This window comes from Gracilinanus agilis, chromosome 1, assembly GCF_016433145.1.
Source record: "Gracilinanus agilis isolate LMUSP501 chromosome 1, AgileGrace, whole genome shotgun sequence".
In the NCBI taxonomy this organism is placed as follows: Eukaryota; Metazoa; Chordata; class Mammalia; order Didelphimorphia; family Didelphidae; genus Gracilinanus; species Gracilinanus agilis.
In genome coordinates, this window is record NC_058130.1 from 26,576,273 (window position 1) to 26,720,451 (window position 144,179).

Consider the following 144,179-nt stretch of genomic DNA (forward strand, 5'->3'; position numbering starts at 1 on the left):
AGATTTTGTGGAACAGAAAGGATTTCTAGGGGAAGACTCTAGTCTGTGGAGCAGATAGGATTTCAAGCCACATTAAAGCTGGGTAGCACTATAGACCAGTGGCATTTGTCACTTAGATAATTAAAGTACAAAGTTTCTTTGTTTCAGAAGTAATGGAAGACTTTGTGAATCTATGCCTCAAAGTTCCAGGAAATCTAAAAACATCCAACTGGGGATAGTTAGCCTTCTCAGACCACTGTGATCTTTTTGCCAATTGTAGTAGGTACCACTTAAATTATGTGTCCCCCATATGGAAGGAGAAGGGAGGAAACAGCAAACCCAGGGATAACAGTCCTCAATAGATCAGAATTAGATCAGAACCAACATTTCTTAGCACATTTCCTTACTCTGTGATGGGTACCTGTACCTCATTAGCTAAATAAACCTTTTTATATCCCAGTCTAGTGGCAGGTCAGCCAATTATCTTTCTGTTAGGATCTAGAATATCTGCCAGCAGTCCTCTTAAGGTACCCAAAGCCATATTTTAAATTACTCAAGGGCCAAGGTCTTTTGTCCCTTGGTATGTCCCTTTACTATATCTTTCTGCTGCCAAACTTGTCATTTTTCTTTATTATTACATAAATTTTTCAGCAAAATAAAATGAATAAAATGTAGCATAATTATAGTCATTAAGGCAGAATATGCAAATTTGCTTTCAATTAAACCCATTCTTTTGGTCATTACTGATAGCCCAAAATTAACTAACCTTAGAAGAAGACTATATCTTGAGATTTCGCCCACTACCTTGGTGTATGAAAAATAAAATTAATGAATTTATTCCAGTGGGTCTATGATCTCATTTATATAGGTATTTACTCTAGTGATATAGATCCCACAGAACCTCTTTACAGCTGCCAATATTATGCAGCTTTAATTGAATGAACACTTACACTATGATTGTGACAGAATGTGCACCCAATATGGTGGAGGTCTTTCTTAAGCTCTCCAGATACCGTAAGTATACCAAATAGAGCTGAAAGCTGTTTATCAGTTATATCATATATTCTTGCCATATATGCAGCCAATCTTTGGCACTCACATTTTTCTCTGAGGCATGCTTTAGTCTGATTTTTCTGTATAATTTCTTGCTTTCGTTGCATTGCAGTCTTCTTACATCCACCGTATGTCTCTCTACTGCCCTTTGGGCAATCTTCAACATTAATTCTTTCAAGATTATAGTGTTCCATGACTTGAAACCATATAATATCATTAGAAGAATAATGGAAAACAAAATTGAACAGTAAACTTCATAATAAATATTAAATTTACATTCTGGAAATGTACAATCCATATGTATATACATGTTTCTTTGGGATGCAATTACCCTTAATAGAAATGGGATTTTATTGTCCCATGTTATTTAAAAGCAGCATGAAGGCTTCTAGGCACCTATAAAGGTAAAATAGAGTTGAATTATTCTCTATTGATGGTAGACTGTGAAGACTCTTCAGAAAATTGTAAATCAAAGGGGAAAAAATTCTCAACCATTTTTTCTTCCTCTGGCAGTGAAAAGAGTTCTGGAATGTGAAATACAAGCAATAGGTTCAAAAATACCTTCCCTTCACCACCTGTGTGATTTCAGTCAAGTTGGAAGATCTCTTAGGTCTCAGTTTCCTTCTCTATAAAATGAGACAACCAAAGAGTCAATCAGTGAAGTACGGAAGGAATTAACCAAATAATTGGGTTCCTATTTTGGAATGTTTTTTTTTAAATCTCTTTTGAGGCATTGACAACAATATGTTAACTGTCATTTAAAACCTGTTGATCAGATTGCTTATCCTATGTGGAGAAAAGGTGAGAAAAAACCCTACCCCAGCAAAATTGGGACTTCCTAGCAATTGAATTGTCTTGGAAAGGGATACAGGAGAAGCAAGCAGTTAGCCATAGCAATTAGCTCCCAAGGTTAATGGAGAAAGTTAACCCTCAAAATGCCAAAAGACTAAGGATCTTGATTCAGACAAGCAAGAAGGGTGTTACAATAGAGATTTCTTAGTATATGGACTGAATTAAATGTGAGTTAAGGTCCCTTCCAAAAGGCAAGTTTTGTGATTCTGTGATGGAAATTTAGCACTGATCTTCAGCGTATGTGGTATATTTTTCTGTTTCTTTATTTCCCAAGTAACACAGTGCATACAACTAAGTGCAACTAAAATTAAAGTGGAAGCACATAACAAGGGGAAATGCAGCAAGATTTCTGCTAAATGTTTCATTTTCAGGTTCTATAATTCATTGATTCAAATTTATAAAAATAGAAGCCATTTCCCAATTGATAAATTTTCAATGCTTCTGAACAGGCTGTTTTCAAAGGAAGATTTCCAAACTATCATAGGGAAAAAATGCTTCAGATCACTACTAATTAGAGAAATGCAAATGTCAGTGACATTCAATTTTGGAATCTACATGGAAACTTTACATTCATCTTGTGCATGTAACTGAGGAAAAAGATGAAAAGACTGGAGAAAATTAATTTCTACTCTCTGAGTTATGAAGAAAAATGTATAGCTCAATGAAAAAATAAAGTTCTCTATAAAAAGAAAAAAAGGGAAGATGAAGTCAGAATATTAGGGGGAAGTAGGGATTGAAATGTGACACAGAGAATGGGAACAGAGAAACCACTAAGCATATGCAGTAATCTAATAGACATGAGACACTTAACTAGAGGACAGAGCTGATTCTTATGCTCCAAGGAATGCTAATGTACCTTCTCAGATCCCTTGCTGAGTAGTTACACAATTATAGCCAGAGGAAGAAGAGATAGGTAGTTGTGCCTGGTGAATTCCTGCTGAGAAATACCTATGCAACTATTTATCAATCTGTCTTCTGTCTTCTTGAATAAGAAGTTTCTTGCCTTTATTTTTAAATATTATTATCATAATATACAAATATAAAAATTGCATCAATATATGATCTGGAAAAAATAAAAATTAAAAAAGGCAATAGTAATCTTTTGTTTCAAAAGTAAAGATTCAAATTTTTGAAATAAGAACTCACTATTCAGTAAAATTGTTGGGAAAACTGGAAAGGAGTATGACAGAAACTAGATTTAGACCAACATCATATATCACTTACCAAGGTGAAATCAAAATGGATACATGACCCAGGCATAAAGGAAGATATCATATGCAAATTAGGAGAGCAGGGAACATTTTACCTATCAGATTTATGGATAAAAAATAATTTATGAATAAGCAAGAGATAGAAAGCATTGTGAGATACAAAGTGGATAATGTTTAATATATTAATTGAAAAAGTTTTGTACAAAAAAAAGCTAATGTAGCCAAGATTGAAAGGAAAACAGTAAGTTGGAAAAAAAATTACTGGAAGTTTTTTGGATGGAGGTATCATCTCTAAAACACATAGAGAACTTTGTCAAATATATGAATATGAGCCATTCCCCAAAAAATAAATGTTCAAAAGATATAAAAGAGATGATTTTTGAATAAAGAAATCAGTTATATATTAACATATGAATATTGTTCTTAATCACTATTGATTAGAAAAATGCAAAACAAACAACTCTGAGATATCATCTCACACCTATCAGATTAACTAAAATGATAAAATGACAAAATCACAAATGTTGAATAGGAGGCAGAAAAATGGAGACACTAGTATACTATTGGTGGAACTGAGTATTGATCCAACCATTTTGGAGAACAGTTCAAATTGTAGAAAACTGTGTATACTTTTAAAACCAGCAATACTACTATTAGGTTCATTTCAAGGATAATGGAGAAGAACCTATATGTTCTAAAATATATACAGCAGCTTTCTTTGTGGTGGCAAAGAACTGGAAACTGAGTGGATGCCCATCAGTTGGGAGATGGCTAACTGAGTTGTAGCATATGATTGTGATGATATATTACTACTGCATAATAAATGATGAACAGGTCGATTTTGTGGGGGGAAAGCATGAAATTACAAATAGTGGAATGAGAAGAGCCAAGAGCACATTATAAATAGTAAAAAATACTATTTGAAGAATGACTTATGTATGTCTACCTCCAGAGAAAGGACTGATAAACAGAAATATATGAATATATGCACATATATTCATGTATATATATTTGTCAAATGATGCCTTATTTAAGGGGAGGAGGAAGGAAGGAAGGGAGTTAACTGGGTATTGAAATATTACAAGAAAACAAATTTAAAAGAAAAAATAAATTAAATCCCACATGTAACTTTAAAAGGTATTCTGATTATCTGTGTCCCTTTTCAGCCTTCTGTTTTGTACTATTCATTTAAAGTGTTTCACTAACTTTCTTCTCTTTCTTTTCTGTTTCTTTCTTTTTTTAGCCATTTCTTCCCCTTAATGCTGTTTTCCAGATGCCCCATAACAATTACTAGTTTTTCATATTTGATGGATGTGAAGTGGAGGTTCAGAATTGCCTTAATTTGAATTTATCCAAATCTTAGTGATTTGAAGAATTTTTTAATGATAATTTGGTTTCCTTTCATCTGAAAATAGCTTATTTCTAACTTTTACAACTTATTAATTGGGGAATGACTTTTATTCTTGTTAATTTAAGTCAGTTCCTTATATACTTTGAAAATTAAATCATTTGTAGGGAAACTTGTTGCATTTCCCATTATCTTCTTCTATTTTAGTTTTAGTTGCATTGATCTAATGTGTGCAATTTTTTTCAATCTTATGTAATTAAAATTGTCCATTTTATCTTTTATAATCCTTTTTTGGTCTTTGTTTCCCCTTAAACTCTTTTCCCAGAACATTCCCTTACAGATATGTCAGTAAATCAGTCAACAAATATTTATAAAGAATTTGCCATATATTGTCTTTGCTAAATATTGACTATAATTCCAAATTTGATTGAGATGAATCCTAAATCTTCATTTTAATTTTTTGACTATTGTTGTTTTATCTAATTCTTCATGACCTCATTTGGCATTTTCCTGGCAAAGATACTGAAGTAATATGCCATTTCATTCTCTAGTTCATTTTACAGATGAGAATCTAAGGCAGTGGTTCCCAAAGGTTTTGGACCTACCACCCCCTTTCCAGAAAAAATATTACTTAGCCCCCTGGAAATTGATTTTTTTCTAAATTTTAATAGCAATTAATAGGAAAGATAAATGCACCTGTGGCCATCACCACTATCCTGGATCACTGCAGCACCCATCAGGGGGTGGTAGCACCCACTTTGGGAATCACTGATCTAAGGCAAACATGATAAGTAACTGACCCAGGGTCATACAGCTAGTAGGTATCTGAAGCTAAATTTTGAACTCATGAAGATGAGTCTTCCTGATTCCCAGTCAAGGGCTCTATCCACTGTATCACTTAGATGCCTACATTACTTTTTTTAGTTTACACCTAGATGAGTATATGTATATATATATGAATATATATACACACACATGCATATGTGTGTGTATGTGTGTGTGTCTATAGATAAAGATATTGCTTTAAAAGATATAATCAAATCCTGGAAAATACAGTAATAAGATGTTTTTACTAATAATATAATTGCCTTTTAGATGGTGAATATTTTCAAAGAACCACTATTGCAAACAACAAGGGAAGAAATGAAATCACTTGCAATAAGACAAGGATACTCCTTTAATAGGGAATCATTTTTTCATAAAAGGCAACAAAGCTGTCCTTAAGCCCCCTTTGATGAAGATTTTTGGTTAAAGGAAAGCATAAAAAGTGCCACAAGTGGTCTCGGAGATTCCTCTGAGTGGGAAGATTTCTTAGAACCATAATAATCACCATGCCTTGCTTACTGAACAGATGAGTTTCTACATAGGGATGAGAGAGGCTACGCCCAGAAAAAGCAAGTATCACTGTATCCTTGTTGCATACCTTTGCTGTGTTAGGGCAAAGTCAACCTCATTTTCTTAACTGTTCAATAACCTGTGAATGCCTCATTTCATTCAAACCTTGAACCTGAACTAGGAAAACAATGGTATTAAGTTCATTTCTGACCACACTATGGGCACTGCCAATTTGGTAAGAATATCCTTACATTTCTTTCACAAGGACTTTCTAGCATGGTAAATGCTTGGTCCTAGATTCTCTAAGGCCATGATAGTGAGGTTCTAATTCTGGGACCTTACTGGAAAGGTTCTCATTATTGGGCTCAAAGAATGATAATATCTGACATACAAATGACAAGACATACAAACACATATTACACATATGAAAACACATGTGTGCATAAGATCCTAATCATATTCATATCTGGACTGAGAATTTAATGCCTTTCCTGATGGTTCTTTTTTTCTGTTCAAAGACTAGTCAGATACAGAAATGGACCACTCCAATTATCCTATTTGTCAAGAAGTTTTGTAAGGGGATAGAATGCTGGAAGACTTAGGTTCACAACCTTTTTCAGAGACATAGTAATTATCATTTAAGTTATCAGCTGCTTAACTTTCTCATTTATAAAATAAGTATGTTGGACATGATGACCTGTAAGGACCTTTCCAACTCCAAGTCTATAATCCTAGACTCTATTGAGATTAGCACCACAATCCCATACCACTACCTCTTTTGCCAGCTCCATAGTTAAGAGTTGCCTTCTCAACAACTACAAAACACTTTCCAAACAAATAAAATTGGATCTAAACAATTGGAAAGCCATTGATTGCTCATGGGTAGGACGAGCTAACATAATAAAAATGACAATTCTACCCAAATTAATTTACCTATTTAGCACCATACCTATCAAACTACCAAAAAACTTCTTTACTGAATTAGAAAAAACTATAACAAATTTCATTTGGAATAACAAAAGATCAAGAATATCAAGGGAAATAATGAAAAAAATGTGAAGGAAGGGTGCCTAGCAATACCAGATATTAAACTATACTATAAAGCAGCAGTCATCAAAACAATATGGTACTGGCTAAGAGACAGAGAGGAGGATCAGTGGAATAGACTTGGGGTAAATGACATCAGCAAGACAGTGTATGATAAACCCAAAGAGCCCAACTTTTGGGACATGAATCCACTATTTGACAAAAACTGCTGGGAAATTTGGAAAACAATATGGGAGAGATTAGGTTTAGATCAACATCTCACAACCTACACCAAGATAAATTCAGAATGGGTGAACGACTTGAATATAAAGAGGGAAACTATAAATAAGTTAAGTGAACACAGAATAGTATACTTGTCAGATCTCTGGGAAAGGAAAGACTTTAAAACCAAGCAAGAGTTAGAGAAAATTACAAAATGTAAATTAAATGGTTTTGATTATATTAAACTAAAAAGCTTTTGTACAAACAAAAACAATGTAGTCAAAATCAGAAGGGAAACAACAAATTGGGAAAAAATCTTTATAACGAAAAACTCTGACAGGGGTCTAATTACTCAAATATACAAGGAGTTAAATCAATTGTATAAAAAATCAAGCCACTCCCCAATTGATAAATGGGCAAGAGACATGAATAGGCAATTTTCAGGTAAAGAAATCAAAAGTATCAATAAGCACATGAGAAAGTGTTCTAAATCTCTAATACTCTAATAATTAGAGAAATGCAAATCAAAACAACTCTGAGGTATCACCTCACACCTAGCAGATTGGCTAAAATGAAAGAAGGGGAGAGTAATGAATGTTGGAGGGGATGTGGCAAAATTGGGACATTAATGCATTGCTGGTGGAATTGTGAACTGATCCAGCCATTCTGGCTGGCAATTCGGAATCATGCTCAAAGGGCTATAAAAGAATGCCTGCCCTTTGGTCCAGCCATACCATTGTTGGGTTTGTACCCCAAAGAGATCATAGATAAACAGACTTGTATGAAAATATTTATAGCTATGCTTTTTGTGGTGGCAAAAAACTGGAAAAGGAGGGTATGTCCTTCAATTGGGGAATGGCTGAACAAACTGTGGTATATGCTGGTGATGGAATACTATTGTGCTAAAAGGAATAATAAACTGGAGGAGTTCCAGGTGAAGTGGAGAGACCTCCAGGAACTGATGCAGAGCAAAAGGAGCAGAGCCAGAAGAACATTGTACACAGAGACTGATATACTATGGTAAAATCGAATGCAATGGACTTCTGTACCAGCAGCAATACAATGACCCAGGACAATTTTGAGGGATTTATGGTAAAGAACGCTACCCACATTCAGAGGAAGGACTGCAGGAGAGGAAACATATAAGAAAAACAACTGCTTGAACTCATGGGTCGGGGTGGACATGATTGAGGATGTGGACTCGAAACTACCACACCAATGCAACTACCAACAATGTGGAAATAGGTCTTGATCAAGGACACATGACAAAACCAGTGGAAATGTGCATAGGCCATGGGTGGGGGGAGTGTGGGGGGTGAAGGGGAAAGTAGGAGCATGAATCATATAACCATTTTAAAATCAATATTAATAAATGTTTAAATTTAAAAAAAAGAGTTGCCTTCTCTTCATTGGTCTTTACTTGGCTTTCTTCCATGGTCCCAAAACATAATTAGCTTTCAAAAAGACATTCAGGATACTTCCCTTGTTACACTCTATTCTGTTTTCAATACATGTTCCACATACACTCAATAAATGTCCTGCACCATATCACAACACTCATTAAATAACCATTTTAAATCCATCAGAAACACACAAAGGCTTCCTGTATCACCACCATGACATGCTTTTTGGGCATTGCATTACATTATAGTCAATCTAACTTTGGCAAACATGAAAAATCATATCCAAGAGACTGATTTTTCGGATGAGGAATTTAAAACCAAATGAGATGGCATGACTTCAGTAGTCACTTAAGTAGTTTATGTCATCCATTAAATGGCAGAAATGGAATTTGAACCTAGGACTTCTTACTCCATATCTATCACTCTTTTTATTTTAAAGAAAAATATATAAAAATTGAAGCTATTCAAAAGTAGAAGACTGACTCAGTAGGTTCTCTATCACTAAGAATACAGGCTAAATGACTGCTTCTGTGGGACATGGCTAGGGATACTTATATTTTATTTATTTAATTTTTTGGATTGAAGGCTTTTCCATGGTAACATGATTCATGTTCTTTCCCTCTCTTCCTCTCCCCCTCCCAGCCAATGAGCAATTCCACTGGGGTTTACATATGTCATTGATCAAGACCTATTTCCATATTATTAATATTTGCATTAGGGTGACCACTTAGAGTCTATATTCCCCATCATGTCTCCACTGACCTATGTGATCAAGCAGTTGTTTTTCTTGTGTTACAACTTCCACAGTTCTTTTTCTGGATGTGGATAGTGTTCTTTCTCATAAGTTAGGGATACTTATATAATAATAGATTGAACTAGTTGTCCTTGGAGTGGAAGTTCTTGGTACATCTTCCCAAATTGAAAAAGCTTTGAGTATTCACTATCTTAGAGACCTTTTCCAATTCTGTGATTCTGGAAACATGAGAATGTGAATTCTTCTGTGTTAAACCCAACAAAAGATGGCTTCAAAAGGAAAACAAATCCAAATTTCTTTCATTTTTCAGAAGTATATACTAAAGAATATTTGCATGTACAAAAATCTGAATGCATTTCACTGTACACTTAAATGTTTAGAGATCTGTATGGGAATGTAGAGATCACCTGGTCCAACCCCTGTCATTTTGTAGATGATAAAACTGCAGCTTAGAGAAAAATAACCTGACCAAGATCCCACAGAATCTTGTAGCACAGTTAGGCTGAGAAAACAGGTTCTCTGACTCCAAATACAAAGTACCACATGGCATTAGTTGGAGTGTCTAATGATGCAGGAATATGTCTTTGAATGGAGTACTTCATACTATGAGAGAGTGAAAAAAGACAATCTGAGGCTCCTTTGAGTTAGAGCAGCTAATCTATCATTTCACTCAATTTGCCACTCAGAAAACAGAACTATTAGTTAAAAAAAAAATCTGTCCCTTTAGTTATCCCTTTGCAGAGATGTTGCAGAAGTCATTCCTAAACCATATGGTCTTATCTTTCCACATATTTTAATTTTGTATAACAAGGCATAGATTTATATGACTCAGCCATTGGACAAGGAACACTGGGGAATTCAATGATGAAAACATTCCATTTTTAGTGATTGGCCACCATAAATTTAGTTGTTTTAGAAAGTGAGAGGAAAGGGAAAGGTAGCCATGGGGTTAGTTGTTAGTATCATTTTTTGATTCCTATGCAAGTCCATACCCTCTGCTGACTTCATGAACAATGTAAATAATTATCTTGTCATTACTTAATAATGATTTAGGGATGTGGGTTCGCATAACTGGTTTGTGTATGATATGGAGGCCAACTGAATCTGTGGCCATAGACTGGCATTTTATTTAAAATTGGATATTATAATTGGATACATGAAAATGGTTACAAAAACATAATATAAATTATGTAATATTGAACTTCATTTCCATAGTCTGAAGGGCACACCAATTATTTTTTGCAGGGGTATTATAGAACACAGGTATTATAAGCAACAACAACAACAACAACTATATATATGACTGTTCTTTTAGTATCTAAAGATTACTTGGATTTTCCCTTACCATTAATTAAGAAAAATATTTTGAGGGGAGTCGGAGGTTTATATTATGACTTTCCTTAATGACACTTTCAAAAGAAAATTGACACAACTTTAATTTTGCTTCTCCTTATTCCTGAAGTTAAAGAAGTTTGGCATAGTGAACAAAGACTCAGACTTGGAGTCACATAGGTCTCAGCTCATACCATCGTTTTGAATTATACTGTCTAAGAGACCCCTGGGCAAATCTTGGAACCCCTAGGTATTCCAGTCAACCCTCTAAGACTCTTTAAGTTACTGAACAAGTATCACTTTGTATTGGCAAAGAGTGTTCCCTCTCCATCATTTTCTTATACCAAAGAAAATTTCCAGTTCCAATAGATATTCATGCATGCAAACAAATATACATATGCATTTGCACATGTATAACAATATAATTTAAATAGGTATTTATGTCTTGTCTAAATATAAGTGATGAGACTCATAGGTGGTATATATATAAGTTAAGGTCTGTCCCATCTTTTCAGGAAATAGGATGAAGGCCATACTTCTCCCAACAGAAATCCAGTTGACTTGCAGGGAGAGAGTCAGGTAGGATCCAGGACCACTGGAGTGTGGACACTTTCTCCTACCTTCAAGTAAGATGTTATTTTGCAATTACATCAACTCCGTAACTCTCAAGTGGATTGGAGTTGAATATTTAGCAATTCACAACAAAAAGTCACTTCCCTTAAGAGGCAAAAGTCCTTGGTTGATACTCACCATTTTAGTAACTTTCCATTAAATGCTAGTTCAAAAAAAAGGACACAAATAACAATAGCAAATAAATCTATTGGCCCAAGCTGAATAGTAAACAAAAAATTAGAGAAATTCTGAACATTACAATATACTAAAGAATACACATAAGTAAATGAGCTCTTCAGAACAAGATAATACTGTAGCTTAAACCAGAAAAGAAAACAATCTCACCCAGGAGAGCTTCACTCTCAGATAGCTCTGGGATTGCAGTCCCTGGACATAAAGGAAGTTGTGCTGTTTTCTTTTCTTTTTCTTTTTTCATCTGTAAAAAATACACTTTTTTATGGGATGTCTTGGAAGGATAAAGGAAGGAATATGGGGGGAAATTATGGCAATATTAAAAAACAAAAAAGTATTATTTTTGAAAATAATGGACCCTGGACAGGGTCTTGGGAACAATGGTATGTTGGTAAATATTTAACAACCAGCTCTCCTTGTGGAAAAAAATAAACCAGGTACATGACACATGTTTAGGTTTAATTTACAATGTTAATATTTTCTCTATCACTATTTTATGTTCAGAAATAGACAAAATAATAACTCAAGCCCCAATTTGTAGTTGATTTCTAAGGTGTAAATGCTCACATTAAACATTGAACAATTGACTCTCTTTTGAACCAGTTTGGATTAGCTTAAGCACACCAGTGCTTGAGAGACACTGACAGGGAGTGGATATGATGTTGATGAGTGAATAGTAAAAGAAACTGAGAAGGAGCACCTGGAATGATAGGAGAAGAACCAGGAAATCTAGAGTGGAGCCAATATTCAGGAGCAGATGACCAAAAGTGTCAAATGCTACAAAGGGGCTAAGAATATGAAAGGTGGTCAAAGACCATTAGATTGGGTAATTAAGATATTATTGGTAACTAGGTAGAGGTCAGTTCCATTGGTTTGATGGGATGGAAAACCAAATAACAGAAGTTTTCAAATAGTAAAAGGAGAGACACTGAAGACTTGCAGAATGATTATAGAAGGGTTTCTCTAGTTTAGGTCCCAAAAGGAGGAGAGATATGTGAATATGCTTAGCAGGGATGGTCAGATCAAGTGAAGTTCTTTATTTTATTGTTTTCTAAAAATGAGGGAGGGAGACATGGACTTGTATGGAGGCAGAAGATCATCAACTTGGTTTTTGAAATCTTTGAGGATGGGTTGGACAGAAAGATAAAGACCTTTATGAAGGTCTGAGAGTGTCCTGAAAAGCAACTGCAAAAAAAAAAAAATTAGGCAGAGGTGGGTGGTATAAATAATCAACCAGATGGTATGTACTTCAGAAGAAGAAAACCAGATTTGGGGTCTGACTCAAAAAAGATACAAACTCTCTGCTGGAGCAGCCTGTATAGTAGTCCACAAAAGAAAAGAAAATCCAGAAGATCTGGGCATGAACCTGTTCTGAAACTGAACATGGACAAAATGGTGAAACTAACCTTTAGGAGCTAGGAAGATGAATTCAGAATCCGGAAGACAATGTGATAATAGCAATAGCAATGATGATGAATATGATGATTAATAATAATAATAATAACTCACACTTATTTATCACCTACTATGTGCCAAGCACTGTGCTAAAGAACTTTACAATGAGTTTATTTGATCCTCACAACAATTTCGGAAGATAGGTGCTATTATTTTTTGTTGTTGTTTTAGTTGAGGAAACATAGGGTAAGTGATTTAGCCAAGGTCACATAATTAATGAGTATCTAAAGTTGGATATGAACTCCTGTCTTCTGGATTCCAGCCCAGTGCTCCAATCACTGAGCAACCTAGCTATTCAGTCTGAATCCTGCTCAGACGCTTATTAGCTCTCCTTTTACAGCTTCATTCTCCCTATTTGAAAATATCACCTACCTCAGTGTTTGTGTTATGAATGAAATTCAATATGTTCTAGGTAACATATATGAAGTATTTTTCTGGATTTGAAGTTCTGTATTATTACTACTTTTAACTGTTTTTTTGTTTCTAGGCACATCAACTAACCTCTTAACTTCAGTTTCCTTTTCTTGTAGAAAGGGGATAATAATTATGTTATTGTTAGGATTTAAAGTTGCAAGTGTGAAATGTTAGCGATTTGGCAGAAGGGGAGTAGAGGATAAAACTGAGAGGGCATGCAGCTCACAATGGCAAGCCAGACTCAGGAACCCCAGAAGAGAAAGATCAAGAAGAAACTTTTAACACTCTACAACTTTTACACAGAAAAAATCCAGACAACAGAGAAAACAGCAGAGGAGAAAAAAACAAGTAACCATATCCAAACCTTCCCCAGAAAATGAAAATAGGTCACAAGGTCTGAAAGAGTTCAAATCTGAGATTATGAGAAAGATGGAAGAGATCTGGCAAGAAAACAACAGTTTAAAAGCCAAAATTTCACAAGTGGAAAGTGAGTTAAGTAAATTGAAGCCCAGGAATGACCAGATTGAAAAGGAAAACCAAAAGACTATAGCCAAAAACTGGTCTCTAAAGGCTAGAATTTGGCAATTTGAAAAAGATGCCCCCAAATCAAAAGAATTGAAAAGCAAATTGGAGACCAAAATCAAACAGTCGGAAAACAGGACAGACCGAATTGAAAAGGAAAATCAAAAGATTATAGCAGAAAACCAGTCTCTAAAGATAATAACTGGGCAAGTAGAAGCCAATGATCTCTCAAGAGAGCAAGAACAAATAAAAAAAGTCAAAAGACTGATAATATAGAAGGAAACATGAAATATCTCAATAAGAAATTAACAGATCAATAAAACAGGTCTAGAAGAGACAATTTGAGAATCATTGGTCTTCCTGATAAAAGCAGAAATTAATAGAAATTTGGACTCCATACTAAAAGAAATTATTCAACAAAACTGCCCTGAAGTTCTACAACAAGAGGGCAATATAGACATTGAAAGGATCCATAGATCACCCTCTACACTAGACCCTGAAAAGACAACCTCCAGGAATATAATAGCCAAATTCAAGAGCTTCCAAGTAAAAGAAAAACATCTTACAAGAAGCCAGAAAGAGACAATTCAGATATCAAGGAGTACCAATCAGGATCACACAGGATCTGGCAGCCTCCATGCTAAAAGACCGCAAGGCTTTGAATATGATATACAGAAAAGCAAGAGAACAGGATCTACAACCAAGGATTACCTACCCATCAAAACTGACTATATACTTCCAGGTGAAAGTTTGGGCATTGAACAAGAAAGATTTCCAAGTATTTGCACAGAAAAGACCAGGACTAAATGGAAAGTTTGATATCCAACCACAAAAACCAAGAGAAACATGAAAAGGTAAATAAGAAACAGAAGGGAAAGTAAGAAAACTCATATTTTTAAAATTTGTCTCTTTAAGGGCCTCAATAAGATCTAATCATTTGTATTTCTATGAGGAGAAATGCTATGTATAATTTTCTGCAGTGAACTCTATTCACTATTATAGTATTCACTATAATAGTAATTAGAAGAATTATTCATAGGGAGAGGGTGGAATACTAAATGGTCTAAGATGATATGGGGGATGGGAAAAAGGGGGGTGAATAGTAGAGGACACCAAGAGAAGCTTGAAAGAATAAGAAAATAGGATATTCTATTAGACACAAAGAGGGCATGGGAAGGGGAATGGATGAATAATATTATAAGAAGGAGAGAACGAGAGCATTAAGAGGTAATATTTAAACCTTACTCTCAGTGTAATTAACCCTGAGAGGGAAGAGTAGCTATATCCATTGGGATATAAAACTCTATATAACCCTACTGAGAAAGTCAGAAGGGCTAAACCAAGGGGAGCAGGGGAATGGGGAGGTCAAAAAAGGGAGGGAAGAAGAAGGGGGAGGGAGTTCATCAGGCCTTAATAATAAAAAGAGGGGGTAGAAAGGGAAGTAAATCAAGGGGGGGGGGAGAAGGGTTACTGGCTTAAAGCAATCCACTGGTTTAAAAGGAAATAGTTTAAGAAGAAGAGGTAGAACTAGGAGAGGATACCAAAATGTTGGGGAATACATAACTGATAATTATAACTCTGAATGTGAATGGGATAAACTCGCCCATAAAATGGAAGCAAATAGCAGAGTGGATTAGAAACCAAAATCCTACCATATGTTGTCTACAAAAAACACCTATGAGGCAGGTGGACATACACAGGTTTAAGGTAAAGAGCTTGAGCAAAATCTTTTGGGCTTCAAATGAGAAAAAGAAGGCAGGAGTGGTGATCATGATTTCTGAAGAAGCCAAAGTAAAAATAGATATGATTGAAAATGACAGGGAAGCTAATTACATCCTGATTAAAGGCAGCATAGACAATGAGGAAATAACAGTGCTCAATATGTATGCACCAAATGGCATAACATCCAAATTTGTCAAGGAGAAACTGGCAGAGCTCAGGAAGGAAATAGTAAAACCATAATAGTGGGAGATATAAACATTCCTCTTTCAGATCTAGATAAATCAAACCAAAAAATAAATAAGAAAGAGGTAAGAGAGGTAAATGAAGTCCTAGAATAATTAGATTTAATAGATATGTGGAGAAAAATAAATAGGGACAAAAAGGAATACACCTACTTTTCAGCTGCACATGGTACATTCACAAAGATTGACCATGTAATAGGGCATAGAAACATTGCAAACAAATGCAAAAGAGCAGAAATAATAAATGTAACCTTCTCAGATCATAATGCAATAAAAATAATAATTAGTAAGGGCCCCTGGACAAGAAAATCAAAAACTAATTGAAAATTAAATAATATGATTCTCCAAAACCAGCTAGTCAAAGAAGAAATCATAGAAACAATCAACAATTTCATTGAAGAAAATGACAATGATGAGACATCCTACCAAACTCTGTGGGATGCAGCCAAGGCTGTACTCAGGGGGAAATTTATATCCTTGAGTGCATATATTAACAAATTTGGGAGAGCAGAGATTAATGCATTGGGCATGCAACTTAAAAAATTAGAAAGTGAGCAAATTAAAGATCCCCACATGAAAACTAAATTAGAAATACTAAAAATCAAGGGAGAAATTAGTAAAATCGAAAGTAAAAGAACTATTGAATTAATAAATAGGACTAGCAACTGGATTTTAAAAAAACAGATAAAATAGACAAAGTTCTGGTCAATCTAATAAAAAAAAAAGGAAAGAAGAAAACCAAATTGACAGTATCAAAGATGAAAAGGGAGACCTCACCTCTAGTGAAGGGGAAATTAAGGCAATCATTAAAAACTATTTTGCCCAATTATAAGGCAATAAATATAGCAATCTAGGAGATATGGATGAATATTTTCAAAAATATAAATTGCCTAGATTAACAGCAGAAAAAATAGATTACCTAAATAATCCCATATCAGAAAAAGAAATTGAACAAGCCATCAAAGAACTCCCTAAGAAAAAATCGCCAGGGCCTGATGGATTCACAAATGAATTCTATCAGACATTCAAAGAGCAACTAATCGCAATACTATATAAATTATTTGATATAATAAGCAAAGAAGAAGCCCTACCAAATTCCTTTTATGGCACAAATATGGTACTGATTCCAAAGCCAGGTAGATCAAAAACAGAGAAAGAAAACTACAGACTAATCTCCCTAATGAACATTGTGGAAAAGATAATGGAGACACTAGGGATGTTTCAATAAATCTAAATGATTGTGGGTACACACACTGGGTTGTAGGAGAGACTGGACCAGGATAGTGAGACCAGATTTCACTGGAATAACATAGGAATGGCAATTGGTCTTAACTGTCACTCAGCTCTCCCTAGGCCAGAGGCTTTGAATCCAAAAGGCAAGGTAAAAGGTTTTAACGGGGTTTAGTTATATTTAACAAAAATAGAGGTGGGAAAGGTATTTCTATTCTTAAAACCTAAAGGGTAATCTTAGTGACCTAAGCAGACAGGTACCAAAGGAACAGTGGAGTCACTAGGAGGCTGAATCAAACCTGGTACCAGCTAGGCTTGAATCAGCACAGCTATGGATCTAAGGGTGGCTTTGAGGGTTCTCACAGTTTTCCAAAGATGCTCACTGGATACCAAAATCCTAGGTGGTCCAAGATATCCAAGAAAGACTGTGCTTGAGAAACTGTCCACCAGATCCCAAACTTCTCCTCTTTTTGGTGCTGTTCTGTTGTTGCTGGAAATCCACCTCCATTCAGGATCCCAAGGAAATCAGGAAGCAGGGTCTGAGATCTCCCAGGGCTGGCAACAGTTTTTGCCCACCACTAATGGAGTCTCTCTCTCAGGGCACACACATTTCCTGCCCCTTCATTCCATCCTGGGATGCTCCAGCCTTCCTGCCAGGTTCACCCTAATACTTAATTACTAACTAATCTTCCTCACAACAACAGAGATGCAAAAATCTTAAATAGAGTACTAGCAAATAGACTCCAGCAAGTGATCAAGAGGATCATCCACGATGATCAGGTGGGATTTACACCAGGAATGCAAGGATGGTTCAACATTAGGAAAACCATCCACATAATTGACCATATCAACAATCTAACAAACAAAAATCACATGATTATCTCAATAGATGCTGAAAAAGCCTTTGACAAAATACAGCATCCATTCCTATTAAAACACTGAAAAGTACAGGAATAGAAGGACCTTTCCTAAAAATAATAAACAGTATATACCTAAAACCATCAACAAGCATCATATACAATGGGGATAAATTAGAAGCCTTCCCAATAAGATCAGGAGTGAAACAAGGATTCCCATTATCACCTCTATTATTTAACGTAGTACTAGAAACACTAGCAGTAGCAATTAGAGAAGAAAAAGAAATTGAAGGTATCAAAATAGGCAATGAAGAGACTAAGCTATCACTCTTTTCAGATGATATGATGGTCTACTTAAAAAAATCCTAGAGAATCAACTAAGAAGCTTGTAGAAATAATCAACAACTTTAGCAGAGTTGCAGGATATAAAATAAATGCACATAAATCATCAGCATTTCTATATATTTCCAACACATCACAACAGCAAGAGGTAGAAAGAAAAACACCATTTAAAATCACCCTAGACAACATAAAATACTTGGGAATCTATCCACCAAAACAAACACAGGAATGATACAAAAACAACTACAAAACACATTCCAAACAATTAAAACTAGATCTAAACAATTGAAAAACCTTGACTGCTCATGGGTAGGATGAGCTAACATAATAAAAATGACCATTCTACCCAAATTAATTCATCTATTTAGCACCATACCTATCAAACTACCAAAAAACTTTTTTACTGAATTAGAAAAAACTATAACAAAGTTCATTTGGAATAACAAAAGATCAAGAATATCAAGAGAAACAATGAAAAAAATGTGAAGGAAGGTGGCCTAGAAGTACCAGATATTAAGCTATACTATAAATCAGAGGTCATCAAAACGGTATGCTACTGACTAAGAGACAGAAGGGAGGATCAGTGGAATAGACTTGGGGTAAGTGACCTTAGCAAGACAGTCCATGATACACCCAAAGAGCCCAACTTTTGGGACAAAAACCCACTATTTGACAAAAACTTCTGTGAAATTTGGAAAACAATATGGAAGAGATTGGGTTTAGATCAATATCTCACACCCTACACCAAGATAAATTCAGAATGGGTGAATGACTTGAATATAAAGAGGGAAACTATAAATAAGTTAAGCAAACACAGAATAGTATACTTGTCAGATCTCTGGGAAAGGAAAGATTTTAAAACCAAGTAAGAGTTAGAGAAAATTACAAAATGTAAAATAAATGATTTTGATTATATCAAACTTTTACAAAGCAGCCAAAATCAGAAGGGAAACAACAAATTGGGGAAAAAAAATCTTTATAACAAAAAACTCTGACAGGGGTCTAATTACTCAAATATACAAGGAGTTAAATCAATTGTATAAAAAATCAAGCCATTCCCCAATTGATAAATGGGCAAGGGACATGAATAGGCAATTTTCAGATAAAGAAATCAAAACTATCAATAAGCACATGAGAAAGTATTCTAAATCTCTAATAATTAGAGAAATGCAAATCAAAACAACTCTGAGATATCAACTCACACCTAGAAGATTGGCTAAAATGATAGAAGGTGAGAGTAATGAATGTTGGAGGGGATGTGGCAAAAATGGGACATTAATGCATTGCTGGTGGAATTGTGAACTGATCCAACCATTCTGGAAGGCAATTTGGAACTATGCTCAAAGGGCTATAAAAGAATGCCTCCCCTTTGATCCAGCCAGCCATACCATTGTTGGGTTTGTACCTGAAAGAGATCATAGATAAACAGACTTGTAGAAAAATATTTATGGTCGTGCTTTTTATGGTGGCAAAAACCTGGAAAATGAGGTATGTACTTCAATTGGGGAATGGCTGAACAAATTGTGGTATATACTGGTGATGGAATACTATTGTGCTCAAAGGAGTAATAAACTGGAGGAATTCCATGTGAACTGGAAAGACCTCCAGGAACTGATGCAGAGTGAAAGGAGCAGAGCCAGAAAAACATTGTACACTGTAGTGAAAATAGGGTGCATACCAACCCTGCAAAGCCTTGCTGCAGAATTTCTGACAGTTGATAAGGGTTTATAATCTTGAGGAACTTCAGTTGACCCTGGGGACTTGTGGAGAGGAGCAGGGTCAATCTGAGCTCTTTCTTTGGATTCAAATCTGGCCTATATTCTGCAGCTTTTCTCTTAAAAATTGTTAGCTTAACTATTTCCTTTGAATCTCCCTAACATCCCTTTTCCCCATCTTCATTTTCCCTGCCTGAATTTCTGTGAGGTTTTGAAAGGAGGGTAGATCAGAGTGTTAATTTTAAACTTGATAGTTTAAATAGTCAAATAGGGCTTACCGTTGTTACAAATTATCTATTGAATCATTGTATCCAACTTTCCTAACCCTATTGATTTCAAAACCACTTGAGAGCTGAGTTAAGGCAGGTCCTTTCTCAGTTTCACGTTCCTGTCTCCCTCCCCCAACTGAAGCTTTCTCTAGGCGCTGTTAGGGTTACCTTGTATCCTCTATCCCTTCCAATCAACCCTAGAAATCAATAAACCCTGTCTGTCCTTTAATCAAAACCTTTGGCTACTTCATTAATTGATTGATAAGAGAGGGAGGAAGAGAGAGAGAGGAATAACATTCTCTCTAGGTTCTGAGGGATTGAAGGTGTTCATTTTGAAGGAAGTAAGATCTCAATATTTCCTCTGAACCCTTCCTTTGTGGACCTGAGAAACTGACTAGAAAGCCCTCTAGTCAGTTTCAAACCATTCTTGGCTAGCCCTAACCTTTGTCTGTAGAAGTGCCCTTCCTACTTGAAGGGCTCAGTCTGTTTCCCTTAAGTGTCTCTTTCTCAAGCCTGTGTCTCAGTCTGTGTCTCCCAGCCTGTAGCTGTTTGCCCAAAGTATCTCATCCTCTCCCTTGTAACTCTTTACACCTCCGTGTTTATATTCCCTAAACTCAGTCATTCCCTTAATACTCCTACCACCTCAATTTACCACCTTTACCATTATACCTTCCTTATTCACTTTACTGCTTTAGGGATTCACAAACCCCTATCCACAGTGCCTTATCCTCTTCCAAACATACCTCTGCCTTAATTTCCCTACTACCTCTAGCCTATTCCCTTAATTACCTTCAGCCTTTGGTCCCATATCACCCCAGTGCCTCAGTCCCTTATTACATCCTGCACAGTCCCTTATTACTACACAGAGACCAGTACACTGTGGTAAAATAGAATGTAATGGACTTCTGTGCTAGCAGCAATGCAATGACCCAGGACAGTTTTGAGGGACTTATATTAAAGAACACTTACCCACATTCAGAGGAAGAACTGCAGGAGTGGAGACACAGAAGGAAAACAACTGCTTGAACACATGGGTTGAGGCGGACATGATTGGGCATGTAGACTCGAACCTACCACACCAATGCAACTATCAACAATTTGGAAATAATTCTTGATCAATGACACATGTTAAAACCAGTGGAAATGCACATCAGCTATGGGGGGGGAGGTCAGGGGTGAAGGGGAAAGTAAGAGTATGAACCACGTAACCATGTTAACTTTTCTAAAAAATAAATATAATTAAATGTTAAAAAAAATGAAATTAAAGGACTCCCAGAAGAAGTGCTAAGCAGTAGATATTGTTATAAGGGTGCTGATAATAAAATTGAGATTACTAACAAAAGAAAAGTCTATGTGAGAGGCAGGTAGGTGACTCAAGGAATAGAAAGCCAGGCCTGGAGACAGGAGATTATGGGTTCAAATCTGACCTCAGACCCTTCCTAATTATGTTACCCTAGGAAAGTCACTTAACCCCAATTGTTTAGTCCTTATTGCTCTTCTGCCCTGGAACTGATATTTGCAAGGTGGGGATCCAAAAAAGCAAGGACAAAATAAGAAAAGAGACAGAATAAAAAAGATAGAAGCCAATAGAGATAGAGACAAATGTGACATTTGGGATGTCTTGAAGTTTTTTGACTGGGTGAATTTATATTAGTAGCTAATACTGGCTCCTTTGTAGAGTGTTCTCATTAATTCAATTAAAGAACATAAAGATCAGTTTGAAGATTTGCTTGTTAAACAGTGATGGGAAAAGGTAATCTGGAGCTAAATAAATGGGCTTGGAATCTTCTGAAGGCACTTCTTTATGAAAAAGAGAAATTGTTATGACATTAACATACACAAGTGGGTTTGCTATAACAAATGAAATGTCTTCAAACTTTTTGTTTGTTTGTTTTGTTTTAGTTTGACTTCAGAAGTTTGGGATCAGAGTCTCTACCCTCTTCTTTCCCTCCATCTTGTTTTCCTCTTCTTTCCCTCCATCTTGTTTTCCATTCGTATTCCACTCTCTATCTCTCCCTTTTACACTTTATATGGGTGTTTCAAATAGCCCTATGTGATTTGCAGGACCCAAGATGACAAAGTTATTTGGACAAGTGTTCTCAGATCAGTCTATGTTCCCTAACATAGCAGGAGGTAGGAAGTAACAAATGAATTTTCCCTGTCTAGGGAAACCAATTCAGTTCCCTTTGACACCCAGCTAGTACCTATTGAGTAAATTATATGGATAATTTCCTGTGTGAAGATTTTCATTGATGTTAAGCTTAGCAGTATCCACCTGATTCTATTTTGTTTTCCAGAGGTAAAACAAATTAACTAGAGAGAAAAGAAGGCCAGAAAGGATGAACTGTGTTTCTGTTTCAAGATTATATAGTTCCTTGGTAAGCTTGTCTGTGTTATTTGTAATCATACCAAAATATCCATAATTTTAAAATTGGCAGGAAATGAAATCCCAGTCCTTCTGTCCCTGTTGGAACACATCAGGGAATCAGGATTTTCTCTTTCCCAGAGATCCCATTTAGCTTGTGCCAGCTTTGAGCTGTGGGGATGCTAAGTGATATGAAATGTATGTGAAGGAAGTCCCATCATAAGCCAGAAGTCTCTGGGCATTTATTTTGTCAAAAGTTGACATGCCCTTTAATACATACATTGATCTTAATAATGTAAACATTGGAACTTCTATAACTTCTCAGGAGCCATGTGTCAATATGAGAAAGTGAATTCGTAACTATGTTCAGGGACTGTGATATAGTTAATGAATATCTGAAAGAATATTTTTCACTCATAACAGCATCGTGCAGAGGGTAGATGACTGAACTTGGGGCTGGGAAGATCTAGGTTCTAATTCTTCCTCTGACATGCAGTAACTGAGTGACTGAAGGTCCATCCTTTAGCATCTTTGGTTTGCAAGCATTTTTCATAATTACTGAATTGTAGAGGTGGAGGGCACTTTACCATTCAATCCAATCTATACCTGAAAAAGAAATTCCACTCTAATATACCTGGATGACAAGTGTTTATCCAACCTTTGATCAAACATTCCTTCAATGATCACAGGATCATAGATTTATAACTGTATGAGACCTTAGAAAAAAGATGGAGAACGAAGGGCCTATTGTACTAATGGAGAGCACTAAGATTTATGTACTAAATTATAGGTAAATTATATATGTTATATATGTGTGTGTTATATATAAGAAAGTAACATATATAATTTACAACATATGGTGTAACAGCGATTTTTGCTATTGTTTGCATGACTTCAATGGGGGTAATTTTATTTAGGATGTTTCATTTCTTGAAGAAGAATAGTTCTCTTCCTTCTTCCTTCTTCATTTTGAAGAAAGAAGGCAGCTTAGCCATGTAGGGTCTCACAAGAAAGGTATTTTTCTCAGTATGATTATTGGTAAAGATTATCCAAACAGAAATTCTGCACACTATGGTTGGACAACGGTTGACTAGAACAAATAAATATGAGAATTTTTACTGAGACCCCCTGGCCTAAATTTAACTTATCACATAAACACATCCATAAGATTTTTGTGGCAACACTAGTTTTATTCTGTGATCTGCTGAGAAATTCTGGAGAGAATCAGTACCTCTTTTTGAGGAGGATATGCCTAAAATAATTGTCATGGAGTTTGTTTCCTACTGTAGCATCGCTAAGATAATTAGGCTCCGCAGGAAACCACTGGCCATTCCAGTGTCTGTAATGCACTCTTTCCTTATCTCTTCCTCAAAGAATTCCTTTCTTCTTTCAAGATCTAACTTAAATATTATCTATATGAAGTCTTCCCTAGTTCCTCCAACTTCAAAGGTATATCATTACTCCCAAACTACCTTATGTGTATTTGTACTATGAAAATTTATGTTTCATATCCTGCATTATTTTTATATCAGGGTTCTGGATTATAAAGGCCCCAAATCAGTTCTTGTATATTAGGGAGAGTTCCTGAGCAAGGACTCAGGCCTGATTTCATTCTGTCTGTAGATTTTTGAATATTCTTTGTCTTGAGGAATGTGGTGCTTTCACAGACTCTGGCTAACTTGAATGTTCTACAGTCATACTTTTTGAGCATATGTTCAAAACTTCACCTGCCAGTTTGGGGAAGGGCTGAGGGTCTGATGGACCACTTTCTAATTAGCTGATTGCAGGAGGAATTGAATCATGAATTCCCCCAAATTCATACAAGTTCTTGGGCCAAGAGTTTCTATTTATCTTATGATGGCTGAGAGTCATTTGGCCATAATTAGGATGTCTTGACCCATTAAATAATAAATTATTTTAAAGTTAAGAAAAACTACCTCTTGAGAATCTCAGTCACTACACTTATTATTTATTCTCTGCATAAGCTGAATATGTTTTTGTATGTCTTTATTGACTTCCCCATTAGAATGGAAACTTATTGCAAATAGGAATAACTTCCTTACTTGAATTCTGGGTATAGGACAGTGCTAGTGAAGAGTGCTTGTCAGTGGATTGAATTTTTTTTTCAACTTTTCTGGCCTTAGTTACCTCATCTATAAAATTAGGATAACTGAAGGAATTTCGTGAATTGAATCATTATAATACTTGAATGTTTCAGCAAATACATGATTTCACTAGGTTAGGCATGATACAGATTGCAATTCTTTTTATCTTCTTCAATACTTGGCCATATCTTTCCATAAATTCTCTATTGACATTCTCCTCAATGCATTGGAGGGCTTCCTAAGATTTTTTCCAAGTATTTGATGGATACCAGCTCAGCAAACTATCCATCTGCTCTACTTTCTTTTCACTATATGATGTGTTCACTGTTAGTTTTCTTTATAGATATTTTTAGATATATTTTATGTCCCTTTTGAAGCAAGTTGGTAATAGAGCCTATTCCTTCACCTCATATGTGTCACCATTAGCTTTTTGATTATCTGCAATTTTTATTCTCCTGAGATCATGCTGTTAAGATGATGCCATATAGGTTCATTGGAAGGATATTCATGTTTATGAAGAGAGGCTTTTGTAGCACTTTGGGATCATTAAAAAACCCTTGTATTTTCTAAAATGCAATGTGGTGCCGTCTCCTTCATATATTCCCTTCTAGGCTCAATTCATTGTCCTTATGCAGTACTTTTCAAAGATATATATTTTGTAGAATGGCTCCTCATCCAATTCAATGTCATAATCTAGGCAATATATGTTTTTCAGCCACTTTGTTTTCTTCCATTGTGGATATGGCTATGAATCTTCTTGAGAATAACTTAATGAGTAAAACCTCATCCTCACACAGAGGCATCTGAGAAGCTCATTCATAAAGAATGTGCCTTTCAGGAGCAGCTAGGTGGCTCAGTGGATAGAGAACCGGTCCTAGAGACAGGAGGTCTTGGGTTTAAATCTGACCTCAGACACTTCCCAGCTGTGTGACCCTGGGCAAGTCACTTAACTCCCATTGCCTAGTCATTACCACTCTTCTGCCTTAATACATGTTATTAATTCTAAGACAGCAGGCAAGCATTAAAAAATAAAAAGAATATTCTTTTCTATTGGATTTTGTGTAAGACTTCCTCCTTAATGAGAGTAGTGAATATCAGGGTTGTTAGGTATCAGAGTGAATAGAATCCTGGAGTCAGGAGAACCTGGTTTCAAATCTGATTTCAAACACTTCCTAGCTGTGTGACTCTGGGCAATTCACTTTATCCCAGTAGTCTTGCCCTTAGGGTTCTTCTCCCTTAGAACTGATAATTAGTATAGACTCTAAAACAGAAGGTAAACAAATTTTTAAAATAATGGTGAATATCATTGATGTAAACATTTCACTTCCTTATCTGATATTGATATGTCTCAAGGGATTATTGAACAAAATTATCTCTGTGATCTTCATTGTTATGGGATGGTATCTTGCATTATTTTAACATATGTATTAGCAACACTTTGTTTAAGGAAAACTTTTGAATCTGCATTTTGCTCTTAACAAGTTAAAAAAAATCAATGAACCAATAATAGATATACCAGGACATTGTTTTCTTCAATTATTTCTTGAAAATAATGAACAAAACATGTATTTTTACATTTTCATTACAAATACTCACAAAATATATACAGATACATGCTGGACCTGAATTCAGCAGAACCTGTGTGCAAATCCCACCTTGGATATGAAACTGGACAAGCTTTCTAAATCTGTTTTCTTATCTGCAGATAATAATTGTATGCACTTTAGCAGCGTTATTGTAAGGATTAAGTAGGTAATATATGCAAAGCATTTTTCAAAACTGAAAATGCTATATAAAAGTGAGCTATTATCATCATAATAATTATCTTAAAATTACAGATGAAATAATCATATGGTCACATAACCAAGGCATTCTTGGTTGCCTTTTAACAATTGTACCATTTGTGGTTTATTTTTGTATGAGGGGTGTGTGTCTCCCCCCCACATATGCACTTTAAAACAAAGTAAAAATAAACCTTGACATGCCTTTAGTATTGATTTCTTCTCTATGAACTTGGCTAATTTTATTAGCCTAATATTCTTGAATACCATTGCCACTTCTCTATATACTACAACTAGTATTGGGAAGTAAAGGAATTCCAGTAGGGTGGTTATATTATTGTTTTGAATGGAAATAGATCACCCCCTAAATGTAGGCAGATCTCTCTGCTCCATTTCACATTATTTGTTGCCCTGCCATTTTCATCTCGAAATTCCCTGGGGGAAATTTCGCTTAGCTGGCTCTCATTCACTACTTATGGTTACTTTGTGAGGAAATTCTCATAATTTACTCTGAGTGTCTTCCATAAAATTCAGAGGTGAGCTTGAATTCTAAATTGCTGCTGCCTTTGGTCACTAAGTCTCTTTACTTATACAGCAATAGTACTGAGTACTGGACTGGGGATTAAGGAAAAGCCCTGTTAGAATCCTTCTTTGGACAGTTACTCAGTAACTGTAGACAAATCACTTAATTTCTCTCAGCCTCAGTTTATCATCTAAAATGCAGAGGTTGGACTCAATTGCCTTTAAGGGTTTGTTTTTTTACAATTCTAAATCTATGATTCTGTGACCCCCTTCCATGACTTCTTAACCTGTGGGACATGTACTCCTTAGCGCAAGTACCCAGTGTGCTGGGAACCATTGTCTGGCTCAGTCTAACAGTTAGTCTATCCATATGGTAGCCATCTTTCATTCATGCTATATGATAAGTTTGACTTCTTTTGTCATACTTACCTTCATTAATTATTGTTTACATACCATCATTGGTACCATGCTGTGCTTACTTACAACCACCATAGAGCTATCCTTTGCATTTTGTGTTACTTGAAATGTTTATTCGTCTGAGATCAGCTATCTTGAATCACTAGAATCTATGCCTATTTTTTAAAAAGTAAGTTTTACTATCAAGGCTATAAAGGTTGTATAAAGCCTAGTGTTCAAGGCCAGGGCCTTTATATAAAAATCCTGGGCAAGAATGGTGAGTATTTTCTGCCTGAGGATATTTCTGGGATCTTTTTATGTCATTATATGATGGTTGAATTCCTCTAAGCAACTGGAATGGAGTTCATAACTTTGATTTTGTTCATTTTCTATTTTTCTTTTGAGTTATCAGTTCTAAATAGGTAAGGCTGGAAATGTTGAAGTCCAGGAATGAGGTCAACTGGTGTCTTTTGAATGCACCTCTGGTTCTACCTACATAGTCACGGACAATCAGTCACAAATTTTTTCTTCTCATCTTTATCCCTTTTTAAAAATTGGTATTGATTTTGACCTTTTCTCTAACTGGTCAATGCTTTGCCTGCTCTCAGAGTCGATTCTGAGACAGCCAATCACTACTTTTCTAAGCAGGTACTTCCTATTGATAAGATGTCGATTTCGTTTTTTTGTGATGCTGCTTGGAACTGGCCACATTCAACAGCTACTGATTCTTTTCCTAAATAGAATATTCATATTGTCCATGTACAGGACCTCTGAATAATGTACAAGCTGTTATCCTTGCTCATTTCTTGAACCTCTATGTAAGGTTTTTCACCATATGTTTTGTTATCCTCCCTTGGTTCCACCTTTGCTTTGAGGTCCCCAAATATTGAGAAGCATATTGACTTGGTTTGGAGAATCTTACCAAATTCATCATATAATTTCTTTATTCTCTTGATGAGATAAGTTTCACAGTGGCTTAATGTCAGTCTTTTTGCTTATGATAATTCTGAGAATAGGAAGTTATCTGATCTTACTCTCCTAGAACTAGGCTAGTTATATTTCCACCTCAGGGTTCTAGTAATACTCTCAAGATACTTGGGATGTCTTTATTTAATGCTATCAGCTTGAGCCAGCATTCTGGTGTTATTTTTACCACTGTTAATTGCCAGTAACTGGAATTCAAACTCTAGTTGACTAAATAATTGACTTTAAAATGAAAACACCTTACCTTTTCATCTTAGAATCAATACTGCGTGTTTGTTCCAATGCAGAAAAGTGGTAAAGGCTAAGCAAAAGGGGCACTTATTTACAGTCATACAGCTAGAACATATCTGAGGCCATATTTGAACCCAGAACCTCCTGTTTCTAGATCTGGCTCTCAATCTACTGAGCTACCTGGCTGCCCACTATCACTTACCTTTTATACAGGAAGGTTTACTTTATAGATATAGCAGAACAGAAGTACAATCTTTCTAATACTTCACTATACATTTTCTCCTATATGACTTCTGTCTTTGAAGAAAATGGGCCAGCCTTGATTGACCCCACTGATTACATGTCCAAATATGTGATTACTATTGGATGAGTCCTCGCCTCAGCCATTGCTCACCTGGATTCTGAAGAACCTTCATCACTTCTTAAGGCCTCTAATCTATAGTGGCTGAATGCTAACTCTGGCCCAACCTCCTGTCTCAGACATCCTGATAGCTTGACTTCTTAACCTTCTGAAACTGTAAGTATCTAGTCTCAAATCTACTTAATGCTTTGTGAAGGGACATCAGTAAAAAAACAAATACTGAGAAAATGGGTGGGTCTTTTCCCTCATGGCATCATCTCTGGAATGAGGCCAGACAATAAGAAGTCAAAGGAAGGTTAACTAGTGAATGCATCCTTGGTTCCAGCTAGGTGGTCATAGCTAACCAAAGAGGCTCCTGTTTGCCATGTATTTGGCAGACCAGAGTCTACACATGCTCCAAAGTTCACGTGAAAATTACATTGGAGAAGAAGAACTACATTCAACAGACATTTGCCTATTGCACTCACCATACACTCTTGCTTGTGTGCTGGCTCCTTTTGAGAGGGACCCAGTCTCCAGTTATATGAGCATTATAAGACCAGATAACTAAATATCCCATGAAATGATGAGTCTTGTCTTTAGGCACATGATGAAATCAATTCAAAGGATCATAGATTCTGAGTTGCAAAGGATTGTAAAGGTCATTTAACCCAAAACATCCTTTTTGTAAAAGAGAAAAGTGAATACCACAGAGGTGTTCAAGGTATACCATGGCCAGTATCACAAACACAAGCAGTAGAAGCAAGGTTCAAACTGGGCTAATTCCTTTCTTTTCTATTCCAAGGAGAAAACTATTTAGCTACAGTGTTTTATTAATGTCTTTGGATTTCATTACAGTGAGAATGTTCAGTTCCTCCAGTAGCCTATTAATTCACCCATCATTAGACCAAAATCTCAGGCCTACACTTTGCACTGAAATGTTCTCATTTCTTTCTACTCCTCATTGCTATGTCAGGGAAACACCAGTTTTTTTTTTTCTGATCTTATTCCAGGCTCTCCTTAGGGTCAGGCCATGTGAAACATAAAACTTTTTGTCCAACAAATTGACAGACTTGATGAGCCTATATATAATATCAATTATATTTTTACATAGATAACAATTTTTATACCTTATCTTTTGGGTCCAGTTTACTCGCAAAGACCTAACTAGTAAGGCATGTGAGGCTCTAAATGTTAGAACAGAATCCTTAAAGGAGTTAACTGCCATGTAGAAATGAATCACAATTCTAATTTAAGTTGAACACTTCCTTTGAAAAGCTTGACTGTAGGGGCAGCTGGGTAGCTCAGTGGATTGAGAGTCAGGCCTAGAGACAGGAGGTCTTAGGTTCAAATCCAGCCTCAGACACTTCCCAGCTGTGTGACCCTGGGCAAGTCACTTGACCACCATTGCCCACCCTTACCACTCTTCCACCTAGGAGCCAATACACAGAAGTTAAGGGTTTAAAAAAAAATAAATAAATACTCAAACAAACAAACAAACAAATAAATAAATACATGAAAAGCTTGACTATGAGATTTATATGTAAACAGGAATATTTCTTGAAATATGTTCATAGAACATAGGATTGGAGACAATGTTCTTAAGGCTAGTCAAAACAGGGCAACAGAGGAAGGAACTCTACACTATAGATGATTGGTTTTAGGAAATAAAAAGATAGTGGCCATATATACACACATATATTATATGTATTTTGCTATATCTTTAACTACATCATTTCCACTAACCTTGGTTTCTCCCTGGATTATTTTCTGGACACTCTTTTATTTCTTTCTATAGTCTCCCAGTTGGTGATCTCATCTATTCCCATGGATTTGATTATCATTTCTCTTCAGATGATTCACCGAACTTTTTATTCAGCTGTAGTCTCTGTCTTTGTCTCTGTCTCTCTCAATCTCTCTCTCTTGTCCCAGTCAAGTATTACCAACTGCTTTTTTGAAATTTCAAACTTTACATCCCAAAGATGTCCCAAACTCAGTATGCCCCAAATAGAATTCATTATTGTCCCTCTCCCTCCAAACCTTCCCTTTTTGCAATTTTGCTCTCCTGGCAAGGGCACTACTATCTTGCTGGTTACTCTGGTTCTCTGCATCAGAGTCATTCTCCATTTGTCTCTCTCCTTCCACATAACCAATTTGTTGCAAAATCTTGCCATTTCTATCTTCTCTGCATCTCTTCTATCCATTTTCATTCTCTCAACTTATACAGACATAACAGATTTTAGGTCCTCATCGCTTCAGAATTAGATTATTATAATAACCTTCTGATTGTGCTTCTAGTCTCAAATCTCTTCCTTCTCTAATTTATTCCCTACAAAAATCTGCCAAAGCAATATTCCTAAAGAATAAGTCTGGCAATGTTTCTCCCTCCCTTCAATAAACTCCAATGGCTTCCTATTTCCTCAAATACGAACTATGAAGTCTTTTTATTTGACATTTAAAGTTCTTTGCAATCTAGTCTAGTCTGTTCCTGCTTTTCCAGTCTTCATATAGTTCACTCTTCTCTATGTACTATACAATATAGCTTGATCGAACTATAGCAGCTGACTTGATTTTTTTCACATAGGACACTCCATCTCCTTTCTCTTGCTTTGGAAGTAGCTGTTCTTCATCACTAGAATCCAACCCTTATAATCCTTCACTTCCTCTAAGATTCAAATTAAACAGCACTTCCTTCAGAAGGACTCTCTTACCCCTCTCTCAGGCTGTTCATGTTATCCTCTCTAAGACTGCGTTCTATCTTCTCTGTATTTATATTGTGATCTGATTCATATATTTCCTCCCCTGTTCGAATATAAGCCCCTTAGTGGCAGGATTATTTGCATTTTTTAATATTCCCAACCCTTGTCACAAAGGAAGTGCTCAATAAACATTTTATTTATGGTCTAGCTCTTTTTTGCATTTAATGTCAGTGGCTAAATTGCCTTTACCTTTGCAATTTGGGAGATATTGATACCTCCTAAATTTTGGTTCCCAATTTCATTTGCCCTACCATAGTTCTAGCTCCTTTTGGAGAGAATAACAACTTGGTTATTGGATTAGTTATCAGCTCAATTACTCTTCAAGGAAATCTTCCACCTCTATAACCTCTCATCCCATCTCATATTGGATTGAGGGCTTCCATTTTCACAAATTTTGTTTGCTTTGTTTGCTGACTTCCTAGTTACCTTGTTTTCCCCTTTATTCATATATAGTATGATAGGCAATTGTAGATGAGAGAAGAGAAGACCAAAGCTTTCCTATAGTCAGGTTGCCTGGTCAACTTTCCTTTTCACTAAACTGTTCTATAATAGAAACTATATTTTTCTCCATATTGAATTTTTCTATTTACCTCAACTGTAATTTTTATCCTTGGCTCTATTCCATACCTCCTCCCTTCTCCCCCTACCCCCACACACATACTGTACTTCAGTGGTAGCTAATTACCTGGGGCAGACTGCACAATAAAATGACACATACTCAAAGTGGGCAGGGATGTATAGAGCACCAGAAAAGTCTTCATGAGTGGGAGATAAGAAGTGGCTGAGAGCACCGATTCTCCAGATTTATAAGCCTTGGAAAAAAATTGGCAAACTGAGCTATAGAATCTTCCCTCATTGCCCAAGTAACAAACCTAGTGGCCCATCAAACACATTTTCCTTTCTCTCTACAAATTCATCACTGTTCTATTGATCCCCATTCAGCCTTGAGAATTACCCTGGGATGGAGCTGCTCTGGATTAGAAGGTAAGCCAACTCTTATCTTGGCTTTGTATATCTAGCCATCCATGTAGTGTGCTCCATCTAATCCAAATCAAATCAAGTCAACAAGTGTTTATTAAGTGTTGATGTCCCAGGACCTCTGCTAAGCACTGGGTATAGTGAGAAAGTAAAAGACAATTTGTGCTCTCAAGGAGTTGACATTATAATAGGGTTTTACAACATGCAAGCAACTCGGTCCATGTAGATGGAGAGATACAGGGTAAATTGGGACTAATCTTAGAGAAGAGTATTAGAAGTGTATGTGTTTGGGGTAATAAAAAGGGCTTCTTGAAAAAAGTTGAGGAATTCAGGAATTGGAGGGGAGGGAGGTCTTTCCACAAATAGGGGGTAGCCAGTAAAAACCTAAAGCAGTGATTCCCAAAGTGGGCACTATCGCCCCCTGGTGGGTGCTGCAGTGATCCAGAGAAGCGGTGATGGCTACACTTTTTTTGTATTACATTCTATTCTGAGTTCAATAAATAGTTTCATAATTTCCAGGGGGTGCTAAGTAATATTTTTTTCTGGAAAGGGGGCGGTAGTCCAAAAAAAGTTTGGGAACCACTGGCCTAGAGGAAGGAGAGGATATATCTTATATGAGAGAGAGACAGTATGAATGTTTCTGAATTGAAAAGACTGGAGAGAATGAAAGTGAAAGGAGTCTAGAAAGGTAGGAAGGACTATACATTACAAACTACTTGTATTTTATTCTTTTTTTTTAAAATGCAAGACAGAACACATACACTCACACACATTTTTATTGATTCTTTGTTTGGTTTTTAAAATCCTTACCTTCAATCTTAGTAACAATTCTAAGGAATAAGAATGCCAAGGGCTTGGCGATTGGAGTTGAGTGACTTGCCCAGGTCACACAGCTAGGAAGTATCTGAAGCTATCTTTGAATCCAGATACTCCTGACTTCAGACCTGGTGCTCTATCAACTGTTCTACCTAACTGCCCCATATTTGATTCTGAAGATAATAGTCATAGGGATTTATTGAATAAGGAAGTTCACATGGTCAGAACTGTACTTTAAGAAGATAATATTGGCAGCTAAGTGGAAGATGGACTGGAGTATGGAGAGACTTCAGGCAGTGAGATTGTCTAGCAAACTACTGCAATAATCTGTTCATGGAGTGATTAGAACCTGTGGCAGAGTGGAGGTTGTATCAGAGGAGATAAAGGGACACAGATAAGAAATGTAGCAAAGGTAGCTGTGATAGAATTTGAACACAAATTCTATATGGGGAATGAGGAAGAATTAAGAATGGTGGATGGTATTAACCAATGTCAGCATCTTGCATCTGCTCTCTTGCTGAGGGTCCTGCCTCCCCCACTCCCAGTTTTCTGGTTTTAACTAACTTGTTCAGAAACCAATATACCAATAAGTATTATGACTTCTATTGAAAATGGCATGTCAGACCACTGCCCCATGTCTCTTCTCAGTCAATAAATAGGTTTTTTTAAAGGGGTTGATGCCTTTCATACTATAAGAGGACCAAAATGAAATCACTGGGTGATGTCTTTTGACTTATGCATAAATTGGAGTTAAGCGATCGAGGGTTGCCCAAATTCATCTGGCCTTGCTCCTTCATCCAGCATCATTGAAATCCAGTGGCAAGACAAAAGTCAAAAAGATTGGTGATGGGGGGGCAGCTGGGTAGCTCAGTGGATTGAGAGGAAGGCCTAGAGATGGGAGGTCCTAGGTTCAAATCCGGCCTCAGACACTTCCCAGCTGTGTGTGACCCTGGGCAAGTCACTTGACGCCCATTGCCCAAGTTAAGGGTTTAAAAATATATATATAAAAAAGATTGGTGATGGCCTGGGATGTGACAGATGACCTTGGCTTCTTCCATATCTAACTAAGCTCTAAGGATACCATAGCACTAGCTTCTGATAACTTCATGGCCTTTCGAAAGAATTGTTTCCATGTCTTCACATGCCTGGGGTAGACACCCCTGAAACTCACTGACATGTTTGAGGCTTGACAGTTCCCCTCAACCTCTTTTAGTTTGTCTTCTGAGACAGTTTACCGGAGTGTGACTGCTCTGCATAATGAAGTTCTTGAAGCCATAGTTAAGAACTGGGTGGCTAGTGAATACCAAAGAAGGAAGGCAGCCTGCAAAGGCCAAGTCCTCACACCAGAGGTACTAGTCTTCCCCAAATACTCCATGCAGTCTTTATTTTTTAAGAACTGAGTATCAGGTGTCAGGTCTTGTGCCAGGGCACTGAGGATACAGATACAAAAGATGACAGCATCCCTATTCAGGAGTCTACATTCTCGCACTCCATGTTCCCACGCTCTTTCCTGGACTTGCCCCCTGAATGTATACTGTATCCCTTAGAAGAATGTAGGCAACTTGAAGGCAAGGACTGTCTTCTCATTACATTTATATCCAAAGAGCCAATTTGGTTCCTGACACATAGAAGGTATTTAATAAGCACTTATTGATTTAATAGTGTTGCCAATAACTTCCTCAGAATAGAGTCCTAGTAGTAAGAATCTTTGGATCAGAGAGTATGGACAAGCAACTTTGTAAGTTTTCTTGTGTAATTTTAAATTCATATTTTTTATTGTTCAGTCATTTCAGTCATGTCTGACATTTCCTGACCCCATTTGGGGTTTTCTTGGCAGAGAAACTGGAGTGGTTTTCCATTTCCTTTTCCAGCTCATTTTACAGGTAGGGAAACTGAGGCAAACAGGATTCAGTGACTTTCCCAGGATTATACATTTAGTAAGTGTCTGAGGACAGATTTGAACTCAAGAAGCTGAGTCTTTCTGATTCCAGGCCTGGCAGTCTATCATTTTGCTACCTAGAGATACAGGATTCAATTCTTTTAGTTAACTTTTACTGGATGTGTGACTCTAAGAAAGTTCCTTAGCATTTTTAAGCCTCAATTTCCTTGCATGGAAAACGGGTCTAATAACAATGTACACTTTCTCCTTTGTAGGGTCATAAGGAAGTGCTTTCTAAATTATAAAACTTTAGTTTTTTGGTACCCACTCTCAGTGTTCACACTATTACAGATGTCAAGCTGGAAGGTTATTTAGAGCCTAACCCAGTGATTCCCAAAGTGGGCGCTACCGCCCCCTGGTGGGTGCTGCAGCGATCCAGGAGGGTGGTGATGGCCACAGGTGCATTTATCTTTCCTATTAATTGCTATTAAAATTTTTTAAAATTAATTTCCAGGGGGCTAAGTAGTATTTTTTCTGGAAAGGGGGCAGTAGGCCAAAAAAGTATGGGAACCACTATTCTAACCAATACAATAGCTCTTATTTTGTGACTGAAGAAACTGAGATCCTTGGAAGTTAAGTGATTTCCTTGAGGTCACACAGCAGCAGTCACATCTCTCTAGTAAAATGCCAACTCCTGGAGGACAGAGACTATTTCATTTTTGCCTTTGTATTTCTTGCATTTAATAGGCTCCTAAAAATGGTTGTTGATTGATTAAAGCTTAAAATACTTTACCGAGAGAATTCTTTTGCCTGATAGAACTTTGTTGTTGTAGGAATTTCCCAGTCATGAACCTCCTTCCATCAATATAATTCAATATCTGCTCTGCGACTTAGTTTTAGAAGGTTGCTTAGAGGTACTAAGATGTTAGTGACTCATCCAGGATCACATATATTAGATTCCGTACTTAAATCAAAGTCTTTCAAATGCCAGTCAGTTCTCTCTCCACTGTGCCTGCTAGGTGGTATATTGGAGAGGGTCTTATAATTGGAGTTGTGAAGATCTGAAGTAAAATGTAGCCTCAGATACTTTCTAGCTTTGTGACCCTAGATAAGTCATATGCCTTCTATCTATTTTAGTTTCCTCATATGTAAAATGGACATCATAATATTACCTTGCATTATGATCATGAATATTAATTGAGGCAATAAATTTAAAGTGCTATTTTTATTTTATCAGCAGCAGCAAATCAAAGCTCAGCAAACAGACACAGGCATTATATCTTTCCTCCTTATAATATTCTAAAGAATAGAGGCAGCTGGGTAGCTCAATGGAGTGAGAGTCAGGCCTAGAGACAGGAGGTCCTAGGTTCAAACCCGGCCTCAGCCACTTCCCAGCTGTGTGACCCTGGGCAAGTCACTTGACCCCCATTGCCTACCCTTACCAATCTTTCACCTATGAGACAATACACCGAAGTACAAGGGTTAAAAAAAAAAAAACGAATAAAAGAGACCCAAGGGCTGGCTTCTTATATCAGGAGGGAATGGGCAGTGAATAACCTGGATTTGTAGTTGAGAACCTGAGTTCAAATTCAGACTTTGCCACATTACTTGCCCAACCCTGTGTGAGTTATTTCTTCTTTTGGAGATATAATTTCCTCATCTAAAGTAAGGGCATTGGTCAAAATGATCTCTAGGTCCCCTGCTAGTTCTTAGTTGATGAGTTTCATGTCAGCATTCAATTGAGTTCTTCTAAGGTATTGGGTAAATAATGACCTAAATACAAAGTTTCAACTTTGATCTTTTTGAACTAGGACCCAGGAGTCACTATTCAATTAACTTTCTTCCCCCCCCCCCTTCTGTAGCTTATCTTACCTCCCACCTCAATAAACTATTTTTCCATAGAAAAATAACATTTTAGGATGGGAAAGTTTTTTTAGAGAGCTTGATTTTGTTAGATTATTTATTCTAACCCTTCGAATGGGCCATTTTGCCTCTTGTGTGGCTCTGGGTCTCTGGGAAATTGTGAAGAAATTGGAAAAGCTGCCACCCTGTGCCAATCTCAGCTTGCTATTATCATTTTTTAAAATGTTATTCTTGGCCTATTATTCATTTTTTTAACCCTTAACTTCTATGTATTGGCTCCTTGGTGGAAGAGTGTTAAGGGTGGGCAATGGGGGTCAAGTGACTTGCCCAGGGTCATCAGCCAATTTTTCAGTGTGCTTTTTTGACCTCTGGTTAGAGGTTAGATCAGTGTCTAAGTTCAGGAGAGGCTTAGGAAGAAGAGTTGGTTATTTTAAGTATTTAAATTACATCATTGTGTGCCTCACTTATATTTTGGATTAGTGTGATGATTCCTTTTACATTTTATGACTTGTACCTAATGTACATTTTATTGAACAAAAACTAGGAACTGGGCACTTTGGCACCTGTGGTTACAGTGTGGTAAAGAAAGGGAAATGACTTGGTTTTTATTTCTTTGTTTGTTTCATGTGAAATGCATATTTGGAATGTGCAATCTTAATATTGGCATCTAAAGTCACATTAGTTATGTGATCCCAAAGCCATTACAATCCTAGGGTCAAGGTTTTAAAGAAGGGAAATAGACCTAGGATTGACAGCTTTGATGTAGGGAAGAGAGTACAAGAGTCACAGGTTGGTTTAGTAGGGTGCTGATCTTGGAGATAAAAAAAAAAAAACTCTTCAGTTGTTTCAGTCACATCTAACTCTGTGTGATCTCATTGGACAAAGAGATTGGAGTGGTCTGCCATTTTCTTCTCCAGCTCATTTTAAAGATGAAGACTCTGAGGTAAACAGGAGTAACTGACTTGGCCAGGGACATCCAGTCCACATTTGAACTCGGGTCTTCCAGATACCAGACCCAGGGCTCTATGCACTGTACCTCCTCTGATACTTGCTAACTCTGTGATCTTATTCCCATAGACGTCATTTTTTCATCTGCAAGATGAAAAGGGAAGATCTGGCCTCTGAGATCACTTTCAGTTCTAAATCTATAAGACTGATCCCCAAATCCTATTATCTGGGTACTAATCCTCTCTCTGCTCCTTACTGCCTATAGAACTATAGGCAAGTTGATTAACCTTTCCAGGCATGAATCTTTTCCAACTTTAAATCCTGTGATTAGTGAATGAAGTTTATATAGCACTTAAAAATATACAGCAACACATCGCAATTAAAGAGTATGTAGACAAGATGATTGGAAGGTAGATAGAAACCTTTATGGTTAATTTAGAGAGTATATGTACAAGAATCCTACAGAATGGTGAGGCATGATGAGATATAACCAGTTACAGCAAGAGGCATAACCCTGTATCAATGAGATCGCAGCTCCAGTGGAATATTGGCTTGCTTAAAGTCTGAAAAGTCTTTTTGTAGCAAATAAGCGGCTGGATTTGGTGAGGGAAGACCTTGGTTTGAATCCTACCTCAAGAGACAAAATGAGACAACATGTAAAATATTTTGCAACTCTTAAAGTGCTATATACATGCTACCTAATATCTCACATATTTATTCACTGTGTGCTTCTGGGCTTAATATCTATGTGTACCTCAGTTTCCTGATTTGTAAAATGAGGATTGTATGACCTCTTTAAGTCCTTTCTACCTCTAGGTTTATGAGACTTTGTTAAAGGCCTGTTGCCACAGAGCAAGTCTCAGAGGCAGGATTTGAACTCATATTACCCCGATTATGATTTTATCAACTGTGCCATGATGCATAACAGAAAGAATTAAGAAACTTACAGATCCAATTCTGCTACAGAGTCCTTTTCCTTTACAGGCTATTTGGAATAAAGGATGGAAGATGGACTTGTAGTCAAAATGCCCTGAATTTAAAATCTGACTGACATTTATTAGTTATGTGGCCTGGAATGAGACACTTGACTTCCTTGGGACTCAGTTTATTCATCTATAAAATAAAGATAATAATGCCTTCAGTACTTATCTCTCAGGGATATTGTGAAACTTAAATGAGATACTGTATGCAAAATATCTTGCAAACTTTGTTGTTGCTGTTAGTCCTTTGTAGAGCCCAGCTTGTCAAGGTGTTTGTGGGTCATGGAACAGGATAAGAGGATTGAGGTTGGGATCACATGAGTTACAGACAGACTCAAAGGCTTCTTGCTGATCAGTGACAAAGTTTATTGATTTCAGGTAGATACTTATAGTGTTGAATCAAACAGAGAGATTAGATCACTCACAATGGAAGTCAATGATTCACAGGATGAGAACAATGGATTTAGATTACCTCAGTGGCTCTAAACAGAGTTTTCTATAGGTGATATGTCAATGTGTAACCATCTAACCAAGCTTCTCAAAGAATTCCTGCATCAGTAATTTCTTGGATGAACAAATAGTATTTGAGGAGAGGCAGGATTGAGTTCTCATGTGAGGAGCAAGCTACATGTCTAGCTGTTTCTAAGTTATGGCTGTGATTTTACTAGGGCCTACTCTTACTATTGGGGGCTACAGTCCATTTTTTAAGAGGATCAGTGATGTCATTGGGTGATGTCTTGACTTGCCTGTGAGTTGAATTTAAGGTAGAATTCCTCAAAGTCTTCAGCCTTTACTCTCAGTAATGCAATGATCTGAGACAACCATGAAAGTCTTATGACAGGGAATGCCATCCACCTCTTCAGACAGAATTGTTGAAATTGTCTTTCATATCAGTATATCTTTGGTTTTATTTTAGAGTTTTGGTTTTGTATGAGTGTGCTCTTATAATAGTGACCAATATGGAAGTGTGTTTTGCATGACAATTAAAAAATGAAAAGAAAAAAGTCTTCAGTCTTACTCTTTCTTCCAGAATCATCAAAATCCAGTGGCAAGACAAAATTCAGGTCAACTGGTGATGGCCTGGTATTCAGTGGATGACTTTAATGTCTTCTAGGTCTGATTAAGCTCTATGTGATCCACATTGCCTCCTTCATTTGCTTTCAAGGCTATTGGAACAAATTGTTCTCATCCATTCTGATGGGGGAAGCCTTCACATGCTTGGGATGATGGGTTTGAGGCATACTGTTACCCTCAACCTAGATTAGCTACTCTGTTGAGCTGGTTTACCAGGGTGTGATCATTGTGAATGCTACAATTTCTTGGAGTCACAGGTGAGAGTTAGATGAATGGTGGACACCAAAGGTAGATGAGGAGCCCTGAAAAGGGCTCCACAAACCCTCATACCAATGTGCTAGTCCCTGAACACCTCATACACTTGCAAACTTTTAAGTTCAATAGGAAAGTCAAATATGGTTGTTATTAAGAGTAGTAAATTAGAAATGATTTTATGTGGTATAAATCAGATAAGCTGCTCTCCATTTAGATCTAAACACTACTCCTACTCTCATCATTGTTCACACTTACAATTTTGTATGTGATCTCTGGAACAAAAAGTGCCAGTGCCTTATTAAATATCTTGAGGTCATTATGTCATGCCTCCTTCTGATTGTTCTTCCTTAGGTATCTTCTCTTAAAAGTCATAGAAAAACTAATAATGTTGGTATCCATATTTTGGTAATCCATATTACCAAAAGGGTATGATAAGCATCAAACTGTATAGTTAGATGGTAGAATGAAGTTTCAGGCCTGGAGTCAGGAAGATTCATTTTCCTGATTTCAAATTTGACATCAGATGTTTACTAGCTGTGTGATCCTGGGAAAGTCATTTGTCCCCATATGTTTCAGTTTCTTCATCTGAGCTGGAGAAGAAAATGGCAAACTACTCTAATATCTTTGCCAAGAAAACCCAAAATGTGGTCACAAAGAGTTGGATGTGATTGAAACAACTAAAAACAAGAATCCAAGCAAATCCTTTTGATACTGAGCCACTAAGAAGGGTTTGGGGGGATTCTGAATTACAGTTTTTCCTTTAATTTATCAGAAAAAACATTGAAGTAGAAAGTTATCTAGAACAGACTGTGAGGTAAACTACTTTCATTTCCTCTATGATTGTTGGATATTGTACTTTAGGACTTATAGCCTTGTGAAGTGTGTTCCTTTTGTTCAGAAAATAGGCAAGGAAAGATCATATATTTACAAACTTAACTTTTTACTTATACATGGATGAAAAGTAACCTCCTTTGATTGACTTTATAGCCAGAAAAACATTTTAAGAACTGGGAAAACTGGTGACAATCTCTCTCTTTTCTGAATATCCTTTCCTGCTGTTCCCAGAGATGTCAGTTCACCCACAATGGTGAGCACCATGAACACAGCCGCTGAAAGAAGAGGACTTCCTTTATCTTTCTCTCTCCTTTAGACTCAGGGCTGGGAGTTTAGCCTTGTGTTTTATTTGTCCTTCTTGGTTTAGACCGTCAGTGGTCATCTCCCACTAGATCCAGGAGTTTGAAGCATATTGATTTTGGAGCCAGGATTTCAAGTAGGATGTAATTAGCTATGCTTTCAGGAAAGCCCAGAGAAGCCAGGGTCTGGGACTCCAATGCAAAGGAAATTTTGGACTTACATTTTAAACTCTTCTCTATAGGAACTGAAAGAACCTTTGAACCTCATCCTTTCACCACCCTCATCCCCAGAGACTGAGATGGTATGGGATGAGGATGTGCTGAGAGTAAACTGTACAAATATTTGAAGTAAGTGTTTCTTTGTAAAAGCTAATTTTATTGTTGTGAAATGGAACTGGATTCTTGGGGACTTCCATGTACACTTGAGGGTTATCATCAGTGGGGACTATAGTCATTTTCGAAAAAACTTTCATGCCCCCCAAATTCCTCTTAAAGGTAATAGACAACCTTGAGGGAAGGGGTGAAATGTGCGTGTTTGGCCTTCAGGCAGTGAGTGCTAGGGAATTAAGTAGTATATCTGTTTTCTAATATGACATTATTCTAGAAATTATAATATTTATTTGACTGAGAACCATTATTTTAAAGAACAAGTTATATTTTTTTCATTTAGTCCTCCTAATCTGGTTTCTGCTTGCTTCTTCATTGTTATTTATTTTCATACTCTTCCCCTTTATGCCCCCACCATTTTAGTAAGATTGGCTTACTTTCTCCATACATAATACTGCTTTCTGCATCCATTCTTTTGAACAGATGATGTCTTTTGCCTGGAATGTACTCTCTCTGTCTATCTGTCTCTCTCTCTCAGCTTCCTCTCTTCTTCTCTCTCCTTTTTCTTTCTATTCTCTTTCTCTCCTTTCTCTCCTTCATTCTTACTCCTCCTCTCCTTTCTTTCCTTCTTATCTCCCTCTTTCTTCTTCCATCTTTCTCCCCTCTCTCTTTTCCTTTCTTTCCCTCACTTTTTCTCTCTCCTCTCTCTGCCTCTCTCCTCTTCTCTCCCCCTCTCTGTCCCTCTATCTCTCTGTCTCTGTCTCTCTGTCTCTGTCTGTCTCTCTCCTTCTGCCCCCCTCTCTTTCTGTCTCTCTGTCTCTCTCCCTCCTCTGCTTCTTAGAAACCCTGACTCCCCTAAGAGCATAGCTGAAGTACCTACTCCTACACAAGACTTTCCCTGATCCCCAGTTGTGAATTTTCTGTCTCTTGAAATTACTTTGGATGGAATAAAATTACCTCTTATGATTCCTTTGAGATCTATGATTTACAAATAAAACAACTTAATGAAAGTGGCTTCCAGCCTTTGAAGGGAAAAGAAAATTCTTTGTTCCTATAAAGAGACATAACCTTCTGCTAAATGTATGATCAGTCACTCAAGTTAGGCAGCCACACACAGACTCTTATGTTGAAGTTCCCATGAACCTTCATTTTTCCCTTTTCACTCATTTTCAGTGAAATTACATACTTTGAAGTGAGTCAGTTAGGCCTAATGTGCAACTTTGATACAAATATTTACAAAAAATTCTGAAAAATGTTTTTTGATAAATTAAATTCCATCTTGGCAAGATGATATTTAAGAACAGCTCCAATTGATTATGAAAGAAATGCTGGATAGATTTTTGAACTCAATTCTCTGTGCTTTAACAATGATAATATCAATAATAATACCAATATGACAATAATGGCAATGACAATAATAATTTCTATAGAGTCTATTACATACCCCATGCTATGCTAAGCACTTTTTACAAATATTTCATCTGATCTCAACAGTCCTGTCAGGCAAATACTATTATTGTCTTCATTTTACTGATGAGAAAGTTCAGGCAAAGAGATGTTGACTTGCCCAGGGTCACACAGCTAGAGAATGTCTGATTCTGGATTTGAACTTGGGTTTTCTTGATTCCAGGTCCAGTGCTCTATCCACTGCAATGCCTAGCTGACTCATGCTATAATATCAATAGTTTTTATATAGTGATTGAAGGTTGGCAAAGCACATTGCAGATATACAATTTTATTTAAAAAAAACCTTAGAGTGATAGGTGATATTATTAACTAGTTTTTCCAAACTCTTACTTTCTATTTTTTGTGCGTGTGATTTGAAATCTTTTATTTAATTAATTAATTGAGAATATTTTTCCATGGTTACGTGATTCATGTTCTTTCCTTCCCCTCCTCCCAATGCCTTCCCATAGCCAATGTACGATTCTACTAGGTTTTACATGTGCCATTGATCAAGACCTATTTCTATATTATTGATAGCTGTACTGGGGTGATCGTTTAGAGTCTAAATCCCCAATTATATCTCCATCGAACCAAGTGATCAAGCAGTTGTTTTTCTGCTGTGTTTTTGCTCCCACAGTTCTTTCTCTGGATGTGGATAGTGTTCTTTCTCATAAGTTCCTCAGAATTGTCCTGGATCATAGCATTGTTGTTAGTAGAGAAGTCCATTATATTGGATTGTGCTACAGTGTATCAGTCTCTGTGTATAAGGTTCTCCTGGTTCTGCTCCTTTCACTCTGCAACAATTCCTGGAGTTCTTTCCATAAACCCTTACTTTCCATCTTAGAATAGACACTAAATATTGGTTCTAAGATAGAAGAGTGGTTTGGCCTAGGCAATTGGGATTATGTGACTTGCCCAGAGTCACACAACTAGGAAGTGTCTGAGGCCAGATTTGAATCAGGACCCCTCCAGGCCTCTATCCAATAAGCCACCTAGCTGTCCCTATTAACTTCTATTATCTCCTTTATCTCCATTTATAAGAAACTGATTCAGATAGAGGTTAAATGACTTAGGGTCATGCAGATTATTGTCTGCATTCTAGATTTGAACTCAGATCTTCCATACTACCGGTTTACCCCTCTATGTATTGTATCAACTAACTGTTTTCCATTAAGTATCCAATCGGATGGATACTTTTGCCTTTTTTAGTTGCCAGAGCTAGGCTTCATCTTGCTTCTCCTCTCTTTCCACATTCAGCCATATATTAGGGTGATTTGCTCTTTCTCCCACTAGATTCGAGGTAGTTTAAAAGTTTCCAATTATCTAAATAATTCACATCCCCAGAACAATGCTACTAGGCCTTATTTCTTCTCCTCCACATACAGGACAAAAGGGAATGTTAATATAGTTTTAGTAAGAAAAAAAATTAAACAAATTGTTTTATTCCCAACTGGAGCCATCACTAGTAATTTGTCATCTGGAGTAGGAGCAATAGATTCAGTAGGATACCCCATCCTATGTGAAGGTCTTAGGTCAAAGTCCCAGTGGGCTTGCTCTAGTTACAGCTCTATTTTCAACATGTAATCAATCTCTTCACCCTGTGTTGCTGCATATGCTCCCCACTGTTAGAGTACTTTCAGCATCTGTAGAAGTGGAATATCCATTGTTAAGTCTCACGGCTTGAAACTTGTCACTAACACTTCATAAGATGTGTTTTGCATTATAAATTAAACATTTACTTTGGGGGAAATAGTGCTTTCCAGTGCAGGGAAATGGTAGTTTCTTTTTAAGATATTCCAGTCTAACTTTGCCAAATAAGCAGAAGCCTGGGAGGAGAGGTCAATAATGTGATTGATTGACAGAAAAGACAATGGCTTTTTCTCTTGTTTCCCTACCTGGTCCGGGAAATGGGAGAACAAAAGAAATTTGAAGCTAGAAAATTGGAGAACCCCAAATTCTGGGCTGCTTGGTAGTTAGTGGGTGAATAATTTTTATGCAGAGAATGAACTGGTAATCTAGGTTTCCAAGTGAAAGAAAATGTTCCACATAAGGTAGAGTCTAAGATAGAGCTACTCAAATGCCTGGACTAGGCAGCATATTTCCCAGCTCAAAACCTAGGCAATTAGCCATTTCCCTTAAGAGTTACTCTTCTTTGTTTTGTAAAAACCTTTACTCTGAAAGCTGAGAATCACCAGCTCTAGGCAAGAGGACTTTAACATAAAAATCCAAAGGAAACTACAAGCAGTTCTGAAAGGGAAAAATGAAAGCCAATCAAGGTTTCCTGCTTTCTCTTGGGTTGTGGCTGATTCCAAGGACTTAAAGGGCCTGCTTTCCTAAAATATGCATTTTTTTTAAACCTCTGCCTTTGGAACTTTGAAAGCATCATAGGGTCCATTCTTCTCTTGAGGGAGAGTGGGCCAAGGAATTCGGCTACACATAGATGCTGGATGCAGACAGTAAATTCACAAATAAATAGATTCTAAATGGAGCCATGGCCAGCAGTGTTCAGCAAAGATTTTGCATTCAGAAAATCATTTTCTTGAGTGGAAGCTTCCTGCAGACATCAATGAAGATGAGGTGAGTCCTCCAAAGAAATGGAGAGGCCTTGCTAGAATAGTCATCTTGAATTCTTGGAGGAATGGATTGTCGCTGTTTGTGTATACCCAGTCATTTGCATGGTCCACATGGATGTTTCTTCCACAAATTTGCTGATAACTCATGTCATTTATTAGTTTGCCTCTTCATGTGAGACACATACATGTACCCACTCTTCCCCCAGGTGGTGTGTGTATTTATGGGAGCACATGCCCCAGCTTATGGGTAAAATGGCTTATTGTTATTTTTTAAATTCTGCACTTTCTCTTGGATTAACCTTGGATAACCTCTTGCTGATTATATTAAAAGTAAACATAATGGTGAGAGTTTATCAACTATGGTTTTAGTGGATGTTGATACATGGAATAGTAGGAATATAAGGTTTTCATCTCCAAGGCAGTTCCCCTGAGAGCTAAGTGATATCTCCTGGTATTAGAGTATTCAATTAAATGGACCTTCCTTTGTGATCATGGGCAAGTCGTTTTCCCTCATTAGGACCTCAGTTTTAATTTTGTGGTATCAAAGAGTTGGACTGGATGTTCTCTAGTGTCCCTTCTTCCATTTTTTATCATCATGCCATCAGCAGGTATCTATGTACTAGGAACTTTCCCAAGTCCTGGGGAGTCTTAGATGAAAAAAGAATCAATTCTCATCCACAGGAGACTATTTTTCAATGGATAAGATTATATATACATAAATTTGTACCTGCACAGAATAGATGGAATGACAATGACATTTCCTTCTCCCAAAACATATATCCACTTGCTATGAAGCGATCTTACCTCCCAATAGCTAGGTTTCTTGGATGACAAGTGTGAAGAAATAACTAATTAATCCTCATAAGTAGGTACCAAAATTGGTTTAAACAGAATATTAGAATGAGTCTATTCCTTTGGTGCTAATGGACTTTTGGCATCCAGGAATTTGTCTTCCCCTAGGGGATGATGCCCTTCCCTTGTTTCAAATGGTAATGTATTTTGGGCATGGTATTGTGGTGCTGCCTTCAGAGGTCAATCTGACACTATTTTGTTTAGAAGTTATTTGTTTTTATTTGAACAAGATTGTTAAAACTCATTTAAATAAGAGTTGAAAGTAGATGGCCTTTGATTGGAGACTGGCTAGAGAAACATTATTATATGAATGCCATGAGATATGATTGCTCTGTTAGAAATTATGAACATCAGAGATACAGAAAAGTACGGGAAGACTGAACTAATGTAAAGTGTAGTAAGAAGAGCCAGGAAAACAATATACAAAATGACTATTTAATTCAATAAACATTTATTAAGCACCTATTATATGCCAGGCACTGAGTTAAACACTGAGGATTCAAGAGGCAAAAGGAAGTCCTTGCCCCCAAGGAGCTGACAATTGAATTGAGGTGGTAGCATGCAAATACATGCAAAGCAATCTAAATATAGAAGAGAAAGGAAAAAGAAGAGGGAAAGCAATGGAATTAATAAGGTTTAGAAAAAGAAACTGCAGTTTTAGTTGGGACAATGTAATCTAGAGAGGGCAATAGTGAGAATAGAGGAAGAACATTCCAGGCATGGGGACAGAGAAAATGCTCAAGATTATGAAGTGAAATATCTTGTTTGTGGGACAGTCAGGGGCCAGTGTCACTGGATCAAAAAGTACCTATCAGGGAGTAAGGTATAAGAAGACCAGAATGATAGGAGTGGCATGAGGTTATAAAGGGCTTTGAATTCTAAACAGAGCAATTTTTATTTGATATTGGAGGCAATAGGAAGTCACTCATTTTTATTCAAGGAAGGTGACATGATCAGACCAGTGTTTTAGGAAAATCACTTTAATGGTTGAATGGAGAATGGAAGGGAGTGGAGAGAGATCAGAGGCAGGCAGACCCACTAACAGACTATTGTAGTAATTAAAGTCTGATATAGTGATGGCTTGTACTAGAGTGGCAGCAGTGTCATGGGGGAGAAGTGGGCATATTTGAAGGATGTAAAGGCAAAGTCAATAGGTCTTGGCAACAGTTTGGAAATGGAGGGATAAGAAAGAGTTAAAAATCTAGGATGATTCTTAGGTTGCAAGTATGAGGGCCTCGAAGGATGACATTGTCATACATCATAATAGGGAAGGTAGGAGTAGGGAAGATTAGGGGAAAAGATAAATTCTGTTTTGGACATATTATGCTGGAAATGTCTCATGGAATCCCAGTTGAAGATATTTGAAAGGCAGTTGGAGATATGAGATTGGAGATCAACAGAGAAATTGGGGCAAGAAAGATAGATTTGAGATTTAAGAATCATCAGCATAAGGATATTAATTAAATCCATGGAAACTAATGAGACCACCAAGTGAAGTACTATAGAGGAATAAAAGAAGAGAACCCAGGACAGAAGCCTGAGGGACACCTATGGTTGTAAGAGAGGAGGAAGATCCAATAAAAGAGACAGAGAAGGAACAGTCAAGTAGGTAGGAGGAAAATCAGGAGAGATTAGTATACCACAAACCTAGGGAAAAGGAGGAGAGAGTGATCTACAGTGTCAATAGCTGCAGAAAAACCAAGGGGAAAAGGTCATTGAATTAGGCAACTAAAAAATCATTAGAAACTTTGGAGAGAGTATTTTTGGTGGAATGATCAATTTGGAACCCAAATTTTGAAGGGTTAAGAAGAGAGCAAGGTCAGAAAAAATGGAGGCATCTATTATAGAGAGCTTTTCCAAGGAGTTTTGCTACAAAGGGCAGGGGAGAAATAATATGATAGTTAGGAGTCATGGAAGGATTGAATAGGATTTTTCAGGATAGAGGAAACATGGTTATGTTTATAGACAAGATGAAATGGCTCAGTAGAGCAAGAGAGACTGAAAATAAATGAGAGTGGAGATGATGGAGGGAACAATATAGTTTGGATAGAATGGAATGAAATGACCTGGAAAAAGTAGAGAAGTTAGTCTTGGTAAAGAGTAAGTCCACTTCATCATGTGAAAACAGGTGAAGAAGCAAAAGATGGCAGCAAGTATCTGAGAGGTAAAAGATAGGAAGAGAGGAGAAGAGGGAATTCCTGGTGAATGGTTTCCATATTTTCTGTAAAATATGACACATATTTCTCTGCTGAGAGAGTCAAGGGGAGGAGGAGCCATGGGAAATTTGAGAAGAGATGTAAAAGTCTGGAAGAGTCACCATGGAGAGTGGGATAGTGAGTTGATAAGGAGGTATAGTAGAATTGCTTAGCAACAGTGGGAGCAACATTGAGGTTATATAACATAAATTTGTAGTAGAGCCACTCAGAACAAGAGTTGTGTGATTTTTCTCTATCTTCATTTACCAGCAACATGCATAAGTATGAAGGTGACAAATGGTGGGAGTGATCCAAGATGAAAGCTTGACTAGGCATATTAACTGTTGTAAGAGAACTAGGAATTCAAGAGAGGATGACAGTGTAGAGTTAGTTTGTTAACCAAGGAGCCAAGATGGAAAGAAGGGAGATTGGTTATTATAGGGAAGATGGCCTGGGGGAAAAATGTTGGGGTCAAGAAATTGTAGGTCCATGGTAAGGATGAAAAAAATAAGGATTTATAAGGGAAGACAGAGGGAGAGGTGGAAATCTAATAGATTATGGGTCAGATAAAGGGATTTCAGAATTTGTGAACATGAGAGTGATATGTTTGTGGATGATAACAAGATTGATTATATGATCATCTTCATGTTGCTGAGGTAGAATGGAAGAGTAGCTTACAAAAGGAGAATAGCTCGAGGAACTGAGTGTTTAGGGTGTTTGAGAGTGAATTAGTATATATGTGGTGAAATCCTCTAACAGGAAGGAAAGAAAAATTGTAAGCTGGGTATCATTTTCTTTGAGTAAAGAAAGGGAGTAGCAAAAAATAAAAGGTAGCAAAAGGGAAAATTTATCTTGGGAAATTCAGTGATTTTATATACTTGGGAGCTTCTGCATACCACATAAGAAAATAAGAATGTGTGTCCATTTTGAAAATGGGATATCTGGAACAGAGTCAGACTGTTGTAGGAAATAGGATTTTGAATTATGCCTGTTTAAGTGACCCCCTTTTCTTCTAAAGACTTTACAAAACAAATACAGATATTTCTTCCACATTCAAACTTTTCCCCATTGTGGTTTCAACATATCTGGAGTTGGCATAAGAAATTAAATGAGGATTCTTTGGGAGTTTTGCAGAAGCCACAGATAACACAGAAAGGCCAGCAGATAAGACAGAAAAAAATGGATAAACACAGAAATGCATAAAATATATGGGTAATATTGTATCATATCAACATGTTTTATATTTTAATAATAAATATATACAATTTCTTTTTAAAAGTTAAAATAAGCAGAAAGTTAAAGTTTGGGAAAAGAATGTGAAAGCCAGTAGACATGAAGGGTAGAAATGAATTTTTACTTAACATTGACCTACATACAACCTATGATCAAATGCTTAAGTGAGATTTTTATAATAATGTATTCTAAATACATCATAAAAGAGAAAGAAAACATTCAGGCTTCTTTTCTGGTACAAAGGGAGAACCAAAAAATTTCATGTGATTCTTCCAGATGTCTGGGATACCATGACCCTAATTCCCACAAGCAGAAGATCTACTTTTACTCTTCATGTGTCCAGGTATGTAATAATAATAATAACCAAAGCTAATATGTATACTATATTTAAGATTTGCAAATAATTTTTCATGTATTATAAGACACCTTTTTTTGCCTTCCAGAAAGCATATCATTTTACGAAAGGAAATTACTCATAATCTAACACTCATTCATATATTCACTCAAAAGATACCTTAGAGTGTTTAACCTAGAAGGAAACAAAAAAGCTCTGTTTCTTTTTCATGTTTTTTCCAAGATCACACCCCCACCCCAAATAGGGATAGATTATTCCTAGAGAAGGATATAGATAAGAATTATATGTGAGAGAGAAATCCTTACAAGAGTTGAGATTTGTTCAGATGGAGGGAGGACCCTAAGAGGCAAAACCTGATGGATGAAATCATGGCAGTTAGGTTAATTATAAATGTATGTGACTTCCCGAACACATTAGAAGTTGGAGACTGGCTCAGAACTCATTTAAACTTGGCTTAATAAAAAGATCTTGCTGATTTCAGTTCACATTGCAAAAACAGGAAAACAAAATAAAAATGTTCATCCTTCTTCCTTATTCTAGGAAATCTTGGATTTATGAATAACACTTAACTCATGCAAAAGTTTTAAACCTGGGAAGGTCATTGCAGAGAATGAATTGCCTCATTGCCTCAGTAGAGGCAAATTAATGCAGTAGAAAGGACAGTGAATTTGGAGTCTAGGGGGACCTGGGTCAGATCCTAGTTTCTGTCTTTAATAGCTGGTATGGATTATTTTACCTCTATGATCCCAGTTTCCTCATTTGTAAAATCAAAATAATACTACTTGTACCACTTAATATAAAAGAGGCAGCTGGATATAAAGGGTAGACTACTAGACCGGAGTCATAAAGACCTGAGCTCAAGTCCTACCTCTTCTGTTGTTTTACCATGAGCAAAATATTTAACTTATCAGAGACTGTGGAAACTCATTTACGACTTTTCTTATAGGTGGGTTATGATTTGTCTTAGCAGAGATAGTTCCCACATTGACAAAATCACAGATTCTTTCCAAGTGCTCAAACTCCTGCTTTGGGAACTGTTCTTAAGGACAGCTTCTCTAGTACCCCCAAGTCTGAGAGTACAGAGAATCTGGCTTTCCATCCAAAGAAGGTGAATTTTGGGAAAGAAAGCTTCTTGGATAAAGAAGAGGAAATCCCACAAACCCTCCATAAATGGGACGAGAAACAGATCAGAAATGGAAGAAACAACATTAGGGAGCAAGAGATCTGTACCTTGACCTTTATTACTGCCATGAGTTACTGAGACACAGGAAATGAGGGTTGCCTAGCAGACCAAAGTACATTTGTTTTCAGAGAGAATCTAGTCACTTACATTAATGCCAAAAAAACTGAAAATCACTATGGGTCTCCCTAAGGTGAAATAGAGTATCACTAGAAAGGACAAGTGTTACCTTTCTAGCCAGCATAAATGGGTTGATCTTAAAAGGGAAGTTCAACTCATCTGATTCTGGTGAAGACTACATGTGATTTCTTGAAGCATCAGAAGTTAGAGACTTAAGTATAGAACTCTTTTAAACCTGGCTTAATGAATTGATCTTACTGGTTTCAATTTGTGTTGCCAATAGAGCAAAACAAAATAAAAATCCAAAATGTTGTGTTATTCCTGCCTATTCTAGGAAATCTTGGAGTTATGAATAGGGTTTACTGAAATGTTGGGTTTATTGGTAATGCCAAATTAATTTCCCTTCCAAATTGCTTCCCAAACTGTGAGATGATGCTATATTAAAAGGACTTTTAAGATATCAAAAGGAAACAGGACGGCAGAGAGGGAGGAGACTTTGCTGTTTATGCTTTGTGAGTCCTAATATGTTTTCTGCATTTTTTTTTAATGGCCCTGTGAATCTTTTGCATTTTCTCTGGGGTGAAATAGGGGTATGCTGTAACCTTGTAGTCCTGCAAACTGTCATGTGAGCCCTTTTATCCACATGGGTTGAAACCTGGACACAAATTATATTTGGTGATTTTTCTCAGCATAAATTCTGAGTGGGGATAATACAAACTAAAGAAGAGACATTGCTATTTTGGGAATAACCTCCAGAATTGAACCCAGTCTGTATCAATCCAGGGCAGAGGATTCTCCGATCTCATAGACCACATTTTTTACTAAAGAATTTACAAATGTCACCTTCTATGAATCTCTTTTCCCCTGGGGACACTCATTAAAGCTGTGGAGTGGAATGAGTGGTGGATAAAACATGGAAAGGAAGGGAAAAGAAAGAGGAATGGAGGAAACTGGAGGAAAGGGGAGGGAAGAGAAAAGAGAAGATGGAAAAGGGAAATAATACTAGCAAGCATTCATTAGCACCTTACGGTTTGTGAAGAGTTTTATGTGTTCCTTCACTTGAGAAAAGGGAAATGGCAAGGAATGATCTTCTTGTACTTTGAAATCTTGCCAAATGATCTGGGCTCAGATATAGGAACTCAATAAGAATTAAAGAAATATCAACACTTTAAAGACCTCAAGGGCAGGAGAACTTGTCAGCTGCCTTAGGCAGGGATGTGGGTTTTAGCAAAGGAGAAGGAAGAACAAGCAGTCTGCCTCTGATAGAACCAGATACCAGAAGATACCAGAAGAGGCAAGTGAAATCACAGAGCGTGATTCCATTAAAGCTTAGCATTGAGAAAGAGTAGAGCAGTCATATATAGAGCAATTATAATGGGCTGGCAAGCAGGAACAGCAGGCCCTCTTCCCATAACAAGGAATAATCCGATGACTCAGCCCATCCTGTTAAGGGTTAATTTTCCATGTCTGGGCCGCAGGGTATTCATTGTCTGTTGTTCCCTGCACACTGGTAGATTATGCCTTAACTTCCCCTCCCAAATGACAACATCAGCCATCTTGAAATTCTACTTGGAACTTTATTCTCTGCTAGTTTTATGTCCAGAGGCTTCTAATGTCGTTTAGGTAAAGTGGGTTAATAACTTAGATTGTAGTTTCTTTACTTATCAACTGAGGTGGCTAGACTAGGTGACCATCCAGTTCTAAATATATATAATTCTATGATCATTCTTTCTGTCTCCACCAGTTTCTCCTTGATTCCCTTCCCTTTTTCTTCCCTACTTTCAAATTAGATACACACTCTTCAGTCTTTAAATATGTGAGGTATTTTATACCCACTGATGAGCTGATCTTTAACAACCAGCTCTCTGGAAAAAATGTACATAGACACATCAGCATCATTGACAATTTTCCCTATCATTTTTAAAGTCTAGGCAATCAACAAAATAATAAATAATAGAATGATATGTAGCATTTTCTGATTTCTGAAATGTAAATGTTCCCACTGAAAATTTAATTATAGGCTCTAGCTGGCACTAGCATCCCCCTGGCTAAGGTAGAGATAGGAGCTGAACCTATGATAGGGAACACCTTGAACAGGAAACTCCTTTTTAGCAAATAATCAGTATTTTATTAGTGGGCTATCATGGATCAGGCACTGTGCTAAGTATTAGAGATTGAGAAAAAAGCAAAAGGCAGTCCCTGTCCTTGAGGAACTCACACTTAAATGGGGGAAACAACAAAGCCAATATTAACAAAGAAATTATATGCAGGATAATTTGGAATAACATTATTGAAGAAAGACATTAGAATTAAAAGGCTCTGTCAAGTTTTCTGGTATATGATGGGGTTTTATTTGGAACTTGAAGGAAACCAGGAGATAGAGAAGGAGCTAGAGATAAAGAAGGAAAGAATATTAGGTATAGGGGACAGTCAGAGAAAATCCTTGGAGCTGAGAGTTGGAGCATCTTTTTTTTATGGAATAGCAAGGAGGAGAGTTTCACTGGATCCCAGAGTATATGGTTCCTAGCAGTGTGACTCTGGGAAAGTCATTTAACTCCAGTTGTCTAGCCCTTCCTGCTCTTCTGCCTTGGAACTGATTCTTAGTATTGTTTTTAAGACAAAAGGTAGGGTTTAAGAAAAAACAAACAAACATAGGAAGGCATGAGGTATAAGAAGACTGAAAAGGTGTGAGTATGTGGGAGCACAGGTAATGAAGAGTTTTGAACACAAAACAGTAGATTTTATATTGGAACTTAGAGATGACAGGGAGCCACTGGGGTTTATCAAATAGGATGTGACATTGTCAACCTGAGTTTTAGGAAAATCACTTTAGTGACTGATTGGAAGATGGAGTACAGTGGAGAGGGACTTGAGGCAGGCAGACCCAGCAGGAGGCTATTGGAATAATCCAGATATAAGGTAATGCGGGCCCACACTAGGGTGATATGATGGTGGCATAAGAGGAGGGAAGGGGGTGTATTCAAGAGACATTGCAAAAATGAAATCTATAAGCCAGGGCAACAGAGTGAAAATGAGGGATGAGAAATGATGAGGAGTCCAGGCTGACATCTGAGTTGTAAGCCTGTGGGACTGAAGATGGTGGTGTTCTTGAGAGTCACAGGAAAGTTTAGATGATAGGAGGGTCTAGGTGAAAAGATAATGAATCATTATCTTTTGGGACATGTTGAATGTAATTATGTCTACTGAATATCCAGTTTGAATGGATGAAACACATGAGATGAGAGATCAGGGTTCAGTAGAGAGCTTTGAGCATCTACCTATACAGCAATGAAGGTCAGTATCTTCTCTGATACAGACTTAGAAAATTAGATGCTTGGAGGCCTCAAGAATATGAGTGACTTACCCATAGTCACTCACACCCACAGCCAATTTATTAAAATCAGGACTTCTATTCAGGTTTTCTGGTTATGAAGCCAACATACTTTCCATTATCCTTCATTGCCTTTTACAGGGCTCTTTTGTACATAGAAGGAAATGAATAAATAAGAATTGAATTAAATTGCTACCACTTATAGTACTCATGGACAGGACCTCATAATCTCATACTTGGGTGACCTGGTCTCCCTTACTTTTCTCTCTTCCATTAAATCTTCACCTTCCATATTAATAACTATTATTCTCCTAAAATATGACTTTGATCAAGTTGTTCACCTACTTAAAAAAACCCTAAAATAGAGTTCTTTTCAAGTCTCACCAAGTTCTCTTATGTCTGACTTTGTAGGCTTACATGATATGACTTGACGTTCCCCCCTAGTAAGTTCAAATTGCCACACTCAAACAAGTTAGATCCCAGGGTATTTAGCTTAGACCAGTAAGGTGATGAAGTGCTAGGCCTGAATTCAGAAAGATTCATCTTACTGAGTTCAAATCTGACCTCAGCCACTTACTAGCTGTGTGACATTGGACAAATCACTTATCCCTGTTTTTTTTTTTTCCTCATCAATTTCCTCATCTATAAAATGAGCTGGAGAAGGAATTGGCAAAACATCCTAGTATCTCAGTCAATAAACTCCAAATGGGATCACAAACAGTCAAATATTACAGAATGAGTGGACAACTACAACAATAACATGTATATTGGAGGACTGAACTTCTATTGATCATCTTGCAAAAAAAAAAAAAAATTTGTACTGCAGTTTATAACATAATTATTGTCCTGCCAAGTATCCTTTCTCCTTCCCCTCTTAGAGATTACATGCCATATAATAAATATTTTATGAAGGGGTAAAAATGAGCACAATTGATCAATTCATTGAAAAAGTCCAAAAAAACATGTGCAATACATACCACCTATGGATTTCCTCATAAAGAGGAAAGTTTGGGGAGCGTTTTTCTATCTCTTCATTTGAATCCTTCTTGATCTTTATAATTCTGATAGATTCACTTTTGATTTGGGGGTGTATAATTATTCTTTCAATTTACACAATTGTAGTCATTATGTATGAGTTGGTTTTTTTTTGGCTCTCCTTACTACATTCTGAATCAGTTCATATGGATGTTTTTATGCTTCTCTGTAATCATCACACACATACTCTTAATAATTTGGAAAATACTGAAGGACAAAAGTGGGGTTACCTTACAAGTGATACCCAAATGCTTTGATTTTTTTTAAAGGAAGACATGTTGACTGGTGAAATTGATTTTGCTTCTTGATGATATTTTAGACATCATTATTAAAGGGAAGATTTCTAAGCACTTAAAACATAAGTTGTGATATGCAGAAATAAGCATGTATCCATTAAAAACAAGTTATGCAGGCTATCTTTTTCCTCTCCCCCCCCCCTTTTTTTTGACAGGGTATCTTCTATTGTATCCTCTCTGGAGCTACTGTATTGCCTTTTGCATTGGCAGACTAGGTCTCCAGAGGGAGACTAAATATTACTAAGCATAGAACTTCAATATTCCAATTGGAAATGCATTCATCAGCTAAATTACTAATTATATTGGTAAATAGGGAAATTCAACAGCACATTACTCATTTACTGACTGCGGAATAAATATTTAATATTCTCCAGCTCAAATATGGTGAAAATTTATATAAATGCATAGCATTTACTGTACTTAAATGCAAATGAGTATTTCCTAAAGCTGCCAAACTTTAATCAGGATCTGTATCTAATTAAAGATATTTTTTAACAGTATATCTTCTTGCAATTGCAAATGGACAACATTCTCTGCCTGGACTGAATAATTATCATTTTATTTTCCTTCTCTTCCATGTAGATACTTGGGTTTCATTTACAAACATGTAGAAGATTAATTTGGCTGATGCTAAGGATTCAAATAGGTGATGCTGATATAAAAAATCATAACAATAGAAAGGAAGTCAGTAGGCACTGGATTGCACAGGATCTTCAGTGTCAATCTGTGAAGTATGGAATTAAAAAAAAAAACACCCTTACTTTCCATATCAGAATAAATAGAGTGTATTGATTCCAACACAGAAGAGCTGTAAAGGCCAGGCAATGAGGGTCACAGAACTAGGAAGAGTGTGAGGCTAAATTTGAACCCAGAACCTCCCACCTCTAGGTCTGGCTCTTTATCTGCTGAGCTACTTAGCTACTCCATAGAGCACTGAATTTAATCCAGAGGCACTGAAGAGCTTTAAACAATTCTTGAGCTGTGTGTAGAGAACTAGGACATATTCATATGTAGATGTCTAGACATTCACCTTAAGTGCTACTCTGACACTTCTTTAAAGAGACCAGATCCTTGGTTCTACTAATTCCTCGGGGCCTAGATTGTCCTCTGTGCTATTTAGAATTACTGGGGTTCCATTAGAAGTATTAAGCCTCAAGACATGTAGATATATGACAAACTTCCTGTGGACATGTGGGGGACTTTGAGACTACATTTTCCGTGATCCAATGGGTTTCCAGTTTTGGATGTGACAACGGGAACCACCGCAGAGCATGACTTAAAATTAGGGGTGGAACCTGGGCTCTTGCTCTTCCTACAAAGCAGCAAAAGGAGATGGAAGGTATAGACTAGCGGGGAGTTTGAAGAGATCTTAGCTAGGTGTGTGGTCTGATTTTATTTTATCAAAATGGGCCCAAATAAAATATTAGTTTTCCTCATAATATCAGCCTTTCTCAATTTTAAAAATAACACCTTGCATATAGTATCGACCTCATAAACATACACATTTTATAATTTAATCCCCAAAGGAAAGTCTCTTTTTAAACTGTTTAGTATTGTTTGGTTGTCTGCATTGAATCAATGACCTGGATAACAGTCAAATTCCCACTCCATTTTTGGTTCTAGAAAAATAACTGCCATCTGCAAGATTGACAAAATACATATTTTGTACAAAACATATGGTACTAGGGACTGTAATGGACCATAAGAAAAGAAGACATAGTCCCAGTTTCCACCATTCTTAAAGTTGCCCAGTTCTAGACACTACACTGCTATAATGATTTTTGCATCTATTTTCTTGGTTCTTTTTTTTTTCTTTTTTTTTTCTGTTTCCCTCCTAGTTGCTTTTAAGGGACATAGTGTTTACATTCCCTCTCATCAGGATTATTAATTTGTTCTCCATCACTCTCAGTCTTATAGAATCATGGAATTTCAGAGTTAGAAGGGAACTTGGTGGCCAAATAATCTGATTCATGCCTAAACAGGAATGCCCTCTGCATCATGCCCAACAAATGGCCATGTGGCATTTCCTCAAAGACCTCCAGTGAGGGAGAACCTGCTAACTTTTGAGTTACCTCATTTCACCTTTGCTTAGCCTCACCAGAGGTCACAAACCTGCCAGTAGGGTTTAAACAGCCCACAACTCTTCCCTGTGCAGACGTAATTAGATTAAATGTCATTTGGACATATTTAACAAGATAAAAATACAGCAAATATAACAATATATTTTTAAACTAAGTCAACATACAACTCACAGAGATCTTTTGTATGCATTGGTGGCCCCCATTCCTATTTTAGTTTGACACCATTGTTTTTCTTACCAAGAAGTTCTTCCTGACACCAAACCTAATTCGTATCTTTGCAACTTTCATCCCCTGCTTTTTATTCTGATGACTCAGACTAAACAGAATAAAGGCAATCTTTCTTCCACATGACAAATCTTTAAGTACTAGAAGTCAGCTTCTATGTATTCCTTAAGCAATCTATTCTCTAGTCCATACATTCTAGTTTATTCAATCTGGCCTCAGACAACATACTTTTTAGACCTTTCACAATCTTTTTGCTACATTTGTATATTCTATATATTATCAATGTCCTCCCCAAAAACATGTTGCCTAGAGATGAAATATAATATTCTAGATATGTTCTAAGTAGGGAACAAGTTCATAGGCTGATAGACGATAACCTTACATAGTTTGGGACACTATCCTATCTTAATGAGGCTTTGGTTCTCATAAACTTGTTTGACTATCTCGTTACACTGTTGATTCAATTTTTTAAAGTTTATAACTTTTCAGGCAATCTGTTATATAGCTATTTCGCTGCCACCCTGTTCTTATGAAAGTTGTTGTTTAACCCTGTGTAAAATTTTACATTCGTTCCTATTAAATTTCTTTTTACTGGGGTAAGCTCAGTATTCCAGCCTTTTTGTATTTTGACTGTCATCCAATCAATCCAGGATCCCTCCCAGCTTTGCTATTGTCTTCGAATTTAATAAACAGTGCATCTTTGCCTTTATTCAATTCAGGGCCATAATTTATAAAATAGGACTGGGCTAAACACAGGTCCTATAACTCTATCCAAGAGGCTGCCTTCCAAGTTGACACTGAAAAATTAATGACTCTTCTTTGGGTTTGGTCATTCAATCAGTTTCAAATCCACTTTACTGTACTATCATCTAACCTACATCTTTCCATCTTTTTCCCCAAAGCAAAATGTACATCTTGGTCAAATGTTTTGCTAATGAAATCTGTTTCTTTCTCCTTTGCAATTTCCTGGGTCTTTTAGGCATAAGATAAGGACGGGAAATGTAGAGAACAGGGAGTTAGAGTCTGCTACTGTTCATGTAAGAGCAGTAGCCTAAGGTCATTAATGTTTGTACTGGAGCCAAGACTTTCAAAACAAATGCAATATACTGCTTTATGGTAAGCACAACAGACATGAAAGCACAAGCAATGAGATTCCTGCATGGTGGAGGATAGAGCTTGAATATCCTATTAAACAAGGACCCTCACTCTTCATTTGATTATATCTTGGGATTCAAGCCAGAATCATGTTTTGTTGTTGTTGTTGTTTTTGTTTTTTTGGTGAGGCTATGGCCAAAAGAATGTCGAAGAGATCGGAGATATCTGGTGGACTCTATCAAGAGAAGAAAGTAGAGAACAGGTTGCATAGACATTTGCTAACTGATGACTCTGGGAGGGAAGAAAAATCTGGTTCTTGACCTTGTGATTATGAAAGCAATGAGAGAAAGAATTGATGGTGGGATAGAAGATTCCTTCCTTTTTTCCACACTGATTTTGAGAACTGATTGTTCAAGTGTGTTAAATAGTTATTTGGGCATATTTGGGGAACACCATGCAAACAATAAATGGAGGGAAGTCAAGATTGCAAGCCTTTTCTGGAGAAAGAGCTGTTGATTGTCAAGTATCTTTTCTAGTCAAATTCATTCAGTAAATGTATTCTTATCTTCAAAGAAGCTGTTTAGTTCTTTGAGTCATGAGCTTGGGAAAGAGAAGGTATATTAATGGAAATGGGCTGAATAATATTAAATAAGTTTAAAACATCTTATATCATAATCTTTATATTTTCTACTCTAGACTAAATAGATTTAGATTGAGCCACATTAAGATGCTAGGAGCTCTGAAGGGAAGTCAAGTTGTTTGGAAAGGGTACTGAAGGAGGACAAGGTTAGTAAAGTTCAGAGTGCTTGTGCAAAGACTTTAATTAGCTCTTCCAGACTTTTTCTCAATATGCAAGTATTCAAGTAACCATAGTCGGTCCATCTATCTGCTCTTCGTGTCCATCTAAGGCAGGTGTTTTTTGTATGAGAAGAAATACCAATACATTAAAATATATAGCTCCAAGATTCTCTGATCTACCAATTTAATAACCCTCTCCAAAAGATGAAATATGGTTTGTCTGGCATTATGTGTTTTGATAATGCACAGGTGCTCTGTGTGATCATTGCTTCCCTTTCTAGATATTTAATGAATATCCCATTAATAATGTAGTCTAAAAAAATCTGAAGTCAAACTCCTAATTTTGCAATTTGTTCATTCCACTAGATTCCCATTTTTAGTTGTTAGGATGATGTCTGCCCTTCTTGAATCCTTTGATACCTCTCCCATCTCCACTGACCACGACTCAGCGATCATATATGCAACCATATTTTCTCTTTAGTCAAGTCTTTTTTAAGTTTTCATTTCAATTGTTTCTCTTAATACTTTCAGAATTTGATGCTTGGGAGCTATTAGCTTTATGTAAATTTCTCCATGAGATTTTCCTTTTCTTCTCTGTGAACTCTTTAAAACCCACCTTCCTAAAATCTAAAAGGCATGCCAGGTGAGATTAAGTTTGGAGTGGTTACTTCCCTCTGAGGTACTTGTCATAATCTCCCTTTTTTGCTTTCCCTACTTTCCACAAAATAAAATTATCATTTAGCCAAATCAAAAGATGGTTACCTTCTCTCCTTTCAGAAAAAAAAAGTTTCTGCAGATGTTTGAGCTATTGAAGTCTTTCATAATTATATATTTTACCACCCTTCCAAGTCAGGTCTATGACATGGATCACAAATGCTTTTGCATTTCCTAATTCTGGTCATATAGTTTGCAATATTCTCCAATATCACTTCAGTTCCTGCCTCTATGGATCTCTGTTCCTCAATGACTCCCTTTTCCCTTTCTGGGTTTCCTTACATTTTTATTTCTTCTTAATATACATTATGATTCTGCCTTACCTGTTAACATATACTACTGATTTTGAACAATATCTATCCTTTTAGAGACATATTCCAGTCCCAGGGCTTATCCCACCAAGTTGCCCATATTTTTTGTATTTGTTTCTATATAATGGAAGTCTTGGATTTTATTGTTGACTTCTTGTTGTTGTTGTTGTTGTTTTGGTTGTTTGTTGGTTTCCTATGAATTTCTGGGTTCTAATACAGTTATTCCTAAATTGTAATTATTGTCTATTTTTTCTAGCTTTGTTTATAATCATAAATATTTTTCTTCTTCACTCTTACTTTTCACTTAAAGCTTTTTTTATTAAATTTGCATAATTGCAGGCAAATATATTCTTATTGGACTGTCAGTTGAACTTTATCTCTGGAATGCTGTTCTTATATTTTAAATCATAGAACATAAATCCAAATCATCTTCTCAACTATTATTTACTTAACCAGCTTCATACTTCCCAAGTTTGATTTTCTCTTCTGAAATTTACCTTACTTCAAAAAATTAGAAAGTTGGTATAGAGTAGGGATGGTGAACCTTTTAGAGGCAGGGTGCTCTACCTCCACCCCACACTTTAGACTGACTGCCATGCCATGCCCCATATCCCCTTCCTCTTACCTACCCCCCAAAAGGGAGGGAGTATGTGCTCCCATTGAGCTGCTAGACATAGGGGCAGGTGATGAGAGGAGCATGTGGAGAGGTGGAGGAGAGTGGCCCCAGCACTCCATTCTTCTCCAGCTCTGCTCCCCTCCAGCTATGTGCCATGCTGTGAGCTATGCTCCTGTCAAACCTAGCTCTTCTCCAACCCCACCATGGGAATCACCTTCACCACAGATTCAACAGGCTCTGTCTGCACCACACCCTCACACAATTTGTGGCATCCCTGCCCCCAAACTTTACCCCAGACATGGGAGCGGAAATGTTCCTATTGGACTGCTGGGTAGAGGGATGGATGAAGTGAGGAATTTCCTGAGGCACATGGATAGGGGGAGGGGAATAGCTCTACCTGGAATCCCTCTGGCTTTCTAGTAATGAACTCTGGTGGGTGACTACAGGTGTGTCCACTGAGAGGGCTCTGTGTGCCTTTTGGGGCACATATGCCATAAGTTTGCCATCATGGTTGTAGAATCTTAAATTCTCTTCTCACTCTTTTTTTAAGAGTCTTTCTTTCCTTCAATGCCTCTTGTACAATATTTTTTTTATCCTGGGACTCCATTCTAGGAGCATAGGGCCACAACTAGAAGGCAATGGGACACACAGTCGCTCAGGGTCACCCAGCTGGGAAGTGTCTGAGCCCGGACTTGAACCTAGGACCTTTCATCTCTAGGCCTGGCTCTCAATCCACTGAGCTAGCCCAGCAGTTTCTTTAGCAGATGTAGTTTTATACAGGGTGGGGTTGCTAGCCCCACGCCCAACCCTCCTCCTTTTTTCATCTGGGCTAGGGACCGTCCTTGGCCCAGGAGTGGTAAGGGTGGGCAGTAGGGGTCAAGTGACTTGCCCAAGGTCACACAGCTGGAAGTGTCCGAGGCCGGACTTGAACCTAGGACCTCCAGTCTCTAGTCCTGGCTCTCTACCCACTGCGCCACTCAGCTGCCCCTCTTGTACAATATTACTAGGTTACTTTTCCTAAATCAAAATTTTGGAAAATAACATGTTTGTGCTCAACAACCTTCAATGGTTCCCTATTTTCCCTGTTTTAAACTCAAACTCTTGGCATTTAGGAGCTCCCCCACATCCCACTAACACCCAGTCTCTGGATCCAACTTATGTTCCCAGTATCCCTCTTCCTACTTCATTCCTTTATCTCTTCTAGACTCTTTCTCCATTGATCTCCCACCTACTGACCTTCAATCAAGATAGGCCCTTTCACATGTTTACAACCATGGTCATATGTCCACTATGATTAAAAATAAAAGCACTTTCTCTTGACCCTGAGAATCTCCTGAGTGATTTTTATGCCTCTTTTTCCTTCTCCATTGCTGATATTCTAAACATAGTAGTCTACACCATCTGCCTCCATTTTCTCACCACCCATTCACACCTTAGCTACTTGCAATCTGGCTTCCAGTCTTACTATTCTATTGAAACTGCTCTCTCCAACATCAGTATTGACATTCTTATTGCCAAAGTCAGTGGCTTTGTTGAGCCTGAATGACTGGAAGAATGGTGGTGCAATGAATGGACACAAGGAAGTTAGGAGGAAGGTTTCTAGGTCAGTCATTTGGCTTAATCTCCCTGAAACTTTTGACACTCTTGAGAACACCCACCTCCTTGACATTCTCTTCTCCTGTAGATTCTGTGATATAGTCTCCTGATTTTCTTATATCTCCGTTTGAGCATAAGATGATAGATTTAGACCTGGACATGTTTTAAATATCATTTAGTCCAAATCTTGAAGGATGAGGAATCTGAGCATTAGGGATAATTTAGTTAACTTATGACACAGTTAATAAGTGAAAGACTCAAGATTCAAACCAAGGTCCTCTGACTTCAAATATAGCACTTATTCCACCATCCCAGGCTTATTAATTCTTTTTTGTCTCCTTTAGTGGGCTCTCTCCTTTCTTCCATTTTCCAATTATTAACTGATTTCAAGTCTCTGTTCTTATCTTTATCACTTCTATTTCTCCTTTGAGATTTCTTTAGCTTTCATAATATCAATGGTCACTTCCATGCAGATGACTTCCAAATGCCTGGTTCTTGCTTCAATATTTATTTTGTTTACTTTAGTTCTCAAGAACCCTTAGAGGTGATGGTACAGAGAATTTGAACAAACATCGCATCAGAAATTGTTAGATTTATGCTTGAAAGGCTTTCTCATCAGACTCAGTCCTTAACAGAACACAGACTCTTTGTCACAAGGAGATTCTGCCTAAAGACACAAGGCAGCCAGAATAAGAAGATGACTCAAAGTTTTCCTTTCCATTGACTAAATGCTAGTTAATGTAATGGAAAAAAGACACACTCATCAGGTATAGATGACCAGGGCATTGTTGATACTTTTATATTAAATTCAATATAGCCTTTTATTTATTTTTTATTTTTAAATTGTATTTACTTAGAAGCATCCAGAATGTCAACAAAGGAGCTGAAACTTTTTTTTTTGTAATTACAGAGTGGTATTCAGTTAACAGAACAATAATTATTTCATATGCTGCATCAAAGACAACTGAAGATGAAAATGAACTACATCCCCATATATAACTAATTTGTGCTGTGCACTAACAAGAACCAGCTTTAAATTTCCATGCCAATTTACAGCCCCCATACTGTACAGGCAAGGTTAGTGGCTATTGAAAATACCACTAAAGGACAGGATTATCTAAAGACACATTCAGTAGTGTGTTAATGTTACAAAAAAAGTCACTGTACAGTTTAAAAACAAATCTTACGCAGCCTTACATTTCAATTTTTTTTTCTTTAAAAGGAATGAGTTGTGTACAGAGGAGTTAAATACTTTCTAGACAAGAAAAAAAACTGCTCTAGAACCAACTTATTCATCATCATTGTCATCCTCATCTTCTTCTTTATCCTCCTCCTCATCTTCATCTTCTTCCTCCTTCTTCCTTTTCTTGTTCTTCTCAGCTTTGACAGCTCCTCCTTTTTTACCCACATCAGGTTTTCCTTTAGCCTGGTATGCATCAATACCCTTTTTGTACTTTTCTTCTAGCTGAGCTGCCTTCTTTTCATAAGGTTGTTGGTCATCGGCAGCAGTATGATTCCACATTTCTCCCAATTTTTTGGCCACATTTCCAATAGAAAGACCATGATGCTACCTTTTGATTTTTGGATGATACTCAGAACAGAATAAGAAAAATGCCAAAGGAGGCCTCTTTGGTGCATTGGGATCCTTAAAATTCTTTTTGTTTCTCCTTTAGGTGTCATGTAGGTTTTCATTTCTCTTTCATAATGAACCTTATCAGCTTTTGCCATGTCCTCAAATTTTCCTTTCTCTTTAGCTGACATTGTCTTCCACCATTCTGAGCATTTTTTTTAATTCTGAGAAGTTCCCAGAAACATCTGGGTGCTTCTTCTTGTGTTCCTCCCAGTAGGTTTGCACAAAGAAGGCATATGAAGACATTTCCCTCTTGTCTTCTTAGGATCACCTTTGCCCATTTTTGATTATTTCCCCTCAGCACTGCACATAGTAGCCCAGTGCCTGTCCGACTCTTACTTGCCCCGGCACTGTCTCTATGGAGTTCAATGTACTGCAGTGGCTGTGAGAGACCAATATAGCCTTTTAAAAAGAACAATCATTGCATAATAGAGGTTTTCAGTTTTGTATACACTCTTATTTTTTAGTTCTTCTTCATATAAAGAATGGGTTGTGTTTGTTGACATTTGTCAAGTTTATAGTAAAAGAAATAAATAAAAGAAATCTCTCTGCCAGGAAAGGTTTTCCCTGAGAAACCCAGAGACTGTCATGATGTTTTTTTATATAACTTGGAGGCTCATCTGGGTTGTATTTTTATTCTGAGTCCAAGCTGCCTAAAGGCATTACAGTTGACCTAGCCGGTTACATTTTCAGAAATTATAATCACTCTTTTTCTTTTTTATATATTCCCATCATCACCCTTCCCCCCTCCATGCCTACTCTCTCCCTTTATCTCATGGACCTCTAAAAGTTCCCTGACATTTTTGGCTCTCCTACATTTACTAGTCTCAGTCCTGATCACTGGAATTGTCATCCAAAGTCCTGGTATTGACCAAACAACAATGTTCTTTAGGTTTCATACACCCTAGTCTTCTCCATTGACTCTAGAGTCTAATCATATCAATGAGGACTGAGGGCAGGGAGGTTACTTAGAGATCTATTAGAATTATCTTGGGTTCCTGTGCTGCATTACAAATGTCCATGGTTTACTTCAACTTGGATATACTTCTAATCATCTCAAACACATTATGATTCAAAAAGAAGCTATCTTCGAAAATTTGACTTTCCCTCTAACTTCCCCAGTTCTAGTGTTCCCTGTCCCCCTTCCCCAGTTATCCAGGCTTGGAATGATTGACTCTGTTTATGTTTTCATCATCTTATGCCTTATGTCTACTCAGGCACTAAATTCTATACATTTTTTCCCATGGCACCACTAATATGTACCCCTTCCTTTCCTGTCCAGCAACCATTACTCTACCTCAGATCCTCATTCCCTCTGGCCTAAGTAATTCTAATAGATCTCTCAGTAATTTCCCTGCCCTCAGTCCTCATCAATATGATTAGACTATAGAGTCAATGGAGAAGAGTAGAGTATATGAAATCTAAAGAGGGAAGAAGGACATGGTTGTAAAAAGCTTTGATTGCCAAATGGAGCATCAAATGAACTAACATATAGAAAATGCATTGCAAACCTTAGAGAGCCATCATCACCATCATCACCATCATTGTCATCATCACATTCCAGAGACAATAGGGAGCCAGTGAAGGTTAACAAGGACATGATATCATCAGGTTCAGGAAGTTTACTTCTCAAGACAGAATTATTCAGATGCCTTGATGTTGAGACATTTCTGAGGTTTTAAATTTAAGTAAGCCTAAATTAGACTGAGGGGTCTGTTTCTCTGATGTTATGTCTTTGCATATACAGTCCCCTTGCCTGAAATTGTCTCGAATGAACTTTCCCTCTTTTTTCTGAGTTACTATTTATTTTTAACTTTTATATATAACAATGTAAATAGGTAATGCAACAATAATTTATTTTATTTTTATTTTTATTTAATTAAGAACATTTTTCCATGGTTACATGATTCATGTTCTTTCCCTCCCCTCCTCCCACCCCCTTCCATAGCCAATGCACAATTCCACTGAGTTTTACATGTGTCAGATAATGCAACAATAATATAATACATATTACTTGTAATAAATATATAATAAACTATAATAAATACAACCATCCAAGAGAAACAAATTCTCACATTAGCTATGTCCAAACACCAAGTCACATTCTTTTTTCTTCTCCTTTTCATCCTCCTCCTTCCCCAAGAAGGCAGGTAATATGATATCTATTGTACATATATAATCACATAATACAAATTTCCCTGTTCTCTTCCACCTTTTACAATCTTTTCTTTTCTCTTAGGGCTTGTTCAAGTCCTAACTCATCTATAAAGTCTTCTTTATTCTTCTAGTCAAAAATAATCTCTCCTTCCTCAAATTTGTCATTCCATTAGAGTATCTCCCAGATACTTAGGATACCATCAATAAATCAATCAATAAATATTTATTGAGTGTCTATTTATCATGTATCAGGTACTAGGGTTGTCACTGGAGATATAAAGAAAGAAAAATGGAAGAGTGCCTACCCTTAAGGAGCTTACATTCTGCTTCTCTCTCTCTCTCTCCATATATATATATATATATGTATATATGTATATATGTATGTAGATAGATAGATAGATAGATATAGATATAGATATAGATATAGATATAGATAGATATAGATATAGATATAGATATAGATATAGATATAGATATATAGATATATATGTGTGTGTGTATTACTCATTTCTGTGCATTACATATATATCTATATATCTATATCTATATAAATTATCTATGTACTCATACCCCCTTGATAGACTGTTAGCTCCTTCATTGTATGAGCTCTATAGTTTCATTTTTGTGCCCCTAATATCTAGCATAGTGCCTCATAGGTTGTTTGTTGAATATTATTACATAGAATTAATTAATGATTTATTGAGTGTTTTTTTTAATGGTTAGCACGGGCTAACCATACAATCATATAGGTCTACTTCTTTGTATAGACTGTTCTCATGGCTGGAATACTCTCATTCCTCATTTCTACCTCTCAGAATTCCTAGTCTCTTTTAAGTCTCAGTTCTGTTGATATCTCCTGTATGAGGTTTATTCTTATTCTTTTAATTATTATTGTAAATTTTCTCTTTCTCTTTTTTTAAAAACCCTTACCTTTCATCTTAGAATCACTACTAAGTATTGCTTCTCAGACAGAAGTGTGGTAAGGGCTAGGTAATTGGGATTAAGTGACTTGCCCAGAGTCACATGCTAAGGAAGTGTCCAAGGACACATTTGAACCTAGAACTTCTCATGTCTAGGCCTGGTTTTCTATTCACTAAGCCCTTGGCTACTCCCAATTTCCTCTTGAAATTATTTTATATTGCTTTTTATTTAAGCACAACATTTTCTCTCCCTTGTCTCAGATATATTTTTGGAATAATACCATCCATGATTTCCCCCTTTCTTTTCATGTCTTCTCCTTTTTGAGATATCTTGAGAATTGATAACTGAGTGCCCTAAACATTTTATTACACAGGTTTCTTTAGACATTAGACTGAGACTATGATCATAGAACTTTTGCACAATTCTATCAGAAATAGAATTGAGTCAAGTGGTATATCTGACATTGAATACATTTGAAATGGGTTACCTTAATTGCTTGCTATTTTTATCTTATGTAAATTTATTTCATTTTGAAACCGAAAACAAGGATTTTTCCCTTCATATAGTGTTAATGATGATTTATTGAATGGATGAGTTAATGAAAGAGTGAATGATCTTGGGAAAATGAAATGAATTGCCTGAAAAGCCAATTCAAAAAGAGTAAATTGACATCATTTTGAGACTTTAAAAATGTATAGAATTCAATATTCTTTATAAATAACCAGAATCAATTGAGCAACTGGATATTTCTCTTGGAGCAGAGATTGGTGAGAGAATATAAGAGCTCTCTTACATTGTTTGATAAGGGGATGGTTTATATTTTTCTACTTGATATCAGAGATTAGAATTGGGAGCAACAGGTAAATTTTCCAGCAAGTTTGGGCTCAAACTTGTTAGGAAATTTCTTGAACTATGTCAAAGTGGAATGGATCACCTCAGGAGACAATGAGTTCCTGCTTATTAGAAATCTTCAAGCTAAACTGGATGACTATTTCTCAGATAGTTTGTAGTGGGGATCCTTTCCAACTTTGAGATTATGCTATTTGGTGTAATAGAAACTCTTAGAGAAAATGTGCAGTAATTAACTAGAGATTAGAAAGACAAATGTCCTCTTCCTTCTTCTTTTTTATTCTCCCTCCTTTCTCTGTCCTCCTTCCTTAGCTTTTCCTTTTCTCTTTCTTCCCATCCTCCTTCTTTCTTCTCCTTATTTCTTTTCCATTGCTGCCTTTCTTCCTTCCCTCCCTTCCTCCTTCCTTCCTTCCTTCCTTCCTTCCTTCCTTCCTTCCTTCCTTTCTTCCTTCCTTCCTTCTTTCCTTCCTTCCTTCCTTCTTTCCTTCCTTCCTTCCTTCCTTCCTTCCTTTTTTCCTTCCTTCCTTCCTTCCTTCTTTTCTTCTTCATTGAACATACTACCCTTTAAGAAAAACTGGTGTGTATTTGTGTATATATATGTGTGTGTGTGTATATAAATATATTATTTTTATCCCACATGAAGTGGATTTCATAAAAAAAGAAAACTCCACAGCTCTATACGAAAATTGCCCAATATCAAGCTTTTTCTTTGCAAAAGACAGTCTCTAGTTCTGAAAAGGGCAAGTGTCTTGTCTTAAAAAAATAAAAAGGGACCTGTCTTTGAAGTCCTCCCTGCTCTATTTTCTGATTATATAACCCTTAAAAGACCTTTATTCACTGTAGACATGGAATGGTACATGAGTTTGCTTCTCAGAAGCAGTGTTCCCTTAAAAATGGATTTATACCTACTGAAAATAGGGAGAAAAAAATGCTCCTGTATTTTTTTCTTTAATAGAAAATTTCATTTGATGAGCATAGAGCAGAAACTGCCTGATTGTAAAAACATGGAGGGAGACCCTCGATGTAAGAGCACATTTCTTTTCAGTCTGGTTTGTGGTGCAGACTGAGAAAGCTGCCACCAGCCTGGGCCCCAGAGAGACTTAGGACTGAACCATCCTGAGGAGGAAGCCTTTGCTGACATTAGACAAGGAAAACCAGTGCTTTGGCTCTTCTGCTTCTCTTAGAGAAATTATGTAAATGAGTTGCCCATAGCATGAAGTCCTTATTTCATCATAATTTCTCTCCAGCGTTTTCCCCAGTTCTTTTCCAGTTGGTTTCTTGCACATCTTTTGTTTTCCCTCTGAATTAGACAGTGGACTCTCCCAGACATAATGGGTTTTGACCAGGCCACAGGGATAAATCCGTCTCATCAAAACATAGGTTTTGGCCCCCCAAAATAGAAAGAAGAGAGTTGAAAAACATAAGGATGAGAAAACAACAACAATATTATTCAGAGCTGGAAAATCACCAGGTACTTTTATTCTTTGAAATTTTCATTATAATAATAAAAATCATCATCATCATTTATATGACACTTAAAAGTTTAAAAGCTCTTCCCTTATATTATATGATCCATACAACATCCTTGGGATGAGTGCTAGAGTTATCATTTTCACACATTAATAAACTGAGGCTGGGAGAAATTAATTGACTTGCCCAAGTTGCACAGTAAATAAAAATGAGTGGTGAGATAAAAAAACCCAGGATTTCTAGACTGGTTCACTTGGGATGAAAGAACTGAAGTTGACCCTAGAGCTGTTGCCACAGTCACTGCCATGCTCGAAGCTTTGAAAAAATAACTCAGTTGACTGGCCAAGAAGCATTTAGGTAGAACCACAGAATTGGGATATGAACAAGAGATACAAGAAGGAATTTGGAAATATAGGATGCATATAACACATGTGTGTGTGTATGTTACTCATGTTCTTCATAAAGTCTTCCCTTAGAATCCTTAGAATTGGGGGCAGCTGGGTAGCTTAGTAGATTGAGTCAGACCTAGAGATGGGAGGTCCTAGGTTCAAATCTGGCCTCAGACACTTCCCAGCTGTGTGACCCTGGGCAAGTCACTTGACCCCCCATTGCCTACCCTTACCACTCTTCCACCTAGGAGCCAATACACAGAAGTTAAGTGTTTAAAAAAAAAAAAGAATCCTTAGAATTCTCATTCTGTACCTGTATGTGCATACATATGTAAACATATATATGCAAAAACATACATACATATATACACATAAATGTCTGGTCTTCTCTTGGTTTCTTTGCCTTAAACTTCTTGCCACTCCAGCTCATTATCTATTCAGCTGCTCAAGTGATTTTTCTAAGGCACAGGTCTCATACAATGTATGTGGAAATGTATGTGCATACGTGTGTGTATGTGTGTGTGTGTCTGTGTGTGTGTGTATCTACTGGACTGTGAATTCTAAGGAATACTTTATGAAGGACTGGAGTGGACCCTTGAAGGATGAATGGAAGAGGAGTAGGGAGGTCATTCCAGGCAAGAACACTGCTATCAAATGCAAAGTCATCAGGAGTGTGGTGTACATGGAGATAGAAAAGAAGGATTACTTAACTAAAATGAAAAGACTCAGATTAGGGAATAAAAGAAGATAAAGGTGATTAGCTAAGGTATGATCATATTTCCGGAGCCTTGAATGTCAGACAGAAGATTTGCTTATTAAATTACTACTACAAGAAAAGATTCCATTTCTATGCATTTTAATATTTATCTATATATTTTTCCAACACCTCTTTGATGTAGGTAGTATATTATTGCCTTCATTTAGCAGTTGAGGAAACAGAAATTTAAGAAGAGGAAGTGAATTGGCTGCAGTCACTCAGTTGGTAAATGTGAGGCCCAGAATTTGAATCCAGGACTTCTAACTCAAAATATAATGTTGTTGTTTTTTTAAACCATTTGATGCTACCTCTACCAAAGCCCATAGGCAATCATTATACTTTCTTGGGAGTGGAGAGAAAAACTAGAGTTTATAAAGTAATTGTTCTTCCCATCCTAATTTTGCTAGGATTGAAAGGCCAAGAGTTGTTCTAGTATGTTTGATATATTCCTTTACTTTAATGAACCACAGAATTTGAGAGTTGGAAAGGGTCTAGGTTAGCCACCTAGTACAACCTTTATGCCAAAGGAATCCTTATTATTACAGCCCCCAAAAGAGACCAGCCAACCATCCAATTAGTCAATAAGCATTTAAGCACCCACTATGTTTCAGGTTCTGTGCCAGGAGTTAGGGATTCAAAAAAGGAGCAAAATTCAGCTCCTCAAATTCAGCACCTCAAGGAGCTCACAGTCTAATGGGGGAGATAACAAGGACACAGATATATACAAAGATGCTATGGACAGGATAAATGGGAAATAATTAAAAGAAAAGGCACTAGAATGAAGATGGGTTGGATGAAATTTACTGTAGAAAATTGAATTGAAGTTAGAAAGATGTGAGTTTGAAATCTGGTCTCAAATACTCACTAGCCTTTGTGACCTTGGACAAGTCACTTGAACCTCTGCTGCTTTTGTTGCCTCATCTGTAAAATGAAGATGATAGTAACATCCTGACCAAGTTGCTACGAGGATCGAATGAGATAATATTTGTAAAATGTTTAGCACAGTGCCTGAGTCAGTGCCATATAATTGTTTGCTGCTGTTATTATGGTACAACTATTATTAGTAGTAGTATTATTTCTTATCTATAATGTATGGAGTTTCCTGGGGCAGAGTTCCCTATATGACTAGGAGATTTCAAAGAAACACAGGACCATGGATTTTTGGACTGAAAGGGGGCTATATAGTTAGAAACATCTTGAACCCCTAAAACTACATTACCCAAAATTCCTTTCTATATTACCTAGAATGCTTTTCCCTTTGTGTACGTTTGCGTCTTCATGTATTGGTTTATGAGTTCTGAAACTCCTCCTTCTTCCTCTCTTCTTCAGGAGCATGGCTGAAGTTAGTTTAGCACCTTTTCACTCTAGTTTTTTTATGTTCGTTTATTATTAATAAAACTTTATAAAATATAATAGTTATCGAGTATTACCTTTATAGGATCATATATATACACATATATGTATTTATATATAAAATATCATCTTTATAGGGCCTTATAAGAAAACTAGTCCAACATTCCCAAATTGTTTTTTTACATATGAGAAAACCGAGGTCAAGAAAAATTTCACTTTCTGTCACATAGGCCAACTCAGGATTTAAACACAAGTCCTTGATTCCCAAACCAATATTCTTTCCTCTGTATATTGAAAAATCATGTGTCCAGTCTTGGGTCCATAGACTGTGATGGATGGGATCTTACAGGGCCATCTAGTCTAAATCCTTCATTTCACAGATGAGAAGACTGATGCCCATCCAGGTGAGAAGACTTGCTCAAAGTCACACAGGTAGCAAATAATATCTCCAGGATTTGAAAGATTCAGGTCTGATAATCAGATCCTCCTGACTTCAAAGCTGGCCCTTTCTCTTCCACACTGTGCCACCCCTGTAAAACTCCCTCAAAACACCAAATTAAAATGCAAAGGCGGTCAGACCTCAGATTATAGTATCATTTCTGAGCACTGCTGTCGTTGTGGGGGAGCCTGAAGACTAATTTAGAATTTCATAGAAGAAAAATTACAGTTAAAAAAAATTTCCAGGACAGTCAGTTCTAACATAGACATTGCAAATTAAATTAGGTTATTAGTTACAGAAGAATGTTGAAAGTCTTGCTGGAAGAATTTAATGCCTGTTGGGTTCAATATTAGTTTCAGTATCAACGGTAATCATGATTCTATTTTGAAAACAGGATTTTAAAATAGAGTTCATCAACACTTTCTATTATGTCTGCTTCCCCACTCTGAACCCAGAAGTGCCATGCCTTCCTCTTAGATAGCGTCGCCTGGATTTAAGCTCATATCAAGGTCACCGTGTGACGCCTGTGTAACAGATGTCATGTTTTAAGCTATATAGGACTCCCTTCTTCCCGATGCTCAATGCGTTCTCATTGTAACTTAGGCATTTAGACCATATTATTTTTCTTCCAATGACATAAGCTCTTGGGGGAGAATCTGGGTCATAAAAACTCATTTTCATGGGCACTTAGACACATAGTACATTACTAAATATGATTGATGTGGTAGTTTATTTACAAGTATGTATCGCTATTTAAATGAGAGCTTTCTTGGCTGGGAAATTCCCATCCTTTGTATGTGGTTTTTACCTGGGGAGTGAAATCCCTTTGCTCCTGAGAAGTCTATGGAGGCTCCCCATGGATAGGGGCTCTTATTGCTTAAGACAAAAAGGATAAAAAATGTGCTGAGGCCCATGGTTTTTTCCTTCCCAATGATTTTATGTCTTTGTACATGGAATTGACTAGCAGCAGGAGGAGGATTTGGATGGAGTCTGATGCAGGCTTTTCAAACCTGCCTCTTGGCACTCTCCCAGGCCTTCTTAATCAGACCGAATGGGTTCTCTCACCTCGCAAGTATTCTTTTGTTCTCAGTCATATCTTGTGTTTTTAGATACGGAATTTTCTCTCTGCCCAAAGAACTCAGGTGCTAGACTATTAGATAAGGCATTGTCATTCCCTGCCACTGGATTTACTAAAATGATGCATTGATGAGACATCATATTTCCCCATGAAATTAGGGGGTGAGATTGCTATGACCCTATCTAAATGTATTTTTAATGACATTTACTCCAATTGGAAAAGAAAAAAAAAATAGATGAATATCATAACATGTCTTTTATCTTGAAAAGGCCAAAATATTACACTAAAAATGATCCTATATGCAAAATAAGCCTTCTGGGAAATACAATACTCAACCTTGTTGAAATAATAATAATTGACATTAGAAGATAAAAGCTGCTGTCTATCAGAGTTTCATCTAAATATGACGGGTTACATAAGTGTCTTCTTGCACTTATCAAATGACGTATGAGGCTTTAAAAAAATCAGATTGTACAATAATGAAATGACCAAATCCTGAGATTATTCATCAAAATGTACACTGTAATCCTTAAGACTGGGAAACAGGTTGCAAAAGGCACATGTGATGAACTCAATCTGCAGATTTTAACTGAGCCCCAAACAAAAGCTGGATTCACTACAAAATCCAACATGGCATTCAATTCCATACTTGGAGACAATAGGGAAGACCAATTATTAGTCTCTTAATGTAAGGGGAGGAAAAGGGGTTTTATGGGTTCAATATATTAAAGATGGTCCCCAGAGGATTGAACTATTGTCAATCCTCAATTAAGAATAATCTCAAGTCAAAATTGACATTTATGGAAGTTTATTTACAAGTAAGAAGAGAGAGAGGAAATAAGGAAATAAGAATCTAGCCCAGTAGGTAATTTATTACAATCCTCTAATTAATCCAGGTAGATCTTAATTAACCCTCAGTCAAGAGTCAGAGGGCCAGAGGCCCCGAGGTGAATGAAGCAAAAATTCATTTACAGAGTCTATTAAAAGAAGTTTCTTAAGAGAAGTTCAGGAAGATTCAGTCTTTAAACTCACCACATGGAATTCAAAAGAAGATATTTAAAGTAGTCTCACCAAGGTCTCAGCACTCCTTCATGGACCAGAAGAGCTCCTTCATCAGCTGCGCTCTTCACCAGAAGCTACTAGTTGACTGAGGGTCTTCTCCTTTTAAAGGGGTCACTTATGTGTCACTTCTTGTGCCTTCCTCCTAATTTGCATGTCCAATCACAATAGCCACTTCTCATAGAACACCTAGGGGGTGGTCAGTAGATTCTGATTCGTCACTCACTCTAGCACACGTGCTTTAAGACCTCCCAGAATTGGAGGTGCTCTCACCTTTGGTGATTAAATCTAAAGATGGGCAATATAGTCTTAATCTATTTATCACATTAATATGTTGTCTATTATGGCAATTTCATAATTCACCTCTTGCCTTCTAGAAAATATTTCTTAATGGTCAGTGCTTGGCTTAATTTGTTGAAAATTTTCATGGATTTTCATTAAATGGGCTTCCCTAGGTGCAACCAGTTAACTGACCACTACTGATGGGGTCAGTAGGGCTTTCAGCTTCTTCTCTCCCTTCACCCTCAATGCACACGAGCTGAGCACTTCTTCACAACATTAATCTTAGCTCTAACTAGTAATTTTTATGTCTGGGGAAAGAGAGTAGACATCTATTCACCAAGAAGATAGTTTTCATGGGAGGAGAGGGAAAGCGAGAGACTATTCCTGGTACACTGCGACATTGTGATGTTTTTGAAGAGGGAATTGGGGTTATGGAAGGAGAAATGTGGGTTCTGGGAGAAGGAAGGACAACTCAGATCCCAGGAGACATCTAAACTGACAAATGAGGGAACTTAGTGTGTAGGATCATAAGACCATCAATTTCAAGATAGAAGGGACCTTAGAAGCCCTCGAATATAATCCTATGATTTTACAGAAAAGGAAACTGAGGCACAGAGAATTCTAGGACAAGACTGCTATTGCCACAAAGACAGTGAGTCTGGGACTATAAAGAAAGAGAGGAGACATTCCCTACAAATGTACTCTGCTCTGTCAGAAATTTAGTAACCTCATACAAGATAGAACCAACAATCAGTTAGCATCAGTGTCCTTCCAAGGACCCAGTCTGAGGGACACTCAAATAATACCACTCCTTCCCTGTCACATGAGGAGACATCCAGAAATAGAGCCATAATAGTGTAGAGTTAGTCACCAGCTGAAATCCAGTCTAAACATTTTTCTAAAATGACATTTATTGCAGCTTTTTAAAAGAATGGATTTCACAACATGTTTTTCATCTTAAGAAGGTCAAAATATTAGAAATCCTCTATGCAAATTACATCTTCTGGGAAATATAATTCCTAACTTTTCCACAGTCACAATTTCTACTTCGCTGATACAAACATTTATCCCAGTACTTTATGCTATGCACTTATTATCATTATAGATTAACAATAAAAAGATTGATCCTAATCAGTTTAAGTCCTTAAGGAGTTGAATTTTAGGGTAGATGAATTTCAAGTCAGCAAGAATACGGTTTTAAATCCAAAAATACTTTGTGATCCAGTGATATTGTTCTCCTTGGTGTTCCTCCCACAAGACACTCCATTTCTTGGTGCCAGATATTTTCTCTTGCTGTTCTCTACCTCTGGAACACTTTCTCTCCTCATGTCCACTTCCTGGCTTCCCTGGATTGCTTGAAGTTTCAGTTGAAAATCCCATTTTCTCCAAGAAATCTTTCCTAGACTTCTCCTTCACCCCTACCCCACCATCTCATCAGCCAGTTCCTTCCTTCTCATATTATCTTCAATATCTATATCTTCAATAAATATCTTTGTACATAGTTATTTAACTTCCCCATTAAAATGAGAACCTGTCAAGGGCAGGGCCTGCCTTTGCCTTTCTTTGTACCAAAGAAAGTCTGATTCTATGGCATGTGCTTAAATCCTTGTTATCTGGCTCTCAAAGATTCAAGCCTGGGTGAACCCTTAGGGACTTTTGCTATCAATCTCTTGGTATGTAAAGATTAGTGTTAACAATGATATTATCAAGGATGAGAGTAACCTGAAATGGAAGGAGGTAGCAGTCATCAGTACCAGAATCAGGAAAAATTCTCATTCAGGACTTTAGTATTTTACTTATTTATTTATTTTAAATCCTTGCCTTCTGTTTGAACCAATACTAAGTATTGGTTCCAAAGCAGAAGAGCCTTAAGGGCTAGGCAGTGGGGGTTAAGTGACTTACCCAAGGTCACACGCCAATGAAGTTGTGTGAGGCCATGTTTGAACTTGGGACTTTCAGCCTCTAAACCTGGTTCTCTATCCATCTAGCTGTTTATCTTGGATTTATTTTTAATATCAAGCACTACTTGGTATACTCCATACCCCATTCCTCCTTTATAACAAAGAAAAACAGTTCAGTAAAACTAACTACGTTTAATGTCTTAGATGGTATTCTGCACCTGTTGTCCCTGTCTCTGTAGAGAAGAAGACAGAAATATATTTCAAAATCTGTTCCAAAAACCATGATTTGTAATTTCCTTTAATCTGAATTTTTCATCCTTCCAATGATGTTTTCCTTTGAGTTATTGCCGTCACACTGCATAATGTTATCTTGGTTTTGCTTACTTGATTCTGTATCATATTCCAAATTTCTCTAAATTTCTCATAATTGTTATTTTTTACAGAGAAATTAAATCCTATGGCATTCATATAATGCAGTTGCCAAAAAATAAAGGGCGTCATTTTCATTCTCATTTTTTACTACTACTAATAGCTAGCATTTCTATAGTGTCTGCTATAGAATATAGCCAATCACTATGTTAAATGCATTACAAATATTATTTCATTTGGCCCTCATAACAACATTGTGAGGTAGGTGATATTATCTTCATCTTAGAAATGTGGACACTGAGGCAGAGAGGTTAAATGACTTGCTCAGGGTCACACAACTAGCAGGTATAGGAGCCTGACTTTGAAATCAAGTATTTCTGATTTCAGACCCAACACTTCAGCCACTGTACAAGTAGGGGGAAAAAGGTGTTTCTGTCAATATTTTGGCTGTCTTTGACCTCACTGGGGCAAAGACTCAATAGAAGAATCTCTGGGTATATGGGGAAGGAATAATTTAATGGCATTCTCTAAATGATTCTATTTTAAAAGAAAAGTTATAGCAATCCATATCTCCACTCACAATGATTTAATATTCCGATCTTCCCTCATCCCCTCCAACAGAGACTATTTCTGTCTTTTGTGATTTTGTGAATTTTCTGAGAGTCAAGTTAAACCTCAGGAGTTATTTTAATTTGTATTTCTCTTATTATTTGTGATTTGGAGCAATCTTTCATATGGCTGTTTTCTTACAGAAAATCTTAATTTGTATTCATTAACCATTTAGCTTCAGGGGATCAGATGTCTCTTTCTTTCAATAAATATCAGACATGTCAAGTTTTTTTATTTGAAGGAAATACTTCTTTCATAGAACCGATAAAGTTACTGAGTTGAATCCTATCTCAGACATTAACAATGCAATCCAAGGCAAGTCACTTAGTGTCTCCAGAGACTATTTCCTCATCTACAAAATGGGGATTAATATCTGCATTATGTACCTTCTAGAATCACTATTGAGGGAAAAAAATGGTTTGCAAGCCTTAGAGTGCTACAAAAGTCTTTATTATTAATGATGATGATGATGATAATGTTAGACCCAAGATGTGAGTTTTTATTGTATTGAGCAATTCTTTCAGAAATACAGACCATAACCCATCTCTAACATAGTGGGTCCATCTTTGAGAGATGCCTAAAGTTCACATGGATGAAGTGACCTGCCTAATGCAGTTAGTTTCAGAAAGGAGATTTGCATCTAGGTCTTCTTGACTCTTAAGTTATTCAATAAGCCAAATTGCCTCACTATTAATGACTAGTGGTGAGAGACCCAGCCTTAGAGTAAAGATGATCTGGGATCAAGTCCTAACCCTAGTCCATGCTAGCTCTTTACTCTGGGATATTTATCAAATTGTCTCCTTATTTCTTTCTTAATTCTTAATTAAGGATTTAATTCTTAGAATTAAGAATTAAAGAATTAAGGACTTAATTCTTTCCTCACTGTCTTCTACTTTACTTCAGATCATGTGGACTTTCCTATCAAATACAATCTTTCTACATGCAACATTGATACCATTCCTTCCCAACTTCTCAGGCAGGTTGCCCCTGCTATCAACCCTGCCCTCTTCAGTCTCTCCCTAGCTTCTGCTTTTCTGCGCTTACTAAAATATGCCCACTTTTTCAGTCCTTAAAAAACTTGTCACTTGGTCCTATTATCCCTGCTAGGCATTGTATAACTCTGAGACTAAATTCCTTGAAAAATCAGTCTTTGTTAGATGCCTCAGCTTCCACTCCTTTAACTCACTTCAAAATCTTTCTCAATCTGATCTTTTGACTGTCCAATCTAATGGGCTTTTCTTAGTCCTCATCCTTTTTGACCTCTTGGCAGCATTTGACATAATTGATCACTTTCTTCTGGATGTTCTCTCCTTAAAAGGTTTTGATGATAGTGATATTTCCTGGATTTTTTCTTCCATGTACTTCTCAGTTTTCTTTGCTTTTCATTCTATATCATGTCCATTAACATTAAATATCCTGGGCCCTCTTTCCTTCACTTTTTATGCTCTCATCAACTTTGTGATTGTATCGACAACCTGACTTTAATTATCACTTTTATACAGATGATTCCTCAACCTGTTTGTCCAATTCTAACTTTTTTCTCAAGCTCTAGTCATGTGTTACCAACTGGATGCCATACAGACATCCCAAATTCAACATATCCCAAATATAGCATTATCTTTACTCACCTCCAGTAATATAAAGCCTCATCCATATTCCCAATCCTTATAATTGGAATTTTCAAACCTTACTTTCTGTGCTTATTAATAACTCTAAGAAAGAAAGACAAGGGCTAGGCAAATGAGAGTAAGCGATTTGCCCAGGGTTGCATAATTAGAAAGATACTGAGGTCAAATTTGAACCAAGTCCTCCTGACACAGAATCTTGTGCTCTACCCACTGTGCCACCTACCTGCCCAATTCCTATTATTATTAAGGACACCTTCATGCTTCAGTTTCCTCAGGCTCATGATATCAGTGCCATTCTCAACATCCAATTAATTATTTAAACTTGTTGTTTCAACCTTCAGAATATCTCATGTAATTTTCTTTCACTCTACTCTCATTCTCATTCTCTCACTCTACTGTCCATATTCCTGGCCCTTATGTTTTATTGTGATCATCATCACAGACTTCTAGTTAGTAATATCAGTTCAGTCTCTTCCCAATAATCTATCCCCAACTCAGATGCCAATGGGATTCTTCTAAAGAATAAATCTGACCACATCATTCTCTCTCTCATTCTATCAGCTCTAGGACTTCTTGAATTTCGTTATTGTTCAGCCATTTAAATCGAGTCCTCTTCTTTGTGACCCCATTTGGGGTTTCCTTATCATACTGGAGAGGTTTTCTAATTCCATTTCTAACTCATTTTACAGATGAGGAAACTGAGGCAAACTGACTTAAGTGGCTTGCCCAGGGTCAACTAGCTAGTAAGTGTCTAAGGGCATACTTGAACACAGGAAGAGAAGTCTTCTTGACTTCAGACCTGGTGCTTTCTCCACTCTACTATACAGTTGCCCACATTTTACTATTACTTTCAGAATTGAATAGAACGTTCTCTGTTTGGCATTTAAAATCCTTTCATAACCTGTCCCCTTTCTACCTCTCCAATGGTCTGACACTTTACTCTCTTCTTTATACTTTATATTTCTACAATCACTCAACTTATAGTTTCTTTTTTTTTCTTTTAAAATTTTCTCTCAATTTTCTGTAGAATCAATTTTTTATAATCATTTTCTGACATTTTATGATTCAGAATTTCCTCTTTCATGACCCTACCCTCCCTGAGGTAGCAAATAGTCAGATATGTTAAAACCAGTGCTTTCATGCAATACCTATTTCCACATTGCTCATGTCATGACAGAAGACATACCACACACAATAAAAGCATATGAAAGAAATAAAACAGAAGATTACATGCTTTGATCTGCAGTCCGACTCAAGAATACCTTCTTTGGCTATGGATAGCATTTTTCATCATGAATCTTTTGTGCCTATCATGGAAACTTGCTGTGCTGATAATAGTTTAGTCCTTCAAAGCTGATCATTGTACTATATTTGTTACTGTACACAGTGTTCTCCTTGTCCAGCTCACTTCACTTTGCATCAGTTCATATAAATCAGTTTTTTTTTTCTGAACTCATCTTGCTCATCATTCTTATGATGCAATAGTTTTCCATTACAACCAGAATTTGTTGCAGTTTCTAAAACATTATACTCCATTCATTTCTTATTTCTATGACTTTGCACAAACTTCTCTACTTCCCATACATGGAATGCTGTGTACTCCCTTCAGCTCCATCTCTAAGTTTTTCTGGGGCCCTTCAAGACTTAGTTCCCTCCACAAGACTTCCTCCACAGTAACTGGTCTCCCAGTTACTGCTTTCTTCTTTGCTAAGTGCCTTCCATCTATTCTGTATATATTATATCTAACCAATTATTCAAATAAGTTACTTAATGGTTTGCCTCAGTTTCTTCATTAGCAAAATAAGCTGGAGATGGAAATGGCAAACTACTTAATATCTTTGCAAAGAAAACTGCAAAGGGGGCTAATGAAGAGTTGGACATGTCTGAAAACAACTGAACAACAAACTCTGCTAATAGAATATAAGCTCTATGTGGGCAGAGACCATCTTTCTGACTAGCACAGTTTCTGGCACTTAGTAGGCCTATTAAATGCTTATTGATTTGTTGAACTGACTCTCAATGCCTCCAGGCAATTCTGTAAGTTGAAAAGACAACTTCCTTTTCTGGAGGTTCCCTGAACCAGTGAGATCACAGATCTGATCCCTCTATCAGAAGAAAAAAAACATCATTGGTTCATTGTGGGGTAAACATAAATGCTTTGTCAGGTGATATTAAGAGTGGAGGCATAATTTTAAGGAAAATAATGCAGTTCTACCTCAGGTGGCGGTGATGCCTTTGTGTCTGCCCATTTTAAGGCAGAATGAGTGGAAGGAAAGGCATTCTGATCACTAGGAACCAAGGAAGGGTTAAAGTTTCTGGCTGTGAGGGACATCTACAGGGCTTTCAGAGTGAGCCAGAAGCATTTCTCTTATGACTTTATCAATGGGCACTAGGGCTCCAAACAAGTCATGCTGTGCTGCTTCCCTTGAACACGAGGTGAGTTAACTGCTCCTGCGCTAAAGGCAAGATAGCAGCCCCAGTCCATCCAGGGCTCTGCAGTATAGCTTTGCTCCTCTGCAGAACCCATTTGCTGTCTCATGCTGCGTTTTGTAGGGAAGAGGAGGAGGGAGGTGAGAAACCCATTTCTTGAGAAATGAGTTTATTGGAAGATAGAGAACAGAAACCAAAAAACAGGTCTGCAGCACTGGGCACTGGAGGATTGTTGTCCTTGTGTGGGAAAGTCAGGTGGAAAATGTCTTCTTAGTGTACTATAGAAGAGAGGAGGCAGTGTGGTATAGTGGCCACAGAGTCTGAAAAGATCTGGATTTACATTTTGCCTGGAGCACTTATAAAGTCCAATTTGCTCATTTTATCTATGAGATGATGGAGGCTTTAAAGGGGCTACCATCACATGGGCTTTGAAACTAGAGTCAGAGGTCTGTGTTCTGAATCTCACCTCTGATGATCCCATCTATGTGATGCTAGGTAATTATTTTAACTTTCCCCAACCTCAGTTTTTCATTATTCAGTTATTTTCCAATCATAGCTGACTCTTCATGATCCCATTTGGGATTTTCTTGGCAAATACACTGCCATTTCCTTCTCCAGCTCATTTTATGGTTGAGGAAACTGAGGCAAGCAAGGTGAAGTGACATGTATCCATTGTCACACAGCTAAGGCCAGATTTGAACTCAGGTACATGAGTCTTCCTGATTCCAAGCATGACACTCTTTCCACTGGTCTTCCTAGACATAGAAGTTTACTCTTGAGTCTCACTTTACTCCTTTGTTAAATGAAGGAATTGTAGGAAGCTAGGGCTCATGAAATCCCTTCCAGTTTTAGATGCACAAGCATATAAGTGACTCACCTGACGTCCCAAAGGTTGTAACAGAGATGGAATTCCATCCTACATCCTCAGATTTTGAAGCCATAATTTTTACACTGAACCTTCCTGGCTCAATCACTATGTTATCCTGAGCAAGACTCAACTTTTTGAGCTTTACTTTCATCATGTGTGAAATGGTCATAATAATAGGCGAAAGTGGAAAGGATGTTTAATTTGGGGTCAGAAGACCATGGTTCAATTCTGTTATGTTGATCTTAACAGAGATATTTGGGAAGCTGAAGAGATGGCCTGAAACTAGAAACCTGCAGGACTCACTCATCCCCCCCCCCCCCACAGGTTAGAGTGAGTAGGGAGGGGTAGGTACTCCTTACTCTCACACCTCCCACAAAACAGTTGGAAATCACTTGGAAATGGATGCAGGACTGATGTCTTCTGGCAAGGCTCAGCAAATCTCTAATGATGTTCACCTTCTCAATTTATATTCCCCACAGGTTTGACTGAGGGACAATAGGAGAAGCTTGATGTCTTGTAGTTATCAGGGACAGACAAATCTAACTTGTATGGGCTGGACAGCTGAAGGAAACTTAGCTGAAGTTGGATGTAAGTATTCCCAGAATAATAAATAGGCACAGCTCCCAAAAGAAGAAGTTTTTACTGATAAAGAGAAAGGGGAAGGTAGGGAGGCTTTTCAGGGATTAGGATAAAATCTGGGAAGCCCTGTACTGTTAGATAGAAATAGCCCCTCCCACTCCAGGAGGGAGTGGATGACTTTATATCCAGCTAGCCCTCAAAGCCTATAATTATCACTTCTAATATCTAAAATAACTAAATAACAATTGTGCTGTTGCTGGAAAGGTCTAGTTCAGCTAAACAGGCAAACTGCAAAGAAGAAACAAAATGGTTCTTTCCCCAAATGGCCTCCAAAGCAATCCCAAAACCAGGAACAGCAAGCAGAGAGATCTGCTCACCACAACCCCCAGGAATCAACTGTCCCTAACTGCTTCAAACTGTCCCCTCTCCCAGAGTACTCAGGGGGAGGGAGGGAAGGGTCCCCTAGAATTCTGGGTGAGGCTTGACTCAGTATCTTGCAGGAATTCCACCCTGCCATTTCCCATGTTGCAATTCCTATCTCTTATACTAGCAATAGGACCTTGGACAAGTCCCGTCCCTCTAATGCTCTGTTTCTTCAACATTAAAGGAAAGCATTTGTTGAGATGACCCTTTCATCTCTAAAGCAATGGTTTTATGAATACTTGGAGTTCCTAACTCAATGGGGTTTCTGTGAGAATAAAATCACATGATTTTTAAAGCATTTGATGTGAGATTTTATTATTATTGTTTTATTTTATTTTATTGATTAATTAAGAATATTTTTTTCAGGAGGCAGCTGGGTAGCTCAGTGGATTGAGAGCCAGGCCTAGAGATGGGAGGTCCTAGGTTCAAATCTGACCTCAGACACTTCCCAGCTGTGTGACCCTGGGCAAGTCCCTTGACCCCCATTGTCTACCCTTACCACTCTTCTGCCTTGGAGCCAATACACAGTATTGACTCCAAGATGGAAGGTAAGGGTTTAAAAATACATTTTTCTATGGTTACATGATTCATGTTCTTTCCCTCTCCTCTCACCCCCCCTCCCATAGCCAATGTGCAATTTCACTGGGTTCTACATATGTCATTGATCAGACCTATTTTTTTTTATTTAATTGAAGTTATTTTTGAAAAGTGCTTGGCAAACATCACAGCACTTCATTTTTTCTGGCAAGGCACAATGACAAAAACATGAGAAATGCCTACTTTGGGATAATATGAGGGGGCTTGGGAAAGTGGGGTGCAAAGATGAATACTACATAGTCTTGGCTCCCCAGAATTTCATAAGCAAGAGAGACAACATGTTGAAGTGAAAGGATTGGGCTTGGAGTCAAGAAGACTTGGGTTTGAAACTCTGCCTCAGACACAAGCTATGTGATTCTGGACAAATCACTGAGCTTCTTTGATGTTGGATTTCATCTTTTGTAAAAGGATGATAATGGCACTTGCCTCATAGGGACTATTGTGAGGACCAAATAAGATCATGTATTCAAAGCACCTAAGAAACTTTGAACCGCTATGCAGATTTTAGTTGTTGTTATTGTCATAACATAGTAGGGGAAATTAGACATGTTCCATAAAGAAATTTATTCATTTGAAACCCTTACCTTCCACCTTAGAATCAATGCTGTGTGTTGGTTCCAAGGTAGAAGAGCAGTAAAGGCTAGGCAATGGGGGTTAACTGACTTGCCTAGGGTAACACAGCTGAGAAGTGTCTGAGGTCAGATTTGAACCCAGGACATTGCATTTCTAGGCCTGGTTCTCAATCCACTTATCCACCCAGCTGCCCCCTATAAGGAAATTTATTGCATGATTACATGCTTAGAGGCTGCTAGAGGGTTAAGTGGATTGAGTGCTGGGCCTGAAGTCATGAATATTCCTCTTCCTGGGTTCAAATATGACCTCAGACTCTTATTGGGTAGGTAGCCCTATGAAAGTCACTTAACCCAATTTGTCTATAAAAACAAACAAAAACCAAAGCATATGTTTAGTGAATGTCAGAGTAAGGAGAGAATTTTAAGTAATGATTCTCTTTGTCATGTAGACCAGTGAGTCAGTATGGAAGAACTGATTTGTGAGCTAGTCTCTGGAAAAGGAGAAAGGTATTAGGAGGTGAATATGGAAAGTGGGGATGATTCAGTTCCTATCAAAGGAAATGAACTAAGGGCATTCATGGAAGTGTGAAATGGGAGAATGAGAAAGGGAAATTATATCACCTCCTCTTTAGATTGTAAACTCCTTGAGGGCAGGGATTGTCTTTCTTTTTAATAATAATATTCCTGGTGCTTAGCACAGGGCTTGGCACATAGCAGGTGCTTAATAAATATTTATTACATTAAATTTGATAAGTATTCTAGTTTGGTTAGGACTATGGTGCATAAAAGAGTGAAGACTGAAATAAGCCCCAAAAGCTGGAATCAGAAAGTGGAGGGTCTTGACTACTAAGATAACATATTTGTATTTTATATTATAGTCAGTGGGGAGCCATTGAAGGCTTTTAAGTAGTGTAGTGGCATAGAATTGTAAATGTATCATAAACACTTGATAAGACTGTGGAGACAAATGGAAGTAGGGAGATCATGAGAAAAGGTTAGAGGAGAGCTGATATGGGTTTTCAATAGATGTGAGAGATGGTGCTATAATAGATATGATAGAAACTCACAAATGATTAAATGTGGAGGGGAAGGAAGAGGGAAGAATGAAAGATGAACCTGAGGTTTTTAATCCTGTCTAACTGGGTAATGCCATCAATTGAATCAGGGAAATCAGGGAAATTGAGATGAAAGTAGTCTTCAAGTTGAGCATGAGTTTGAGTTTCAGGGGACACCAGTGAAGATGTCCAGCAGGCAATTAGACATACAGCATTGAAGGTCATCTATAGTTAGCCAAGAGGGAAACTATTTGGAATGGGTTAGACTTGGAGTTCAGAAGAACCAGGTTCAAACCTCACCCTTTCAAAATGAATGAAATCTACAGAATCAGATCTATCAAATGGTCCTCCTTTGGTCCCCTCCACATTTTGGTCTCCTCCACAGGAGAAAGTTAATGAAATATCTATGTTGCCTGGATTTAAACATGGAGATAGAGGAGAAGCAAGGACTGAGCTTTAATTCACAGATAAGACTGTAAGAAGTTCAAATGCTTTTCCTGATATTTCCTGTATTCAAATTACATGTGATTATGACTTATTGATTTCCTTTTGATATAAGGATAAGCCTCTAAGCAGATTATCTAAATATGGAATGAGTTAGACTTGGAGGCCAGAAGAATTAGGCTCAGAAGTATTAGAAGAACCTCTGAAACCACTTTTTTTTAAACCTTTGGCAAGTCTAAACACTGAGTCACATGCAAATCTCTAAGTTGATTTCATATATGCATTATTATTAATAAAATACTATACAAAAGATACAACCTGGGACTCTATTATGGAAGAGGTCTATTTGGAAGTTTTGTTATATTAGTCTTAGTCTGCCTTGTTGAAACTTGGGATCAGAGATATTGATCAGAAAGGGTCTTCAGAGGTAATCTAGAAATAGGATCTTAGACCTAAATCTGAAAGGACATCATTTAATTCAACCCCTTCACTTTACAGATGAGAAAACTCAAACCCACCTCAATTAAGGGATTGGTCCAAGGTCATATGGATTGTATACAACAGAGGTGGGATTTAAACCCAAGTCCTTTGACTACAAATCAAATGAGATATGTAAAATTCTTTACAAATTTGAAAGTGATATAAAATTCTATAATAAAAATGCTAATTACAATAATAATAAATATTATTTAGAGCCAGTTCTCTTTTCACTGAATCTTTATGTCTACTATGCAGGGTAAACAATCCAGATATTTTCATACTCCAGGCTGATGGACCTCTACTGATAAACCTTTGGCTAGTGTATAGAAAGCCTAGGAATTTCCCCACCAAAACAAAATGGCACCTGGGTCTTTATTGACTTATGATGCTAAGCAGTTCTAGTGGTATCTTTTCTAAAAATAATCCTGCTATTGCTCTTTTCCAAGAAGATAAACTGCAATTCTAAGGAGCAAAAGGAAGTGAGAAACTGCTCCTTTTTAAAGTCTGCCCCTAGGCCTGATTCCAAAATTGCAAGATGGCTGAGGCTGCTGCTTTTTTCTAGTACCAAAAAAGTTGGGGCTCATTACCAGAAGAGAGAGAACTCAAGCAAACAGCTTACAGTAAAAGCTCATCAATGATAGAGAGGAAAAGAAAATTAGCCCTCCTCCTCTGATCTTCATGGCTTCTGTTCCAAACACAGGCATTCTGGGGATAAAATGAGGGACAATCTGGAAGAGTGTTTACCCAGATTCTCCTCTGGAATGAATCACTTCCTCAGCTCTTAAAAAAAGCTCTTTTCTAATTTCCCCCATCTCCTTGAAGCAAAGCCAATCCAAGTGAGATTTCACTCAGTCACTATGATCTATGTCCTAGGAAAGGGACACTGAAACTCCACTTCCCCCAAATGCCTTGATCTAATTTTGAGTTTTATTAAATTTACAACTTAAAACTGCACCAATTATTTTGGGGCACTGTATATTTGCTACCAACTCATTATATACCAACACTGTGGGAAGAGGTTTCCTTCCCAGCAAGATTCTCTGGATCTGGAAGACAGTGACCATTCAGGTATTGAGATAAGCTGAATCTTTCCTTCAGAGATAGAAGAAAAGAGAGAGGAGAGAGACAGACAGAAACAGAGACACAGAAAGACAGATTCAGACAGAAACAGGGACAGACAGTCAGACAGAGACAGACAGAAAGAGACAGATGCAAGGACAGAGACATAGGGAAAGAGAGAGCCAGACAGACAGAGGAGAGATTGAGTCAAAGAAAGATAGAACAAGAAAAAGAGAAACAGTGGTAAGACAAAGAATGTAACATATACTTTTATTTTTTTTTTAATAATGATCTCAATGACCTGGACAGACACATTTTTGTTCCTGTACTAGTCCTGTTATTTCCATTGGTAGATAAGACTCCCAGTAAGGAAACTCTCTTTATCAATACAGTCAACACAAACAATGGCCAACTTAAGACTGTTATGTGAAAGAGTCACTTGAGACTCTGAGAAGTTAAGGGACTTTTCTAGGATGACAGGGCTAATATGTGTTAGAGGCAAAACTTGAACTCAAGTCTTTTTAAATTCAAGCCTGGCTCTCTAACCACTATGTCAGGCTACATCTTCAGACACATAGGGTTCCCAGAAAGAACCTGAGGTATTGTAAATTGACAAAACTCCTGGGACTCCATTTATATGTAGCCTGCCAGTTCTAAAACCCAAAGAAGAGCATGAAGAGAAGGGAAAAATAGGAAATAGAGAAATGGTGATGGGACCACAACATTGATCTGAAAGAGAGGGAGAGAGCATAATGGATCCTGACCTGGCAGAGTGTCTAAGAAAAGATCTTTTACTTGGGAATTCTATTATCTATTATATACATCAAAATGAATCCAAATACCAATCTTGTAGAAAATAAGACTAATTACTTGTAGAATCCTATTTTTCATTATAATTATAGGAGTGTGGCATAATGTATAGAGTTCTGGTCTCTGGTTCACATAGATTTGGATTTGAGTCCTGTCTCAAATATTTACTAGATATATGGCCCTGAATAAGTAATTTACCATTCTGAGACTCAATCTTATCTTTAAGATAGAGGGGTAATAATAATTGCTATCTTATGAGATTATTGTGAAGAATCAAGGAAGATAATGTGTGCACAGTACTTCACAAGACCATAAGGTACTCTACTGAGTGTCCCAAAATTCTTATTGTGGTTTTTAACTTAAAGCTGTTAGTACTAAGTACTAAGATTTATGAGGTAACCTGTGTTGTCACCTAAAATTATTAGAATAGTTGGATTCCTTTCCTGGTACTCTTGAAATCTCCCCTTACCAATTATTCACACATATACAGCACTTTAATATTTACAAAACATTTAAAATTCATTATGTCATTTCATCTTTATAATAACCCCATGGAAGGAAGTGTCAATGCTATTGGTATCCCCATTTTACAGGTGAGAAAAACTGAGGCTGGGAGAGGATCATTGACTAGCCCAGGGTCATAAAGCTAGTCAAGGTCTGCTAGTACTTGAATCCAGACCCTTTTGTTTCCAAGTTCAGTCTTTAATGTTTATAGAATGATCCTTTAATTAGTTTGAGGGACAGGATTTTTAAAACAACTCCATAGTGTTATAGGTAGACAATACACCTTTTACAACTCTAGCTAGTGATTAGTTCTTTAATAGGGAATGATTAGTTTAGCTGTAAGTCTGTCACTGCTGAGTCTTAGGCAAGTTGCTTGATTTCTCTCGCCTCAGTGCTCCAAGATAAGGAGCTCTGCCTAGATGATCTCTCTGGCAGTCTTCCAGTTCTCAGTTCCTAGGATTCTATGAACACCATTTCTATTGGAAAGGCCACTGCAGTTGTTATTCACATTACTCAGCCAATCCATTAATAATGTTTATTTAATGTTTTGTGGTACCATGTCCTGGCCATTACATAATAAATCTTCCTCTTGGCTAAATTTGTTTATTTGGCCTCTTAGTCCCTATATGATCCTCTGGGCAGTTGAGGATGTTTGTGGGGAGTAGTTTGAAATGATCTTTAGCTACCTCAAAGTACTGATGACCCCTAATCTCTTTAATATGCTTTGAAAACTTTGTATAAAGCACATCTCCTCTGATGGTCCTTTTCTAAGATTACTTTGATTTATTACATGGCCATCTGCTCATCTCTGCTAATCCTCAGTTCAAGCATTTTGAAGATGAGAAGTCGAAAAGTCCATGCATCATTCAAGGTAAGGACTTAGGGATGACTTATGTAACATCATTTTATTACCTAGTCTATTCTAGGAGAATTTGTCTTTTCATTTTATTTCCTATAGTCCTGGCATGGCACATTTGATTGATATTTGGCTAATAGTATATACTGAAATGAGGTCATAACTGAACTCTTTCTTTTAGGAAGGAAAAGATACAACCTGGGAAATGGAATCAAGATGGCACAGATTGATTGGTTATGTTTGGACCTGTCTTTGTCTCTCCTTCCCATATACTATGTGGTCTGGGAGTAGCACAGGGCAGTTTTATTCTCTCTCCTCTGCTACAAATTTCTCACTTCCCTTCCTGGAATTGTTTTAAGAAATAACAGTTGTCAGTGATTTTTAGAGAGGATTCTTGGAGAAGGGAAAGGAATGAGGTTTATATGGTACCTGCTTTGTTCCAGATACTGTACTAAGCATTTTACAAATATTATCTTATTTTACTTATTCCTGGTATAAGTTGGACTTAATGTCTACTATGATGTCCTTCCCAAATCTGAGGTCCTGTGAAATTACCCTGGCTGCTGGCTTTCACATAGCCACATTAGGAATTAAGTAATAAATAATTTAAGTGACTTCGGGTTACATTTACAAATTTTAATGTCTGGAACAAGGGATGCTATAGGCAGTTAGATGGCACTGTGCATAGATCTCTGGTAATGGAGTCAGGAAGACTTTAATGGAAATCGTGGTTTAGCCAGTTATAATTGACTCTGGGCAAATCCTATATTCTTACCCATAAGATATGATGAGCAGGTTAATTTTTTTCTTCTGATGTTATCTTTTATTTAGAATATTTTCCCATGGTTACATGATTCATGTTCTTTCCCTCCCATATTCCCTCCTCCATTCCAGAGCTGACAGGCAATCCCACTGGGTTATACATGCATCATTGTTCTAAAGCCATTTCCAATATTTGCAATAGAGTGATCTTTTAATGTCAAAATCCCAATCATATTCCCTTTGAACTACTTGATGGATCATATGTTTTCTTCTGCATTTTTACTGTTAACGTGGAATCTAGAAGCCCCCAAACTTGTAGCCCAGAGAGGTTTAATGGACCCCAGTTTACTTAGCTTAAAGGTGAAAGCCTCAGGTTTGACCTGGTCACATGAACGTTCCTCTCGGAGAGGAAGTCCAACTTCACTAGTCTCAGACTAATAATAGAACTTAAAGGAGTTCAAATGCAGATGGCTAATCACACCAGATGTTAAGTATCTCTTTTGTCCCAATGGTTTCTCCCCTTAGGCTAAAGTCCCTAAAGTGGCCCAGCCCTGGGCTAAGTTTTTCCCTTTTGTGTCCATTGTAAAGCATCAACCCCTCATTGTTATTTCTATCTGGAACTCCTCATTTTCCTTTGTTACCATTGTAAAGCCAATCAACTATCCCTCTCAACCTCAGTTCCCTTGTTCCCCTAGAAAAGTATTTAAGCTTCCCAACTTTAATGGCTCCTTGGAGTTTTTAATCTAGCAAGTTTGGCTCTCCCAGGGGTCAGTGACCAGAGCAACCAGAGCTCAATGGTGGCACTCTATGTAGGCATGTGGCACATAGCTCTGCATGGAGGCCTAACTCAGCATTTGCACCCCTTTCCTTAATTAGAGTGGTTTTTCTATTTAATAATTCTGTGTTTTTTTCCTAATTAACACTACTCACACAGTTCTTCCTCTGGATGTGCATAGCATTCTTTCTCCTAAGCTCCTATGGATTGTCCTGGATCATTGCATTGCTGCTAGTAGAAAAGTCTGTTACATTTGATTGTGCCACAGTGTGTCAGTTACTGTGTACAATGTTCTCCTGGTTCTGCTCATTTCACTCTGCATCAATTCCTGGAGGTCATTCAGACATGGGTATTGTGTAGGTATGGCAGGGACCCTGTACTCCTTAAGTCAGGCAGGCTGTGAACAGGGAAATTCCCTTCCCCCTTCCTGTCCTTGTGACTCCAGAGGCAAAGACCTTTATCCTTGGACATCCTTTAGGTTGAGGTTGACAAAGAGTGGGCCACACCTTGATAGTCTAAACTCTGAGGATCTCAGGCAGATTCCCCACCCATGAATGCCTGAGCTCAAGAAGTCAGGTCCACACTATTGTAAAGAATATACAAATTTCTGAACTGGGGCACCAGGGGAGCAGCTCCCATAGTGGCTTCACTCATACTGCCATGCCATGTCTTGCAGGACAACCCCCCAGGGTTGTTCCACTCCTGCTGTCTAGCTGGCCATTAATCCTATCTTACTAATAAATCTTTCTTTTTACTTTTAAGCTAAGTTTGGAGTCCTCTCATTCTTGAGAAAGTTTCCTTTCCAAACCTGGGGGTTCACCATTTGCACCTCCATAACAATTCCAGTTCACATAGAGATCCTCCACTATGTCAATCCTTGTAGCACAATAGTATTCCATCACCATCATATACCATAATTTGTTCAGTCATTCCCCAATCAATGGGCACTCTCTCATTTTCCAACTTTTTGCACTACAAAGAGCACAGTTACAAATATTCTTGTGCAGATATTTTTCCCTCTTATCATTTTGGGGTACAAACCCAGCAGTGGTATTGCCGGATCAAAGGGCAGACAGTCTTTTAAAATACTTTGAGCATAGTTCTAAATTGCCCTCCAGAATGGTTGGATCAATTCACAACTCCACCAGCAAAGTATTAGTGTTCCAATTTTGCTACAACCCCTCCAACATTTATTGTTTTCCTTTATGGTCATTTTGGCCTATCTGCTTATCAGTTCTGGTAGGGGGTAGGAAAGAGGGATGGAGACAACACGAATCATATAAATGTGGGGAAAAAAAGAAAATAAAACTTTTTTATGTTCACCTCCAGAGAAAGAACTGATAAGTAGAATAAGAAAAATTTAGTTTTGTATACATGTATATCTTTTTGTTAAATGACTTTTTAGTGCTGGTGGGGAAGAGGGAGAGAATTTTAATGGAATAAACAAATTTTATTAATAAATAAATATGCACAGAAATAGATGCTCTTGAACATATTACAACAACCATATAAAATATATGTCTATACATGTATACATGTTTCTGTGCAATGTTTTCATTTCATAATTCCATTGTAATGAAATATTTTATTTTTATAACAAAAATGGGAAATCATGGCTCAGACAGTTATGAGTGTGACTCTGGGAAAATCTTATATTCTTTCCCAGTTTCATTTTCCTCATCTATAAAATGGAATTTGACTTAATGATTCTTTTTTTTAAGCCCTTAACTTCTGTGTATTGGCTCATAAGTGGAAGAGTGATTCTTTTATTTAAATCCTTACTTTTTTAAAGTAACAATTCTAAGACAAAAGCACAAAGGCTAGCCAAATGAAATTAGTGACTTGCCCAGGGTCTTATAGCTAGGAACTGTCTAAGGCCAGATTTGAGCCCAGGTCTTATGACTCCAGGCCTTTTGCTCTATCCACTATGCCACTAGTTGCCCCTTTAATCCCATGATTCTATAGTCTCATTGTTCTTTGCCCTGGAAAAACCAAAACTGAAATATTGTCTTAGATTGAGGTGGCCAAAATTTACGAAAAATAGTCATATGAACAAATAAACAAAAATGTAATTACTAAGTATTTGTTTTGGGTCAAGTCTTGGGTACAGAAATAAAAAAAATAGTCTCTGACTTCAAGAAGATTACATTCTAATAAAATGATATAATATTCAAAAGGGAGTGGTGGCCACAGAGAGACACTTCTATTGGGTGAAACAGATTTTGTGGCATTCTAGAAGGCAAAGAAAGGACCAGAAGGCAGGAGTTAGAAGGAAGCAGATTTTGGTAGTGTGGTATAAAGCACATAGAACTAGTCTTAGAGGCAGAAAGTTCTGAATTCAAGTCTTGCCAGTCACACATAAAAGCTATCTGCCTATGCATGTCACTTTCCCTCAGTTCCCCTGGCCATTCTCAAAGACAAAGACTAAATTTTACATGAAATGCTAACTAATAACATAAGAGAGAATTATCTAGATTGGTCTAGATTCCTCCACATTGGTCAACCCCTAAAAAAAGAAAAAGTAAAAAATGCTGCCAAATTGAGTTGTTCAGAAATATTCTATTCTACTTAGCCAGTTGTCCTTTGTCACACAATATGTTTAAAGAGAAACTGCATGACTATGCCCTGGGAGTGCTATGGAAGGGATTTTGATAGGAAGGAATGACATTAATTTAAAGCTTACAGTGGATCAGTACTTGTGCTGGGAATATAAAGACAAGCAAGTAAGATAGCCAATGCCCTCAAAGAATTTACAATCTAATTGGGAAAGGCAGCCTATAAAGAGGAGTTGGAAAGTTAGAGGTTTATGAAAATGGGGACATAGTGTGGAAATACCTAGAAAGCAGGAGTGGAGACTTAATTTACTTTGAGATGAGGTGAAAACTCACTGCCTAGCCAATGAACCAAGTGATTGAGAGGCCAAGATTGGAGGTAGGGATGAAGATGATGGCTAGCTCAAAGGGAGCTTTGGGAAATAGCCAGAGCTGAAAACTAATATTGAATGGTATATTTTCTATGAAATGACTTTTAGCTATGGGCTTAAGGGTGAATTGAGTAGCCACTTAACTTTCTTGAGAGATGAGGTCATGAAATTCCAGTGACAGCTATGTGTTAGGGTGCTTGAGTCCAGGATGCCCACCTCTTGTGCTAATTGAAGCCTGAATTCTCTAGTCAGAGAAGCCCTGGAAAGGTACATCATGCAGAGCACAAATCAATGGAGGTGACAGAAAGTCAAGGCTTTTTCCTGGAACTATGCACTGAAGAGTCTTTGGTCTGGCTCTGGGATTGTTCACCTGCTTATGGAGCAGGCAGCTGGAAATGAGGTTGGTCTGGTAACCCCAGGCTCTTGTTCTCCCCACTAGCCAATCAAGTAGCTCCTTCTCTTTCTCTCTCTGGCCAATTTTTTACTAGGTAATGAATAATAATTAAAAATTGAGGTACAATTTCCAGAGAATTTTAATGGTTACACCAGGAAGTGGAAGATAACTTTTGAGGTCTTTTTCAACTCAGCTCCTAAATATTCTTCTATTTTTATATCCTTCAGAAGGTCCATGCTGGACCACTCTTTCTTATTAAGAACCAATTTATGAGCCTGAAAGTCTTTCTGAGAGGACTCAGCAGAATTCAAGGAACACCTGGCTGGGCATGAATCCAGCACAAGGAATTTAAGTCCCAGATCTTAGTAATGTGTCATTCCTTGACAAGATCAACACTTATCTGACATCTTTGGATGACTCTGGATCCTGACGTGAGAAAGAAAGAGCTCAGTGTAGAAGCATCTTCAAAGATTGGCAGACAGCTATTGGCTCTGCTCTGAAACACTTCTATTGGGAGATGTCACCAGAACCCTGAGGCATTGTTGTGTAGGACTACATGTAAAACACATACAGAAACAGAACTGGGTCCATAGTTATGCACTGGTTTTTAAGTCCCAAAGGATACATTTGGTGTCAGGTATGGATTTGACTCACTACAAATATATATTATCAAATCCCAACTGGACTGCTACTACAATTAAGTCAATTAGACTACTATTTCTTAATTAATTCACTATCCCTTTCACTTTAGTGTCTCTTCTAAAGCTTCCCCTTTCCTCTGCCTCCCATCCTTTTTGCTGAGGATGCTGAATCACATTTCACTTAAAAATTAAGACTATGCCCCAAAGGTTCCCATTGTTCATGTCCTCCTCATCACACATAACTGAAACAACCTTCCCCATTATTTCCTTTGCTGCTGTATCACATGAAAGAGTGGGTCTTCCTCTTGACAAGGAAAACCCTTATTCCTTCTCAATAGCTCTCATAGGTTCAATGCTCATAATCATGAGAATGATTCCCAGCTCCCCATATTCAGTTCTAATCATCCTTCTGACCTCTAATGCCCCATCATCAACTGCCTTTTTGTCTCAAATTAGACATAGCATCTCAAAGAAAATATAGATCTTGAAGCAATTAAGTATCTCTGCTTGCTCATAGGCACCTCAAATTCAATGTGTCCAAAACAGAACTCATTATATTTCAGCTCACACTCTTCTTTCTTTCCACCTTTCCTATTTTTGACAAGGCTCAGGCTTATAGACTTGGCATCATCTAGGTGAGAGGCAATGAGTGGTACCTGAACCAAGGTGGTAATTATGAGTAGGGAGAAGGGTCTAGGTGAGAGATATAAAGTTGGAAGTGGTAAGGTTTGAAAATCAATTCGATCTGTGAATATGTAAAAAAAAAGTGAATACAGAAAAAAATGTCAGTGTTTATGTTTGGTTTCTCATAAACATGTCTGGTAAAATTTAGGTTGGAGAATTTGAAATTTATGGTTGGAAAGAGTTTTTGTGCCTTGTGAGTGTCTAGATTTGAAGAATAGAGAGAGCTCCTCTGAGAAGGCATCTTTTTAGAGTAGAAACTTTAGGGAGGAAAGTGCCTCAAGCCTCAGACTCTGACCCTTTCCCTTGCCCATGCTTTTTTCCCTCCCTTTTCCATCAGTGGCTCTGCAAGGTTTCAATTCAGTGGAAATCTGTGCTCCTGCCAGCAATCAGCTGATCAGACAAAATATAATTCCCATCAACATTGACTCAGTTTTTCATACTCAACATAAACTCCTTGGACAATGACTAAACATGTTATGGTAAATGAAGGTTACAGAATATTACTGAGGTAATGTAAGAAATGTAAAGAAATGTAAGAAAAAGATAATCTAAGAAATAATGAAATGAATAATCTAGGAAAGTATGGAAAGACTCATGAGCTTATAGAAAGTAAAATAAGCAAAAGAAGGAAAAACAAGACATACAACAATGTAAATGGAAAGGACAACAGACACCTTCCTCACTCCCAAAGTTAAATGATGTGTAATTATAATGATCCAGCTTTATTCTAAAGAAAAGATATATCTCACCTCCTTCTTTTGAATATGTGGGGGATTAGGAGGTAGAACATTACATATACTGCCAGACTCAGTTAATGTTTTGGTTTAATTAGAGTAATTTATCTTCTTGGTCATTTGTTGTTGTTATTCTTATTCTTGTTGTTACTCTCATTCTTGTTCTTCTGGTTCTGATTCTTATTCTTTTTTTTTTTTAATTTTTTTTAAATTTTAAACCCTTAACTTCTGTGTATTGACTTATAGGTGGAAGAGTGGTAAGGGTAGACAATGGGGGTCAAGTGACTTGCCCAGGGTCACACAGCTGGGAAGTGTCTGAGGCCGGATTTGAACCTAGGACCTCCCGTCTTTAGTCTTGGCTCTCAATCCACTGAGCTACCCAGCTGCCCTCGCTGATTCTTATTCTTGTTCAAGTTCTTCTTGGTTTCTGGGCTGTTGCTTGTTCTGGTTCATGTTCTTCTAGTTTTTGTTTTTGTTCTGCTTCTTGTTCTTCTTGTTCTTGTTCTCTTCCTCCTCAAATAATGATCACCTGTGGAGGTATATATTTCAAAATGAAGGTAACATAAAAACAAAGTATCTCAATAAAAAATTAGGATAATTTGGGGGGTGGATTGGGAGAAAATATTTTGGGATTATATGTGAATTTTCTTTATCTTTATCTTCCTAGGTGCCACAACTAGAAATTCTATCACTAAAGGCAAATTCAGTTAAATGAACAGTGAGTTTTAAAGGTGGATTTCCTTGGTAATGTAGTGTTAAAGGTACACGATTTCCAATTACACACCTGGGATCTATGCTACTTGTGGTATGTATTGCATGTATTTTCTTGATGTTTTGGATTTTCTTTTGCCAATTGATTCTTATACCTCATAACTCAACCATGCATCCCTGAATGACCCCTGTGTTTATCACCATCCTCCTCAGGGGGGAATGGATTATTATCCTATAATGCAAAGTTTAAATTCTTTTGAGAGTAATTTTAGGATAAGAAAATTGCTACCTCCCCAAATCCAGAAAGTGAATTGTTTGGAGAAGGCACCATGAATTTGGGAATGTGTAATTGGAAATCTTGTACCTTTAAAATTACATTACTCAGAAGCCCACTGACTTCCTGTTGTTACAGGCTGATGTAGACAGGAGATAAATTCAATGGCTTTCCATGTTTTGCTCTCTTCTCTTGGAAGGAGGGCAGCTGTGAATGCAGGACTTTTGAACAGGTAGATTAGCTTGGGCATCTGATTTTATTTTGTTACCTTTACTTCTAGTGATTATAAATAAATCTAATGAAATATAATATTTGAAGTAATTATTATATATTAATTTTAAAAACATATTTAAAGTTAGTATTATATATTAATTTTCATTTTTACAAAGGTATGCCTTGTGGGGTGGATTTCTAGATTTTATAGTTTTTGTAGGTAAATATATTACTATGATAGTGGAGGAATATAGACCTCAGGAGGAAAGTATGATAGTAATGAGTCCTCCATGGCGGAAGGAGCTTGCTGCTCTCAAGGAAGCAGGTAGGCAATAGCAATGCCTGGCAATGGTAAAGTTGGGAGTAGGACCCTCCCTACAAGAGAACCTAAGAAAGAAGGCTATATTGCTCTATGTTCATTCAAGCCTCTGCTCATCTCTCATGACAGATCTTTGCATGAAACCAGTACTTTCTTAAATTGTTGCTTCCCTTATACTAAAATAAAAACAATTAAATATGCATTCTTTCTTAGTAGGATGGGCATGAAATTGAAGCCACTAGTTTAGAATAGTATTGAACACTTTCATGATTTGATTTTGACTTTAAAACATATTACTGAATTTTCATACTAGCAATGCTTGAGCTGCAGAAGAAGGGGAAAAAAAAAGAAAATCAAGGCTCATTTTTTCCCCTTATTTCTGTAATCTTAACTGACAGATGTCAATACCTTCTGGCTGCTTGGACTGATGATTTCCTCAGTCATTGTGGATATGTCATAGACAGCTGTCAATTAAAAGCTTCTGTGTGACTATGTAAAAGGAAAGTTTTTGGTGACATCTTTTCAAGGCAATTTTCTAAAACGAAGTTTTCAATCAGAGGTTGATGGCTGTGATGAGAAAGCTGTTGGAAATAGATTTTACTTTTATTTTCTGTTACATATGTACACATGCACAGAACTATGTATATGGTCAATGAAATCCAGGTTCTTGAAGGCTAAAGAGTTCCCAGTAGGAGAATGTTTAATTCTTGGTTTTCACAATACTATACAAATTGCTCTGAATTTTTTTTTAAATTCAAGAAGGGGTTGGTTGACTCAAAACCTGAAACTGGAGAAATACACCAGGTGAAAGACAACTTGAATACTAAGTGGATTTAATCATCCTCATATCTCTTCTGCCCAGCAGCTTCCTAAGCCAAGGTTACATAGCAAATATGACAGGCAATTTATAACAACGGCTGGAGATTAGCTTCCTAAGAAACATAGGTACTAAATATGTACAGAGCTCAACAGGAGTTCGCCCATGTGGTTACACAATGCAGCACTTTCCAGATACTGAACTGGATGAGGTGGTTCAACTTGCATGAACTGAATGAAAATGAAGTAATTAGAACCAAGAAATAATGTATACAATAACTACTACTGTAAATGTTGTACAAGGGAAGGGAAAGAGGAAAGTGCAAAAAATAAAAGCAAGTAAATTCTGAATTATTAAAATCATTTCAAGAAGAAATGATAAAAATGCATTTTCCTCCCTTTTTAAATGTTTAGAGAAGGGTGAGTATGTGAGGAACATTGTACATGATGTGAGATTCCATTGATAGGGTATTTTTATTGAATTGATTCTTTTTATCCATTTTTAATTTTTATTACAAGAATTGATGGATCTCTTCTCAAATTACTTTGCATTTATTCTGTAAGTACCTTCTATCTACCCATTTGTCTATATGTTGTCTTCTGAGTTAAAATGTAAACTCCACTCCATGAGAACCTTTCTTTGTACCCCCAATGTAAAAGTAGTGTCACGTGAGTAAATCAATCATATTATTCCCACCCCACCAAAAGTAAGGGATAAAATATTACACCTTAATTCCTTAACCAGCCAAAAACTGTTTTGATTAAATCAAAGCAAAGAAAAATGTTCCAGATATGTGTGAAAAAGCCTTGCTCATGTTTTACATTACCACATATGTAAAACCTATGTCAGATCGCCTGCCATCTTGGGGAGGGGAGGCAATAGGTAAGAAGGAAAGAAGAGAGGGGGGAAATTTGTCTCAAACTTCAAAAATGAAAGGGAAAAGATTGTTTTTTTTTCATGTAATTGAGGTAAAAAATAAAACTTAAAACAATTTTTTTAAAGAGAAAGAAAAAGGCTTGTTTAATTTCAATGTTTCCAGTAAGCTATTAGCTGAACTGGAAGTGACATTGTATAGAAAGAATGCCATTGGTTTTCTGAGAAAACTCGGTCAAGCTCATGGGGTCATCTATAAAATATCAAATCATTTTAGAATCTGAAAGAGATTTGGTGTCTAATGAGTATTTAAGGTTGAAGAGTAGAGAGACCTTCTCTGAGAAGGGAATTTTGGAGGGTGAATTGGGGAGATGAAAGTACCTCAAGCTTTAAACAGACCCTTTCCTTTTCCCTTTCCCTTACCTTGGTCTCTTTATTTTCCATTAATGACCATGCTTAGTTTCAATTCTTGGAACACCTCCTCTCCCTCATCTGAAGTCTCATGAAAATTGACTCAGTTTTTATATTCAACACATTTTCTGCCTCTTAGTTGCCTCTCCCCTCTGATTCGTGGGCTAGCATGTGGAACAATAAACTTCTTCCATACTCTTCTATTAGAGGGCTCAGAACTTCACAAATAACTTCATTTTCCAGCAGTGGCTCTACTTGATTTAAACTACATGAAACATCATGAAACCATACTAGGGATCACCTCATGGTTCCCCATACCCCTCATTTTTTTCAGCTGCCTTTTGTGTATGGCCTTTCCTCATTAGATTTTGTAAGGGTGAAAATAGGGATTTTGACAAAATAAGAGAGCAGCTTTTAATAATTTAAGTTTTAATGAGAATATATTAAAGTTGTAAATTAATATTATCCCTTTAAGCCAGAGAAAAGAAAACAAGCAGCTTTTAACAACTAACAATTTAGTTTAACTAAAAGAGAGATAGTAAAAGAATATAGTAAAATGAATATAGTAAAAGAAAGAAATATAGGAAAGAGGTAGAGAAAGAAAACTTCCCAATGTCTATACTAGTTATCCTATAACTACCTGTAATTACTACCTAAAACTGCCTATATCTACCTATAACTGCCTATAACTACCACTAATAATAACCACCACACAAAGTTTCAACCCAATCAAAACCAACCCAATCAGTGTTTAATCCAACCCCAAATAGGTCTGTCAATGAAGACCAGCCACTTTCCAAAAGTACAAGAAAGAAAAAAAAAAACCTAACAGCCCAAACTAAAAGCCAAAACACCAAAAGCCAAAAGCCCTCCACAGGCTAAAGCCAAAAGTCTTCTTGGTAAGCTCAGGCCCACCTTTTATATTCCACCAACTACATGCCAACCACCAACCCAACACATACCCAGCAGCAAACTTCCCTGCAACTGCCAATCCTGTCAGCAACTGACAGATCAACCAACCAAATGACATTGGCCCTCTTTTACACCCTTTCCCTACCTCCCTTCCTTTCTTTATGGTTCCTCTTCTTGTCTCTATGGTTTCTACTTCCTGTCACTGTGGGCTAGTTAATCCCTACACATTTCTATGGTGAGAGGACTTTCAGGTCCCCCATTAAATTAAAGAAATTAAAGATTTCCTTTTTACAATTATAAGCTCCATGAGGGCAAGGATTGTCTTTTATCCTCCTTATTTGTATCTTCAAGTACTCAGCACATGGCCAGGCACATACAAAGTACTTAAATAAATGTTTATTTAACTGAATTCAGTTGGAAGATCTTGATAATTTTGGAGGTCCAAAGGGCTTTCTATTTTCCCATCATAGTCTTAGAAGTATCCCAAGAAGGTCAAAGGGCAGGGGCTTCATTGGTAGCCAGGGACAAATGAATACAGCTTCTGCAAAGAGCTTAGCTAAAAACTGTATAATTCTTTTGGGTGAAATCTTGAGAACCATAGCAAAGGGATTTAAGGAACTGAGTCACTGCTTTTCCACAGATGTTCCCTAAGGTCAAGGCTGCTTTCCCCTGAGCTCTGCATATAATTGTAAGACAAGATGCCAGAGACTTCTGAGGGATTATTTTTTATTGACTCTTTTTACCCTATTATTCATCAATATCATTTCTAGAAGCTATATAAAACAAATTTACCAAAGAATTTGCAACTGATCATCAAGACAAAAAGCACACTGGAATGTACTCATGAGCAATATGGTATTGGATAAGATGTTCCAAACCTTCAGGGATGCCCATAGAGCCCCAAAGGATATAATAACAATGTCTGACATGTCAGTATGAGGTTTGCTTTTTGGGGGGGTAGCCCCCTCAGATCATGAGCTACTCCAGTATTTTGTTGGTTTGTTTCTTGTTTGCCTGCTTAGCACACTCCTGGTCACTACTTGGCACAATACCAGGTGCATGTTGTTATACTGTCATTTCAGTTAGGTTTGACCCTTCAGAACCTGATTTGGGACTTTCTTGGCAGAAACACTAGAATGGTTTTCCATTTCCTTCTCCATGTCATTTTACAATTAAAGAAATTGAGACAAACAAGGGTTAAGTGACTTGCTCAGAGTCACATAGCTAGTAAGCATTTGAGGATAGATTTAAATTCAGGTCTTCCTTATTCCAGGCCCAGCACTCTATCCATTATGCCATCTAGTTGCCCCACTAGATAAATAATAAATATATAATAAATGATAGTTAATTAATTGGTTGATAAGGATATATTTGGAAATAATGGTGACAAAAAAGCAAATTATATCAGTAAAAAGAGTCAAAATTAAAGTTTCAGTGAAATATTTCAATAGAGCTTAAAGTTAGAAGAATCTATGATTTATTTGTTTAGAACATTCTGGGTGACCATGAGAAGGGAGAGAGAAAAAGGTAATATAGCTCCTGGTATAGTGACAAAGTGGGCACTTAACATTACTATGAAACATTCAGAACTCAAAAGATCTGTGATTTCACCAGTGTGAAGAACTCTTTCTAAGAGAACTACTTGTACCATTGCAGATTGCAATGGATCCTTAACTTGAAGTGGCTTCCATATCCAGTACTCATCCACAATACAATCACAGATTCATCCAAATGTCTAAATTCTTCCCTCCCCCCTTTTTTATTTAAATATATTGGTGTATTTTCAGGTACAGAATTATTGAGTCAAAGTGTAAGATTAGTTTTATAACCATTGTTGTATACTCTAATTCTGTTCTCTAAAAGTGACTGCATTAAATGTGAATTCAAAAATGTATATACTAATCTGTTTCCTAGGCAGCAAGGTCAGAATTAATTTTTTAAATATCTATTTTTTCCACTTTTATGGGCATGAGGTTATTTCCATTTTCACTTTTTTGATTAATAGTGAGGTTACATATTTTTTTAAATTACTGATCTTAATTTATATTTTCTTTTTTGAAGCATTACCTATTTATATTCTTTAATCATTTGTCTCTTGGAAACCATGTATCGCTTTTATTCATTTCCTATATTAACTCATAGATTATGGAAGTCAGGCTTTGTTGGGAAAATTTCCAATCTGTTCTTTTTATTTTGGTCATTTTTATGCCTAGATGACTGTTGTTATATTTATATAATCAATGGATCTGTCTTGGTCTTAATATTTTTTCTGTGTGTTCAGTAAATAAGAATTTATTTCTCCCTCCTAAATGAAAAAACAACATACGATTATATATTTTCCCGACATTTTATGGTTCATTTTTCATGTTTGACTCATTGATCACTCTGGAATAGGTTCTGGTATGATGTATAGATCCACATTTATTTTTTGTAAGGTCGTTAGTTTTCAATAATTACATGGAAAGTTTTATCAAACACTAAAATTTAGTTCTACTTCTCAGCCTTCTTATTTTGATCTAATAATCTATTTTCCAAACACCAACTAATTTTTTGAATGACCACATTGTGGTATATATTTAAAGTCTGGCCAATTGAACAAAAGTATAGCACAATCTATTTGTGCATATTTATATTAATATACATACACATACATAGCTGAATACTATTGTCACTATTTTCAAATCTCCTGTACAGAAGTATGATAAAATTACGATCCTGGTGACAATTGATGATGATTAGCATTTTTATACCAATTTTAAGTTTTTAAAAGTGTATTATAAGTATATTATATAAGTATATATACAAGTATATTATATAAAAGTATATATAATGTATATATTATATATAACTATATAAGTATATTATAAATATAATCTCACTTAATCCTTACAATAATCCTTACAAAAAGCCTCTGAGAAGTAGGTGATATTATACTCATTTTATATATGGGGAAACTGAGGAAGACAGAACCGAAGTGACTTGTCCATGGTCAAATAGCTAGTTAGCATCTGAGGTCAAATTTGAACTCAGGTCTTCCTCATTCCAGGTACAATACGCTACTCATTATGTCACCTAGCTGCTTTTAAAATTATATGCTACACAGATGATTCAAATATATGTATATCTTTAATTATCTGGGTTGTAATTTGTCCCTGCCCATGCATTCTGTCATCTATTATATGAACCCTATCCCTTAATTAAAGGACCCGCCTGGTGCTCACTAAGGTCCCATTGTCCTAGTACTGGAAGCCATTGTTCTGAAAAATCCTTTAATTAAATACTTTTATTTTAGAATTATAGAATCATATATTTTAGAATTAGAAAGTCAATCTGGACTCCAAAGGATCTCCCACTATTATAAGACAAATGGTCAGTCAGCCTTTGCTTGAAGAAATCCAAGGTGAGGGAACCCATGACCTCTTAGGGAATCATATTTGTCTTTTGGATGGCTCTAATTATTAGGAAGATTTTCCTGACACCCAGCCTAATCTTACCTCATTACAACTTCCACCCTTTTTTCTAGATCCACCCTCTGGAAGCAAAAGGAACAAATCTCATCTTTTCTACTCTCTAGGTGCTCCAGACAACTCTGTAAGCCTGGACATTACAAAAGAATCGTCAGTCTGCATTGATGGAAAGACTGTCCACACAAGGAATTTCATATTCTGATGAAATAACAGCTCAGTACCAATTACAAAAGGAGAACTTTATACAGTGGAACAGAATTGGGCATTAGGAAACCCTAATTATTTACCCAGTCCATTTGCACCAAAGGATGTGACACTATTTACACAAGTTGTCAATGTGGCAACACCTAGCACAAGCTTGTCACTGGAGTGTAACATGACAATTGATGGTGGAGGAGGCAGAGCAATGAGCCAGATTCAGTTTGTTCTCTGGTTAAGGGCAGGTGCTGCCATATGCTCATACATTTTCTCCTTTCAGCAAACTCCCAAACCTAGAAATGCTTAGATTGCTCTGTCCCTTTTAAATAGGCTCAGACTTTTTGTAAATGAAAAATATCATTGGGCTTTGTGTTTCCCATTTTGCTTTTATCTTTCATGAGAGATAAAATATCCTAGAGCAGTGCTGGGCAAAATTTTTAAAGAGGGGGCCAAAGGAAAGGAAATGCTCATCTGTCAGTCTGTTTCTAAGGCAACTCTTTCAAAGTTTCATTGTATTGTATCCTACTCATTGTATTCTTCAGATTAGGAATAATGTCCCACAGCCCTATAGAACATTTCAGGGGGCTGCATCTGGCCCACAGGCCATAGTTTGCCCATCACTGTCCTAGAGTATCAACAAAGCTAGACATTAAAAGGCAGATTATCTAATTCAACCCCTTTATTTTAAAAATGGGTAAACTGAGGACCAGACAGTTGAAGTTCATAATTTTCAATTCATAGATTTATAACTAGAAGGGATCTCAGAGGACATCTAATCCACTTCTACCCTCCATCTCCCATATTTTATATTTCAAATTTTATTTTATTTACTATTTTACATTTTAGTCAATCAATCAAAGAACATAAATGTATTAAGTAACAAATATACAGAAGGTTCTCTGCTATGAAGTGGAGATTCTAAGGCAGAGACAGAATGAAAAAGTGCCTGCCCTTAAAGAACTTTTATCCAAATTGGGAGATGGCATCTACTGACAACGCTATCTACAGATATGTATATATGTTTTATATACAGCTAAACCTATATGTATATGCAGACACATGTATGCATATATAGACACACATACATGTGCATATATACACATAAACACAATATATATGTTTATTCCTAACCACGCTATGAATTAATCATCATCATCATCATCATCATAAAACAATAATAATCTTAATAATAGCTAACATTTCCATAGCACTTTAAGGTTGGAAAAGCCCTTTGGGTGCAACTATCTCACTTGGTCCTGACAGCAACTGATGAGGTTCCAGTTGTTGTTATCACCATTTGAAAGAAAAAGAAACTGAGTCTCAGGGAAGTTACTTAGGCAACTGGCCAGGCATTGCAGGATAGTAGAAAAGATGAAATTTGACACCGGGGCTTTCTTGATGCTGCTAAGCATTCTATTCAGTAAAATTGGTACACTATAACACATTTTCCTGAAAATTCACTTGAATTTAATTTTATTTCATCATTTCTTCCTTCCTAGGCATCTGACCTCATGATCAACATGGAGAAAGAATTTATCCTCATTCCAGGAAATGAGGCTTCACGTGTCCCATGTATGCCTTTCATTTGAATCAATTATTAGTAAGGCAGTAATTATGTCATGACACCCTAGTAAGAATAACAGAACAGAGGGGAAGATTCTGCTGCTCTCTCAGCAAGGAAATATCCCTTTAATTGGCTTACCTGAGATCTAATAAAAGTCACTGAGACTGGTTATTATTCTAAAGGACTGAGGTGAATTTACATATGAAGAAGAGGGGATGAAATAAGGCCAACTGGTTAAATCCAGCTGTGTTTAATTGTTTTCAGCATCTCACTCCCATTCCTGGTTTGAGACTCTTTCGATGTTATTTTGTGTTTACTTTGACTTCTCAATGACTTGTAAGTTCATCCAGAGTCAGGATCATGGTTTCAACCTTTTATATCGCTCTCATTTGTAGAGAAAGTCAAAATATTTTTTAACCCTGAATATCTATGTATAACAAAATTGGATATAAAATGGCTGAAATTGGTTTCCAGCATCACAGATTAAGAGTGTTGGATTTTGGATCAAACTCCATGGGTTTCAATGCCAGTCATATTTATTACTTCTCTGACATTGGGCAAGCCACTTACTTAACTTCACTGGGACTTTTTTCATCTGTAAAATGAGAGAGTTCATCTAAATAAGACTAAATTTTTATTCATTCATTCAAACAAACATTTATCCAGAGCCTTCTATGTAAAGAAGACCTTAAATGTCATCTGGTTTAATTTCCTTGTTTTATAGGAAAAAATAAACCCCTGAGTATTAGACATAAGTATAATTTATCTAGAGTTGAAAGGCACCTCAAATGATTAACATACAAAAATTTAATATTAATAAATAATACTTGACTTGGCTAGGTGGCTCAGTAGATAGAAAGCCAGGACTTGAGATAGGAGGTGCTGGGTTCAAATATTCCTAGGTGTGTGACTTTGGGCAAGTCACAACCACAACTGCCCTGCCCTTACCACTCTTCTGCCTTGGAACCTATACTACCAACTCTAAGACAGAAGGTAACAGTTTAAAAAAAATAAATAATATTCTTCATCCATGACTGCCCCCACTCAGGCTCCTAAAGGAGAGAGAGGCAGTTTCCTTTTTTATCTCTTCTTTGGGTCAATTTCTTTTTTATAATTTAGCAATATTCCTTTGTAATTCTTTAGCAGTTGCTGTTCTCCCATTTGCAGTCTTGCCCTTTTGTTCAGTCATTTCAGTCATATCTGACTTTTTGGCCCCATTTGGGATTTTCTTGGGAGAGATATTAGAGTTTGCCATTTCCCTCTAGAGTTCATTTTGCAAATGGAGAAAATAAGACAAACGGGGTTAAGTGATTTGCTCAGGATTACATAGCTAATACTTTCTGATGACAGATTTGAACTCAGTATTTGAATTCTATCCACTGTTCCACCTAGAGGCCCAGTGACAATAACAACTACATTTTAGAAAGAGAGAGGGGTTCTATGAGGCAACAGTAGTCAGGGAGTGCATTTCAGACAAGGCCAGTTCAAAACCATATTTCATTTTATTGTCCTTCAGATGGTCTGGGTTCCAGATATACTGAATGACTAGCTGTTCCTCAGAGTCATCCTGTGTTCTTCCATTTATATGACCAATGCCCTGACCTAGTATAGTACTGTGTCAAATGTCTATACATGGAGGATCTATGATTATATCAGTATGATACCTCTTTCTAGGAAGGGGGATTGTAACCTCTTTGCTCTTGAAGATTAAGATGGTGGTAGTTTGGGGGATGTCAGGGTCCAGCAATTGTTTTTTTCCCTGTTAAGTGTAATTGAGACCTGAGGATGTTTGTGAGCTCCAAGTTTGGGACTTGTAGATAGGGAGAAACTGAAGCTGAAAGAGAAGGAGGGGTCAAGCATCTAGAGCAGTGATTCCCAAAGTGGGCACCACTGCCTCCTGGTGGGTGCTGCCACTATCCAGAAGGGCGGTGATGGACACAGGTGCATTTATCTTTCCTATTAATTGCCATTAAAATTTTTTTTAAAAATAATTAATTAAGTAAGTAATATTTTTTTTTCTGGAAAGGGGGCTGTAGGCCAAAAAAGTTTTGGAACCACTGCTCTAGAGGATATGAGAGGGTGAAAACAGCTCCTTCCTTACAGATAAATGAAAGGGAAGGGTGGGAGGAAAGAATGGGTGATGATTCAGAATGTCTTAAGAATTTCTCCCAAAAGGATGCACACAATGTGATCTATGTGTGTGTGTGTGTGTGTGTGTGTGTGTGTGTGTGTGTGTGTGCATGGATATGTGTGTACCAAACATCCTGGAACCTTTTCCTTGTTTTCTATGGACACCAGTGTATTGTGTGGGTTGTCAATTATTCATTCCTTGGTGACTGGCTCATAATTTTTTTCAAGTAATCCATTTCTCAGATGACATCCCTGATACAAGTACTCCTGCATAATTTTTGTATGGAATGTGGTATTATGTGCAGTCGTGTGCCCTTCCTTTCCCTTTGAGCTCTTTTCAATGTTAATTCTTTCCAAATACTGTAGTACTCCAAGATTCTTGATCATATAAAACCATGGAAAGAATATTGTGGTTAAAAATATAAGCCTTTGTTTTTAAGGGGCAGCCTGGGAATCATTAAAAGAATTGTCTAATTTCCCAAAGGCAATTCAGCCTTATCTCCTATGCCTATTCAGAAATCTCCATAAATTGAGGTATGCCCATAGTGGGACTTAAATTGGGTAACCTATATGTACAAATTAGCCCCAAACCCCAAATAGTTGAAACAACTAAACCACAATGGAAGAAAATTGATTTGGTTCTGTGTACATATGAAGGAAACATCCCAGGAGAAAAATGCTGGATCTATCCTCAGGACTTAGATTCCCATCCTGTCTCTCCCATTTACTACTTGTATGACCTTGGGCAAGTCACCCCTCTGAGCCTTAGTTTGTTCCATGGACAAGTCATTTAACTTCTATGGGCCTCATTTACTTCCACTATAAAATGAAGACAATGGGCTAAGAGACTTCTAAAGCTCCTTCCAATTTCAAATATAGGATTTTACTTTATACAATAGGCTGACTAGTTTCCTACCTTTTATCATTCCTAAGTGCTTCAGTGGTCTGAAAACCTACATAGGATCTCAAAATATCCAGATAAAGGCATTTATGATGGGAGCATAATGTTAGGAAAACTGGAAATTTCTTTTTTTTCTTTTTATTTTTTTAAAACCTTAACTGCTGTGTATTGGCTCCTAGGTGGAAGAGTGGTAAGGGTGGGCAATGGGGATCAAGTGACTTGCCCAGGGTCACACAGCTGGGAAGTGTCTGAGGCCGGATTTGAACCTAGGACCTCCCATCTCTAGGCCTGACTCTCCATCCACTGAGCTACCCAGCTGCCCCAAAACTGTAAATTTCTATTCTACTTGTGATTAGAAAACTTCCATCCTTCCAGTCATCCAGGTTCACAGTCTATGAATCAGCTTGCATATGTTCCTCTCCATTTACTCATATGGTTAATCAATTACTAACTTCATATTGATTCTATTTCCACAATATTTCTCTCATTCTTTCCTGTCTCTACACATGTAACTCCTGAATTAATTCAAAGCCTATCATTGCTACTATTGTAGCCTTCCCATTGCTGTCTCTTGACTCCAGTCTCTCTGCTGTCCAATTAATTCTTCACACAGTTGCTAAGAAAATCTTAAAGCACAGATTTGACCTTGTTCCTTTACTCCAAATTCTTCAGTGACTATTTAATACCTTTAGATAAAATATAAACTCCTTCCCTTGGCACTTAAAAAACTCTTGGAGGTTGATCTCCAACAAGCTTATCTTGCTTCAATGAAATAAACATATTTGTTGATTAGGTTAAACTGGCTTTCTTGTTTTTTGTTTTTGTTTTCTTTTTCTGTGCCCAGAATTTTCTTTGAGATAGCTGGGTTGGACAGTGGATAGAATGCTGGGTTTGGAGATAGGAAGATTTGAATTCAAATCTAACCTGAGATATTTATTAGCTATGTGACCCTGAGCAAATCATACCTTCTTAGTGCCTCAGTTTCCTCCATCACAAAATAATAATTTCTACCTCTCAGGGTCATTGAGAGAGGATCAAATATTTGCAAAGCACTTAGTTCCAGGCTCATGGGAGGTACTTATTAAATATTTGTTTTGCCCTCTCCATATTTGTCATACACGATTTACTAATGTTTTCTTCATTCCCAAAAAATGTTGTTGTTTTTGACAGAATTATTGATGTTACTTGTAAAGGAACATGGACTTCTTAAAGAGACAACTCTAGTGTCATATAGCCAGTGGGTGTGTCAGAGGCAGGCTGTGAACTCCTCTTTCTGATGCTTAGACCCACTCATTACTCACTATAATGTTTTTCACTTAATGGCATTTACTTATCCCTTTTATGTAAGTCTTATTCCCCAACAGAAAGCAAGCTTCTTGAGGGCAGAGCTTATTTTTCACTTCTTGTTTTTATCTTTTCAGCACCTTGAACAGATTCTGGTACGTAGCAGGGGCTTAATAAAATTGATTTGAATTTATGGGAGAAGACAAGTTGCATGAAGCTCATTGAGATGGTTCCAGGAATGTTAGAAGCATCTTCTTTCAGTTTTAGTATTCATTTCTTCTTCCTCTTCTCCTCTTTATTCTGCTTTTGCCAGCTAAATCCCATAGATAACTTTCTTTCCCTCAGTACCATAAAGATCTGTCCAGGACTTCTGGACAACTGCTAAAGACATTGATTTGGCACCTTTTAGACAGATACAGGACCACTAACTCATCAGATTGCTTAAGAAGCCATGGGAAACAAATCTTCCAAATGACCAAAGTTCCCAAAGGCCATTAAAGAAATAATTATTTTCTTTTCTTAAGTCCTAGAAAAGGAAAGAGTAAGATCTGGACAAAGGCTACATCTATTCCTTGAAAATGATGGCAATCTTTAAATCAGTGGTAGTATCCAAATTACCAAGAAGGGGCTATGACCTCGAGAGATTTTCAATTAATGAGTCAGAAGTTTGGAATATAGGTTGCATCCTACTCTTCCCATCATAGCCAATCTTAATGCTTGCCTCAAATACAATTACACCTACACTTATCTGTCAATACTCTCCTATTATGACCCCTCTGATTACTGTAGAAATATCCAACACCCCCAACTTCTTCACTAGGTTTCACCCTTTAGGGAAATGATAACCTAATTGCTACCCGGACAATGAAAGTGCCTTTAGGAAAATTCTATTCATGTCCTTAGTAAAATGCCATCCTCAGTTTCCTAGATGTCCTTGCACTTAGGAGAGTATGCCTTTAGGGTGGAGGACTTGGAGCAATGACTGGTGAGTAAAGGTGTCCTTTCTACCTTTTCCATTTAGAATGGATCACAAGGAGTAAACTGCATAAGATGAGTAGGCATAGATGACTGGTAATATGAATTGCATATTTTGTTCCATTATCTTTTACCACAAATATACCTACCTCTTTTCTGAATTTTCTTTTGTTTGGGTTTGCAATTATAGAGTCATCTTCCACTCCTTACTTTTCCTTATCCCACATAGCCAATCAGTTTCTAACATCTGCCCTATATATTTTGTTTTCTCCACTGGTACTACCATCATTTTTGTTTAGGCTAGCAATTGATAGTAGCATCTTAATTTCTCTTACTGGCTCCAGTCTATTCCTCTTTCTAATCCAGTCTCTACATAGCTGTGGAAGTGATAATTCTAATGTAAAGGCAAATAAAATTTAGTGCCCTCCTGTTGCCTGGAGAATCAAATATTAAATATAGTTTCGCTTTATTCATTCCTTATGATATCTATTTTGAAAGGTGATGAGGACTTCAACTAGAGGGATGACAGTGTCAAAGGAGAAGAAGGGACCTTTCTGGAGATATTATAAAGGATGGGCCCTGGTAGAAGACTGCAAATGAGGGGTGAAAGAGAGGAATCCAGTCTGACTTCTTGGTTGTGATCCTGAAGAAAGGAAGGATGGTGGTGGCCTCAAAAGCAATAAGGAAGTTTGGCATTTAACTGGTCTAAAGTCACTATTTTTTAAAAAATTGTCTTTTTTTTCCTAGGAGGCATGTTTTACTTTTCATTTCTAATTTTATTTTCTTTGACTCCATGGAATTTGGATTCTCACAGGATTCTTCTTTAGCTGTTTCATTTTAATCTGGCTTATTAATATAAATATTATACTTGTACTAGTTCTGAGAAATATTAAAGCCTAAAAGTAGAACTATTCCATTGGGAAGTGTAATTTATTTACTGGGGAAAGACAGAAAAAGTATGGTCAAGATCTCTAGCTTTCCTTTGGGAAATGTTTGACTGAACAAGAAATCATACTGATTCTTTAGTGAAAAATCAATCATGGTAAATAAATTTTATAATATCCAGCCTGAAATCTAGATCCGAAATCTGTTATTTTTCCCTTTGTGTGCCTCTGCCATTTTCCATATTATAGTCTCTGTGTCTCTTCCATTTTTCTCTTTCTCTCTTACTGTCTATATCTATCTATCTATCTATCTATCTATCTATCTATCTATCTATCTATCTATCTATTTATCATTTTTACTTTCTTTAATTTTTATCTCTCTCTTTCTCTCTCTTTATATCTGTCTCATTTCTATCTCTGACATTGTCTCTATCAGTTGGTTTCTTTGTGTATTTATTTGTATTTCTCTACATCTTTGTCTGTCTGTCTCCGGATCTGTATGTCTTCTGTGTCTTTTCTCCTTCACAATTTGGAAATCAGCAAATCATATGATTTCAGAGTTGGAATATCAGGAACCATCTAGTCCAGGGGGTTATTAACTTGGTGTCTTTAAACTTTAAAGAAAATTGATCACCATATTTCAATAAACTTAGCATCCTTTATAATCTTTTATGGTTTTTTTCATGAGTTTAAAAACTGTAATCTGAAAAGTGTTCCATCGGTTTCACCAGTTTTCAAGGGGACCATGAAATATATTAGAAAAAAAGGACTGATCTAGTCCAACCAGGACCTGAATGAGAACTCCTTGGAACACAAATGCAATTCTACCACTAGGGAGGCTGATATTGTTGGACTACTCGAGCTCAGAAATTCTGAGCTATAGTACACTAAGCCAATCAAGTGTCTACATTGAATATGCTAAGCTCGTGATGGTGAACCTATGATATATGTGCCAAAGATGACATGTAGCAGCCTCTTTGTGGGCATACACATCATCGCCCACCAGAGTTAGTTACTAGAAAGGGAGAAGGACTGGGCGGAACTGCTCCCTTCCTCTTCTCCACCTCCTTCCTGCCCCCTCTGCCCAATAGCCCAGTAGAAGTGATTACTCCCTCCTCTGAGTGGAACACTCTGACTGCTCCCCTCCTTTTCTCCCTCCACCGTCTGAGGTAAGGAGGTGGGGAAAAGGTAGTATGGTACTTGGTCTCTGGGGGAAGCCGGGCATGGTACACAGTATAGTGGGTAGGGGAGGATGGGGCATGGCACAAGATCTCTAAAAGGTTCACCATCACTAAAGCCCTCCCTGGGATTGTGGGGATGGGTGGGTTAGCATCATAGTGTTGAAGAACAACTAGGTTAAACAAAGTTAAAACTCCCATAATATTTAGCAGCAGTATTAGGCCCATGGTTACCTGCTACATTTTCAGTCTGGAGAAGATAGAGAGATCCAATTTCAGGTGTATCTATATACCTACAACTCTCTCTCTCTCTCTCTCTCTCTCTCTCTCTCTCTCTCTCTCTCTCCCTCTTTCCTCTCTTTCTTTCTGACAATACACTTAGTAAGTAGCTATCCAGTCTTGATTGATGTTTTGGAATTTTTCTTATGCTATAATTTATTGCAAGTTGTTGCTTTCCAAAGCAGAAGAGATTTGAATGAATTATCCATATGATACTTTTCTCTCTCTTTTATTCAGTCATTTCATGAAGAGTCATGTGACTCTTCATGACCCCATGTGCTTTGTGTGTGTGTGTGTGTGTGTGTGTCTGTTTTAGTGAAGATACTGATGTGATTTGTCATTTTCTTCTCCAAGATATTTTACAGGTGAGGAAACTGAGGCAAATAGGGTTTAGGGACTTTCCCAGGGTCACAAAGCTAGTAAGTGTCTGAGGCAGATTTGAACTCAGGAATTTGAATCTTCTGACTCTAGACCTAGCACCCTTTCCAGTGAGCCAACCAACTCTCCTCTATCTCTCATAGAAAGGGTCAATAATAAGGGACAATATTTCCTTTTACCCAAATGATCAATTTTGAGAGATAGGGGGATAGAATGAATTTTGCTTTCTACAGACCATTGCATTCCTATTTCTACTGTCTTCACATCATTCCATCTTCACAGAAAAATATTCTTTGGAATTCTTCCTTTAACAGGTCTAAAATTTCTGTTATCACTTTTACTTCCCATTCTGTGGGTAGGAACTTGGGAGAAAATAGAGGTTCCCCACAGCTAGTGCCAGACTTTGCCATCTGGAGGCGAAGTGGGATAAGATAGTTTCTAAAGCCCTGTCCAGCTAAAATGTCTGTTTTTCTTTTTTTCTTTTAATTCATTTTTTAGATCCTTACCTTCCATCTTAGAATCAATATTCGGTATTGGTTCCAAGGCAGGAGTGCAGTAAAGGCTAGGCAATTGGGGTTAACTGACTTGCCTAGAGTCAAATAGCTAGAAAGTGTCTGAGGCCAGATTTGAACCCAGGACCTCATGTCTATAGACCTGGCTTTTAATCCACTGAGCCACTCAGCTGCCCCAGTATCTCTTCTTCTGCCTCTCAGTCTAGTAACAACAAATACATTTGCCCTATGAACAAAAATGTATTAGTTTATACTTAGAAATGATCCAGCTCCAGAGAATGCTTTAGCAATGGAAGCCATGATTAGAAAATATGTATATCAATTTCCCTATCTGAAAAATCCCTATTCCTTGAAGCCAAAAAAGGTTGTCTATAGACTCATGTCACCCAAATGGTAAGAGGAAATACTGAGAATGAAGGTCTTCCAAATCCTGTTCCTTTGCTTTTTTCATAATATACTGACTCTCCCATTTTTTTTTTAAAAACCCTTACCTTCCGTCTTGGAGTCAATACTGTGTATTGGCTCCAAGGCAGAAGAGTGGTAAGGGTGGGCAATGGGGGGTCAAGTGACTTGCCCAGGGTCACACAGCTGAGAAGTGGCTGAGGCCAGATTTGAACCTAGGACCTCCCATCTCTAGCCCTGACTTTCATTCCACTGAGCTACCCAGCTGCCCCCTCTCCCATTTTTTGACTTTTCTAAAGGCTTTAAATTTAAATTTCTAAAGGTTTTAAATTTAAGAGAATATTTGGCATGTGCTAGTGTACAGCAACTTTGTGAGATGAGTATAAAAGTCATGATTATCCCCATTTTACAGATGAAGAAATTGAGATTCAAGATGATTATAAGATCACACCCCCAGACTTTGAAAAAGGGGGGACTCCAACCTGAGTTATCCTGACCAAAAGGTGAACTTTCTAACCACAATTACAATATCTCCCACAGTCAACAGATGTCTATGTCCATGAATGTGTATGTGTACACCAATGAGTCCCAAAGTAGGTGCTACCGCCCCCTGGTGGGTGCTGCAGCAATCCAAGAGAGCAGTGATGGCCACACTTTTTTTGTATTACATTCTATTCTGAGTTCAATAAATAGTTTCATAATTTCCAGGGGGTGCTAAGTAATATTTTTTTTTTCTGGAAAGGGGGCAGTAGGCCAAAAAAGTTTGGGAACCACTGGTGTACACATTCTATCTATCAATCTATCAATCTATCTATCTATCTATCTATCTATCTATCTATTTATCTATTCGTGTGTGTGTGTGTTAAATGGACATATGAAATGCTCTCCAATACAAAACAACAACACATATGCTTATATATATGGGCATGTGTACATATAAGTATCCTTTATGTCCAAATGTGTGTAGAAATGTAGATATATGTATATTCAATAGAATATAAATTCATCCTTTTGGGTCAGCTCTAGGAAAATCTTTTTGAAATGTAAGTGCTCTTGGGAAAGATTCTGCAACATGACCATACTTGGCTAAGAATTATTTTGGAGGCAGGGAGTTAGTATGCTGTATAAAACACTGGATCTGAATTCAAATCTAGCTTTAGACATTTACTGGGTTACTCCATTAAAGTGACAATCCTCTATATCAGTTTTCTCTCCTGTCAAAATGGGCAAAATAAGAGCTCCTACTTCATGGAGTTGTTGTGAGAGTCAAATGAAACAAAATTGTAGAGCAATTTGCAGATCTTAAATCTATATAAATTGGAGCTATTATCTACTATCCTTCTAGTACTATTTCTATTACTCTACTAATATTACTATCAAGCAGTTCCAGGCACTGTGAGAAACTCTGGGGATACAAAAAGATGCAAAAGACAGTCCCTGCCCTCCATGGGCCCAGAATTTTTCTAAGGAGATAACATGTGAACAAATATATACAAAGCAAGCTATATAAATGATCAATAGGAAATCACTGAAATTGGGAAAGCCCTGGAATTAAAAGAGTTGGGAAAAGCTTTCAGTAGAAGGTGGGATTTTAGGTGGGATTAGAAGGAAGCCAAGGAGGGCAGAAGGAGAGAATTCTAGGCATAGGGACAGTCAAAGAAAATGCCCAGATTATTATTACTATTCTTACTTTTACTATAACCCCCTCAGTATGTATAAGTTTATTAGCTTGCCAGCTGGCTGAAATCAAAATGCCAAAGGGAAGGGAAATTTCATGAATTAATAGAATGTCAATATAAGAAGGCACCTTGGGGATTATCCAGTTCGCATGCAGGATTATTGTGAGATAGGCTCAGCCCAGACTTCTCTTCCTTACTTGGAATCTGCTTATATTTTACATTATCTCATTTTCTGGCAGAGGAAACTCATATTTGGGATAGGTGAGAATGAAAAAAGTCTATCCCCCAACCCCAAAACTGTTCCTATAATTAGGTAACTGAAGGGGGAAATGCCTCATCTAAGCTATTTTTATCTCTTATAATGCTAGATCATAGGAGGTTCATTTAATTAAAGATGATATCTTTTCTATTTAAATTTTATCTAAATTTTCTTGATCAGCATTTCAGGGTATGGAATGACATATTGATTTGTTTTGCCCTTCAGGGAATCATAGTGCTAGAAGTTAATCATTTTACTTCCTTCCCTTAGATGTCAGTGCAATTAATATCAATTTAAAACAAATTCTTTAAATAGTACACATTCTTAGGCCAAGCTTTTATATTTAAATGACTTAAAATTTTTAAAATTTTTAATATTTAAATGACTTTTATATTTAAACAACTTTTCAGAACACTTTAAGGCCTTTTCGGTGAGATTTATGATTATTCAGAAGAGATTAATCTAACAATCTATATAGGGAAAACAAAATGGATGAAAAAGGCTTATTCCCTAAACAATAGCATGTAGTTGAATGACAAATCCATTTAATTACTACAACAGCATGCACACATGATATTGTCTTTCAGATGGATAATAAAGCAATCCAAAAGTGAATGGGTAGAGAATGAAGAGAAGGAGAGAGTTGAATAAATTTATTTTGGGGAGTTGTTTAATGATTTCATAGATTTTGGATTACCCTTGGATATGAAAGCTTTTCTTAAAAAAATTTATTAACACAAATGGTTGTTGATCTTGGAACATTACACTCCTCAAAGAGTCAAAAATGTTAATGACCCAAAAGGTAAAGGAGAGATGCATGATGGATTCCAGTACACTATTAGGGTATTTCCAATGATAACCTGTGAGATGAAAGGGTTATCAAGTAAGAAAGCATTTAAATGGAAAGGGAGATGGATGGGTCAGGAGGTAAGAATAGAAGATATCTGCTGTCATCAAATTGTATGTGCTACTCTGGTGCCTGTGGAATATAGAAAGACGTTTGAGAAAAACCTCTAAACTATTTTTGTATCATGAATTTTTGGATATTCTGATGAATCTTATAAGCTGTACCTTTCTCAGACTAATGGTTTTAAAATCATAAAGCAAAGCACACAAGATTACAAAAAAGCAACTATATTGAAATACTTATCAAAATATTAAGAAAAAATTATCTTAGTGCAGAGGAAGGTCTTCAGCCCACTGGGTAGTTAGATATCTTGCAGATGATCCATGGAAGAATATGGGTATCAATAACACAGAATATAAAGGCTGGATAGATTGAAATCTGCTTTAGAGAAGAGAATTCCCCTTTCAATGAGGCCACAGATTTATGAATTAATTAAATCACCAACTTCAACATTTCTTATTTCATTTTTAAACAAGCCCCACCAAATCATCCTAGCATGCCACATTGATTTTGCTACTGTTATGTCATAATTCATTTATAGAGCTGAAGAGGGGCTTGGAGTACAATAAAAAGATCTAAATTTTACATATCATTTTGATATTCTGTCTGTTCTTTACGTATCCTCAAGACACTGCCAAAAGCAGTTTGATATTGTGAAAAACTAGAATCTTGAATTTTGCTTCTGATATTACACATATAACTATAGGTAAATCACTTAATTTCCTTTAGCCTCCCTTTCTTTATCTGTAAAATGAGACGCTAATACACATACGTGTACACAAATATATGCTCACACAGTCACACACATACATGCTTCCTCACATAAATGAACTGTGTTCCAGAGAGAAATAAAAAATTAGTTTTAGGTTGATTTGGATGATCCCTTTAATTAAATTTCTGAGATCCCTTTCAACTCTGGTATTATAATCTATTAATTTATCCATATATTTCCATAGAACCTTGTTGTCAAGTCTATAATTTTATTGTCCAGATGGGGAAACTGAGGAGAGTGAAGCCTTGAATAAAAAGAGGCAAGAGTGGGAAGATAGATAGAAGATAGGAGAGAGAAGATAGAGTGTGAAATGCATTAAGGATATTGTTAGAAATTATTATCTGCTTTTTATTCTCTTCTTCCAGATTATGTGTATCTACTATGGGGGTCATCTCTAGCTTGCTTTTTAATTTTTTCTGACATCAGAGTGCATGGCTTGAGGAATTCAAGCAGATTTTAAGATTAGCTTCACCACAATGCCATCTCTCATCCTCTCCAAAAATCAATACATACACAGTAGCAAGTAAACACCTGCACAGACATATACACACATAAATGAACTGTGTGCCAGAAATTAAAAAAAAATTAGTTTTAGATTGAATGGAACAATCTCTTTAGTTCAATAAACATTTTTAATATCTGCTAAGCCCCAGGCACTGCAAGGTGTAGTGGATGAAAGGGGGAGAAGCAATCCCTCCCTCAAAGAGCTTCCAATCTATGTATGGGACTAGAGTAGAAGAAAGACAGATTAAATAGATACAAAAATGAACCTAAAGGAATAAGAAAAATGCTTTCAAATGAAGATCTGGGAAAAGTCAGGAGCAGAAATAATATTTGACCTAAACTTTGAAGGAAGGATGAGATTCCAACAGAAGTCACCGGGGAGATTATTTTCCTCTGTGGAGGTCAATCTGGGCAGACATACGTGGATGTAAGACATGGAAGGATACAAGAAGAGAAATGTCTGTTTTTCTATAGCATGAGACATTAAGATAGTGTAGCCTTTCCATAAGTTCATTTTATTTTATTTCAATTAACAAGCATTCATTTTGTCTTCTTCTCCATCCGCCATCAAACAAGAAATAGAAGAAAAGAAAAAGAAAGTCCTTGTAATATATATGTGTCTGGGCTTGAATTGATTACATCTCTATTTCCAGTGCAATGTATTGAAAAAACAACTAGAGGGGCTGCTAACACCGGAGATAAGAGCACCAGGACAGGAGTCCAGAGGAACTGGGTTCAAATGTGGCTTCAGACACTTCCTAGCTGTGTGCCCTGAGAATTGATACTAAGGTAGACAGTGAATTTTAAAAAAATACAACTATCTTTGGGGATAGCTAGGTGGCTCAATGGATTGGGAGCCATGTCTAGGGATAAGAGTTCCTGGGTTCAAATCTGACCTCAGATACTTCCTAGCTGTGTGACACTGGGCAAGTCACTTCATCCCCATTGTTTCACACATCTCTTTTCTGCTTTAGAACCAATACACAATATTGATTCTAAGAGAGATGGTAAGAGTTTCAAAACAAGAGAAAGAAAAGAAAAGCCTACTGGATTAGGGGTCTGAAGATCTGGGTTTAAGATTTACCTTTTTTGTTGAATAATGGCATGACATTAAACAAATGTCTTAACCTTTCCTGATCTCAGTTCTCTCATGTAAAAATTGGGATAATAATAATATTCCATCTCATTTCAGTATTGTGAAGCTAACATTCTCCAAAATGACCCGAGGAAAGGTCATGAATGTGGACCATTGGTCAGTTTTAGGAATAATTAAGATTTTGATATAATTATTCCAGTCATTAATTACCTTATTAAAAACAATGACAACAAGCTTCAGGGCTCTTTTGCCTGTTTTTAGCCCCCAGACCCTTCATCCAAATTCTAATCACTTCTCTTGATTCAATATTTTCCACATGCATAGGCAGCTAGACAGTTTACTTCCTGGATATATTATAGTAGCACAGTAAATAAACTCTTTCTTCTCTCTCTTCAAGAAATGGCCTGCCTCCAGTAAAGTACAAGGAATGACTGTAATTGTACAATCAGAGGGGTGTGTGTGTGTGTGTGTGTGTGTGTGTGTGTGTGTGTGTGTGTGTGTTTTCAATAGTTTTACTCCCCACATGTAGTTCATAGGTTTCTATTGGGATTTAAATCAGGTGAGTTCTCAGGTCAATGAGACATGTTTATCTCCATCTCTCAGAGATGCTTTTAACCTTTTGTGACATGTGGTGAGGTGCAAGGCCAGATTTCACTACTCTAAATCCAATTAAGAATTTCTATCATTTTAGAATAGTTCTCCTGCTCAGTGTAAGAATATTGATTAAGTAAAGCTATCCTTGTCCCACCACATTCAATTTAAACTCAAGAGGCAGCACTGAGATACTTTAACTAGTTAAGAATATTTCTTTATTGAAATAAAGAAAGAAAATATTAGACTTTATCAGTTTAGATGTATTTGAATTTCTTTGGATGAATCAGAGACAGTGCACAGAAAGTGTATTTAAATTGGTTGAGGAAAATGGGTCATTCTTTGTAGTTTATCTACATAACAGTAAGTCAGTTGGGAACTCAGGAATTTGAGTGTCTGGTAACAGAGAGAAGGGAGAGTCAAGAACTGCTTAAAACATCCCTATCTCATATTGACACAATATTATATATATGCATATTAATCACATGTGTACTTGTATGTATATATTTTGCATACATAGTACAAATGGAAGAGGATGATATTAGCATTGAATCAAGTTCTTTCCAGCTTCTATATTCTATGATTTTATAATTTACACTCTCTGAAATACGTTATTGCTTGTAAGCTGACATTTTCATAGTCTTTTTGCAATTGCTTATCACGAGTACTGCAAGTATCTAAGCAAATGACTTGTTTTGCCTTTGAGTGTATGAAAAAACAAGCTCTCCCAATTCCTTTATTTTTACCTCTATGGAGATCCTATGGACTATTTCTTTCTTTAGCTGCTAGTTCCTTCTTTTTCTGATTTCATTACAACAACAACATTGAGCATTTACATCATACTTTTAAGGTTTGTGAAATACTTTATGTGATACCTCATTTCATTTTTGTCAACCATGTGATGAAGGTGCTATTATTATTCTATTTTATTATTATTGTTCAGTCATTTTGGTGCTGTCCAACTCTCGGTGAATCCATTTGAAGTTTTCTTGGCAAAGATGATTAAGTAGTTTGTAATTTCCTTCTCCAGTTTATTTGAGAGATTAGAAAATGGAGGCAAGCAGGTTAAGTGACTTGCTCAGGATCACCTAGCTAGTATATGAGACTGACTTTGAACTTAGGTCTTCCTGACTCCAGGGCCAGCACTCTGTCTACTGTACTATTTCACAGCCCATTTATATTTTACAGATGAGGAAACTGAGACAGAGAGAAGCTTGGTGACTTTCCCAGGACCATATAACTAATAAGTGACCAAGTGGGGTTTTAAACTCAGGACTTCCTGATACAAAGTCCAGCACTCTATCGACTGTACCACCTGTGATTTTGTCCATCTAGTATTAAACCCACTTGTATGTGGACTACATGTTGGAATACTAAGAATTAAATAAAAGTTAATAGATGGTCTAAACCTATGTGCGTCTTAACATCCTCCCCTCCTTTTCTTACTACTCTGTCATCATTGACACTGAAGAAGAAGGTAGCCATAAGGACCATTTTATACATTTCTTTGTCTTGCATGTTGTCATGGCCCAGAGAATCCATCCCCAACAAGACCAACCTGTTGGTGATGAGCCTTTCCATACTTATCTCTTTCAAACCTTAGAAAGGAGACTCAGTCTGCTGTCAGGACAATTTTCAAGTTCTTAGCATGAGAGAATCAATCAAACTTTAACTCCACTTGGAGTAGCCTTTGGGAGAGAGGGACACCTTCATAGCATAATAAGGACTTGGAGTATGAATTTGTGAGGGAAAGATATTGGCATTAAGCCAGATATTATTTTCAACACAGTATGTTGCTAATTTACCTATCAAAATCACATAAGATCTGTTGAAAGGTAAAACAATAGGAACAACCCTGTTCAAAGGTCAGAAAGATGAAGAATGAAATAAAACAGGGAGATATTTGTTTATCATAGTTGTTTGTCACTGTAATGGAGGAGATCTATCCAAACTGACAACAGATTTCATCTGGATAATGAGGTCCTCCAGATACTTGTTTTCAGATGACACTGTGCTAATAGCTTTGAAGAATTATAAAACCTCTCAGAAGAGAGATATCATTACTCAAAGAAATTAGACTTAATCATCCATACAAGAAAGACCAACTGGATGAAGAATGTTTATCATCTCAAAATGCATCATTTATTTGGAAGAATATCTTATAGAGTTTTCTATCAGTATGTGTATTTGAGAAAGAAAGTATATGACTGTGAGATGAGCCCAGAGTTGAACTGGAAGAAGAGTTAGCTGAATTGCTTTTGAAAAAGGACAAAGCTTTAAAACAATTCACTAGTTTCCAATGAAAGCAAAGGTCCATCTTTTTAATATCATTGCTTTATTGATGTTTCTATCTGATAATGAATGTAATAGTCTCCAAAGAAGTGCATAACTGTTACACAGGGGGCAGACTGTAGCATACAATCAATGAATAACTCAAGCATAGGAGTAAAAGATGTCCTTGAACATTCATAGGATAGAAAGAAGAGATAACCTGATCATGTGGCAAGGCTAAAGGATGCCTGCCAAAGGGCTCCACTAATAACCTCATAATTTCAAGATAATTGGAAGAAGGACTCTGGAATGCTGGATAGACCATCTACAGTATACTTAATTTGAGAACCGTGTTAAGAATTACATGGGATGGTCCTCTCAAATCAATGAGATCATATAGCCATTTGAGTATTGGCAGTTTAATGTGAACTCATTCATAAGATTAATTTTATCTGGACTAGCAAAGACTGAGAAGAAATCTGACATGATTGATAGAGAACTGGACATGTTAGCAGCAACAGCTAGGTTCATTGCTAGAATGAGAAAAAATGACACGGAGTAAACCGAAGCAAGATTTCCAGGCAAGATAGTGACTTATTAACAATGATACATAAACAGTAAAGTGGGTCACACTGGCCACCTCAGCAAAAGCCAGGGATTTAAGCATGATCAATTTATTAGTTAGGCTAACAATAACTAGAAAATTAGATCAGTGGTATCTCTCAATGACCAAAGAATCCTAAGTGAGGGTCTTTTAAACCTGGCTGTGTCTTCCTTCTAACTGGGCAGACAGCACATCATTTGAATCTCCCTTGGCAAAAGTAAGGCAATTCCATTTGGTGGACTTAACTTCTTTGGTGGAATTAATTTCTTAATTCAGTTAAGGACTGAAAAGTATTGGGTCAGATATTTTTTCACAGCAGGCTGATTAAATTCCCATGATGATGGGCAGAATTTTCAGAGAATGGAGGCCATAGCCATTTCTTCTTCTACCACCACCACCACAACAACAAAATAGAAGTTACCTGCCTCTCCCATTATTTAAATAAACAAATTTGTAAATCACAAAGCAGTATGTTAGGTCTTATTATTACTTATTAATATTATAACATCAATAATAATCATAGTTATTTTATCATTGTTATTATTATTATTAGCTAAGAAGTCCTTCCCTAAATGTACTCTCTTCCATTTCCTCAGTTTCAGCTCATGTGATCAAGAGAGGAAAGTGGAAATACTTAATTTGAAATTTTAATGTCTTGAAGATTCCTCTGAAGAGAATCTAGAAAACTGTCATTTTATAGGCTATGTCCTCACTTCATTTGTTTTTGGATCAGTGTGTGGCTTGAAAATTTTTTTGGTACTTTGCATTTTCATTTTGGAGTTCATCTGGAATGTATCACCTCCTACTCCTCTGCCCTCCTGAGTGCCTTCCAGGATAGCCCTGAATCACCTGTTCGTTTCATTTGGAGGCTTTCAGCTTATATAGACAAGTATATTGATATGGATAAGGAATCAACCAAAACATGTGATGAAAACAGGGGCTAGTTGGTGCAGTGATAGAGTACTAGGCTTAGAGCCAGAAAGACATCTTCATTAGTTCAAATCTGGTCTCAGACACTTCTTGTGGAACCCTGGGCAAGTCACTTAACTATTTTTACCCCAGGTCCTCATCTATAAAATGAGCTGGAGAAGGAAATGGCAAACCATTCTAGGATCTTTGGCAAGAAAACCCCAAATGGGGTCATGAAAGAGTTGGACTCTGAACAACAGTGATGAAAACATTATTTCTTCCCCCTCCCTTTACTCTCCTTTCATCTAAAAGTACTTGAGGATCTAAAAATGAATGATCTAATTTTCATTTTTTCACTTTATTTCAAATTTTAGCTTTTGATATTTAGTCTTGGGGTAGAAGGCAAGTAAGCTGTCAAAGAGTAGAAAAATCCATCCAAGCTCAATAAGTAGATTTATTGGCAGCAGAGGGAGAAAATGACCAATCGATAGTTCCATTTTCATATTGGGCTGGCAACTTTGATCAGGCTGAAAATCTGATGGAAAAGTGACAGGCATTTGAAGGTGTTGGAGTTTTACTAATGAACCCAATTTTAACAGATGCCTACCAATCCCAAGAAAGGCAATCTTTATATTGACCATTGTATCTTTAAGTAGAGTCGATAAATACAATGATGAAAGGATGTCCCAAGAAGAGGAGATGAAACAAACAAGATGGTGCCAGGCTTCTGTTTAAATGTCCCTTGGGGGAGAATGGTAGCATCTTTTATTTTGCTTCCTTTCTGCTTGTGATTTGACTTGATGGCTTTATTCTATGATTAATGAATGTATTTAATGGGTGATAGTATGTCCAAACCTCTTATTTTATCCTTGTCCACACCACTTTATTTTAATGGGTTTCTGCAGTCTGTGTAAAGCCAAGTTTGTTAACGTGATGTGTTCTCATTCATTTGGCCCATAATCTCATGCACATGCTGACATTTCCCAACTCACTTTGCTTTGGGCATACTAACCATATTAAATGTTACTCTGTTTCTAAGAGCAGCATTAAATATCACATTAATCTTGTCTGTACAATATGCTCAGCATTAGGATTCAACGTGGGCCTGGATTTCCTAAACTAATTGTTTCAGATAAGGTGAATGCAAATACACATTTAGTTTTAAAGAAATTGGTTTGCCTGTTCTATCTATCCATTCTTGTAAGGAACCCAGGACTTTGTCCTATAATTAATAAAAACAATGACAATCAAGAGCCAGGACTCTTAATAAAGGTATAAGGAACTCTTTAAGGGTTTCATAGATAGCTTTCAAGACATTTGTCAAAAAGATTACATATTTATGTTCAATTGTCTCAAACTGAAATGTAGGATTACCTTTAATTAATTAAAATAATTATTATGAGAAGGGGTTCATAGGCTTCATCCAACTCGCAAAAGGGTATCAAACACAACAAAGAATTCCTCATCTAAAACTAACTTTGGAAGGTGCCAGGAATTTCAGGACAACCTCCTAAATGAATCTGGGTTAAAGATTCCTAAATATGAGAAGTAATAGTATAATAGTATTATGATTATTATATAATTACTTTTCATGAGGTTTTTTTTGTCTTTGATCAAAGAATCAGTGATTTTTCACTTCCATTCTGTAGTAAGCCCAAAGAAGAAGATCCATAACTCAGGTGGCATAATGTGCTCTTGGCCCAGGCTGCTGAAATTTAGAGGGACTGGTAACATGTGGTCTTAAACAATCTAGAAAGTTTTAAAGGTCTTCCATAATGTGCTCCAGTTTCCTACCAGGTGAACTCCTCTTTGCCTGGACTTCTAGTCTCTGCATATTTTTTCCACTAATACAATTTAATACTAGAAGTAGTTCTCTGTTCATGTTATCCTGAGATTGGCTGTTATTTAGTGTTAGAAATCCAAGGTTAAAGGTTGTTATTTAATGCAAAGGCTCTAAGTTCAAATTACAGCTTTGCCATTCAATTATGTAAACTGGGATAAGTCAATTTATTCATAGATCTCAGTTTACTCATCTGTTAATGGGAAGCATTGATCTCATTGACTTTTAAGACCTTTTTTAGTTCTTAATCTATGATCCAGTGGTCAAACATGGAGTAAATGTAGAGATATGATTAAAATCCATGCACTCTGACTCTAAATTGAATTCTTTTTCACTGGAGGGCAAAAAGAGTTATTCTCTTCTCTCCTCACTCCTTTTTTAACTACTCTTGAGCATATAATTTTGGGTAGATGGCAAGAGCTTTTACTTCCCATCATTACAGCCAAAACATGACATGTCATTCCACTACATGCTGGAATGAGAATCAGGTAAGTGGATTTTTTTTAACCCTTGTACTTCGGTGTATTGTCTCATAGGTGGAAGAGTGGTAAGGGTGGGCAATGGGGGTCAAGTGACTTGCCCAGGGTCACACAGCTGGGAAGTGGCTGAGGCCGGGTTTGAACCTAGGACCTCCTGTCTCTAGGCCTGACTCTCACTCCACTGAGCTACCCAGCTGCCCCCTGGATTTTCTTTTAAACTTCAATTTGACCACAGTTTCCTTCTGTGAAGCTTTCAGTTGAAAAAGGACGAATCTATTTAGCCCTCTGAAATGTGGAACTTTCTGTGAGTTCTCATTTCTCTTTGTCGTAAATCACATTTCTCATTAATATTCTCTACCAATTGCTTTGTAATGACAAGAGAAATTACAATCAAGCAGAAGTGGTTCTGCCCTTGCAAAACCCCTTGAGCTTTGGAGAGTAATCTTGCTTTCTTATATAGAAAGACAAGCTAAGGCCAAAGCATCACAGTAAATGCTCTTGTAAATAATTAACAGATATACTCACTACAGCTATTGGTTTGGGGGATGATTAAGAAGATAGATAATGGTATTTGATATATAATGGTATGGTATAATGCCTTGAAAAAATCAAGAACAATTAAGAAAAAATTAAGTTGCTTTTCCAGTGTAAAAGTTGTTGATTCCAGTTCTGGAAATGACAATTCCTTTTATAACTTGAATCCTGTGAAACCAGCCTAAAGTGATATGAAGAGCATGATGTCAGGCATGGACTTTCATAGTCAAAGTTAAGCAAATCAACAAATATTGATTCCTATTCAATTCAAAGCATTGTGTTGGCCTTTTCAGAATAATGGTGGTAGTGTGGGAGGTAAAACATAGTTTAAAATGAGTTAAGATTATTGTAACTTCCTCCAAGAAGCTTAAAACATCTAGCAAGTAAATGCGAGAAAAGCTAAAAAAGGACATATGACTTAAAGAGAAATTTAAGACTCTAGGGGAAATATCACTAGAGTTGGGTCTTAATGTGAGCTACTTCTGATAGCTCACTAATTTTATAAACAGATGAGAGAATTTTCTTATTTCTGATCTCTTTGTTTTGGGCTACGTAGCAACAGTCTGTGTTATGTTCTTCTTTGATTTATCCACTTAGCACAAGGCCTTACAAACAGTAAGTTATCCATAAATATTTGTGTAACTCCCATTGTATCCTCTTTCAGATGTGAGGTCCCTACAAAATCAATCCAGTTCATGAATTTACTTATGAGCCCCCACCAATGCAGTTACATTTACTAGTTAGTCCAAAGATATAATCATCTCAAAGAAAATACTTAAATACTTGAATACACCTGTGTTGTCATTGATTTAGGAGTTACCCCTATCTCACAACCCTCTGTGACTCCCAGGTTTAACAAAAGGACTCCACTCAATCCATTTAAGGCGTTCTTTGCTTTCTCCTGATATGTCAGTAGTGCCTTTGGAGCTCTTTGACTTTCAATCTGTGAACACATGCTCTTGCCATATTATCAACCTTTTCCCATCATTCAATTCACTGATGATATCATTTACTACTATTCTTCTTTGGAATTACTTGTTTGGTACATGTTGCAGACTGCTTATACACATCACATACGGCAATATTATCTTCCATTCATGAGTGTGATGCTCATTTTTAGTTATGGATATGGTCTTATCAGTGGATATCACCAAAGATTCACTACCATCTGCTTTGCTATTACACCTTAGGGGTAACTGAATCTGTCTGTCTAACCAGCATCTGAATCCTCCTCTATATGAAATTTCCCCATATTAAAATGCAGATTCCCTGTGAGTACAAACTGTTTCACTTTTCTCTTGTATTTCCAGCATGACAGTATTTTTTAAAACAATAAACACTTAATACTTTTTCATTCATTCATTCATTTATTTATACTACCATTCATCATGTATAGCCAGGTCACATAAAAAAGGGATAATATATAGGGAATATATGTAACCAAGGTACAGATGGGGATGGGCAACTCATATATCTGAATATGAAAAGCCAATGTTTCATAGTTAGATCATTGTAGTTTTCTCTTTGGAGCCAATGCCTTTTGGCTCCTTGCTTTATGATGAGTCTTTACCTGGAATCTCTCCCTAGTTACTGGCTTCTTCCCTGCAGTATACAAACAAATCCTGGCAAATATCATAAATTCTTTAAAACACACATCCACACGCCCACCCAATTAGTCCATGTATCCTCAGTAGTTATTATCCTATACCTCTCCTTCCATGGCTAAACTTCTTGCCAAAGGTGTTTACAAAGTACCTCCACCTCTTTTCCTTTTACTTTCCTCTTAGATCTCTTTAGTCTGGCTTCTGACCTCATCATTCAACTGAAACATCTTTATCCACATTTTTCAATGATCTTTTAATTGCTTTTTGTTTATCTTCAACCTTTTAAAAATCTTTTACAGCTTTTGACACTGTCAATCATCCTTTTCTCTTGATGATACCCACGTCTCTATGTTCTTATGATAGGGATATATTTGTTCTTCTTTCACCTATATGACTACTCTTAGTGTTATTCTCCCACCTGTCTGACTACTCCTCAATCTCTTTTGCTACATCTCTATCTAGATAGTGCCTGGTAACTGTGGGCACATCTGAAGGCTCCCTTCTGGACACTCTCCTCTTCTTCTTCAATGGCATTTGGTTAGGTTATCACATTAGCTCTCATAGAGTCATCTATCATCTCTATGCAGATGAGTCTCAGATCTATATATTCATCCCAAAGTTCTCTGTCCACCTTTGGCTTTACATCTTCAGCTTTCTAATGGAATCTTAAAAGATGTATCATATATGTCAAACTAAACATATTCAAGATGGGATTAATCATACTTTCCCACGAAATCTTATCATTTCTACGTTTTGGACATTTCTTGCATATATTCTCCTCTCTCCTTTGACACTATCAATACCCTGGAGCAAGCCTTCATCACATAATTTCTAGACAATCGCAATAGCCTACCATTTGGTCATCCTGTCTGTAGTCTTTTTGCATTCCAGTCCATCCTCTACTAAGCTGTCAAATTGATCTTCCTAAAGTACTATCTTCTTCCTTCTGATAAACTACAAAAGCTCCTTATTGGCTCCATTATCAAATATAAAATCCTCTCTGTGGCTTTTAAAGCCCTTCATAACCTGGCTCTTTCCCAGATTCTCATACTTTATTCCCCTGCATGTACTCTACAAAACATAATATTAGCTTCCTTACCATCTATCACATAGGACACTGTATCTCCCAATTCTGGGCATTTTCTTTGGCTGTCCACTATGCCTAGAGTCTGCCTTCTCATCTCTGCTTCCTGATATCTCTGTTTTCTTGCAAGTCATAGCTAAAAATCTTATCTTCTATAAGAAGCCATTACTTATCCTTCTTAATGTTCATCTTTTACCTCTGAGATTACTTGTTATTTATCCTCAACCTGGTTTAGCCCACTTGCTGAAATTGTTTTACCAGGTGTGGCAGGTCAAGAATGCTGTAGGTACTTGGCATTACAGATGGAAGTAGGGAAAAAGGCTGACACTAAAGGTGGATTTTCAGCAAGCCTTGACCCTCCCTGAACACCTCATACTCTCCTAGCTGATGTAGGCACTGTGGGGTACCTAGAACTTGATCAGACATCAAAGACAATAAGGTCATCTACTACATCCACAAGCCATCAACAGTCATTCTGAATTTTTGTCTTGCTATTGGATTTTTTGATAATTGTTTTTATTTTTTTATTTTATTTTTTTTATTTTTTAATCATTTATTAATATTTATTTTTTTTAAAGTTAACATGGTTACATAATTCATGCTCTTACTTTCCCCTTCACCCCCTGACTTCCCCCTGCCCCCCATGGCAGATGTGTATATTTCCACTGGTTTTAACATGTGTCATTGATCAAGACCTATTTCCAAATTGTTGATAGTTGCATTGGTGTGGTAGTTTCAAGTCTACATCCCTAATCATGTCCGCCTCAACCCATGTGTTCAAGCAGTTGTTTTTCTTCTGTTTCCACTCCTGTAGTTCTTCCTCTGAATGTGGGTAGTGTTCTTTTCCATAAATCCCTCAGAATTGTCCTGGGTCATTGCATTGCTGCTATTACAGAATTCCATTACATTCAATATTTACCACAGTGTATCAGTCTCTGTGTACAGTGTTCTTCTGGCTCTGCTCCTTTCATTCTGCATCAGTTCCTGGAGGTCTTTCCAGTTCACATGGAATTCCTCCAGTTTATTATTCCTTTGAGCACAATAGTATTCCATCACCAGCATATACCACAATTTTTTCAGCCATTCCCCAATTGAAGGGCATACCCTCATTTTCCAGTTTTTTGCCGTCACAAAAAGGGCAGCTATAAATATTTTTGTACAAGTCTGTTTATTGCTATTGGATTTTGATGAGTCTGGAAGAGAGACTCAGGCTGATGACTTTGTGTAACTTTACCTCACTCGAATAAAGGCATCACCCTGTGATGAACAATATGAAGGATGAACAATAATACCTCCTATATATCTTGAGTCTGTCTTGTTTGTTCATAGTCATTTTAATTTTGTCTTCTCTGGTAGAATGAGAGTTCCTTGATGGCAAGGATTTTCTGCTCTTTCTTTGTTTCCTTATCTCTTAGGATAGTGTCTGGCACGTGGTAAGTGCTTAATAAATACCCATTGATTGACTATTTTCCTGCTCCCTCATTTGGAGTGATGTATTTGCTGATCTCAATCTGATTCTATTCTGGACTTCTCTGCTCTCTGCTGATAGTACCATTCTGCTGTACCTATTGCGATCACCCATGGAAATTATTCTCTGCTACCAGTCTGGAGATTCAATATCTTCAAGGTTAACTCTTAGCATCTTAGCTCTAGTCTGCTGCTATTGAAATGATTAAAAAGCCTTTCACTAATAAGGGTTGACTCAATAGCTCTTTAGGAATAGCACCACAAGAATCAATGGAGGGAGAAAACTCACCTTGCTAAATGTATTGAGTTTTTTTTTTTCTTTTCATCCTCAGTTTTATGTTGTTATCAAATTCTTTTGTTCCAGGCAACTATTTTGAGACTAGCACATAGCAAAATTACTGACACAGAGTAGATACTTAAAATAATTGCTTGCTGACACCCTTCTAGCTTGCCATGCAAATGAACTTGATTCAAAGCAAAAAGGAGACAATGCAGTGAAGGTCATCACTATTCCCTAGTAGAATATTCCTGTCCCTATTAGAGTGAGACTGAAGATCTTGTGCCATTTTGCCTCATTCAAATCTGATTCACTCACAAGTCAAGACATCATCCTGTGATGTCATTAGTCCCCTTAAAAATGAAGGATGAACAACAACAATCTTTCATTAGCAAAATTCCCCAGCTTTTGTGCTATATTTTCACCACTAAAAAATCTCACTTCTCTCAGATTTGTATAAAAATGAATAAATCAATAAATTAATTATGGGTTAGCGTTTTAATCTGCAATCAGGGCAGATTTGAGTGGGCTATCAGCATTATATCAAACATGATTGAGTTAGCTGGAGAATGCTGACTAAGTTAATCAGATTTCTCAGAAATAAACATGAAATAAATAAATGATGCTAATAAAATGATTTTTGTGTCCCAGCAGCTTATCATGCATATTACCAGCATGTCAGTTACAGAATGAATTTTTGTTTCTTTAATTCATCTGACTACTCTTGTGTCTTACAACAAGAATTTAGATAGAATAATAATAGCAGACATGCACATCCTGATTTAATGTTTGTGAAATACTTGGCATTCATTATTTAACTCCATCTTTTCAATAACCATGAGTGTTGGTACTTATCAGTATTATTATAACTTCATTTTATATATGAAGAAAGTCAGTCTTAGAGAAGTTGCTGTGGTTATCCAATTGGTATTTTAAGCGTAAAAGGAAGGAATTGAATTTGTATGGTACTACTCCAGGTCTCAAGTTCTTTTCATTGACTGTCAGATCTGAACCATGCTAAAAGACTGCAAGCTATCATGGGAATTGCACTGGAATGAGAGTTAGGAGCCCTGGGATACAGTATTTTTTTTACCATTTACTAACTGAGTGACTTTGTACAAGTTGCTTAATCTATCTGGTCTCCATTTTTCTCCATTATCAGTCGAAAAAGAGATTGGTACTAGATGAGCTCTAAGCCTCCTTCAATCTCTCAGACTTGATAACTTTGATTCTAACTGATCTTTGGTATCATAGAGATCAAATTCACAAGGAAGGCCAAAAATTATAGGTGGGAAATTAACTTTATAAAGAAAAATTCCCATTTAATCTCTCTGTCTCAAGTCTCTCCTCACTCCAGTCCATCCACATAGGCACTAAAGTGATGTGGCTAAAGGTTGGCTCTATTTCATTCTCTTATTCAGGAGCCTCTAGTGCAGGGGTTGGCAACATATGGCTCTTGAGCCATATCTGGCTCTTTTGAGGGCCAGATACGGCTCTTTCTGCAGGAGCCATGAAGTCAATTTTTTTTCAGGCGCTGTTACAGGAGTGCACAATGTGAGCACTGTACGGCTCTCACGAAATTACATTTTAAAAAATGTGGCGTTTATGACTCTCATGGCCAAAACGGTTGCCGACTCCTGCTCTAGTGGTTTTCTGTTATCTCTAGGATCAAAAGTAAACTCTTCTGTTTGGTATTTAAAGTTCTTCATAACCTAGTCCCCTCCTCTATTTCCAATTGTCTTACACATCCATTCTTCATCCATATCTATAAGATTGCCATACTAGGCTATTTGCTGCTGCTCACATAGACATTCCAGCTCCTTCTTCTGTATTCTTGTGTTTGTTATTTCTTATATCAGGAATGTACTTTCCTCAATTTTACATCTTGGAATTCCCATTTTCTTCAAAACTCAGCTTGAGCCACTTTCCTTCTTTTCTTTTTTTTAAAAGTCCTTACCTTCTATTTTAGAATTAATACAAGTATCAGTTCCAATGTAGAAGAATGACAAGGGCTTAGGGAATTGGAGTCAAGTGACTTGCAAGGGTCACACAGCTAGGAAGCGTCTAAGGCCAGATTTGAACCCAAATCCTCCCAACTCCAGGCCTGGACACCTAGTTGACCTCCCTTTCCTATTCCATTCTTTTCACTTGTAAATCCATCACTCTAGTTCAAACCGTATGGAGGTTTTGATTGATTTTGATTGATTGACCTAAGACAATAAATTCCAAATTGGTTTCCATGCCTCAAAAGTCTCTAATCTGAAACTGTCCTTTATATGACCATCAAAACGATATTTCTAAACTATAAGATTTTTGACACATCTAAACATCTAAATGACGGTTCCCTGTTTAAGAAGCTCTAATGGGTCCCTATTATCCCTAGGGTAAAAAAGTAAACTTCCCTGTTTGCTATATAAAGCCCTTTCACAAATTGGTGCCAGCCTGCCTCATGTAGGCTTATTTCACATTTTTTCCCTTCATGCACTTTACATTTAAACCTATCTGTTTTCTGCTCCTCATGCATGAAACTTGATCTCCTGTTTCTGTGACTTTGCATAAGCTGTCCTCTATTTCTGGAATGAGCTCTTTTCTCACCCGTACCTCTTAGAATCCTTAGCTTCCTTTGAGCTATTTAGCCAATTTCCCCAAGCATTTATTTCCCTCTTAAATATCCAATTTCTAGGGTCAGATTGTGACTTGTCTTCAATGTGAGATTTCCCTAGTGTAACATTTCTGATGAATTTGGAGGTCTGCTGTCCAAGGTAAAGGCACCACTTCCTACAAAAGGCCTCTCCTGATCCTCCCTCTTAGTTATTAGTGCCTCTTTATAATTTTAGATTTACTGTTATAGAGTTTATATTCATAAATCAATTCATTCCTTCCAATACCATTTAAGTCTCTTGGGTGCAAAGACTTTTATTGCCTATTATTGTTGTTGTTTGTCCTTTATTTTTGTACAAAACCAATGACATCACTGGTGATGTCTTGACTTGTGCATGAGCAAGAATTACATGAAATCTTCAGCCTCACTTTCTCTTCTAGAGTCAATGAAATCCACTGTTGAGACAAAAGTCAAAATGATCTGCAATAGCCCTGGATGTATTGGATTACTTTAGCATCTTAGATGTAGAAGAAAATTCTAAGTACTCCGTAGTATTTACTTTAGTTACCTTCATGACCATTGGAACAAATTGTTCTCATTTACCCATTCTGCTTGGAGAAGTCTTTATATGCTTGGCATAGACATCCCCCTAACTCATCAACGAGTTTCAGGTCTGTTGGCTACCCTGTCTTTATACACCTAACAGTGAGTATTTAATAGGTGCTTAATCAATGCTGCTCAAATAAATGAATGAATGTCTGTGGTATGCATACTCCTTGGATAGCTGTAATTTTAACCTTCATCTAAGACTGTTGAAGAAACAGAAGTCAATTAAAAATAAAACAAAATAAAAGCTGTTGGCATTTAATGAAATGTTTCCTATATAGCTCATGTACTCTGCACTAAAGAATCAAAGTCACAACTTGTATAATTTGTTATTTACATCCAACATAAGCCAACAAGAAATTTCCTTGAATTCTTTCTCCTAATTTTAATAAGCTTTTCCTGTTTTAAAGCTCTCTCTGTCTCTTAGCTGAAATAGATTCCAAGCACATGCCAGAAATCTGTCATGGATGGACCTTGAATCTCATTTAAATTTAAGTATCTAGTCTATAGCAGCCCTGCAATTACTCTGGACTCTCTCTGTTCAGTAGCTGCCAAGCTTGTATGTCAGGGTGAACAGGGTCCATTCAAAGACTTGTCAAATAAATCGGAGGGACTCTTTCACATTGTGAAGATGTGCAGATAATTTTAGAAACATAATTGAAAAGAGGTTTAGATTTTTTGAGGAGGGGAGGGTGATTAGCATAAGATGGAGAATATTGTGAACCTTTTATGGCTTTGCTTAGACTATCTCTGGTGCCAGGAGAGGCTCTCCCTACTCACATCTGTCTGCCTTTTAGAAAGCCAACCTGTCTTCGAAGGTCAGATCAAGTGTCCTCTTCCATAGAAAACTTCTCAAGTTCTGTGTTTATTAGTGTTCCCTCAGTTTTCAAAGAATCATGTATCCGATTAAGACAAAAATCATTGACATCCATACAATATTTCCCAAACACTTAAGATACAGTGTCTCATTTATCTTAAATTACAGGAGGTCATTGCTTTTATTGATATTATTCTTCCCAATTTACAGATGAGGAAACTGACTGTCAGAGAGCTTAAATGATTCATTCAGGATCACAGAACTAATCAATGTCTTCTGGTCTATGCTTTCCATTTTGTTGTGCCTTCTTTCCCAAATAACCCAATATATATTTTATATATCCTGAAATAGATGTTGTCATTTCTGATAGAAGGAAGTTTCCTTGAGAAATCTCCTTGAAAGCAGAGACCCTTTGCTTTGGGCCATTTACCTCATATCATACGTGGCATATAATAGGTGGTTTACAAATGCTTATTGATTGATTGAACAATCTAAGGTCTTTCTGACTCTAGGTAGAGTGTTCTGCCTACATAAATATACCTTTCCTTCTACTAATTTATCTCCATGTTATATTTCCCCAGTAGAAAGTCTGGTTCATAAGGGTAGACATTGATTTTATTTTTTATTTTTTTTATTCTTGTTTCTCTAGTGGATACTGCAGAGCAGTGCATAGTAGATGCTTCATTAATGCTGTTCAGATTAAGTAAATTTCCTGTAGGACAAGGACTCTTTATCTACTTCATCCCCATATCTACAGTGTCTGGCACATTGCCTTATGTATAATAGCTGGAGCTTAATAAATACTCTAAAATATTTTGTAAACCTTAATGCTAATTCTATATTCTTCTCATTGTAAAATTAGAATTGTAAAAGTTATAAAGAGACACCTTTCTCCAAAATCCTATTCTGTTTTTTTTTTAATTTTTGGCAAAGATTCAACAATTTTAGAGAAAGACCAATCATTCCATCGAATAGTGGCCCAAATATAAGGAAGAGAGTCAAAGCATCACTTTGCTCTGCTGAGGTTCCATGTCTTCTAGCAGGTGTGTTGGAAAAGGTTTAACAACAGACTCTCTGAAAAAAAAGATCGTACAATTTGAACCTTAATGTTCATTATTTATATTTTCCATTACTATCTTAAGTTGAGAAATCAACAAAATAATGAATCAATCCTTGATCTCTTATGTTTTCCAGTTTCCAAAATATTAATCCTCATACTGAAAATTCAACAATCAGCTCTCCTAACTGAAAAATAAGATTACAACTGATGATATAAAGTCAGTCTGAGAGGTTAATACTCCCTTTGTAACCTATCTACTTATTAATCTTAATTACCTTATTTTCAATTCCACTACTACATGATCCAGGATGAACTGACTCTGGCATGTTCCTGCTTCTAGGAATTCTTCAAAGAAGTCACTGCAGCATCCCGAATGAAAGGAGTGGCAGGCCCTGAGCGTCTTGTATTTTGGAACATGAACATGGGAAGGTAACTCTGAAAAGGAGGAGTCTCCATAGCCCAATAGCCAAGAAGAAGAGCAAATTTCTCTTCTAATGACTTATTAAATAAATAGTTATTAAGTACTTAGAAGGAGCATGAACTACACTTTCTAAGTAATCAGGATTTCCTCTTATTTTAAAGGCCTTTCCAGTTGGTCCTCCCACTCACCGCAAATGTCTCAAACAGGTTGAAGTATTATTATGGTACCCAACTGAAAAGAGACTTCCTTTTAGGGCTTTTGGCTCACCGGCAACCTGAATGTTTATGTCATTGAGGTAGACATTCCTTACCTTGTACACAGGCTGAATAGCAATTATACACCCAGGGACACCTGTTGTGTGTTGCCCGTCTAGCCAAGGGCTTTGAAATAGCCGGTGTTCTTCTGGTCTTCAAGTTGTCACTGCCGCTGGCAATGATTGCAGTCAATTTTGGAGCAGAGGAGAGACATTTGAAATTAATGGAACGCTTTAAATTTTTAAGAGATTGGCATTTGGGAAGCCGTCAGGGTTTGGGCACATGAGAGCTTTAGGCCGTTTCATAGAGTTGGAGTGCTCAGAAATCTACTTTGCGAAGTTTATAGCAGTTGCTGATTCAATGACACAGTCCTCTGCCTGCTGTGGGAAGCTGTTTGATGTATTAAAACCATTGGAGAAATAGGATCAAATTTAGGGCCTATTATCTGGATTCCCTACGTGACCAATCCAGACTGAGGCAGTCCTTGTGTTTGGTCCTGGTCACCTGAGCCCCAAAAAGCTCTGGTACCAGCAGGTAGGTTAATCCAAAATCAACTTGATCCCTCCAAGAGTCATTTAAAGAAACAGAGACTGTAACAGATATTTTATCTGGATCCCATTACAAAATCATCGGCAAGTAAAACTGTGTGTATGATTTTTCTGCACTGCATGTCAGGATGCAGACAGAATGGGCCATCTAAGATAAAAATCTGAGGCTCCTCTTTTGACTCAGTCTTTGATCCCCACCTTTCTTAGAATTCTTATTGGAGAGCTTTGAAGTGGCAGACCAGCATCTACTGAGTTAATGATTCCTTTCCTTGATAATTGAGAAGCCGGAATCCTAACAAATGTTACTTAGATAAGAGTGCATATTTAGATTAGAACTGGCTCCTTAAGGATTTGACTGGTGAGCATCTCCATGGGGTATTTCCTCTCCCAGAATTATCCCCTACTAAGTTGGTGGTTGGAATTTGACCATTTGTCTTTGCACCTTTATTCTTTAGACTTCAATGGGTTATGTATGATTTATTACCCCTTCACAACTGTGATTCCTTTGTGTTCTTTGCTTGAAATCAGTACATAATAAACTCCCAAGCCCGCAGAATTTGGAACAGCATGGGCTAACCACTAGTCTAGTTGTTCTCATTTTCTTTCTCCTGCTTTAACCATCTTATGCCACCACGCCGCTCAGGACCCCCATTTTTATCATATAGGAGGCTGGCTCCCTATAGCCTGCCTTCCCTGGCTTTTGCTGAGCTCATAATGGATGGAGAGTGATTCCTTCCTGACTGGAATGTGGCAAAGATAATGTTATCTATCCACAGAAATAAAATAAAGCCATAACTCCTCCCAGCTTTAAAACAACTTTATATCATTAGATTTGTAAAGCTGAACCCAAGATTACATATGAACTGCCATCGTTTGCCTTAGTGACTTTTCCCTTCCACATCGACATCTCTCCCCCCACCCCATTGTTCCATTTAACAAACAAGTAGATGAGACTACAGAGATTCAGTCATTTATTTAAGGTTATACAGCACTGGTTCAAATCTAGAGAGGGCTAAATCCCAGTTCTTCTAGTTTCTATGGCTGGATGGCCTTAGTGATCAATTTATTAGCCCACATCCCTATTTTTACAGATGAAGAGACTAAGGCCTAGAAAGATAAAATAACGCACACAAGTTTTCACAGGTTGTGAATAGCAAATTCCAGTTCAAAATGCATTTCATTTCATTCAAGATCATAGGACCATGTGCTCCAAGTCGTAAAGGGTCTCCAATCCCTTTGTTGTTGTTGTTTTAAACCCTTAACTTCTGTGTATTGGCTTGTAGGTGGAAGAGTGGTAAGAGTGGGCAATGGGGGTCAGGTGACTTGTCCAGGGTCACACAGCTGGGAAGTGTCTGAGGCCAGATTTGAACCTAGGACCTCCTGTCTCTAGACCTGACTCTCAATCCACTGAGCTACCCAGCTGCCCCCAATCCCTTTGTTTTACAAACAAAGAAACTGAGTAAATTCAAGTCAGCATGCATTGTTAAGGGATTTGTATATGTCAGTCTTCATACTAAACTAAACCAAATACTAAGCTAATAAATAAATAAATAAAAGGGAAATAAACAATATCAGACACACACACAGAGCCCAGTCTAATGTGGGAGATAATATGTGCAAAAAAGATATATACTGGATAAGCTGAAGAAAATCTCAGAGTAAAGGCACTAAGATTAAGGGTGACTCCCAAAAGCTTTTTGGAATGGTGAGTTTTTAGCTTGGACTTGAAGGAAGTCAGGGAAGTCAGGAGGCAGAGATGAGGAGGGATAGGATTCCAAGCATGGAGGCAGCCAGGGAAAATTAATGAAATCTTAAGATGGGCTGTCTTGTGGGAGAAAGAATGTGTCACTGGATGGTGAAGGACATGTGTGTCTCTGTATGGGGTGGTAAGGAGAGAGTATAAGGTGTAGAAATCCTGGAAAGGTAGGAAGGGCTTTTTAGAAGCCATACAAGACATTTCATTTGATGCTAGAGGCCATAGGAAGCCACTGGAATCAGCTGAATAGTAGAATGGCATTGTCCAAGTTGGGTTTTAGGAAGATCAAGTTAGGGTAATCCAACTTGCCCAAGGTCACAAAGATTAGGGGTAGAAGAGCCAGGATTAGAACAGAGGCCTTCCTACTCCAGATTCAGTTTTCATCACACAATGTCACACTGAGCAGCCTTATTCTCTGGTACAGTGGATAAAGCACTGGGCCTAGAGTCAGGAAGACTTGAGTTCAGTGCCAGCTTCAGGCACTTAATAGCTGTGTCACTTAGGCAAGTCACTTAACCTCTATTTGCCTTAGTTTCTTCATCTGTAAAATTGGGATAATAATCACACTTACTTCCCAGGGTTCTCATGAAGATCAAATGAAATATTTGTAAAGTGGATAGTGTGTAATTGAAATCTCTTACCCTAAAAACTACAATCCCCAGCAAAACTGTGATTCATAGAACTCACTTCCTGTCATTACATGTTGACATAGATAGGATATAAATTGGATGGAGGTCCATCTCTCTGGCTCTCTTTTCCTTCCTGTTGGTAGCTTTGGTGGAGTGAAAATTTTTTGAGCAGATAGAAAAAAAAACTTATCATGTGGTTCTGTTTTGCTAGACAATGAACTTTATAAAAATAATACTTGAAGTATTAGATATTAATTTACTTCTCATAATAGTATGTGGTGCCTAAAAGAGGCTACATTAATGTTAACTATAGTTATTATTTTTATCATTATTTTTATTGTTATTACTTTTATTATTATTTGTAAAACACTCGGGAAACTTAAACCATCATGTATGTGATCATTATTGTTCTCATAAATATTTTTCTTATAACTTTTATCACCAATTTGTATTGGAAGACTCTATTCTTCTCACTGATGATTTGTTTCTTTGGCCTGCCTTGGGTTGGGGTTCCACTTCAGGTAGGCTTTATCCAAGGTGATGTGATGGTTGGGAAATCACATAGAGAAACTCATCAATGGAATCGCAAGAGTAAAGGAAGAATGCTTTGCAACCCCTGGAGAAAAGACAGGAGAAAATTGTCAGAGATCTTTCTATTTAGCAATAATGTCTCAATGGAACCAAAAGAAATATTAGTTAAGTGGGTCAAAGGATTGAACAAAAAGTAACTTATGCATTGATTAGATTGCCTCATATATTTACTAGTTGTATGATCTTGGGAAAAGTCATTTAACCTCTCCTGGTCTCTGTTTACTCATCTGTAAAATACAGATTATCATAACCCTTATCCCACAGGGTTTATGGAGAGAGTCAGATGAGATAATATGTGTAAAGCACTTGGTAAATCTTAAAACACTATATAAACACTAGCTATCATTGTCTTTATCATCAGATACACTCTGAGTCTTTTGGCCAGTATTGTCTGAGAAAGAACTTCCCAAAGAATGAAAGAATTAATAAATGGAAAAAAACCCACCACATTTATTTAGTGCTTACTATATACCAAGTGTTGAGAATACAAAAAGAAACACGACATGGGCAGTGCTCTCAAGGGGTCTACCATCTTTTTAGGGAAGACAAAACATAAAAGAAATTCCAGTTGCAGAGAGAATGAAAAAGTCTGGCAGTTCTCAGGGTTCTACATTGGGGTAGAAGGAGAGGCCTAGGGACACTTAGGCTGTGTCAGAGGGTCAGATGGTAGTGCCCAGGGATAGTAAGTGTATAGTAGCAGTGCGGATGGTAAGAGTGTAGGGACTTAGGAGACAATGACAGAAAAGATGATAGGGTTTGGTGGTTTTCTGTATCACCAGGAAGATGGTACTTGGTGATGGATTCCTTGCTCATCCAAGTGGTATGGACAGTCACGTCACCTTTCCCACTTAGCTATTCTGAATGGCAGCTCAGTGGCACAGTGGTTAGAATAGTGGGTCTAGAGTCAGGAAGACCTGAACTCAAATCTGGCCTCAGACATTTACTAACTGGATGATCCTGGGTGAGTCACTTAACCCTAT

At 37.0% G+C, this 144,179-nt stretch overlaps 1 pseudogene; it reads right to left on the bottom strand.

Moving 5' to 3' along the window:
* Positions 1-65,163: 65,163 nt before the first annotated feature.
* LOC123230668 lies at positions 65,164-65,786 on the bottom strand (annotated as a pseudogene).
* Positions 65,787-144,179: the final 78,393 nt, after the last annotated feature.